At 45.8% G+C, this 144,179-nt stretch overlaps 1 long non-coding RNA gene across 1 annotated transcript; it reads right to left on the minus strand.

Annotated features, from left to right (window-relative positions):
- Window positions 1-102,973: 102,973 nt before the first annotated feature.
- Window positions 102,974-106,810, minus strand: LOC121038288 (uncharacterized). Its single transcript, XR_005794286.1, has 4 exons — window positions 105,171-106,810; window positions 104,920-105,034; window positions 103,951-104,067; window positions 102,974-103,178 (listed from the first exon to the last, which is right to left on the minus strand). It is a non-coding gene; the product is annotated as an uncharacterized LOC121038288 (long non-coding RNA).
- Between the last annotated feature and the right edge of the window lie 37,369 nt (window positions 106,811-144,179).

Raw genomic sequence — 144,179 nt, forward strand, 5'->3', positions numbered from 1 at the left:
TTACAACTTCCTCCTGGTGTACCTTTATACTCTACAAAAGATGAGCTCCTCCAGGAATAAAATGTGCCTATTCGTCTGCGTATGACTTGTTAATATCTCACCGATGTGAGGATTCTATACGCAGCCTGGGCAGCGTCTATAAAGCCGAAGGATTTGCAGAGGATAGAAGGGTGTCTGGGTCCTCTAACTTAGAGCACCCCAGGAGTACTGCTAAGATCTAAAAACAAAACAAAACAAAACTAAACTAAACTAAACCTATTTGAATCCTTCTTTATGGGGCTTAAAATTCCAAATGGGAGAACAAAACACTTCTTCATTCAGGAGCTGACATAAGTGAAGAGTTCTACCTCCTGTTTCCCCTTTCACCCATAATACAATGCAACCACCAGCTCCTTGAGGATTCCTGTCTGTCTCGGGCTAACCTTGGGTTTTCCTATAATTGGCGGTCGTAATGAGTGCTCATCACATGTACTGTGGAGCGTACAGCCACGTAGGGAAGCAATAGGTGGCTGACTATCTTAGGGGAAATTCCAAAATATGATTAGCATCAGTACACCAATGAGTACATCTTATGAGTGCATCTCTCCTCCGTTGACAAAGAGGCTGTTCGTCCTTGAAGCTTCATGTCAAATTCTACTTCCATGACACATCTCCAGCCCTAGGTTCATCAACAAATAGCAAAAATTGAAAAAGAGAGCGGTGTCCAGGAATTCCCGTCTCTGTCCTTTGAATTCCTGGCGCCATTTTGGATTTACCACCAATTGGCGCAGTTTGATAGATTCAAGGGACTGGAGAGCCTTATATTCCCCACCGCCCGCATGCATATTCGTATTTCGCATTAACTGGCACGGTGCCTTCCACGTTACACGTGTTCCATAAATGTTGATCAGCTGATTAATGAAAAGAACACACTGATCGCTGATCTGAAGGGAACAGCGCCCAGGAAGCTGAAGACCAGAGTTTCTCATAAATAGGACTGTCATTTTTTAAAGTTATCCTGGCCACCAGGAACACAAATCCTCTCTCTCAAAAGTATTCCTGAGTCGAATGGTTGGCAGGGCTGGTTAAATAGTATCTGTGCCCTAACCCAGGTAGCTGTTAGGATTTTTATTATCTGTGTGGTATTTTTATACTTTGCAAATCACTTTTATATCCATGACTGCATTTGATCTTTACAGCCATCCTGGAAGTGGCTGGGGCAGAAGTGACGATGAATGGATGAATAAACTGAGGCGCAGAGAGGCCAGCAGACTTCAGCTCCAAAGTCTGTGCAAGAGAAATGGCTGTGGACAGGATCTCGGTGCTGGCCCAGAGGACCCCAGCGGCCTCGGAGGAATAAACGACGCCCGAGAGACAATGAACGCGAAAGCAGAGGCCTGACTAAAGTGTAATGGAGCACAGAGGAAGGTCCGAAGACCAAACCCCCCAGACGTGCGCTCTCCACCCGGAGAGTCGTCCTCACCCCGCAGGGGACCGCGTCCGCGGCACCCGAGCAAACGCTCCAGCGCACAGACCTTCCCAGAGGCCGCAGGTTCTGAAGGGATGAAAGGGGCTTTGAATCCGTGCACCACGATAATTATGTTTGTTTTAATGGAGCGGTGGGTGCTTCTGTTGTGCTGTGTGCGCGGGCCTAATTATTCAAACGCAGCCATTAGTTCCCACACAACAGAGAGGACAGCAGATGTTAGAAAGATAGCATCTCTTGGCCATTTGCCCACCAAGACCGGCCACAAGGCCACTTCAAAAGCAGCAGCAACTCCTGCCAGGAGCATCCCACCACATGTCCTAAAACATCAGAGCCCGGAGTTGGCTTAAGACACCTGGAGGGAGATAGGGGTCCATGTGGCGGTGACAGCCTGTCCCCACCCCCCCCCCCGCCCCCGCCCAGCCCTCAGGTAGACAAGGTGGCGTCTAGGCTGGTGAGCACAGAGTGACCTGGGCTGCCTGGAGCCCTGTGTCCGATGGCTGTTTTCACAGACAAGCAGCTCCCAACAGGACACAGAGCCTGTGTCAGGAACTCATTTCAAACCTGCGGGGCTGAAAGGAAATCATTCATTTGACCGGAGAACAAGACGTGCCCAGAAACCCATCCAACTTCTTGCTGCCACCACCAGGGAAAAGCATACATGTAACTAGCTGAGTTTGTGCGGCACGCTATTGCTCAAACTTGAGTGCTCAGAAGCAGGCACCAGCCTGCCTGCATTTTTCGTCTCCCGGCCCCGTGAGTAACAGTTAGGAAAACACAAAGGGCTTTAAAAAGTTCAAAGAATTTAAAAAAAAAAAAAAAAGTGACTGCATCACTATCATCACCAAACTGCCGAATATTTAAACTTCTGTAAACAAACACACAAACAAAAAGGGTTTTTAAGTTGAGAGACCATCAGGGATTTTATTTTCTCTGCCTCAACCATAGCGAGGAGATTTCCCAGAAGTGGAGACCCTCAAGGCCTCAGTTTGTTTCCTACACATCCGTCATGCACACACACACACACACACACACGCGCGCGCGCGCGCGTGCACGCACACACACGCACACACACCTGTCTCTCCAATAACTGCCTGGAAACAGGAGTCGTGGAGAGAGGAGACGAGGGCTCTGAGGAAGTACTCCTCTTGACAAAGAGTTCTGCCACCTTGTGTTGAATCACACCTCCCTCTGGCTTTTCTTCTCACTTCCACCAAATCATAGAAAGGATACCGCCCACAAAAATTGCAGTGCAAAGGGTTCTCGGTTAAAAACAAACAAAACAAAAGTGGGGGCGGGGCGGGTAATAGTGCCGTAATAATGAAGGAACCACACTGGGTTCCTTGTAGCACAGACAATGAAGCCAAGATTTGCCGTCACATGGAGACTTCCCCGTGGGAAGTGGAAGGAGCCGGTGAAAGGTGCTAAGGTCCCACAGGATGCCCCCTCCACAGCCACATGTGGTGGAAAACTCCTATGGGTGAGGGATTTCCCAGTTTCAGTGCATTGTGGGTTTTTGTTTTTTTTTTTTTCCGCAAGGGGAGACTAATAGAAAATCTAGGTGGGGAGGAATGAAGTCAAAGAGCTTGCTTCTCAGCTCAGGAAGAGGAACGTGAACTTCAGAAAGACCTATGTACTTACGAGGGTCTGGAAGTATATCAATTTGAAAAAATAAGCACGCATAATAAAAAACAAACAGTCAAAATACTAACAATGAGAAGTTACAAAGAGGGAGGGAGGCAAACCATAAGAGACTCTTAAAAACTGAAATAAACTGAGGGTGGATGGGGGGTGGGAGGGAGGGGAATGTGGGTGATGGGAATTGAGGAGGGCACCTGTTGGGAGGAGCACTGGGTGTTGTCTGGAAACCAATTTGACAATAAATTTCATATTTAAAAAAGAGAGAGAGAAGTAGCATAAGTCCATTGGCATGGCTGGCTTTGTACCAACTGAAGCAAAGGAAAGTCAGTCGTGGCCCCTCACTAATGGGAGAAATGTGATACATCTGAAAAGGGTCTTGAAATAGCACCGACATTTGTATGTTTTTATATCTAATTTAATTTTATTTTATTTTCAAATTTTTCATTTAAGTCCTAGTTAGTTAACCCTGGGGTTGGGGGATAGGTGGAGACAGTGGGGTCCAGAGAGATCACGGGCCCATCCTGGAGACAGGAGAGTGTGGCCCAGATGGGGCCCAGACTCATAGCTAGCTCACAGATCTAGGACTGAGGAAAACATAGCGGAAGATTCTGTTACTACCCCATTTTACAGACAGGGAAACTGGCACCAAGTAATGGGTCCAGGGTAATTCGGCCAACAAACAGCACAGAAGACACTGCTGTCTCCAGGGGGGTTGATGCCTCGTGTGCAAAGAAAAGCTCAAGTCTCCACTGCTGCCCTACAATCGACGTGTGATTTCCTCGGCACGTCTCTTCCGAGCAAATACCACGTTCCACGTTTTGCCTCTTCGCTTTCCACACGAGCAAAGCCAGGGCGGATGTACCTCCCACAGGAGTCGCTATAGCCATGGGCAAGGCCAGCAGCAGGCTTTCTCAGACTTCGATGAAGAGACCGAAAAAGACGCTGTGGCCCCCGACACGGCTCCCCCAGGCTCGGGGGGCGCAACTGACGGGCGCTACCCGCGAAGGCTACAGCGCTCGTCGTCCGGGAGCCACGACCCAGCTAACCCTACAACTGCTCCTGAGGACCAGAGGCCAGCCCACACTCCTGTGTGGCGCCCGGGACCCCTACGACAGAGAGGCTCATTGTCCACTGTCAGGCCTTGGAGGAAGCCGCCGGTCTGAGGGTGGGTTGAAGCAGGGGAGTGTGCCCTCCTTCGTGGGACCGGGTGTCGGGCCTGGAGACTCCCGGGCCGGGGAGGAGGCGAAGGCTGAGGGGTGGCAGTGAGCCGAGGGATGTGAGACTTCCCGTCAGTCCTGGAGTGCACCCTTAACCTCCTTGTGCGTGGCTTCTGTAAGGCCTATAAACTTTCTTCCCAGTGTAGTGAATGCACCAAATAACATAAATACGATTAAAGGAAAGCGATTATATGGAAATAGATTATATCCACGTGCCCCTTGGTTAGGACGTCATTAGGGAGCTCGAGTGACCTAAATGTGGCATTAAAAAGTACAGGTGGAAAAAAGGGGTAATATGGGATCCAACGTTGTAGTCTCAGACTGTCATGGGCCATGTGGCCTACCGCTGCTGATAAAGGACACCTGGTTCCTACAGGATTCCGGGGTCAGAGCACCCGATTCGAACCAGCCAAGGCCTCTGAGCGTCTGCCGCGAGCCACTTAGGTTTCGGATTATACAGGAATGCCAAAGGTAAATAAATATGGCTTCTTAGTGCAAAGATATTTGCGTGCAATCACATTTCTCATAAGTTGTATTGCATAGGTTTGTTTTTATAGGACATTAACACATTATTTGTTTCAATATCATATTGCTTTTCTTATGAGGTACTCAGATCGTAAATAAACCCGAGGATATTCTCTCAGCAACAGAGAAATATGGGGGATCCGAGACTCGGTTTTCATCTCGTCTTCTAGACCTCCGGTCGCGTTCCAGTGGCAAACACTTTCTGTTCCATGAGTTTCCCAATGGAGTCTGAGAGCAGCCGGACGCACCTTGGGCCCCGGGGGGGTCATGAAGAGGCACATTTGCCAGGCCCACGCACCTGCTCACCTGCCCCTGGGGAGCTCTGCGCCCGAGAAGGGCCCGTGCACATTCAGAGCAGCTAAGCACGCAGGCGGGTCCAGGCCTGCAGCCGGTTGCCTCCAGTAATCACAGACCCAGACACACGGCTCCGTGGAGGAGCCAGGATGCAACGGCCACCCACACCCGGCCCCCACCACCACCGCCGGGACCCCTGCCTGCTGCGGCCCATCCCAAGCACCAGCACCCTCTCCCGGTGCTGGCCACGAGGCGCGGCCTGGATCCCCACGCTCTGTGGACCCCCTGTCCCCGGCCGGCACCGCCCCGGGGCCACAGGGGCTATGGTGGGGGGTCTGACCCAGGTGCAAGCCCCTGGGGGCTCCCAGCCAGGCGGGGAGCAGAGATCTCCTCGCACTTCTCCACAGCAGTTCTCTCAAGGGAGCCCTTTGCAGTTTACAGTGGCGTGCCTTGTTTGTGTACTATTCCATTCTTCCCAGCCCTGCTGGCCGTGGGGCCTGAGGTCCGAACAGAGGTCACAGAGGAAACTCACTTTCTGGTGAAGCTGACGCTGGTGTGAGCCCCTGCGGTGGCCTGGAATACCGCCCCCCCCCCCCACCCCACCCCCGGCCGCCAGCCCCTCTACGGGGCCCGGCACTGCGGGCCCAGACTCCGCTTTAGGCCGTCTAGTTTTCAGAGCAGGCCTGAGCCATTTTCTCCTCAGGATGACCTCCCACAGAGGTGGCTTCTGCTCATGAGGGACCGCAGCCTGAAGGTTTCTCTGCCCCCCTTGTGAGCCCCAGGGACGTCTGTACCCAAGTCGTACCCGTGTAAGGCCAGTCCCAGGTCTCAGTCTAAGCACCGGTGGTTCGTACATTCAAGAACTTAGGAAGAAGTGCTTGAGGGAGGAACCCCAGACAAAGTCCGAGCAACGTTCACACGCCGGGTGGGTCACTCCTCTTGTTTGGAGGGGACAGATGTCTCATCGCCATGACAGTCGGGGTGCTGAGGGAATGAAAAGGAACAACAGAAGAAGGGATCCTGAGAGCAGGTTAGCTCAGGGAGACATTTTGCTTCTGTACTTTATCCTTCCGCAGAATGCAGCCAGGCCATCTACCTCTTTGGGGGAAGAGAGAGTCCCACAGAGAGTGTTGACGCGTCACTTTCCTACCCGTTGGTTTTATGATGCAGGCGCATCGAGGCAGGGGGCCCTCGCCAGGAGTGCGAGTAGACCTCCTGTGGCTACTGTGGCTCCTGACACTGTCCCGCGGGGCTCCTGGCCCCGTGGTGAGGCCCAGACACCTGGGGTGCCTTCGTATAGGCTACTAGATAATCCTTGCCTAAAACCCCAGCTCTAAAGCCTTGGCAAAGTCCCCCCCCGCTTTCAAACATCCTTCCGTGTGTCGACGCTCCGGCCTGATGCTTCAACAGGACACACACTCCAAGCTCTTTGTCACGGCTCTGGCGGCTGAGCACTTGGCAAGACATCGGAGAGTCTGATCTCCTCCCGTCCCAAAATACACGTGCGAAAGCGTGTGCACGTGCTGCAATGAACATGGGATGTGAACTTCTCTTCGAGATCCTAATATCACTTCTTTTGTAAAAGTACCCAAAAGGGGCATTTCTGGATCATACGGGAACTCTGTTCCTAATTGTGGAACGACCTGGTATCTATCAACAGAGCAGCTGTGGGGCATGTGGAATATCAGTCCGCCTTAAAGAAGGGAGGAGATCTTGCCATACGGGACAACAGGGATGAACCTGGAGGACATTACGCTAAGTGACATAAGCCGGTTACTGAAGGATAAATGCCGCCTGAGTCCCCTTCTATGAGATGCCTGAAGCAGTCAAACTCACAGAAAGTAGAATGGCGGCTGGCAGGGACTGGAGAGAGGGCAGTGGGGCATTGTTGTTCAGACGGCATAAAGTTTCAGTTTGCAAGACGCATACATTGCAAAGACCTGCTGTATCACATCGTGCTTACAGTTGACGCTCCTGTACCCTGCACTTAAAAATTCGCTAAGAGGGTAGAAGTCGTGTTATCTGTTTTTATCACACACACACACACACCCCAAGCAAATGGAGGGACAGCTCCTGGCATGCCCTCTCCAGCCTTGCAGAACTTGAAGGCTTTGCTCTCACTGCTCTCTCCATCTGGAAGCCCCTTTCCTCCTGCCCCACTTGTGAGGTGCACAGGACCTGATGCTCTGGTATAAGTAGAAGGTGCCCAAAGCCGTCAGGTGCCATGTCTCCAAGACCCCATCTACCGTGCAGGGCTGGAACACAGCAGGTGTCCATCCCACCTTTAGGTCTCTCCGACCTGGGGAAGAAGAAGCTGCTATCGATGTCTGAGGGTTGTTTTGAGGAGAAAATAAGGAATTGATATCAATATGGTATGTACTGAGGAGAGTGTTACCTATTATTTACATTGTAATTAATATTATTAGTATATAACTTCTTAGAAGCATTTTCTCCGATAGAGTTTCGTTCCCTAGGACACCATTTCTACGTGTTTATATTATCTTCCATAGGAAGGCTTAGTTCATTCTTTGTCGAACCTGAGATTAAGTGATCCGACTTTCTTCTCATTAGCCCCACCTAAAAACCACAGTAGTGGAATAAAATTTGTTGAAACGTGGCAACCGCGTGTGAAATGGACACTGCAAGGTGGTGGTGACCTTGCGTGCACCCCCAGTGCAGATGTTGGAGTGAGCTTACGTAGTTTGGGCTGTGTGTTTTGTTTCAGACTGGTGGGTAGGGGAGCGATCAGGGTCATTTTCTGGGGGTCACGAGCAGGATCGTTTTCCGGGGGGGGGGCACTTGTCCTGTCCTTGGACCTTTTCCTGCAACAGGTTCCAAGTCGCACCTCCTAGTTCAATACGCGGAATATGCATCCTCTGTGCATGCAGACCAATCAGAGGCCAGCGCAAGATGCCCTACGGTAGAGCAAATCTGGGAAGCCTGCGCGTAGCATGGGAACTGAGCGATCAAGCTTTTCACAGTGATTGAAGCTGCGGGTTTAACAATGCCAAGGAGGGATGGGCCCGGCCTCCCTGTGAATTCATTAATTGTGTTTATTGTACATATTGTCTACCTGTGTCTTTGAGGAGAGGGATCATAAAGTATGAGTGACAGCACCTCGCTACAGAGCTGTTGTTCCGGCTCGGGTCGGGTTCAAAGGAAATGCTGTTCGTGGCCCAATTACTGGGATGTCAGCTCTTCCTGACGGGCCAGCCAGCCCAGAGGAAACCCAAGGAGTGCATTCCACCCTGCTGGCAAAGGTTCTATCCAATTTTATACATATAAGCAGATCACCCAAGGGAAAATGTGAGTTCAGTTAGGGAGAGAATCACGCATCCTTAGTAAGAAAAGTGAGCTAAACATTTAAAGCTGATGGTGAAGGACACTTGCACAGACGACAGAGGTGGCCAGGTCACAGAGAGGTGTTACCTCCAGGTCCCCGGTCCAGCCACAAGCCAGAGGGTCGCTGCCCGGTGTGCTGATGGCTCTCCTGGCCCCCACGCCTGGCCTGGCCAGGTTTGTAGGGAGGTCTCTGTCCTCCAGCAATAGCCATCACTTCCCAAGCAGCGATACTCTGCTTCGCACACTATTTATTCATTCATTCTTTCCTTCCTGCCTTCTGGAGAGTCACACATGTGTGCAAAGCAGCAGCCCCACACACTGGGGCTTTCACACACAGGACCCACGACCATTCCAGTTCACTATGAAGTAGCAGGTGTCTTAGCAGGAAGCAGAACAGAAAGAAGTGCATATTGAAAGAAGTCAATTAATTTCACATTAATGCCACTTGAATAATTAGAGAATCCTCCCACGTTTTAAAAGTAACCCAGAGACCCAAAGTTTTCACGCTAAGATCACATATCCTGCTTTGTCCTCCTTCATATCTATCTTTACTCAATCATCACTGCTTGGGTCCCAAGTTCTACTTTATAAACCTGACGAATGGTTTTACCTGTGTTAAGTGGTTTAAATATGGATGACACATTATCATAATGATAGACTATAATAATTAGATGCAAATTACCAAGAATAACCCATGTTATTTTATAAGAATTTAGAAGGGCCCAGTCCCCACACCCATGGAATTTACAGTCTGCATTTTACGAAGTTCCATGTTCACTGTCAATAGGCAACCCACAACGTCTAGTGTTAGCAATTAGGTCAATTAATTGGCTCACTACTGCAATATGTGTATCTATTCTGATATGTTTCAATAAAAGTTGCCACATATATTATGTGCTTCACAGCTAATTCCATGAAAGAGATGCCAGCAACTGATCCTGTTAGGAACCAGCGTTAAATGTTCTGCAAATAAGATAGTACAACTTCTTACAAGGCTCTTCTCAAGCTATAGGTACGTTTAATGCTAACGATTGAGCCGTTCGCCAAACTCAACTGGGTGATTGGTGGTTTCAGCCCATCGTGGCACATAAGAGACACCTATTAAAGTTTCAGGAAGCTTTTTGGCTTTTCGATTTTACCGTGATTTAATATTCAAGTATATAAACCTATATCTTACTATATTAAGTGCAAGGTAATAAGAGCTGAAACATCATCACTTCCTGAGCATTTGACTCCGTTTCGCTGTGTCCTGTGCTCTTGAGGGGTTTGTCCCCCACGACATCAGTGGGGCGGAAGTTCCGCCCGATGCGGAGCTAAGTCCGTGCTTAGTCACGTGTCATCGGTGAGGGTCTTTACACCACAGAAACCAGCAGATGTCACCAGCTGGGGTCTGATTTAGTGTTTCGTCGTCTGCCGAGGCTCATGACAAGGTTGAAGAAAACGTTCATGCTGCAGATGAAACCTGAACGTGTGTTGTGCCTTTAGCTGTTACCCTCGAAGGCAGCACCAGAAATTGAGAGGATCCTCCTTCAGTTTTCAAAACTGGCGATCCAAGTTAGTGAAGAAGTCACTCACACCATGAAGAACCCGTGAAGCCAAAACATCCATCTTCGTTATTTCACTTTCTCTTCACTTGCTGGCTTCATCAGGCAAGTAAATCACCCCACGGTCAGTTCAGAACCACGTTTGTACATCTGTGGCAATGCTGGGTTGGCTACAGACCTAAGATTTCAGCAAGTCAACAAAAGCACTCTTTGAGAATCAAATGGAGTATATGATAAAGAATCATGTGTATTTTATTACTGTTGGTAAACTGTATGCAAATTATTTTCATGTCAGGATTATTCATGATAAAGCTATGTGTGTAGAGATGCACACATTGTTTTTTTCTTTCTGGATAGATGGTTGCTAAACATTTACCAGCACACCAATGGCTCAGTGTCTTCATTGGCTTTTCTCGTGTGTATGAAAATTCTAGCCAATTTGAAGGAGATCTACTTGCCCAAATGTTTTTCCTAAGGAAACAGTAAGGGATATTTTGTTTTTATAGAAATAAGCAAATAAATTCTGATTATGGAATAAATTTCGGGGAGCCCGGATGGCTCAGTTGGTTAAGCATCCAACTTCGGCTCAGGTGATGATCTCATGGTTTGTGAGTTCCAGCCCCACATCAGGCTCTGTGCTGTCAGCTCAGAGCCCGGAGCCTGCTTCAGATTCTGTGTCTCCCTCTCTCTCTGCCCCTTCCCCGCTCGCACTCTGTGTGTGTGTGTGTGTGTGTGTGTGTGTGTCTCAAAAATAAATAAACGTTAAAAAAATTAAAACAAAAAAAGAAATTTATTTGGTCATAGTTCCCAGAAGACAATTTACCAAAACGGTAGTAGTCAAAACAATTCAGACACCATTATGCCAGTATCATTGCGAATTTAAAAATATTTAAATTTAAATATTTAAATCATTTAATTATCAATATCAATATTAAAATAATATTAAAATATTGATTTTAATATTTGATTAGATTATTTAATTATTGAAATTATTGAATTAAATTATTAAAAATTAAATATCTGTGTGTCCATTTAAATTATATTCTTGTCTAAACATAGAACAATGGTATACACCTCATGACTTAAATTGTTATTTTTACTACTTTTCTCCTAAAATTTTAGTTACAATTAAAAAAAATTACACACACACACACACACACACACACACACACTCTGCTTTTTCAGAAAAGACATCAGGAATGCACCAAACCTCTTAGTGTCCAGCTTCCTTCCAGGAGCCAAGACTGGAAGGTCAGCCCAAAGAGGCGGTGAAAGGGTACAAGGTCCCATTCCCGGATCTAGCACCAATCCCACAGGGGCTTTGCCCAAGAAAGCCACTGGAATGTTCCAAAAGTTGCAAGGAGAGCAATCATTCAGGCCATGCCAAACTGAGATAAGATATAGATTACGCTGCAGAGGCAGGTACAGCATAAAAGGCATTCAAGAAACCTCCAGAAAGCCACAGGTAACAACTGAAGTGAAATAATAAGCAGCATACTTCTGGAGGCGAGTATCTCAGGGCAGATTTTTTTTTTAATAAAACTATATGTCTGGGAGCATTCTTTTTTCACACTTAGGACAATGTTTCACCATCGTTGGGTCCAATATCATGGAATGAATGAATGAATGAATGAATGAATGACATCCTGAGCCTGCCACCAGGGTAAGCATAGCCGCTTGAGGGCTTTATGTTTGAGAAACACCAAGTATGAAAATTTGCTTATGGCACTGAATTTAAAACACGAGATCCGGGGCGCCTGGGTGGCGCAGTCGGTTAAGCATCCGACTTCAGCCAGGTCACGATCTCGCGCTCCGTGAGTTCGAGCCCCGCATCAGGCTCTGGGCTGATGGCTCGGAGCCTGGAGCCTGTTTCCGATTCTGTGTCTCCCTCTCTCTCTGCCCCTCCCCCGTTCATGCTCTGTCTCTCTCTGTCCCAAAAATAATAAACGTTAAAAAAAAAAAAAAATTTAAAACACGAGATCCATGCCCCCCCCCCTTAAAGCAGGAGCAGGAAACCACAGCATCTGCACCAAATCTGGCCCGGCACCCGTTTTGTAATTAAGTTTTACTGGAACACAGCCATGTTCATGCATTTATGTGTGTCTACAGCTGCTTTTGCACCACAATGGCAGAGTTGAGTAATTGTAACGGAGGGAGCATAGCTGGCAAAGCCTAAATATTTAGTATGTGGCCCTTCAGAGGAAAAGCTTGCTGATCCTTGCCCAGGAGAATTAATACAATGGCTAGAAGTCTTCCGACGTCGCTTGCTTTCATATGGTTCCCCAGAACCAAAGAGTGATTACATGATAATTCACGTGTCCAGCTAACTTTTATTCAATGTCAACTTTATGTCATTGGAAATATGTAAGAGGCCTCCTCCTCCACCCCAGTTGGGCCGACCAGAAGTTCTAGTTGGAAAGATAGAAATATAGATGATGCTCAGTGTCCAGTCCGGAACTTGACCATAAACTTGAAGGAGATGCTCCCTCTCAGGATATTGCAGGTGAGGTGGCAGGCATCACAAGGCAAGCCCTGTCCCTCATCTTCAATACCAATGGGGGGCCCTGCTTCCTCGGAATAAGGGTGAGAAACTAAGGGGGACCCCAATGGGCCTCTGTAGCAGGAGAAGTTAAGGATCCGGCTCCGACTAAAAAGTGCCTTGTTTCTCATTTGATGAGTGGCCCTGGTTCATATCGTCTCCAGGTTCGGGGAAGGGGCAAGGGACGCACGATGCTTCAGTGTGTGCACCAGACCCTTCAGAAGCATCGCTTCATGCGATCCTTGCAGCAAACCTGTGCTGGTCCTGCTGATTCCCCACACCGCAGTGGGGAGACTGAGGCTCAGGGTGGGAAAGTTTCCCAGCAGGCCAGTGGTAAGAGATGGTGGAGTGCAGACGGAGTCACTCTGACTCCAAGGCCAAGCTGTGAGGCATTCTGTGGGAGTCTGAAACCCGAGGGAGGCGGAAGTTTCCCGAAGGAGGGATCAGGGAGTGGTGGACGTCGTGGAATGTGGCAGAAAAGTCACAATCCCCTCTGGAGGTCACCCCTTTGGCCTCACTGGTGAACTTAAGCGTGGAAAGAGACCCTCAGCTTCTGTCTGGTATCTTCCCTCAGTCAGGTGATTCTGGAGAATTGGCACTCTGGACTGTGTCTCATTCTTTGTATCAAAAGTCGGCCTTCAAGGGAAAGAGAGTCACGAACAGCTTTGTGATAAAGCTTCACACTGAGAGAAAACACTGAGAAAGGAAGTTACTCAAAGAGAACAGAAAACATATTTGCAGGGCAGAACTATGCATCTATTTGGGATTCTTATTCCCTAATTAGGGAATCAGGTAGACCTGGGTAGAGACTCAACTACATCAATTAGTAATTGTTCAACCTGGAGCCAGTGTCATATCCTCCTGGAACCTCTGTTTCCTCATCTGCACACCGGGGAAAACAAGGTCTAATTCCCAGGGCGGCTGTGATAATAAAATGAGGTCATGCTTGTAAAGCAACTTAGTATGATGCTTGGCACAGGAAAACCTATCAACAATGCTGCTGTTCCTACACTAATCCTATTAAGATCGATAATATCATCATTGGTATTACAGTGGGTCAGGTTCTCTGCTAAGAGATCAAGATGCAAAGGCGAGTGTCTGTACCTCTGCCCACGGGCAGGTCTTGGAAGTGGGCGGAGTAACAGGTAGCAGGAGAGACACCGGCTGCGGATTCTCTCCTTCAGTTCAGCTGCCCGTCAGGGTCACGTATGAAAGAACTCAACACATTTCATGGCGTCAGTTTGATTATCGTTCATAAAAGGGAAAGGTAGCAGTGCTCACCGCAATTCTTTCCTCGCTCTCTTCTCCTGGCCCCTCGTGTTCCTGGGGCTGCAGCCCATCTGGGGAGGCCCCTCCGCTTTCCCTCACCAAAATTTACCTTTCTTAAGCATCGGCACAGACGTTCCGACACGTGGCACGGGCTGCGCGGGTTGCTGCCTCCAGAGCACGCGTTTTAACAGACTACTGATGCCACGACCATGCCGCTGACAAACGTGTGCGTTTCCGATGAGGTCAGCGGTGGCCCAGAGGGTGGGCTCCACGGTCAGCTACTTTGCGTCAGCCTTCCCAAATGTTCAGAGGAAGCCTCCGCTCTCATAGAGACTCAGAGGGTAAATCCAGAGGGCTTGCGTTCATCCCAACCGAACTAGCATCTTGCCCCATGGGCCAACAGACCCCTTTTGCCTTTTGTTCTCTGGCCCGTAAAGTGTTAATTCTTAAATAACTCCATGGATTTTTGTTGCTTCAGTTTAGGTTTTATACAAAGGAAAGGAGGGTGATACTTATCACCGGAGTAAATTTCAAGGGTTGTCCTAAGCGGCTCAGAAGAACATGCTGTTTCAGTGAAATATGTGATTATATTACCTCCCGATGAAGACAAATGCTTTGTGCATATCCTACATGCCTATTTGCGGATATTGCATAAACTCAAGACAGGTAACTTCAAAATATTGGGAACTTGTTTTCTACCTACCTGCAAAGTCTACCCTGCAAAAGAATATGGATTAGTAAAGAGGAAACATTCCTTGTGTCCAAACAACCCTACTGGCAAACATACAGAGACATAGTCTTAATGAGTGGTTGGTGTGCTGGAAAATTTTAACAATATATTTCTGAAGGGCAGAGGAGAGGTAAATCCCTCTGTCTGGAGCATTTGCCCATGTCGGTGGTATAAATATTTCAACCGGGCTGAAGTCGCTGATCGGAGAGCTGGGGGACAGTCGCAGCCAAGCTCTGCAGAGCTGACACACGCAGGGCCGGCAACCACTGAACCATGAGCTCTGTCCTGTAGGTTCAGCAACATGGCAAAGTGGGGAAACTCTGGACGAGATGCTGGGAGGTGCTCTTGTCTTGGTTCCGGATGACTCCATGGAAGTCGTTCGTCCTTGGAGCCTGAATTTCCTCTTCTGTAACACGGGTAGTAATAGCTGTGCTAGAACCCCCAGGATGTTGTCATGAGGGTGAAAGTTTGCTGAGATACTTCAAACTCTAAAGTTCCAGGCCACTGTAAGTTTCTACTATTTTTGCCATGGCATCCAGCACGTGGCACGGCACCTACATACACCTATCTACTCTGCGTGTCTCATTTAGAGTGTCAGACATCTCAGAAGTGTTCACTGAGTGGCCAGAGCACTGATTTAGCCTGAACTGTAGCAGGTTTTTTTTCACTAGTAAAATTTGAAATCACTCATTAATCTATTATAACAACTTTGGATTATTCTAGGGTTAGTCTCAGGACCTCCCCACACCGGTCATTTGAAACAGTAACCTTACACCATCACGAGGAGAGAAAGCATAATGCCAAACTGCATGGAGCTCTTAAGATAAAACACAGGGCTCCATGAGAAGATGGCAGATGAGCTCCTTCCACGCTTAACTGACTGATAACACAGATTCTTATAATGTTTCTTGCGGAATTCTATTTGAGAACAGCATATCTGATGAAGAACTTGAACCCCAGATCCCATTAATTCATTTCAGTTAAGGCCTTCAAAATACCTGGAAATCGAATCTGGAGATCTATTGGTCATGTGGGCTTCTCTAAACTGGGAAGGATGAAATAAACCTCATTCTTAACGTGCTCGTGAGCTATTGAATCGACCAACCCAAAACCTGTCTTATTTCTGGACTTCTTTTTTTTTGTGGGGTCATAAAGGTCTTTGTCCTTGGGGTTTTCTCTCACTTGAAGCTCCTTGAATCTCTACTAATTCTCTTCCTGATGTCAAAGATCTTAAAGATATTAAAAGCAGTGAGCCAAGCTCATCTAGGAAACTATACTGCATCTTGGATAGTTTAGTGTGAGACAAAGTGCTATCATCATTTGCAGCCTAAAAGTCCAAGAAGTAGGATCTCTTCCCCACTGGAAATGATGTCACCTACCGCTCCAGGGGCAATGTAGCTGGCAACTGCCTGTGGACATCTGAACATGATGAGGAGAAGTCTAATCTCTCATCTGTAATTACTTGAGAAACGTCCTAAGCAGAATGCGTTTCCATCTCATTGCTTTATCTTTAACTCTATCTGAGTGTAGTTTTCTAAATTAATAAAACTCCCAATAAGGAATGGGAAAATGAGGTCAAGAAAATGACATCACTCGCAATGTTTGTCTGGTACAGATGTGGACCAACCCACAAGGATGACCTCCCCAAACAAGAATCCACCAGTAAAAGGCATTGAGAGTGCTCCATCATGTTTAATAATGATATTTGATAAGGATGATTTCATGTGTCTCATAAACTCGATCAATCATGGTGTTCTGGCTCTAAAATACAGTGGGGTTGGGGAATGTGTCAAGAAAGCATCAGCATCATATCGGAAGCCAGAGTGTCAAAAAGTCAGGCAAAACAAAAAAATGTATTTTTCTTAAATAATGAAAAAGACCGTGTCAAGATGAATTCAAATACGTGCACCAAGAGACGTCTATTAATATAATAAAACTTTGAGGAATAAAAACAATGTAGTGATAAAGCATCAAGGGAAAACTCTGGCATGTTCCAGAGACGCAGGAGAAATCGAAGACAGTTCATCTATATAAAATATGACCCTCTGAGTATTGCCAAGGTCGAAGAGACCCAGAACAGTCAGCTTGGTTTAAAACTGGGCTTGTTCGTTTTTCTTATTTGTGCTAGGTCCTCCCTTTCTTGTATATCTGCCACTTTCTTTTACTTCCCTGCCATCCCTCCAGTTTTACCTCCCCCACAGCATATTTTAGAATTGTCCCGGGAGAGATACACCACATGTGCTGAAAACCAGGGGGAGGATAGTATGTTCAAGCCCTGTTTTCAGGGACTTCTTCCGAATGCCTATTTCTTAAGTAGATGCCACTGTCTTTGTTTCCTTATAGCCTGACTCTCAGTGGCAGTGGGCAGGACAGACACGTGTTCTCAAATAATCTGAACCATTTTGTCACAAATTGAGTCAAGTGCTCTCTCCCCACAACTTGGCTTTCCATAGTCCTCTCTCCCTTGAGATTTGTTACAAGTTACCATCCTTCCACAGGTGAGATGCTCCCACAAAAGAAAGTTCATTGGCAGGTTACGGGGTGTACGGTTTTGACTGAAGTTTAAAGTTATATATTCAGTACTGAGGAAGGAAAACCTGTCTTTTAGCAAATAGGTTTTAATGTGAACGACAACTGAATTTGATTTTAATCGATTTAAAACCTCCTGGCAAATATTAAGGTAGTTTAAGTGGGAAATGGCCTCTGGAAACAGTAATCATAATCACTCCCCGGGTGTACAATTGACACCCCATCCAACTTTCAGAAACGCTGATACTTTTTGTTTCTCTTTTAAATTTTTATTTAAAATACCAGTTAGTTAAGAGACAGTGTTAGTTTCAGGTGCACAATATGGCGATTCAACACTTCCGTACATCGCCCAGTGCTCATCACAGCAAGTGCCCTCCTTCATCCCCATCACCTGTTTCACCCAAACCCCCACCCACCTCCCTTCTGATAACCATCAGTTTGTTCTCTATAGTTAAATATCTGTATCTCAGTTTGCTTCTCCCTCCTTTTCTTCCCTTTGCCGGTTTGTTTTGTTTCTTAAATTCCACATATGAGTGAAAGCATATGGTATTTGTCTTTCTCTGACTGATTTGTTTTACTTAGCATAATACTTAGCTCCATCCATAACAGTGCAAATGTCAAGATTTCATTCTTTTTTAATGACTGAGTAATATTCCATGGTGTGTGTGAATATATATATATATATATATATATATATATATATATCACAGAGGGACAGAGAGAGAGAGAGAGAGAGAGAGAGAGAGAGAGAATCCCAAGCAAACTCCATGCCGTCAGTGCTAAGCCCAACTCAGGGCTCACACCCACCAACCGTGAGATCATGACCTGAGCCAAAACCATGAGTCTGACACTTAACTGACGAGCCACCCCGGCACCTTACTACCTATTATGTATCCATTCATCAGTTGATGGACACGTGCTCTGTTTCCATAACTTGGCTATTGTAGATAATGCTGCTATAGACATCAGGGTGTTCGTATCCCTTTGAGTTAGTATTTTTGTATTCTTTGGGTAAATACCTAGTAGTGCAATTGCTGGATCGTAGGGTAGTTCTATTCTTTTTTTTTTTTTTTTTTTACTTTTTGAGAAACCTCCATACTGTTTTCCAGAGTGGCCGCACCAGTTTGCATTCCCACCAACAGTGCAAGAGGGTTCCTTTTTTTCCACATCCTCACCAACATCTGTTGTTTCCTGTGTTGTTCATTTTAGTCCTTCTGACAGATGTGAGGTGGTATCTCATTGTGGTTTTGATTTGCATTTCCCTGTTGAGTGATGTTGAGCATCTCTTCATGTGTATATTGGCCATCTGTATGTCTTCTTTGGAAAATTGTCTCTTCACATCTTCTGCCCATTTTTAATTGGATTGTTTGTTTTTGGGGTGTTGAGTTTTAGCTGTTCTTTATATATTTTGGATACTAACCCTTTATCAGATATGTCATTTGCAAATATCTTCTCCCATGCTGTAAGTTTCCTTTCAGTTTTGTTCATGGTTTCCTTCACTGTGCAGAAGCCTTTTATTTTGATGAGGTCCCGATAGTTTATTTTTGGTTTAGTTTCCCTTGCCTCGGGAGACGTATCTAGAAAGAAGTTGCTACAGCCAATGTCAAGGAACACTGATACTTTTTAAAAAACATCTTATGTAGTCATAGAAACAAGAACAGATGATAATAAAGAGAATTTAAAAAATTTTTTCATCCAAAGTAAAGCAGAGTTTCAAGTCAGAAACAAATGAGCACCTATTACAATATGTAATTCTGTTGACAAAAATTTTAAAAGTGAAATTTGCAAAAAGAGAAAGCAGCGTTATTACAGTCATACTAGGAAGAGAATGTTATAGTTGGAGTTACATAAATATATTTTCATCAGAACTCCCATGTATCTCATTTTCCTTCATGTATGATTTTCTGAAAAGCAAAGTATTTTTTCCTGAAAGCTTTCCATGCTATGAGTCTCTCTTTCTCCAGGGGTCACTTATTTACATTTTGGAAAAATCTAAAGAACATCTGTTCAAGGATTTTGGCTTTTAGGGAAGAATGAAATGGAGGAAGCACAAAATAATAGGCTTGTCCCTAAAAACTATCCATTCATTTTAACTTTGGATCACAAATTAGTAAAGAAAAACAGCTTCACTTCTTCACAGACCTCATCAAGAAAAGTAATTATGTAAAATGATTGAGCCTAAGTGGAAAAAACTGTATTAGACAGTGAGCTTTTCTCCAAGTGCCCTGAGCTCTTTATAAATCAGCCCCCGGAAGCATGGGCTGGGTGCCCCATGTTTCCCACATTTCTTTAGCTTGAGAGAGAATATGAATTCCCTGAGGATAAATGCTGAGAGCTGTGTAGTCTCGGTTTAGCATTAGGCCATGTAATTATGGCAGTACTTGAATTCGTATGGCTTTCTGTCCTTGGAGGACTCAACAGCCGTTGACATGATGCTACCAACTGACTCCCCAGTGACGCCCATGAAGCACGTGCCACGTGGCTGTGCGCTGGCTCAGGGAGCCTGGTAAAGAGCATCGACAGCCCCCAGGCCTCAGAATGGGGCACGGAGTCTCTTGCTATTTGCCCTGGTCCCGCGCTCACCGGGGTCCACCTCGCTCATGTTTTCTTCTAGAACCAGGAGACACAGTGGAGACAGAGGACGTAATTTACTGACTTTACATACAGGTAACCTGTGCTTGTAAAGTCTTAGGATTGGAGAATGGCTCTGCCTGGCGACTTGGGGCCAGAGGTCACGGCCAGGCTTCCTCAGCATCCACCTCCCTGAGAACACTGCCCTTTCCTTTTCTCCGCAATTTACAACAAATTTAAATATTAATTCTGAGTTCTAAGCTACGTATATTTATCTTGCGATCAACCATACATTTCCTGCAGAGAGTGTCGATCCACTCCTATCAAGGGGTTTGTAAACAGCTGGCAGAAAAGCATTCCTAGGAACGCCAGGAGTGTGTGTAAGAACGGCCTTCAGCCAAAATGCAGTGGGAACAACTCATCCAGGCTGGAGAACACGAGTGCCGCTGTAGCCAAAGTGGGGGTCTTCTCTGTAGATGGTCTAGTCCCTGTAGCTGCCATCTGTATTTTGGGGGTAAGCACGAGGCGTCACGGGAGCTCATGACGGGGGAAACCAACCCAGGATGGAAGGGTCAGGAGAGGCCCAAAGGTAGCGCCCAGGCTTAGACGTGACGGATGTGCTCGTCTGCTAGGGAAAACGAGGGAAAGCCTTCCAGGGAAGGAAAAGCAGAAGCATATGTAACAGCTTCCCCGTAAGACAGCCAGCAGCAGGAATTGCCACAGCTCAGTACTCCATTAATCCTGAAGAGTGTTTCAAAAGGACAGCAGAAGCTGAGATTGGAAAGTTAAACAGAGACCATCACTTGTGAATAAAAGAGTAAATGATATCTCTGGAATGTTCCTGGTGTGGGATTCCAAGCAAAGCCTTAAAATCTCTTCACACGATTACGGAAAATGCCTCCTCCTGAGACCAGTCGTCCATCCCTAATCTAACAGGCAAAAACGTATTACCCACAGGCCGCTTCCTCTTGTGTAAGAGGCCTCACTTCCTTTCCATAATGGGACAGACTTTCCCTTTGCACCAGAACCCATGGCCTCCTTGCCCAAGGGCCAGTGTTTACACAAGCAGTATAATTTCTTTTCATTGGTGATTTTTGGCCCTGGGGTTATATTTCTTACACTCACAATGTTTTGAATGTGACGTTTAAACCCAACTTAGCCTTTTTCTTCCAAAGCTACGTTAATATAGTAGAAGGCTTAACAGACAATCCAGGCAGAAATGCCTGCAAAAGTTCACTGCAAGTGCCACAAAACGTAAATTGTTTTCCTCTGCATATGGGGATTTAGTGTTATTGCAGAGTTTCAGATTTTTATGAGCACTTAAAATTTTGGATCTGATTGGGATCTGGGCTCACATTAACTCGTTTCAAATTATTGAAATATCCATCTTCTGGCTAAAATAAAAAGGTTACCAGATCAGAGCTATTAAGAGCCTGCGTGCGGAGGAAGAGTAGGTTTTCAGATATCTTAAGAAATAATCATGAAATTGCCGTGGAAAACTAACCAAAATGTACACACGTAAGTGGGTCCAAAATAACCCGACTGTATCAGATAGTACTAATAAGGTTGCATGACTCAACTGAAGGAAGGACATCACTTTTACAGCACATTTACTCTATTACCTAAAGAACGAATGGCTTTAGAAACCATGAATCCCATCCCAGGTGTCTCGGCCCTAGACATTTTGTAGTGATCAAGAGAACAGTAACTCTCTGAGCCTATGGTATGTGAAGAGGCATGTACGTTGCAGTTTTGCAAGGACCCCATATTCACTTTTCTCAGCAAGCCTTCTAATCTGGGAGCTACCCACGAGAGTGGTTGTACGTTGGCCTCTCCGGCTGTCCCACTGCATGGTCTCCTCAGATACCCGGGTCCCACATAAACTAGCCCTGGTCCCTACGCATTCAGACATTATTTCATTATTTCTACACGTTTAAAAGTGAGGTTAGATAACACTATACTCAAATTCCCTCTAGCATGCAAAATACATATTAAGGCATCAAAACATGTGTTGTAACATTTATTTATTTCTGAGAGAGAGAGACAGAGTGTAAGCTGAGAAGGGGCAGAGAGAGAAGGAGACACAGAATCTGAAGCAAGCTCTAGGCTCTGAGCTGTCAGCACAGAGCCCGACATGGGGCTCAAACTCATGAACCACAAAATCATGACCTGAGCCAAAGTCTGGTGCTTAACTGACTGAGCCACCCAGGCGTCCCCAAAAAAATTTGTTTAGAAAAACAACAGAATTTTCAACTTTCTTGGCATACAGAATATCTGATGTTCCCTTGACCAATAAAGCTGACAGTATAAAATTTTACACAAATCCGATGCAATTTTTAAGCTGCTACCTTGGTTTAATTCTGGACGGTAATGAATGTGTTTCCTTCTCTTATTTACTTCTTCCTGTTCCATTCAGTGTCTTCCCTTTTGACCCCTCCTTACCTCTCACATAGAAAACTTCTCACTCCTCCAATGGAATTACCAGCACCAAGCTCCCACTCGGCGACTATTACATCTGTTTCCATATTCAGATCCTCTGTTTGATCTAGAGCAACGTTTGCAAGACAAATCGAGTCTAACTTGAGCCTACTTCCTAAACATTCAAGAAGGAAAAAGCAAGTACTCTTCCTAAAAATGGGAACAGGTGAAAACCTGTGTCTTCTTCAGTCCTAACCCAGGAAGGAGCTGAGAAGCCAGGACTCGGTTGGGTAGGAAATGGGAACAGACTCGCGACAGGACCAGACGCAGAAGTTCCAACTCCCTCCAGCCCGAGGGTGGAATCTGAAGAGGAAAAGCGGCTTGGTGGGTTCTTCTGCTAGGTGGGAGTTGAAGACACTTGAAAGATGTTCTAAAAACTTTAAAGAATGAAGGACATGTGACCCCACCACCTCTGTCACTTGTAACAGTTTTGATAAGTAATTTTCATACATCGTACACTAGCTTTCAGCTACGCAGATTGAATCACAGGAATCGTTCAATCAGAATTTCTGAGAAGCAGCTAAGAGCGCAGGCGATCGGCCAGCAAGAACGAAGCTAATTCACTGGTTTTCACTTCTTTGCGTTTACTACTCACAGGTCTATGAAATGGGAAGGGAGGAGACTGAGGGTTGGAAAATGTACTCTGTCGCTCTGAAAAAAGCTCAAGAAATCCTTACTTTCTCATTGTGTATATGATGATAGTTCATAATTAGCACTGCGCAGAATTTTAGAATATCATGCAGATTTCAACATCTATGCATAGAAGACACATTATTGCATACCCACTCTAAGAAGTTATTTTAGATAAATATTATATATGTGTGTCATATAGTATATTTCATATCTCTGATATATTTAAGTGGGCAAAGAGGCCTTCAATTTGGAAAAAATAAATCATACCAAAAAAAGTACCAAGTCAATACTACTTACTCTAAGATGTAATATGCCACATAGACAAAAGCAAGCTCAAAAAAGTTTGAGTACGTACATTAATAATTAAGTGATCCTAAATACCCTAATGAAAGAAAGTTTGGGGTCAACAGAAGCTTAATGATGATACTGCACATTTGGATGAATCGTCTGTGATTTTAGCAGTGACTGTTCTCACAGACTCCAAGGGATACGTACCCTAGAATTTCAGCCATGTAATGATAAGTGGCTATTGACACATGATACCACTGTATGTTTTCCTAAACCTTCCACATCCATCATATATCGAATGACACTTTTTTACGCAATCTTTCTCCAACACTGAGCTATTTTGTTATCTTTTGTCGTCAGAACTTAACATCTGATATTAGAGATTTTCAGAATGTATAGGATGTTGAGATTGCAGATAACTTTGTACATTGTAAGGCAGTTATTGTGTTTTAGATTTTGTCATCGTTTGTTTCCGGTTTCGGGGAGAAACAATTAATACACATCGCTGTGTAATTTTAGGGCATACAGCATGACGGTTTGATTTACATATATCGTGAAATGATTATCACAATAGGTTCCACTAACATCCATCTTCTCATATAGATAACAATAAAAAGAAAGAAGGAAAGCAAAAAGGGGGAAGAAAACTTCTTGTGATGAGAAGTCTTAGGATTTATCCTCCTGACAACTTTCCTGTAAAACATACAGCAGTGCTTAGCTGTAGTCAGTATGCTATGGGTTACATCCCTAGTACTTACTTATCTTACAGCTGGAAGGTGGCAGCTTTGTTTAAAAAAGTTTCTTAGTGTTTACTTATTCTTGAAAGAGAGACAGAGTGTGAGTGGGAGAGAGGCAGAGAGACACAGGATCCGAAGCAGGCTCTAGGCTCTGAGCTGTCCCCGGGGCTCAGAGGGGCTCTGAGTCTGAGCCCCGATGCGGCGCTCCGACTCACGAATGGTGAGATCATGACCCGAGCTGTAGTCCGACGCTTAGCCGACTGAGCCACCCAGGCGCCCCTGAAATTTGCAGCTTTTGACCACCTTCTTCCAGTTCCCTATCCCAATCTCCCATCCCCCTCGATTCTGGTGAACCCCAATTCTGATCTCTTTTTCTATGAGTTTGGGGTTATTTTTTTGTTTTGTTGTATTTTTTTTTCTATTTTACTATGATTTATTTTGTTCTAATATCTTTATTAATGACTTGGATTTTTTTTTGGTATAGTTAGTGCATAATGTTACATTAGTTTCAGCTGTACAATTTAGTAATCTGACAAGTTTATACCTTACCCTATGCTTACCACAAGGGTAACTACCATCTGTCGAATGACATCTCTTTTAACAATGTCATTGGCTGTATTCTTTATTCTGCTTTTTATTCCCATGACTTACTCATTCTGTAACTGGAGGCCTGTATTTCCCTCTCCCCTTCATCCATTTTGCCCAATCCTCCTCTCTGGCAACCATCGGTTTATTCTCTGTATTTATAAGTCTGATTCTGTTTTCTGTTTGCTTATTCATTTTTTAGATTCCATTTATGAGTGGGGTGATATGGTATTCGTCTTTCTCAGTCTGAATACCCTCTAGGTCCATCCATGTTGTCTCAAATGGCATGATCTCCTCCTTCTTATGGCTGTGCAATATTCCAGTGTGTATATATACTGCATTCTCTTTATGGATTCATCTGTTGATGGACACTGAGGTTGCTTCCAGGTCCGGGCTGTTGTAAATGATGTTGCAATAAACGTAGGAGTGCATACATGTCTTTGAGTTTATTTTTCTTTTGAATATATTCCCAGAAGTGGAATTGCGGGGTCACATGGTAGTTCTGTTTGTAATTTTTTGAAGATCCCCCAGACTGTTTTCCTCAGTGGCTTCCCTACTACCTGGTCCCAGCAACAGGGCACCGAGGTTCTCTTTCCTCAACACCCATGCCAGCGTTCATTATCTCCCGTCTTCTTGATGATGAAAATGCAGGCAAAACAATAGGGTGTTTTTTTTATGACATTCTCCCGACAAACTCAGAGCATTTTAGATCCACACATTAGTCATCTGAGTATCCCCGTCTTTTCCTGACCAGTGCTGTTGTCAGAACAGGGCATTGAGGGGAATATTTACCACAGGCCATTTCCTATTTCATTGTTAGTTGCCAAGGGCTGCCTTCTGGCCACTGGCCACCTGATGATGGGGGAGAAATCAACAAACAGTGCATCCTCTTTTTTTTCTGTCCCGGACTATGAGCATTTCCAGCCCTGACAGCAGAGGTTTGGCATTGTGGGAAGTATTATTCTCTATTTCTGTAAAAAACAATACCAGTGAAAGGAAGTGAGCCCTGCAGATGAGCTTCCCTTTCAGCCAACAGGTAGTTGGCAGTTTTCCAACTTTTATGATTTTTGTAAGAAAAGTGTACTTTTCCATCATGACTAACATAACAATGGCTATGTATTCAAACCACCAAAAAAATTATGATCTCCTGTGTGACCCTGATGTGAGAAAACTGCATTTGTTCTTCCCAAGAACATATTTAACCGAAGACCATCTTAAAATTCTAGCACTGGAACAGGCCCCAGAAAGGCCTCATGGCAGGACAAACTATTTCATATCCTTTGGTTTTTAATTTCCAAGGTTGACGAACCCACCAGATTGTTTTGGACAATCTGTTTTAATTTTTTATTAGTCCTTCTACCTCTTTGAATCCGTCTTCTGTAAAAATAGAAATTATTTTGTCACCCAACCGTAGCCATTTCTTCTTTAGGTTCACACGACGCCAATTCGCTCGGCCTAGGCAACCAGAGTATCTGCCGAGCCAACGAGTGACCTTCATCCTACGGGCCTGGGGGTCTCTATTGGGCGATGCGCCCTTGGTAACTTGGTGAGGGGTCAGGGCAAACAAGGCATCCCCCTTCTTGCGATAAGACTTCTGCTTCAGTATAGAATTATGGGTCAATTTTCTATTAAAGTAAAACATGGATATATTATGTAGTAGAACAAATACGAACGACTGAAATTAAAAGAAAACATTGTGGGAATTTGACACCCGAGAACCCCTTCTGGACAAGCATGGGACACCCTGCCCCCCCTCCTCACCCTCCCAGCTCTTGTGTAAAAATCATGGAATCTCCTCCAGTCCCAGAGTTGGGCAGTTCCACATGGAAGCAAGAGGGCTTCCTATAATCCTATCCAGAGAGAAATTATTACTCACGACCATCTACGGATGTGCAGCTGGGAGAATTCTACCCAGTGATAAAACTACCCAACCTATTCCCAGCTTGGCTACCATGGGGAAAAAAAAAAATGTACTAGAAACCATCCTCAGTGGATCTTCTCTAATATTAACGGCTGAAGGCCCTGGAGCACATTAGGATTAAAGCCGGACAGGAGAAGAAACACACAGCGACAGCTCAAGCAGTTTTAATGAGCAGCTTCAATAAAACGAAAAATCGATCCAAGTGTTATGTGAAAGCTACATTGATCTTTTGGCTCCTAAAAGGAACTGTATATGTGCTGGGACTCCCCTGCCGAGTCATGTGTGCGGGTGTTGGGTTGAATCTAGAAGAAAGTTAGTATTGGCTGCACGGAACTCATGCAACTTCTCAAGACGTAATGACAAAATAACAGATTCCAAGTGTCCCTCTTGAAGGAAATTCGGTAAGCCTGGGAAACCAACCTCACCACCAATCGCAGATCGTGAAGCAAGCACGGTAATGGGGTATTTCCACAGGCAGGCCGAATCGGTGCAGCCCCCGGTCCACAGTGTCGTGCAAAGACCAGCCTGGCAAGGTGTTGTCATGCACTTATCAGTGATAGTGGAAATTGTTCTATGTTTCCTGCTGCCTAGATGATGAGAAGAGGTGAAGAAGAGAGGGGGCGAAGAGGAAAAGGAGGCAGGAGTCAGAGGAGGAAGGGCTTCACAAGTCACCCTAGACAGCACGGATTTCCCAGTCGGTCTCCACACAACACAAAACACACACTCAACCAACGACTCGTGGTCCCAGAAAGCGTGGCGCCTGATGGGATAAGAAACATTGTTCAACGCACTTAATTTTCTTTTAAAATATTCTAATTCATATGACTATTACGCCCTGCCCTAGAAGGGAGCTTTGAATTTTGCTAATGATAGTTTAAATTTAGCCTAGTTTATATGTGCCCCCCCCACACACACCCATGTCACTGAGAGAAAAGGTAAATCTTAAAACAAAATCTCCAGACCTCACTCCATATTTCCTAGGATCTAAAATGAAGACAAGGCATTTGAGAGTAAGCCTGAAAATGCAGTAAACCTGTAACTCCAGTGGTTTTTCCTTTTCATTTCTTATTTTTTATACTGTGGGCTCAGATGAGATTGAAGTGTCCATTTTAACAGTGAATTTCTTTCTGAGGGAGTTAGTTAAATCAGTCTCCTATACATCAGGTAAACCCTGTTCTCAACAAAATTGAATAAATGGAGACTGGGATTGCTAGCAATTTTCCCTTTATTAAAGATTGATTCTACTAGTGTAGAAATGATATGGTAATTCTGAGAGAGCCCTTAGTTCAAGATCAAATAGGAATCTACGACTGGGATATGAACAAAGATATTTTTCTTTAATTTCTGACTTGCTCTTGACCGTGTTATGGCAAATGAATGCATGGAAGGGATTCTCAGGTCCCAGATAAAGCATCTATCCAGGTTTGGCATGGCCTTCAATCTATTGTGCCCTTTCTCTTCTTCTTCTTCTTTTTTTTTTTTTTTTTTTTTTTTTTTTTAATTTCTGAGCTCCACAAACTCCTTGGCACATTTTCTAGGCTCTGTTAAGCTTCCTGATGTATTGTCTTAAGAATCATTTTTCTTCCTTTATCATTCAGGACATCTCTGGAGACACAGCTCATGTCAGTCTGATACTCAAGGAAAAGACATTGATTTGCAGCTGCTACAAGAATGTAGCAATGTGGGATGATTTAATAAGGCAGCAGAGGTTGTTAGGCTGAGACGAGGTGAGACCGCAGAGGAAAGCGCACAGAGGGCAATGGCCAAGCACTGCACGGAGCTGCATAACTGCACCTTGGCCGGATCTGCATGGAGCTGCATAATTGCAGCAGCCCGCGCTATCCATCACCCGGAGAGAAGGCAAGCCCTGCCTCTCACACAGCGTGGCTTGTCACTTGAGACCCACGATGTGCTCAGTGTCACGTGAGTCTTCTTCAGTTCAGGCTAATGTTCACCAAGACAGAGCAGTTGTTGGTTGAATTCCCCACATCTGCTATCGTTAAATGATGGGGAAAACATGTCTCTCAAAGGTCGTTTTGTTAATCTAAGATTGTTTGCAGATTAAGTCTGGAAACTCTCTACTTGTATTTGAAGTATCTTCATGTAACCCCATGCCGAATTTGCTGGTCAATTTTGTTTAGACCATTTACTTTATGGAGCAAAGATAAAGCACAGTGACTTCTTTGGTAAGCATAGCCTCTTGGGACCGCAGCCTGGCCGAGATTTCCCTTACAAATCGTTGATGATCCTAAAGATGGTCCTAAAGCCAGCTATGCAAAGTGTTTAGCTCTTTGATAGTAGTATTTTGAGTTTTCTAATGTTTATTTATTTATTTTGAGAGAGATGGAGAGCTCACGTGTGCTTGGGGGAGGGGCAGAAAGAGAGGGGGGAGAGAGAGAATCCCAAGCAGGCTCTGCACGGTCAGCACAGAGCCTGTCGCAGGGCTCGATCTCACAAACTAGGAGATCATGCCCTGAGCCAAAATCAAGAGTCGGACGCTTAACCGACCGAGCCCCCCAGGGCCCCAGTATTCTTAATCCAACTGCACTTCCCTAACCTTATTGGCATGTCCGGTGATCCGTGGCCCTTAGTCACTATGGTCTTCGGGAGCCACTGGCTCCGTGCCCGACAGACCAAGCTCCGTGCCCGACGAGAGGTCGAGGGGTGTGGGGGTGCTTCTCCTCGGGCTTCCCCTTTCCGAGAACCCACTCCAGACCTGCGCCTGCGCTCCCCCCGTGGATGCAAACAGCATCAGAGGGGCAGAGACTGGGCTGCCTGGGAACACCGCGAGAAGCCTGCCTGGGGTTACGGATGAAAGCTTTGTTCCCAGGCGTATCCTGAGATGCCAAGTTGCAGCCTGGAATTTTTACAGCGGAGTTTTAAACCCCTGACAATGAGAGTTTATAATGGAAATGCTGCCAGACCTTTAACTATCGCGACGCCACTATAATATTTATAAGTACCTTATACTCTTTCCAAACACATGTGCTCATTACTTGTGTCTCACTTCGGGGGGAACCTCTCTGTATAAACACAACGGATTGGCTTGCTTATACTTCCAGACTCTAATTGTTCTCCGTCTCTATCTGTGAGAAGAAAGCCAGCCCGGGGGCCGACCAGCCAAGCAACTCACACGGCTACAAGGCTCTGCGACGCGCGCTTCTCTTCTCGCGTTTGGCCATCGCCGCGAGCCAATGAGCACATCCTTTGGTGTTTTCTTAAAATTATTTCTTTCGGTGTCGCACCTGAAGGGGAGCTGACTGGTGGGTTGGAGACAACCCGTGAACCCACTGGGTCTGACAGAATCTGACCGTTAGGCAGGTTTTAAGTAAACAGGGGAAAAGGCAGTGCACATCAGCGAAAGGCCGCTCGGAGTGCTGACAGCTTATCTGGTCCAACGTAAGTAGGTTTCCAGGGAAATTGATTGCTTAATAGTGATCAGGGATGACAAGGATTTCCGAAGCCTTTTATGCAAACCTCCCAGCAATTGTGTGTCTGGGCACAAAGTCACGCTGAGCCGTTGATGCGTAAGACGGCAAGCGTGGCCCGGAGGGAGGAGGACCCAGGGAAAAGGACACGTACCCTCCTCCTGGACGGGCAGACAGTGGAAGCCAGCTCCTCGGCAGGACTCCTGGGCGTCCCCGTCTGCAGGATGGAATGCACGCCAGTGCATTGAGAGAGCTGCAACCAGCTTGGGCACCCAGCCCTCGGAAAACAGGTGTGAGTTCATTGGCAGTGGCCTCGTGGCCCGAGACTTTCAGTCAAAACTGAATCGGGAGTGAGAAGCAAGGATTTCAGTGCCAGCTTCCAAGCTCATGAAAATAAGCAAAGGTGGCACCACTGAGCTGACGCATCAGGTCCCTCAGCACCCAAGGGGCAGAGTGGGTGGGCAGCTGGTCCCCTTCACAGGGCACGGCCATCCCAGGCCCTGCGGCGTGGCCACTGCTGACGGTCTCCAGCCACATGCCATCTCGCAAAAGCAGACGATGGCTCATCGTGACAACACACGGCCATGCGGAACATACCGGAATTGGGCTGATTAATTCATTCAACAGACATTCTTCCAGAGTAAGGTATCCAAATGGGTGCTATGTAGCTAACTGATTGGAAACGGCTCAGTAAACACGCATCACCATAAAATGTAGAGGAATCAGCGAGCACTGTGGCCTGCTGAGCACCTACTTTAGGGATGGGAGGGAGGAAGGCTCGTGGGAAGAGCCTCCCACACGCACAGTCTGGGCACACTTTGTCCTTGAAGGAAAGAAGCAGAGCTTTGGGGATGAGCCAGGAAGACACGGGAAAGGCACCCACCACATAGGAAGTTCTGTCTGCTCGCACGCTGGCCAACGGCGTCGTTAGTGGCTCTGTGATCGAAACAAGGAAAAGCGCCCCGAGTAACGATCTATTAATATCACTATCGCATTGGTGTTTCTAGTGTTGAACAACGGAGAGTAACCAAGCTGTCATTTTATTCTTAAAAGAGGTTATTATACAACAATTTAACTTACTCCTTCTTGTTCACAGAAGCACATGCCACATATCCGCTCCGTATGGCTGCTTCCTTTTTCCCAAATCTCTGGCATTGTCAGCACAACAACTGATTCAACTCTCATATTCAGAGCAATGACTGCGATTGGTATATGATGGCAAACCTTAATGTAAACAAAATGCACCCCCACTCCCCACCCACAGGCCACCGGGAAGGAAAAGTGATACAGTGAAATGATGGGGAAGCTCCTACAGAAAATGCAGCACGGAGGGACTTCCAGCCCAAGGAAAGATGATGTCAAAAGCAACAGGAGGGAGGAACATCGACTTTTTTCTCTTTCTTTGCACCTGGACAAGACCAGTGTCAAGGAAGGAGGGCAATCGCCCACCTACTAAGAAAACCCCAGACCTCACCAGGTGGAGTCTACAGATTTCAGAGCTGTGCACTCGGGACACAAAGTGAGGTGGGGCTGGCATCCCTGGTCACAAGCGTGGGTACCTGTGTGAGCCTGGACCTCACGCACACAAGCCCCGATACCTGCCCAGGGACAGAACAGGCGTTGCACCCCCGTGCAGTCTAATTTAAGCACTGTGTTTTCCAACTCGTCTATATTTGAGTAGTTGATCTCAGATAACCCTTGAAAACAGGAAGCAAATGCTATAATTTTAAAGAACTATTTGGCAATCAACCCATAAAGAATAACAATCCTAAAATTTTTAAGTGTAGGCAAAAAAAAAAAAAAAAAAGCCCTCAGATACTTAACGTTAAAAGTTTCATGTTTTTTTTCTAGTTTGCCAGCATTCACTGTGGAAGACATAAGGAGAAGAGTAAAGATCTAAAGCTGACTAAATAAACAAATAATCGAAAGATTCCACAGCCCCTCTTCTCAAGAGAAACGTGAGGTGGTGAGAAATCACTTTATCTCCAACTGTAACACATTTGCAATGAAAGAAAACAAAGGATCGTATTCCAAAAGGCAAAACTAAAGTTAATAGAAACACCATGATGAACGTGAAAGAAAAAAACTTAAAACAGTGGAGAGAATGTTATTCCCTTTCCCACGAAAACGCTGCCATCATATGGCACAGAAGGAAGAAAGTCCAACGGTGCCCTACCCCACCGCTGAAGAGACTTCCGAATTAGACAGGAATGCTTAGCGCCTGCAGGGGCCAATCCACACAACTACGCCACCCAAGACCACGGATGAGGCAAACAGCAGGGAACTGAAGGAAACTTGAAATGAAATCCTCTTTGTTCCAAAACTGGACGTATTCAATCCAGACACACGTGACAGTAAAACCTTGGCTTGAAAGTAACTTGTTTTACGAGTGTTCGGCAAGACGACGTTTCTAATAAACTTTAACTTGATAAACGACTGACGTCTTGCAACGCGAGTGGTACCTGACGCCGAACGTCACATGATCACAGCTGAGCCAATGGTTCTTGAAATTCACTTTGACATACGAGTGCTTTGGACTACAAGCACATTTCCGGAAGGAGTTATGCTCCCAAAACAAGGTGTTACTGTGTATAAAATCCATTCCTGCTAGAGCTAAATATTTAATCAAGGCAGGGACCTGACCCCTTCAAGCTTCTGAAAATCGAGCTGAAGCAATGGTGAACCTCTTGGCCTTCCAGTATCACTGGCGAAATGTGTGTTCCCCATCCCAGTATCAAGGTCACTCATCCAGGAAACAATGCGGTTTGGCCTTGCCCACCGTGAGGTCTCGCCCAGCTCCAACTGGTACCCTAGAAGTATGGCAGCATGGCCTATGTGGAAAAGCAGGTGGCATTAGCTGTATCAGTTCCTGGACAAAGAGAGCTCGTCCGTGAGGACTTTTCCCTTCTGTGAGGAAAGAATGGCTGCAACCCGGTAACCCGACATCTCTCTCTGGAGACTGACAGTACGTCTTTTGGGGGAAATGATATATTTCTGATCTGGGCACTGAGATGCCCACCGAGACACAGAATTTGAACACAAACCCTAAATTTACAAATCTCTTCCCTTTCCGAATACATCTTGTGATATGAGAAGCATATCCTGAAAACATTTTCACTTACTACGAGCTTCGTGGAGAACCCCCAGTGACCCAAGTACAGGTCAACCAGCAGTCAGTTTCCAGCCTCTGGAAGATTTCCTGAAATTGATACAAACCTCACAGAAGATGCATCCCTCTCCCCATAAAGGATGAAACAAGAATCGTCCAAAAGATGGAAAGGAATTACTTAGCAAGGGAACTCCCACCCCCCCACCCCCCCACCCCTCTTTATAATAAGCACTCTCTCGGGCAGTATTCTTCCAGTCAACAACAGAACAGGGCTCTTCAAGTAAGCATGTGGCTGCATAAAGGAGCAGCCAGAAAACAACTCTCTGAAACAAATAAACAATTCAGCACTTGAACTTTATGTTCCCAATCTCTGCCATCATTAATCACATTCAAAGTTTGTCTTTAACAGCCCGAGTGAAGGAGTGGGGGGTGGAGGGAAAGGAAGGAAAATAAACCCCTGGGCCCAGTGAGATTCGTGAGACAGAGCAGAGATGCAAAGTCACCTCCTCTGCCAAAAGGGACTTCGGGACGCTTGTAAGCGGTGGCCCGAGTGCATATTATGGGATGGCTTCGGTGGAAATCAAACGCCTTGTGAACCCAGCACTGAACGTCACTGCAGCATTCTGAAAACGAACCTCGTCTGGGTTGCAGTAGAAAACCCGGGAAGGGGTCTGAAAGTACTTCATCCACGAATGTATGCTTTTAGTTTAAGAAAAGGAGAAAGAAACAACCTCGGGGCACACGTATGGTTGGCCAAGCCCATGTCATTAAAGAGGTGTGACTGTGGAAGTCACCGACGCAGGGGTGAGGAGAGAGGAGAAGACCAGACCTAGAGTGCAGAAGGCATCAAGTGTCCCTCGGCCCACTTCCCGTAGCCCCTGCTGTCACATCAGAACCAGACGTGCAAGGAGCGACGCACGGCCGCCTCCCGGGCTCGGCGTCGATGCCTTTAGCTGCTTACCTGCTCTTTGTAGTCGTTCCTTTTTCCTTTTTTGCAAATCTTCAGATTCCCTCCAGGTCCTGTAATTCCATCATGTTCCCATTTACAAATGACAGGTTCTGCTCCAGAGAAATCTAAGCGTGAAGTCACTGGGTTGCCCTGCTCCATCACGCGGTGCTCCCCTTCCCCAGGGGAGCCAGGCTGGGCACCGCTGTGTATTTTTTTACATGTCCTGCTGATGACAAAGGAATGTTCTTGATCTATCACAGTTAGTGAAACAGTAGGAGGTTCTTCTTTTGCCTGTTGTTGTCGTCGTCGTCATCAGAAAAACTGCTGATTGCTTTCTGGCTGACAACTGTCTTGCTGTTGTCAAAGACCACTGTTTAAGCGATGAAGGCCAGCTGGTCGTCATAGGTTGGATGAGGCAACAGCCTGTGCTGGGGGCTCACGCAGGCCCAGAGGTTCATTACCAACCCATGGGTGTATCATGAGCTTGATCAGAGATCTAGCTGCCAGCTCAAACCTTTCCGGAACCTGACGATTGTTAGGCAAGGGAACAAGAAAACAGTCCCTTAAATGAATGTCTTATTGCCTAGATATGCCCTATAGGCTTCATCCTTAACTTCGACCACTAAAGCCACCTTAGAAATTGGTCACGTGCTTTGCTAATTTAACAGCAAGAGAGAAGAGTAGCTGACAGTCACCATCCTGATACATATCAGTTCAAAGTTTTATCTTGCAACACAGCGGAAGTCTTGAGTGGACATCTTCCTGGGGATACTTGGAAGTGAACACTAATAGAGACACAAGCAAAAGTGAACTGAGCCATGAGATCAAGGTCTACTGTTACATAATAAATCAGAGCTATGAAAACAGTGTTTCCCTGCTTGGAGTAAGGACCGCTCCAAGTATTGGCCAACTTCAATGAGAAAAAGTTACAATATTCTAATGTGATTTTAATTACTTTCAACAATGTTCTAACATAATTTTCTTTACATAAAACCACACCGAGATCCTGTGTTATCTTTATAATGGCCAAGGATGTGAGGCCAGGGGGCTTTGGGACACATCACATGCACTTATGAAAGGACAACTATCTACTCCAGGGGACATCATGATGTGTTTTGATGTGCCTTTGATGTAAATGAAATGTAAACCCAAGAGGCCCCAGCTGCTGAATTATTGTATAGACACCCAAAGGGTCATCCGGCTTTATATAATCATCGTGCGTGGAGCCTTTGGGATGTGAATAAAGTGCATTCTCTCTGATGTCATTTCCATAACAGTTAACTGCAACTTGTACATAGATGAAGCTCCGTGACTGGAAACCTGGCAATGGGATACTGTTTCAATTTTCCACATGAAAGACTCAGCTGTCAGACACAGCTAAAATTTCAAGATCAAAATTAAGCAATAAACCATAAGATGCAAAAGGAGAGGGGGAAAAAAAAAACAAAGCTGAGCAAGATGTAGGGGAAAGGATAGGAATGGGGTGTATTTTGACTGAATGGTCACGTTTTGTTTATTGGATTACACCACACCCTTTTTCTAAGTGTGCATTGAAAAGTTGGCTACAAATGTACATAAAAAAAAAAATCTCTGAAACTGCACTTGCTAAATCTTTCTGGACAATCGTTTGAATTTTAAATCAGGCTTAATTACAGTAAATCTTATTGCAAAAAAATCAAGACAGTAGATAATTGGGCTTTTCTGGTTACCTAAATAGACTCCAAGATTTAAACCATTCACCGAAATACGATAAAAGTTATGGATGTAAAACATCCTGTGATATGCTTTCTAATCATACCGTAAATGATTCAGGTCCACACATTCGTGGTCTTTCTGTAATTTTTTTCAGTGTAAGTGTTAGCCTGACTAGGTAGGGAAGTTCCTGTCATATACTGAATCATACTTTATGAAAAGGGAGTTAGTGGATCCATATATAATATAGACAGATTACAGTGAACCTTGAATCTTCTGGAATTATAAAGAAAACTGTGGGGGTGCCTGGGTGGCTCAGTCAGTTGGGCATCCGACTTTGGCTCAGGTCATGGTCTCCCAGTTCGTGGGTTCGAGCCCCGCGTTGGGCTCTCTGCTGTCATCACAGGGCCTGGAGCCTGCTTCGGATTCTGTGTCTCCCTCTCTGTGCCTCTCCCCTGCTTGCCAGCTCGCTCTTTCTCTCTCTCTCAAAAATAAATAAAACATTTAAAAAAATAAGGAAAACTGTGTTTGTGTTGTAAGCGTTCATATGTGAATTTTTCTGCAGAGAAAGGACCGTCCCCCCTTTATACCATCCACCAGTTATCTGACCTTAAAGAAGACGGCTGTTACTGGTATAGCCATTTCATAGGCGTATTTTGTCTATTTATTAGTCAACGAATATGTATTAACTATATAAGTTCCAATGATAGATAAGCCAGATATATTGCCTGTCTGCCTTCAGGGATCTTTGGGCTCATTTGGGGATGCAGGCGTCAAGTGGTGTTACGGAAGAAGTTCAGTTTACTAACCAAACAGATAAGACTTTCTGTCTCAACCCAGGGCATCAGGGTAGCATGCCCAGGAGATATGGTACGTTCTGACTTATTACAGTTATTATCCTTAATGTCCCACAGAGCATTCCATCTGTAGCCTCTTCCTTCTGACACCACCCCAGCAGACTTTGAGAATGAGTGTTCTTGATTTCTTGAATGGCAAGATATTCTGGTCTTGGATGCTTCGTGCCCCATACCTGGAATTAGCCGATCCTCTAAGAAGCTCTGGTCTCTTTCACTAGGAAATAACATTTAGAGATCATCGTCTGTACGCTAGCAGTTCAAAATTTAGTATTTTTTAAATAATAAAAAGAAACTCAAACTTTACACGGGAGGTTTAGTTCCCCAAATGCTAGAGTCAAATAAAAACGGTGTTATAGGAGATAGCATGAAATAATAGGAAGAAGATGGATAGATCGAAGCCCAAACCCAAAGTCTCTCAGGTCTCCAAGTCGGTCTCTCTTAGGGCATCGCCTCATGTCCAAAATGGAGACATCATTGCCTTCTCCAGGATTGTGGTCGAGGTTAGATGAGGAGACGCAGTTGAAGCAGCTGGACCGCATAGATCGTGTCTCATTGCACTCGAAAGGCCACAGATTGCAAGATGCCCGTCAGCTTCCACGGCCACGCATTGCCGTTAGAATAAAGGCCAAACGCCACCTGGCTTGTGAAACTCTGCATGACCGGCCCAGAGCCCTCTGGTCTCACATCCTAGTGCCTCCTCTTGCTCTCGGTTCCAGCTTCACAGGCTCTTCCAGCAACTGGCTGTTGGCCCTTCCATAGGCTGTGTTCTCTGCTGGAAGCTCTCTCCACAGGGTTCACGCCTCCATTGTTCAGACTTCATTTTAAATAACTCATTCTGGCAACGAAAAAAATGACTTCTTTGTTCTAACCTCTCAGTATGTGATACAGGAGGCTGTTGTTTTGGAACCTGGGTTATCAGATCATGTCTTTCCACATTCACCCAAATATAACACTGTGTCTAAAGTCTCTGTTTGGAACTTGAAGATCAAAAGAGTCAAACTTCATGTAATTACACATTAGGGAGTGCTAACGGCATGAGTATTTCCAAGCCCTTTCGTGAAAGCACTATCAGTTCTACCAGCGGAATATCACTTTCAGCATGGTGGTGGAAATTCTGGAAACCAAGATAATTTCCTCCCAAATTTTGGTAGTAACGTTAAAATATTTTTCTAAGCAATGATGGAGGTAGTTATAAAATGTTTTTATGGAAGTTAACTAGACATGTCTCTAAAAGGGTCGTAAATACTGCAGGTCCTTGAATTCTACGTCACAGAGAGCAAGTACTGTTTCCACTACTTATTGGGTGGGGCTCAAGGGGAAAACAACATATCTGGGCATCAGTTTTCTCTGCTACAAACTGGGACTAAGAACAGTCCCTACTTCATAAAATTGCTGCAAGGATCAAATAAAACAATGGAGGGAAAACAATTGCAGCATGGTCCGTGGAACTTCCGCTTTCAACCCGGATGGAAATAACAGGGGCCAATTGACCTTGCTGCCTGACCAACTCCCCCGCAAAATACACACAAAATATGTGAAGGAGAGATCTTGAAGACGCTAATATCAGACAACAATGAAAACTAATCTCCAAGAGATGGGAAACAGACCAGGGGAGCCCCGAGATTGCTCAGCTGACCACCCCGGGAGAGTTCCTGGCCACACCGCACAGGGAGGGGAACCCAAGCAAGGCCGGCAGACACCTGAGTTCAAAAGACGAAGCTGAGACTCTACAGAGATCAAGAAAGCTAGTGCTGGCGGAACTGGAGAGGAGAGAAAACTCTGTAAATCTGCAGACACAGACAGAGAATAGGGTTCATTCCCACCAGCCAGAGTGGAAAATATCATGACTCACCAGGCATTGGATAGAGTACTCGGAAGGGTTTTAACTCCATAGGGGGAGATAACTTGGGTTCTAATGGGGTTTTAACTCCACAGCCCAAGACTGAGTCCTACCTGGTGCAACCTGCCAAATCTTAAAAACAATACATGAAACAATGGACACAGATGTGCAAATTAGCAGACAAAGACATCAAGATGGTTAATTTAACTGTGTTTCTTATGTTCAAAAAGCAAAGTAGAGACTTGGAAGGTACAAGGTAAGACTCAAGCTAACCTGCTATATTTGAAAATCATAACGCCTGAAATGGGAACGATACTGGATGGAATTAATGGCAGAATAGACACCGTCGAAGAAAATATTAGTGAACTCGAAAACAAAAACAGAATCTCTCCAAAACGAACCTCAGAAAGGAAAAAGAATCGAAAATGAATAGAGCATAACTGAGCTGTGAGACAACTTCCGTATAGGGGTTCCAAGAAGAGGGAGTGGCAACAGAAAAAAAATTAAAGGAATAAGTGGAATTTTCCCAAATTTGATGAAAACTATAAACTTAGAGGTGTAAGAAGGACACCAAACTCAAGCAATAAAAAGGGAAGAAAGTGGAGCAACGCACATCATCAAATTGCCCAAAACCAGCAAAATGAAGAGAAAAATCTCGAAAGCATCCAGAAAGAAAATTGAAAAGACACACTACATAAAGGACCAAAAATAATATGACAGCAGGGTTCTAGCCACAAGTAATACAAGCGAAGACAGCGGAGGAATGTATTTAAAATACCGTCAACATAGACTTCTATTCAGGGGAAGAGAGAGGAACCTTTCAAAACTGAAGGCTGAATAAAGACTTCCTAAGACCTATGAAAGCAGAGAGAATTCATCACCAGCCAACCTGCACTATAAGAAATGATAAAGGAAATTCCTCAGGCAGTCAATTCATCAACGAAACAGGACAAGATTTATGGATCCAGTAAAAGAGCTTCAACATACACAAAGCAAAAACCAATAGAGCTGCAAGATGATTCATGAGAGAAAAAAATTAATAAATGGGGCTTTATTAATATTAAAAACGTGGGGCCCCTGGGTGGCTCAGTCGGTAGAGCGTCCGCCTTCGGCTCAGGTCATGATCTCGCGGTTTGTGAGTTTGAGCCCTGTGTCGGGCTCTGTGCTGTCAGCTCTGAGCCTAAGGCTTGCTTCGGATTCTGTGTCTCCCTCCCTCTCTCTGCTCCTCCCCCGCTCGTGCTCTGTCTCTCTCTCAAAAATAAATAAATGTTAAAAAAAAATGTTCCTCTGCAAAATATACTGTTAAGAGAATAACAAGTCAGGCCACAGGCTAGGAGAAAATATCTGCAAAACACATATCTGATAAAGGACCGGCATCCAAAAAATACAAATAACTCTTAAAACTCAGCCACAAATAACCCAGATTATAATGGGGTAAACAACTGAACGCTTCACCAAAGAAGATGCACAGATGGCCAATAAGCATTCTGTATGAAGAGATGTTCGATATCAGTTTTCATTAGGAAACTGAAAATTAAAACAAGAATGAAATACCATTACACACATATTAAAATGTTTAAAGCTCAAAAAACAAACACCATCAATTTTTGGTGCATTTGTAGAGCAACAAGAACCCCAATTCATAAATGGTAAAAATACAAATGATCCAACCACTTTGGTAGATAGTTTGATAGTTTTTCATAAAAGTAAACACATCTTACCATATAATCCAGCAATTATCCTCCTACTGCATGGAAAACCTGTCCACAAAATCCCTGCACATAAATTTTTAGAGAAGCTTTCTCAATAATCGCCCAAAATGGAAGCCGCCAACATGTTCAACAGGTGAATGGACAGACAAACTGTAATACAAACTTACAATGGGGTACTATTCGGTGATAAAAAGAAATGCAATGTCAATTCACACAAAGACAGGGATGAAACTTACACGAGAAAAAAGTTAGCTTGAAAATGCTGTCTAGTTTGGGGCACCTGGGTGGCTCAGTTGGTTAAGTATCTGACTCTTGGTTTCAGCTCAGGTCATGATCTCACGGTTCGTGAGTTAGAGCCCCGCATCGGGCCCTGTGCTGATAGGAGCCTTCTTGGCATTCTCTGTCTCTGTCTCTGTCTCTCTGTCTCTGTCTCTCTCTGTCTGCCTTTCTCTCTCCCTCTCCCTCAGAATAAATAAACTTTAAAGAATGCTATCTAGTTTATGATTTCATTTATATGACATTCTAGAAAAGGCAGTGCAATAGAGTTGAAAACAGATTGATGGTTGCCAGCAGTGTGGGGACAGGAAAGAGTGAAAAGGTGAAGTACAGGGATATCGTGAGGTGGAAAAAGTATTCTGTGCCATACTATATTGGTGGATCTATGACCCTATCCATTTATCAAAATCCATAGAACTTCATAGCGACAAAGAATGAACAATCATGTATGAAAATTCTTGTAAATGTATTTAGAAGGTCGAGGAATTCCGGGACGAACACACAGTGTGTATGAAAGAACTTCAGGGAAGAAGGGGAGGAGAAAAGCGGTGCTGACCTAATTCACTTCAGATGTGAGTGGACAGTGTAAGACAAATGTCAAAAGAAACTGTCTAGCTAGAGAACGGTACTCTAGCTGATGAAGTTGTTTCCCATAGGGTATCAGTTAACAACTCTGAAGCCACTATACGTGCGTACTGGAATGGGACAATTATGTAAATGGATGGTGGATCCTGGAACCCAGTTTTCTCGCTGTTGGAGTAGAGGTCATAGACAAGCAAGGGAAGGCTAAAATGCTCTCTATGGTAATGGATGACATTTGAGACGTAAGCATGGACTCGTGTTTAGTTTCCCAAGATGCAGATGATTTCATATGGAATTATGTATAGCTATGCATACAAATGTGTAGTATGGACCTTATTTCCTTACTCTGCCAAGTGGGGGGTTAGAATAAAACGTTCCAGTAGCCCTGTGCACACCCGGTTCCCAAATCTTGGTCTTTAATACCATTTGCCAAAGGAACTGGAGCTCATTAGAAACGCCTGGTTAGGGGTGCCTGGGTGGCGCAGTCGGTTAAGCGTCCGACTTCAGCCAGGTCACGATCTCGCGGTCCGTGAGTTCGAGCCCCGCGTCAGGCTCTGGACTGATGTCTCGGAGCCTGGAGCCTGTTTCCGATTCTGTGTCTCCCTCTCTCTCTGCCCCTCCCCCGTTCATGCTCTGTCTCTCTCTGTCCCAAAAATAAATAAACGTTGAAAAAAAAAATTAAAAAAAAAAAAAAAGAAAGAAACGCCTGGTTAGAGGCCTGGGGCAGGAAATACGCAATACGGGCCAGGAGCATTTTGTAGTACCCGAAAATAATGATGCGCTGAATGACAGTAACAACAACGTAACAAAACCCCACAGTGATGGGGTATGGAGAAAGGGATACAGGGGCCAACAAAAGAGTTCCCAATGGCCAATGCCACGACGATCTGAACAGCAGAATAAGCCAAAACATAAACAAATATCTGTGATTCCATAATGATATAAATAAATCATGGAATAGGTAAATAAATGGAGAAGAGATAAATCTCTACTACAAAGAATTCCAAATAATTTATATGGCTACTTCTCCCCCTCAGTGAGGTGGGACCTAACCCCCCACCCTTTAAGTGTGGGTTTCACAAAGGGACCTGTTTCCAAAGAGTATGGGTATGAAAAGCGGGTGGGGGTGGGGGTGGGGGTGAGGGTGGGGGCGGGAGGAGTAACTTTATGGTAGAGAAACCAGACAAACGTCCCGTCAGCCAGGTAATCGGGTTGACATTAGAAGCGATAGGTCATTTTAAGAGTGTGTACCCTCGATATGATGTGATGAGAATGTCCCTTTGGCTCTGTGGTCTTCCTCCCCAAAATTCATAACACCAGTCTCATCATGAAAAAAAAAAAATCAGACAAATTCCGTCAGTCAATAAAAATACATGACCAGTACTCCTCAAAACTATCCATGCCATCAAAATCAAGGGAAGTCTGAGAATCTGTCATAGACGAAAGGAACATAAAGATATATATGATGATTAAATGTGATGTGCTGCTCTGGATGGGAAGGCATTAGGGAAAACCAAGGAAACCTGAATAAAGTATGGACTTTAGTGAATAATGTATCAACATTGGTTTATTGGTTGTGACAATGTTAACAATAGGGGAAACTGGGTGCAGAGTATATAGGAGTCATCTGTACTATGTTTGCATTTAAAACTTCTAGAATGAAAAGTTTACGAAAAAAATAACTACTTTTTAAAGGCAGTGCTTGGAAGGTGATTTATTTACCCTTGGTATTAATTGATCTTTATTATTATTATGTTTATTCTTAATTAGTAATGGCTCATCAATTAATATCAGTAAGCACCTATTAGTTTAAGCATTTACTCGTTTTACTGTCAGTGAGAATCTCACACTAAAGACTTGAATCTCTTAAGGTAAGGCGGTGTCCTATAGCCAAGCCAGGGACAGACAGATTGTGAGGGACCCGTGACGTACATCATTCTAGAGATGCTTATTTTAAAAGTAAAAGTACAATGCCATGCGTTCAAAATCAGGGTCAGTGGCTTTAAAGGCTTGCTTTGCAACTTGCGGGCCCTACCGCTCCCCTTCCTCGTTCACCTCTGCATCAACCTATACAAGTATCTCTCACCCAACCGAGTGGTGAGTTCGCGAGGTCAGGAAATTTACCGACCGTTTCTGAGAACCGAGTGTGCGAATTACAGAACTTTAACCCTGGCAATTTAACAGGCCCCGTGAAAAGGAACCAACTGGCAGAAAATTAAGTAGATTAAGACGTAGGCTAAAGACTGTAACAAGAGGCAACACGTTAATCCAAGCCAGTCATACAAAAAGCAGCCATGTAGGCACCCTGTGGACCTGTGCCTAAAATGATACCCCGTGGTCGGTTTGCATCGGAATCCTGAGACCTAACAATCGCCGAAAGGGAACAGAGGTCGTTCCCGTGGCTCTCCCGGCCAAGTGTGGTGCTTTCATATCCTGATTTAGCATCTCCGAGTGTCAGGCATGGTCCTGGTAGTTTTGCAGGGGAAGTAAAGAAACGCACAGCTCGATCAAAGGCCTGTCCCCAAACGACTCGCAGGTCTAGACACGAGTGCGAGCGCAAGCCATCTTCTGTGCTAACACCACTCGCCTGTGATACCAGGTCCCCTCACCAGGCGGAACACACAGGTAATTAGCTGCTGCGTAAGCCGAAGGGTCCCAACATGTTCGAGCAGGTCGGCCTCAAGGGTTTAAGATGCACCTGTTTACGATTAGCTACAATGGATTCCATACACCACACCTCATTTCTCGGAGGGAAGGGAGAACTTGTTTGAGCAAATCGCCGCCTTTTCTCTCCTCCAGGTTTGTTGGTTACCGACAGAGCCATTTCAAACCCGTTCACCTGGTCTGCTTTTAACGTTCTTTCACTCCCAGCCGGCTGCAAAGTAATGTCTCTAAACTGCCCAGTTGAACTCACCAAACAACTCCTTCCCTTCACTTGGCTGCCAGAGGGAAACCCGGCCGGCCTCCCAGAATGTGTTGACACCAAAACAGCGCACCTGCCCTGGACTGTAGACCCCAGGAGCTGTGCTGTGTCACTTCTTCTCATCAGAGCTGGCGCCAAACGCGAGGAAGAGACGGGACTCTAGCTCCCTCAGAGAGCTTCCCACGGGAGGCTTTGGGTGTCGTTCCTATCCAAGAGGTGCACCCATGTGGGGTGGTGCACCCAAGACCAGGGAGCAATCTGCATAGACTCATGAGCACAATGTGGACAAGTTCCCATGCCATTGTGACTGATAGAGCTGGGAGCCAAAGAGGAATGGGATCCTTGAATATTTTGTCATCATCTTTATCTACCCGATGATAATTCCAAAGCTACCATCCAACATTAACAGCTAATTGGATCTTGTTTCTTTTTTTTTTTTAAATTTTTTTTAATCTTTATTTTTGAGAGAGAGAGAGAGACAGATCGTGAGCAGGGGAGGAACAGAGACAAATGGAGACACAGAATCCGAAGCTGGCTCCAGGCTCCGAGCTGTCAGAACAGAGCCCGACGCAGGCCTCGAACCCACAAACTTCGAGATCACGACCTGAGCCGAAGTCAGACGCGTAACTGACTGAGCCACCCAGGCGCCCCGGATCTTGTTTCTTTCGAGCATACCTGATCTTTCTCTCTAACTTGCCTTCAGAAGAGAAATACTTGTTGGAATTCTTCACTGTGCAACGGATATGGATATCATCCCCACTCCCGCAACACATATGCACTTGAGATCCAGGGCGGCAGGCACGGGGGCCGGGGATGGGGGGGGGGGGGTGTGCAGAGTTACCATGCTGAATTTCGCAGGCCACCCACTGAACCACAGGGTCAATTCAGAGCTTGCCAACCCACCTTCAGGTGTGAGAACTGAGACTGAGGAGGCAGAGCTAGAGAAAGAGATGTTCACCCTCAAGAATTTTGTTCAAACTTCTCCAATTGAAAAGACCCACCCCTTTCCCCATAGCCCGGTCAACCTTGGAGAGTTTCAGTAAAGAAGGCAAAAGCATGGTCTGGCAGCCCAGCCTAAAAACAGATGTCTTCCTCCAGGCTCTGGAGTCCTCAGACACCCTGGGACTCCTCTGTCAGCCTGTGACATGGGTGCTGGACAGGTCTGGTAACGATTTCTCTGTGATCTCTGCAGCTCCATAGAAACCTAGCTAGATCGCAGGGGCAGCACTTGTCCTGAAAAGAGTGATCCGGGCCCCGGCCCGTCTCCATCTTCTTCTTCGGCCGGCCGCCGCTGCCCTCACATCCTCTGCCCCTCAGCAATTATACTTTGACGTACTTAGTGAGAATTTGAGGTGTCAGGCTTCTGGGGAAAATTTAGGCAGCTGACGGAAAAGATGATGGAGCAGGTCATTTTTAGATCCCTGAAAAGAGTCACCTGGCCAAGGATAGCAGTGATTCCTCAAATTAAGTAGTGCATCAGAATCGCCTGGAAAACTATGACAAAAAGACGGGTCCCATGCCCAGAGGTTCTGACTGACTGAGACTGGAGTTGGGCTGCCTGCCTTTGGGATCCTCGCAAAATTGGAGAATCACTTGGTAGGGTGACTGTCAGGTGCCACAGTGTGCCAAGACCCCCAGACACTGAGTGTCTGAGTTGTCATTCTAGTTAAGTTCCACTAGGATGGACACAGTTCATTTACTCAACAAATATTTATTAAATGCTTACTGAACAGAAATATTAGGGAAATAGAGAGATGGAAATCTATACATGTAAATCTCCCCCGAGACTATGTCTCAAAAGTTAAAGTGGCCTGAAGTTTCAGGAAAAAAAAATGGTATTTAAACATTGGACATCTTTTTCATGTTATGTAAACCAACGCCAGGATCCAGCACTTTCCAGAAACTAAAACACATCCGCACGCAACTAGTTACGTCCATTTGGAGGAAATTATAAGCCACCCTTTAGTTGAAGGTTTTTCACCCCAACTTCCCCCAAATTCACATTTCAAGATCAAGTTCATTAAGAACCAAGCATCTAGGGTTGTAGCCTACAAAATGATACACAAGTAAGTAATCATTGAATCCTACGTTTAAGGTATTTCTATTTCCTTTCACCAAGAATTTTTCCTTTCCTCCTTTTCTCCGTGCCTCGGTTTTGCCACAAAGAGTCCTGTTTTTCTTTGGCATGGGTTAGGAAAGAGATCATAATTATGTAATATTGAATTTCTTGAATATGGGTGCTGTCTGTTAAGCACCTGTCTTAAGAAAATAAAGCTGGGGAGAATTCCACCGTGGCATTAGGAAGTCCAGGTAAGTCTGTCTCGAGGTGTCTCTTTGTTGATGACAGGATTCTCCTCCGTTTTCACTGAAGGCCTGGCACGCTTCGAGACTCACATATTTGTCATGTTCGCCCAGGACTTTCTTGGCTGACATTGATCTCAAACAGGGCAAATGGAAGGTTCTCGTCTCTGGTGAGAGTCAAAATCCAGAAGGTCTCAGCTGCCGCCTCCGTCGACCATGCCGAGGGCCTCAGCTCCGACCCTCTGTCCTTCAGACATATTCTTTTGTCTTCATTTCACCCACATTTCAAAATGCCTGTTCCACCTGGAGTATTTCACACAAGCTCAGTGAATAAAGCCTAAAAGGGAATTCAGAAATACAATGTGATCTAAAGGAAATCGTCTCCCTTTAAACAAAGAAAGGTGATTTGACTGGGCCAGGCTCTGTGGCATAAACAGAGGTTAAAGGACATGGCGTGGGGCTTCCTTAAGCACAAACTCTCATCCTAGGAACTGCTACGTGTCCAGAGACGGGTGCTATCCAACCTGCGTTCTGTGACAGTGGAATGACGCTGCGTACCTGTGCTGTCCAATAGGGAGCCACCGGTCGCGGTGACTACTGAGCACCCGAAACGGGGCCGGTGTGACCGAGGAACTAAAGTGTTAGTTTCCTTTAACATTAGTTAATTTAACCTTAAGTACCCAGATGTGGCTGGTGGCCACTGGATGGCACAGCACAGCTCTGGATTCCGGCCTGGAGGGGATCAGCGGCCCTTTGAAAGGCTTACATGAGAATGAAACACCATGTCCACCGATGCCTCAGGAGTCAGGACCTGCAGCTCGGATCCGTTCTAGTGGCCGTATGAGGCAATCCAATGCCACCAGAATGGCATCCTTGCCCCCTCTTCTCCCAGAGGGCGCAAGGGCGCACGGCTGGCTCAGGAGCACACGGAAGGCGGGTCCTCCACCTTCTCCACCGAGGGCTTGCGCACCACCCTAAGCCGGAAAGAACTTCCTCCTGCTCTGAAGAAGTTTGGAATCAAGTCCATCTGGAATTCACTCTAGTCTCGCCTACCTAAAAGTTTCAAAACTTAAGTGGCTCCCTCAAGAATGGTGTCTTCCGGTGCATAGCAAGAGGGATTGCCTCATCTAGGAGAAAATATTGAGGGGGAAAACACACTTGGGAATGACACCTACAGAGCCAGATTGAGAATCTTAAGTAGGCTCCTGAAAATCTGATTTGATTTGATTTTTAGTGTGTGCGTGCGAGAGAGAGACAGAGAGAGAGAGACAGAGAGAGAGAATCTCAAGTAGGCTCCGTGCTCATCGCGAGACCAACACAGGGACTCATCCCACAACCCTGGGATCATGACCTGAGCTGAAAGCGAGTCAGACACTCAACCAAATGAACCACCCAGGCGGCCCATGAAAATCTGATTTTAAAACCATTACCTTACAAAGTGGGGGCACAGGGGCCCGGGATTCATCACAGTGTCTTCTTTCCCAAAGTCTTTGACGCTTTTACAGGAGAGCTGGAGTTAGTTTGAAGCGTGCATTTTCTGGAGTGTTCAGTTCGGTTCACAAACCAAACTGCGGGATGAAGCAGGTGTCGGTGCTCCGGCAGAAGGGAAGAGAACGAGGTGACGGTGAGCCAAGGGGAGGGAAGCAGAAGGCTAAGGGAAGAGCAAAGAGGGAGAAGGGCATGGAGGGAACAGGACTGGAGTTTCTAAGGGGCAAAGAGGCCGCTAATAAGCAAGGCTATTTCTGAATAAACCCATTTCTATCAGTTCTGGAAATAAACTTTTTCCACCCCACCTAAACCATTCCACGTAGGATGACCTGGGGATTCAACGGATTGGATCAACAAGCACTATTCTGCGCGTTCGGCACGATCCTAGGTCTGGCAACGCGACGCCGCCTCAGGCACCAGCTCTGTTTCCTGCAGGTTCACATCCACAAAATCACACCTGCCCTAATTTCCATCACAGCCTGGTGACACAATCATTAGGAAAGGGGAAACTCTCTGGACAATGACTTGCTTATGAAAATCCACAGCCCTTCACACAGTCCTAGGTTTTGAAGCACCGATTGCACTCCCCAGGCTCCATCCTGGGTCAGTAAAGAAAATAGAGGTGTCCACAGGATTTTAAGGATTTAAGTGTTGAGAAATGTTGAGTGAAAAAATAACGGAAACAGAAACAAAATTTAAAGAAGCAAAAAATAAATTATGGCACATTCAGTACGATGGAGTAAATGTGGCCACTTAAAATCTACAAGAGGAGCTGGCATTCATGAAACACACAGTGTGTGCAGGGTAGCCTTTATAGCCATAACACAGAGAATCCTTATGACCACCGAATGAGAAAGATCCTATTTTTCAAAGTACCATTTTACAGGACGCTGTAACGGAGGAGAACATAGTTAGCAGCCATAGGTGAGAGCTTAGATCTTATGTGATTATGGAATCCTGAGCTCCTTCCCTGCCTCCCACTCATGATTTCTAACGACATGGGTAAATGCTTATATCCTCATACAGAACAGCATGATTCCTATTTTTTAATCACACACACGCACACACACACACAGTCATGCTTTAGTATAGACACACTGGAGAGGTACCAGACAAATAAAATTTGTGTGCAGGTGCATATATGTGTAACCAGAAGCAAATATCACCAAACGTTAAGAATGGCATATTTTGGGGTGCCTGAGTGGTTCAGTCAGTTAAGGGTCTGACTTCAGCTCAGGTCATGATCTCACAGTTGGTGAGTTCAAGCCCCATGTCAGGCTCTGTGCTGACAGCTCGGAGCCTGGAGCCTGCTTCGGAGTCTGTGTCTCCCTCTCTCTCTCTGCTCTCCTCTGCTTGAACTCTCTCTCTGTCTCTCTCTCTCTCTCTCTCTCTCTCTCTCTCTCTCAAAAATAAACATTTAAAAAATAATAATGGCATATTTTTTCAAATTCATAAAATAATTTTGAATTTATTTTTTATGTTTCTTTCCCTAAGCTTTCAATAGTATATGTTACTTTTATAATTAAAAAATAAGCATCATTGGGGTGCCTGGGTGGCTCAGTCGGTTGAGCGGCCAACTTCGGCTCAGGTCATGATCTCACGGTCCGTGAGTTTGAGCCCCGCGTTGGGCTCTGTGCTGACAGCTCGGAGCCTGGAGCCTGTTTCGGATTCTGTGTCTCCCTCTCTCTGACCCTCCCCCATTCATGCTCTGTCTCTCTCTGTCTCAAAAATAAATAACCGTTAAAAAAATTTAAAAAAAAATAAGCATCATCAAAACTTGCTAACAGAAAGGAAAAAATGTTTATCTATCATTTAATTTTGATTTTTGTACCCAAGTTTATTTGCATGCTAAATAACTTTTAAACTTTAAAGCAGAATACAAACACTAATAATTTTATTATTCACTTTATGCTTTGATTTTAGTGAATCTGTTTAGCCATGCATGTTTTCAAAACCTTTCTAACCCACTCATCTTGCTGGAGAAACTTTTATCTTGTCTTTGGATGCATTTTAGAAACAGGTATGGAAATCACAAAGTACCTTGAAACAATGAATTTATTGTGGGCATTGCTATATACTCATTTCTTTCTGGTCAAAAGTAGTTTGTAAAACCAGTTGCTACAGTACTACTTTATGAATGGTCTTCCAAAATCCCTATTCATTTTTCTCTTTTAACAGTTTGGTACCAAACCTCAATTCTTTGGAAGTCATTTGGTTCCCTCAGACATATTTTGGAATGTGCACACTGTCCAAATAATAAAACTTTTTGATAACTTGAACGGCAAAACGAAAAGCCCCTTACAATGCTCACATATATCAACTCTTCGTCAACTGTCTTTATTGTGCAGCCCGAGTCTAGCTGTATTGTTGACCATCAAGAATGTCAGATCTGACTATGTAATAATGAAGGGGACAATCCGACAAGAAGATATAAAAATTGTGAATGTTTATTCACCCAACATAGAAACACCCAAATACATAAAACAGTTAATAACAAACATAAAGAAACTAATCAATAATAACACAATAATAGTAAGGGACTCTAACCCTAATTACCTCGATGAACAGAGTATCCAAACAGAAAATCAACATGGAAACAGTGGCTTTGAATGACACATTGGACCAGATGGGTTTAACAGTTATATTCAGAATGTTCCATCTAACACAGCAAAATACACATTCTTTTCAAATTCACACAAAACATTCTCCAGAATAGATCACATATCAGGCCACGAAACAAGCCTCAACAGATACAAAAAGAATGAAGTCATACCATGCATCTTTGCCGACCACAACACTATGAAACCAGAAATCAACCACAAGAAGAAATTTGGAAAAATCACAAATACATGGAGTTAAATAACATGCTACTAAACAACGAATGGGTCACCCAATAAATCAAAGCAGAGTTAAAAAATTACATGGAAATAAATGAAAATGACACAATGGTCCAAAACCTTGGGGAGGGATGCAGCAAATGCAATACAAAGAGGGAAGTTTATAGCAATACAGGCATATCTTGAGAAGCAAGAAAAATCTCAAATAAACAACCTAACCTTGCACCTAAAGGAGCCAGAAAAAGAACAAACAAAATCCCAAACAGCAGAAAGAAGGAAATAATAAAGATTACAGCAGAAATAAATGATACAGAAACTTAAAAAAAAAAAAAAAACAGTAGAACAGACCATTGAAACCAGGAGCTGGATCTTTGAAAAGATCAACAAAATTGATAAACCTCTAGCCAGATTCACAAAAAAGAAAGAAAAGAAAAGAAAAGAAAAGAAAAGAAAAGAAAGAAAAGGAAAGAAATAAAAGAAAGAAAAGAAAAGAAAAAAAGAAGGAAAGAAAAGAAAAAAGAAAGAAAGAAAAGAAAACAGGCAGAGAGAGAGGACTCAAACAAAATTGCAAATGAAAGAGGAGAAGTAACAACCAACACCACAGAAATATAAACAATTGTAAGAGAATATTATGGAAAACTATAGGCTAACAAATCAGACCACCTAAAAGAAATGGATAAATTTCTAGAAACATATAACATTTATCTCTAATAATGAAGCACCAGAAAGAGAAATTAAGAAAACAATCCCATTGCAGAAAAAATAATAAGATACCTAGGGATAAACTAACCAAGGAGGTGAAAGACCTGTACTCTGAAAACCATAAAACATTGATAAAAGAAATCAAAGATGAGACAAAGAAATAGAAAGACATTCCATGCTCATGGATTGGAAGAACAAATATTGTTAAAATGTCCCTACTACCTAAAGCAATTTACACATTGAATGCAATCCTTATCAAAACGCCAAAAGCATTTTTCATGGAACTAGAACAAGCAATCCTAAAATGTATATGGAACCAAAGAAGACCCCAAATAGCCAAAGCAATCTTGAAAAAGAAAACCAAATCTGGAGGTATCACAGTTCCAGATTTCAAGTTATATTACAAAGCTGTAGTGGCCGAAACGGTATGGTACTGACACAAAAATAGACACATAGAACAGTGGAACAGAATAGAAAACTCAGAAATAAACACACAATTATATGGTTCATTAATCTTTGACAAAGCAGGAAAGAATATCCAAATGGGGAAAAGACAGTCTTTTCAACAAATGGTGTTGGGAAAATTGGTCAGCCACATACAGAAGAATAAAACAGGACCACTTTCTTACAGCCTACACAAAAATAAACTCAAAATGGATTGAAGATCTAAATGTGAGACTGGAAACTATAAACAATCTTTGAAGAGAACACAGGCAGTAATGTCTCTGACATCAGTCATAGCAACATTTGTCTAGGTATATCTCCTGAGGCAAAGGAAATAAAAACAAAAATAAACTCTTGGGAATTCATCCGACTAGTTTCTGTACAGCAAAGGAAACAGTCAACAAAACTAAAAGGCAACCTACAGAATGGGAGAAGATATTTGCAAGTGACAAACCTGATAAAGGATTAGTATACAAAATATAGAAAGAACTGATACAACTCAACACCCATAAAACAAATAATCCAGTTCAAAATGGGCAGAAGACATGAACAGACATTTTCCCAAAGAAGACATCCAGATGGCCAACAGATGCATGAAAAGATACTCAGCATCATTCATCATCAGGGAAATGCAAATCAAAACCACAATGGGATATCACCTCTCACCTGTCAGGACAGCTAAAATAAAAAACACAAGAAACAACAAGCGTTGGTGAGGGTGTGGAGAAAAAGGTAACTAACTTGCACTGTTAACGGAAATGCAAATTGATGCAACCACTGTGGAAAACAGGATGGAGGTTCCTTAAAAAATTAAAAATAGAGCTACCATTGATCCAGTAACTTCAGTTCTAGGTGTTTACCTAAAGAATATGAAGACACTAGTTTGGAAAAATACAGGCACCCCTATGTTTGTAGCAGCATTACTGACAACAGCCAAAATATGGAAGCAGCCCAAGTCAAAATAGGGAAGCAGCCCAAGTGTCCATCGATTGATGAATGGATACAGAAATTGTGATATGTATGTATGTATTATATATATATATATATGTATATGTGTGTGTATATGCATATACATGCGTGTGTATATATACATATACATGTAGGTATATATGTATATATACATACAGTGGAATATTATTCAGCTACAAAAAGGAATGAAATCTTGCCATTTACAACAAGATGGATGGAGCTAGAGGGTAAAATAACAAGTGAAGTAAGTCAGAGAAACAGATATCATATGATTTCACTCATCTGTGGAATTTAAGAAACAAAACAAACAAGCAAAGGGGAAAAAACAGAGAGAGAGAAACCGAGAAACACGCCCTTAATTATAGAACACAAACTGATGGTTACCAGAGGGGAGGGGAGTGTGGGGATGGGTGAAACAGGTGATGGGGATTAAGGAGTGCACTTGTCTCGAGGAGCGCACGGTGACATATGGAAACGTTGAATTACTATAGCTTATACCTGAAACTAACATAACACTGTATGTTAACTGGAATTAAAAAAAAAAAAAAAAGAAAGCAGGGTCTGGATGAACGCTTCGACATTCCACCCTAAATTTGACCCCACCAAGGAGGGAGCGTGTCCTCGGAATCTGTCTGGGGGTGCCCGTCATCTTCTGGAATCCAGTGGCCCTTATCAGGTGCTTTCAAGAAACCACTCTGGGACGGGTGGTAATTGTGTTCCTATCAGTGTCAAACATACCAGAGCTCAGCAGGTGATTGGGAAGAGTTTCAAAAAGCTGATGACAGGAGTGAAGCAGGGTGCTTACCCTGCTGCCTCCTCGGACCCCTCGGTCCTCCCTCTCTGGACTGGCTCGGAACCTGCCACCCAGGCCGGGTCCCTCCTGTGTTTCCAGGGTTTAGTCCGGCTGCGTCATCTTGTCCCCTCCCATTTTCCTCCCGAGATATACAAAGTAAACATTTTTCTAACCCCATTTCCAGACCTGTTTGAAAGGGGTTAGTGGGCAGGCGCATGCACGCATAGACACACACACACACACACACACACACACACACCCCTCATATCCTTGTGTTGCAAACTCCGAGTCATACGCGCTTGGACTCTGGCTCCCCTTTCTTTGCCAAGATTCAGATTACTGAGCAAGCGGGAAGAGTTGAGCCAAAGCAAATCAAGCGATTCCACAGGCACGTTGTGAGGTGCACAGCTAGCACTTCTGGTGTCGTGTGATTAAGGCTGTAACAAACATCACACAGGGAATTAGCTTCCAGATTGGGACAGAAATAAATCTGCTTGGCTTCGAAAGTCTTCCTTAAAGAGAAATATTTTGCTGCCAGTATCTGTGCAAGAGGGAGAAAGCCTGCTGTCCTTGACACAGGAAGTAGATAACACCTGTCAGGAGAATTCGAACCACCTGCTTGGGGTGCCTTGGGGGATTAAGCCTGCAGCTGGCCACACGCTCTCCCACTTCTGGGCCACACCTTCGGGGCTACAGACGAGTTTCAGAGTGGGCAGAATTTTTTATATTCGGCATTTAAGACCCCAGATATACAAATCATTACAAATTGTGGAATTTCCCCCAAGGGAGAAAGAGAAGTTAAACTCCCCACCTTCAGGATATCACAGTTTAGTGTTTTACAAGCCAACAGTCAACATGGCATCCTCGTTTCCCGTATAAAAAATCACAATAGTAAAACACAGGTCCCAGTACACTGTGTCTGTTCTTCAGAACTGAAAGCAACCCAGAACCTTTACCCTCAGACTCATGTATAAGAGATTAACCGAAATGCCAAAAGTAACAGCTTCCATTGGATTCCTCTACCCTGCTATAAGGCTGCTCTGTGTTATTCTTGGGAAAGCCCTTCCTGGCTTGAACGAACGTCAACGCTTAACGGACTTTTACCACAAGCATTCTTTTTCTTTATGTTATTTTAAAATCTTTAATGAATGCTGAAGACTGAAGGAGGCAGAAAGGTTGGCCCTGGAACCGTACCCTCACACGCACTTTTGCCGTTGAAAAGCCTGAGATGAAGTGGGCAGTTCACTCCCACATCTTTTTTGCGAAGCACTTCGAGATGGATTTGGGATCTGCCCTTGACGACCTGAAACTAGCAAGAAATAGGGAAAGTATAAAACGGAGGGGAATGAGCTTAGAATCAAGCTCTTGGGGGCCATTTCACTGGGGAGGGGGGAGGAAGGGGACAGGCAGAGTTGGCTGTGCTGCTTCCTCGTGACCACAGTCCACTTGTCCCTCTCTCCTTGCATGCATCGTAAGAGCCATCCACCTCTTCTTATGAAAATACAGAACACGACTGTTTCATTGCAGTTGCAGCTATCGCAAAAGGATATTGCAAACATGAAGTCACCTTCTAAATATAAAAATGGATGCATGAGGTCACATGCCTACAATTGAAATGCAGAACCAAAAGTCTTCTCTTCCCATGCCTTTGTGTGAATTCTTTGTGTAAATGTGTACCACATGTCGGGCTGTTTACAGAGAAAAGGATTTTGCTTTCTGAATCACACATATGGTAGACATGCCAACTCCGACGGAAAGGAAACTGGAGAAACGGCTCGCCCAGTGATGCCTGTGTTCCTGAACGGGGCCCACGGGCCACCAAGCGTCAGTTACAGCCAGGCGTGGCTCGGGAAAGGTCAAGAAAACACCTGACTCGCAACTCCAGTGAGTCACAATGCCTCTGAGGCAAAGGGATACCTGTGCCAAAGCATGAACCATCTTCCTACGGTCTTCCGACAGGCTGGGCGGGAACTGAAGAGGACTGCAGAGCATGAGGGGAAAACTCGATGGCTCTGCACACGCTCCCCACGTCCCTGTGGGCTGCGGCTCATATGCACACCCTGCACACACACACATAGATGCACATCCCGCTCATACCCGGACGTAGTCTCGAGAATACCAGAGGGTGTGTTGGTGCCAGGACGCCCACTGGAGCCTCCCTTTGCGCTTCGTCGCAGAGGGTTTGTGGAGGAAGGAGGTTAATGGTAAGCGGGAGGGACAGAAGAAAGGAAACTGGGGATGAACTGGCCTCTCTCCCACCTTCCTCTTCTCGCGTCCCTGCAGAAGAGACGCCCATACTTGCCAAGACGGACTGCTACACCTGCGCCAGGCACGTCGCCCCCCCCACCGCCAACACACGCACACCAACGACCCCGCGCATCAGCGGCCTCCTTTCCCAGCTGGCCTTCAGCCTCTCCTTCGCCACCGAAGCCTCCCCTCTGCGTCAAAGGTTCACTTAGCAATTATAACCCTGATGACAGCGAACGCTGATTGAACATTTACCATACGCCAGTTTTCAACTTGGCACTTTGTGCACGTTTCCCTCGTTAAATCTTAAAGTTATCCCATTTTAACGCCCGCTTTAGAAATAAAGAAAATGAGGCTCAGGATTGTTAACCTGCACAAAATCAAACAGAGCTTGGGGCGCCTGGGTGGCGCAGTCGGTTAAGCGTCCGACTTCAGCCAGGTCACGATCTCGCGGTCCGTGAGTTCGAGCCCCGCGTCGGGCTCTGGGCTGACGGCTCGGAGCCTGGAGCCTGTTTCCGATTCTGTGTCTCCCTCTCTCTCTGACCCTCCCCCATTCATGCTCTGTCTCTTTCTGTCCCAAAAAATAAATAAACGTTGAAAAAAAAAATAATAAAAAAAAAAAAAAAAAAAAAAAAAACAGAGCTCTGTTGCCCAGGACCCAAGCAGCCTGACTCCAATTCCACGCTCAGAATTGCCAATAAGTACCTCCCGTCTCAAAAACCAAAGCCAAACTTCCCTGACTGGCCATACTTCTCAATCGTTCCATCATCCCTATTCCAACTGCAGGGACACGGCTACTTTCTGCAAGCTTTCTGGTCTACCTACCATCCAGGTCTCTAGGCGGTCCTCCCTTCCTGCGGCTGCCCTGCTCTCCCCATCCGGAACATCCTTCCATGTTTCCTTGCCTCCTCCCTCAGATGCCTCTTACTGTCCCTCCGTCTGGGCTTACACCCACGCATCGACTGACCCCTCCACCTCAGGCTCACGTCTTTCTCCTGAGCTTCATACCCATACGTATGTCCAGGGGACACCTCCAGTGGGTCCAGAAATACTCAGTTTCCCCCGACCCCTTCCCTCACATTTGCCACACTCCACCTCACCACCCCCGTGGTCAGCCCCGGCACCCGCCTCCTCTTTCAAATCTGAACCCTCGTCACCTCACGCCTCTGCTGACGCAATCAAGTTGCCCACCTCTGGTTTCTCCCTCCTTCCAGTTGCAGCTCCTTCCACCCATCCCTGGACAATGCCTTGGCCTTCCATACCTGCTACATCGGCCTCTGTCCTGGTCTCCTTGCTCCACACTGAGCTGAGAGTGATCGTCTTGAATCCCGAACCGGAGAGCATTGAAAGGCGCCCGTGACTCCCGTTACTACAGGATGAGGTCTACATTCCTCAGCCGGCTACACGGGACCCTTCATTTTCTGGGCCACCGCACATGTATGTGGCTCATCACTCATTATTTTCCCCTCGGACCCCATGCTCCAGTCTTCAGATGGCCCACAGTTCTGCTCCCGCCCACATCGCTTAATCTGCCTGCATGACTTTCGACTTGCTCCCAAGCGCCCAGGCACCAGCTCTTCTGGGACTCCTTGGACAGTTTCCATACCTGTCCATGTCTTCTGTTGTGTCTACCAAGTGTCCCTCCGTTCCATCTTCCGTGACGCGTCACCGAACGCTGACTATGGGCCGGGCACCATGTCGAGATCTGGGTGTTCGAAACTTCACAGAGCTTGGGACCCAGGGGACAGAAGTCAAGTGACAGACACTGCCGGCCCACACCGTCAGAGCCTCCCGTGGCTTTGCAGCCCTTCAGGAGCTGAGTGTGAGACGGGGTGGGAAGAAAAGGGAGACCAGTAACCTGTGTTTCTTTTGGCCTCCGCTGCATTTCAACCCGCATACAGATTTCAAGGCCTGAAATAACCTCTGCGAACCTCCTTGCTACCATCCCCAGGCTTGGAACAGACCGCCACAAATGCAGTCACTCCAGTTTTAGAATTACAAAGAAATTTAATTTTCACAATCTGTAACTTCTTTAAAAGGCTTTGCTTCGGTTTGCCTGCCATACGTCTGAGTGTCTTTCACTGGGGCCACACAAGCAAGGCTTGTGTTTTGAAACGTCTTAATCTTGTCTGGAATAAATGATGATAAGAGCACATGTGACCGTGGCTGTCCACACAGGTGTTCAGGGTGGCCGGGACAGCCCGAGCCGCATCTGGCGAACAAGGCTCGACTCCCTCTACTTCCTGCAATTCTTGCCTAGTAACGCCATCCTCCACACTTTGGGGATTTCGCTGGTTTCATGCGAGTGGATTTAAGACCCAGCACCTCACATGACCCGGTTTTAATCTCTCTAAGTGTCGAGGGAGGAGGGCAACTTGTGCAAAGTGCAACCAGCCACAGGGCCCATTGTCGTGGGAAAGACAGACAGAGACACGTGGGCCCAGCCTCGTCGCCCTCTGACCAGTAGAAAGGAAAGGTCCTGAAACGAACACACCCAGAAAAGCTGAAATACTACCCTGTTAGAAATCTCATGTGATCAGTACAAGGGTATAAGGGTGAGGTCTTCCTGGGTTTTTGTTGTTCTTTACTTGTGGGATCGCATGGTTAGAAAAAGAGAGGGGAGCTCCTGGGACAGACAGGTGGGGATGTGGATGCTCTTATTGTCTTTGTTTCCCTCTAACTTCCTCTTCCGGCATGAATGGGAACTGATCCCTTTTGAAACCAAAAGGCCCCAAAGGAAACGTGATCATTAAGCCTCTACTGTGTCCCTGGCAGTTGTTCTCATCTGTAAGGAAATAGGCGGCTGGCTCCATCCTGATGCCGGTTTGAAAATTGTTTCTGCATAGACATGAAAAAGTGGTGCTCACGCACTTACCTCGCCCACGCCGGGGCCCAGCCTCGGAGGCCCGGACAGCTGATGGCGCCCCCCAGGAGCGTTCCTGGCCCGGTCCCTCAGCCCACTGGGTGGGCACACAGGGACAGGAGAGATCCTATCCAGTGGGGAGCAAATCCCTCCTGGGAGGTGTGAGGACCGGCAAGCTGGATTCTCCTCCTCACCAAACCCAGCAGGTGCCTGGGAAACCTTCAAGGAAGGAGAAGAGCTTTTCGGCCCACTGTCCTTTCCAGAGGGACCTTGAGTCCTGAAACCCACCTCCCATGTTCAAACAACCCTCTATTTTGGCTGCACGTGAAGATCCGTCTTTCACATGTTATCTGTGCAACAGATTCCGAAGGGATGTGACGAGTCACAGGCCTGCCCTTTTTTAGAAGATGCAGGAGACAGGGAAGGAGGAGGGAAGCCCCCTACAGTCCAGGTGACACAGAAGGTGTTCGTGGGAATATGGCAGGTTACGACGGGCACACCGTTAGACCTGGAGGGCCTGGTGCCAGCCTTGCTCCTCGCGTGGTCTTTGTAAATGACGGAGCAGCAGGGGCGTTGCCTGAGGTCCCACTGCGTTCCAGGAGCTGTGCCCGTTGCTCTGGGCACGTTGTCTCATTTACTTTTCCTAGGTCACCTCAGCTGAGAGCATTACTGTCACACCCGTTTCACAGATGAAGAAACTGAGGTTCTGAAAGACCAGATAACCCGACCAGCCCAGGAAGGAAGAGCTGGGCCAGTTCCCAGCGCAGATCTGCAATTCTGTATCCTGCACTCTTCTTTGAACCTGGCTTCTAATCTGTAAAATCAGATGACAACTGCCTACATTATAGAATTTTTAGAGGGATTACATGATATATGTGGAAGTATGCTATAAAATGAAAATTGTAGTTTTGAAAACACTGTTTTTATAAACTTGAGTCAATAGGGATACAAAACGTTCGAGCTTGGAAAAACCAAAATCGGGGAGGAATCGAGTGTAAGCTGGCGACCGGCCTCTACGCCTGCTTCAAATCTCTTCTCTTTGGGGTTCATCCAACTTTTGGCCACAGGTGCCCCATTCATGCTCTAAGAACTCTCTTTTTGTTTTAACGTTTATTGATTTTTGAGACAGAGAGAGACAGAGCATGAGCAGGGGAGGGTCAGAGAGAGAGGGAGACACAGAATCGGAAACAGGCTCCAGGCTCCGAGCCATCAGCCCAGAGCCCGACGCGGGGCTCCAACGCACGGACCGCGAGGTGGTGACCTGAGCCGAAGTCAGACGCTTCACCAACTGAACCACCCAGGTGCCCCAGGACTCTCTCAAATCAAGGTTTTATTCATTAAATTTCCGATACAAAGGATCACTTCCCTGAACTCCACTGCTCATGAAAATCGTGTAGAATTATTGTCATTCATTCTTACCTAAGCGGGTTTGTGTGTCTCAGAAGCTAGGAACTCGGCATCTGGCAGATTTCTCATCTGCTCTACTGCTCTGTCTTAAGAATGTAAAACTTCTCGGGGCGCCTGGGTGGCGCAGTCGGTTAAGCGTCCGACTTCAGCCAGGTCACGATCTCGTGGTCCGTGAGTTCGAGCCCCGCGTCGGGCTCTGGGCTGACGGCTCGGAGCCTGGAGCCTGTTTCCGATGCTGTGTCTCCCTCTCTCTCTGCCCCTCCCCCATTCATGCTCTGTCTCTCTCTGTCCCAAAAATAAATAAACGTTGAAAAAAAAATTAAAAAAAAAAAAGAATGTAAAACTTCTATAATTTATCCTCACTTGAGTTCTCGACTCTCTTCATGCCTAACGCAGAACCTGAGCAAATGTAATTTCTCTTCCAATAGGTGTACTTTAAAAATGCACCAAACAGAATCTAATAAACTAATTTTCCCATAAGGAACCCAGAAGTAAGATGACCAGTCATATCCTGCATACAAAAACATCCTTAACTTACCAACCCGGTGAGTCCTGCCCAGCCACCCACTGTCACTGCTCATCTGCACACCCTTTCCACTGGGGGGGGGGGGGAAGCATTTTCCAGTCCTCGAGTATGGAACGAGACACCAAAAATTGCATCCCTACAAATTCAAGACAAAATGATGGCTCTTATCCTGGGCTGATTCTGAGCAATGCATTTAATTCTTTACCAAAATCTGAACTCGATCTGTGCATTTTCTTTACTTCCTCCTTTGTTTCCGCCCATCAGGGAATGAAAACCTGGTCGGGAGAAGCACGCCGGCCCCACCGCGCGGGACCTGCCTTCCCACGTAACTCTGCCAAGCCCCCGTGGCGTGGCCTCGGCACCTGGGAGAGCTCTCTGGGCCGTGGTTTTCTTATCTCGGAACGAGGAGGTTACGGGACAGGATTTCTTCCAGCTTTATTCCAGTTGGAAGCATCAGCGACTACCCAGAGCCACATAAAAGGCTATCGCGGCTCCTCAGGGCCAACGCCTGCGTCTCCAGGCGCTCTGGCCTTGCAGGATTAAGGACAGAAGCGCTTGACGTTGAAGTGCTGGACATTCCACCCTGTGCCCGGCTGGACCCTGAAGGATCCCAGAGCCCTGAGAAATCCGGCTGACATTTCCCAGGGAGATAAGTGAGAGCGAGGGCTTCTTGGAGCCTTCCCAGTGCGGCAGACACATTTTCACCACACTCTAGAAATGTTCCCAATCACTCAAAAGATAAAAAACATGAAAATCTTGAAGTCTGAGTTCCTGCTTCACTTGATCAAGATAAATAACTTGAATACAAAGAGGCCGTTCAGCAACTTTGGGAAATATGGTGCCGCTTCTCAGACCTAAGTGGTTTCTGGTGTTCTCTTTTAGGTGGCTGACTGGTGGGACGATGCACCAATTCTCTGTCTTCAAAAGACGCCTTTGGTAGCAACTAGCCCAGGATTAAACAGCCCCCTGATCACAGTTGCTGGGCTTCTGTTAGAATGAAAACCACCTTGTTAGGGCAACACTTGTGGAACTAAGTTTTGGGATGAAAACCGTTCCTCCCGTATCTCTGGAATCCACCAGTGCCCGCTCCTGCCGAAAGCTTGCAACCTATGAGGATGTGAACCATTTGAAAAACATCCACAGGCAGGAAAGAACTGGCCTTCTTTAGAGTAGTTTGCTGTGCAAGATGATGTCTGGAGCGCATGTCTCAATAATTTATATTGCAGCATATAAATAAAGCCATCGCTACAGAAGCTGAAACCATTTGTCACTTGTGAGATAGTACCACAATATCTTTAAACAATGGTCCATATGACAAAGTTAGTTCTCTGGGCTTGGATTTTGCAGAGAGAATCATTGTAGGAACTTTTAAAATTGTGTTTTTAACAATCTGGTTCTTGGCCCATGAGTTGGGCTCCAGATCTGGGTGCTGCCGGACCATCTACCGGCGAGACAGAGCACAGAGAGGGACCTGAGGACAAAAAAACAAAACAAAACAAAAACAAAACCAAAAAATACTACAAGAGTGCCTGATTCTTGAAACTTCCCATGTTGAGCCACAATTCAGGGGTCTTTAGAAGTCCCAGAAACTTCAGGGCGCCTGGGTGGCTCAGTCAGTTGAGCATCTGACTTCGGCTCAGGTCATGATCTCACGGTTTGTGAGTTCCAGCCCCGTGTTGGGCTCTGTGCTGACAGCTCAGAGCCCGGAGCCTGCTTCGGATTGTGTGTGTGTGTGTGTGTGTGTGTGTGTGTGTGTGTCTGCCCCTCCCCCACTCATACTCTGTCTCTCTCTCCTTCAAAAATATATAAACATTTTTAAAAAATTGTTTTAAAGAAGTCCCAGAAACTTCCAGGAGGAATTATTACAGTAACATCATCATCATCATCACCATCACCTTTATGGCTAGCATATTTATTAAATATTTGTGGGCCAAATCCTATGCTAAGTATTTTATATGTATTTGTTCATTTAATTGCTATGAAAAACCTGTGAGGCAGGTTCTTTGATTACTCCTTGTAATCAAACTGGGGAAACTGGGTCTCAGACATGAGGAAATTGCCCAAGTTTGCAAACCTGAGATTTTAGTTGCTGTGCTACCCAGTGCTTTTGGCTGGGGTCAAGTCCGGGGAGTATAATTCCCAAGGGCTCAAAACGTGTGCTTTATGCTTGAAGGACGTGTGCCTTTTTTGACTACAGGTGACAGAATCTCTACTCAAACCAGCATAAACAACAAAGATAGCTAATGGGTGCCCACTGGGGGGTGAGGGTGGGGGGTGAAAGATAGCTCCAGGCTGCCATGGTCCTTATAGTTAACAATGCCATCAAAAAGAAAGGACCTCTTCTCCAATGGGTTGAGCCTGGGTTGAAAATGAATGGGTCACCCTTAGGCCTTTTTTCCATCCCTGAACTAAATATTATGAATAGGCAGATAGTGTTGGTGATGAGAAGCGTCTGAGGTTGTGATCTCCCCAAACTGAAGGTGTCTCCAAAAGGACTGAGGTGGGGGAATTTGGAGGCTTTTATCCAAAGATATTCATCACCATAGACTCAACGGCAGGAGGGCAAATGTTGTAGAAAATTCCTGAGAACTTCTAGAGGTCTGGAACTTTAAACAAAATGCCATGCTTTTTTACTTTCATTTACACCATACTTCGCATTCTCTAACATGGATATAGTAATGAAATTAAGATTATCTTAAAGAATGACCAGCCCACATAATTGACTCCTACTCAAAGTGGAAGTATTTTAAAGTCAGTAAAATGCACAATAGATGCTCTATATGCAATGTAGATTCTCAGAAAACGCCAGTGTCTGGTATATATTGAATAAATAAGATCTACATCTTAGCCCATCCCACTGGATCATAAATTCTTACTAATTTTTCATGTCAGTGTGCATATAGCTACAAGTTAGAGGTAGATAATATGATTGCAGGTTTCGATTACATCAACATGTAGCTTCTTTGTCCTTCAAAATGATAGCATGCTGTCCCGTCCCCACACAAGACCCAGAACTTACTCTACAATCTCATTCTGCAATATTTATTGCATGCCATTATGTTTAAGTGGCAGGTGTTGGGGGTTAAAAATAAATAAATAAACACAGCCCCTATACCCGTTAGCAGGAAAGACAAACATATTAACACATCTTTTTTTTTTTAATAAGTGCCATGATAAAAGTAAACAAGTATACTCTGGAACTCAAATGGGGGTCACTTAACTCAGTCTTGAAAGATGAGTAATTTAGGCAAAATATAAAGGATAGGGGTGTGTTTCAAGCTGAGGGAATATCAAGGACAGAAGTATGAAAGCGTGCAACAACATGACATATTCAACATAGGGCAGCACCGTCCCACAAAAATATCGTGTGAGCCACAAACACAAGCCACAGACACAATTTTAAGCTTTGTAGTAGCCGCACTAAAACAATGAGAAGAAACAGGTGGAATCAACTTTAAATTTTATTTAACCTCACATATCCAAACTATTACCGTTTCAACACATAACCAGTATAAAAATTACTGATGAGGCATTTCACATTCTTTTCTTTAACGACAAGTCTTCAAAACCCAGGATGCATTTTACATATGTAGCACATCTCAGTTTGGACTAGCCATGTTTCAGAGACTCAGTAGCCACCTGTGGCTGGTGGCTACCATAGGGGACAGCGTGGCTCAAGGGTAATCAGCTGGAGGTGGAGAGGGTCAGAACATGGATAGAGAAGTGAACAGAGGCAGTCACACACAGTCTTCTGAGTACTTCGTCGTAGGAGTCACGGGAAGGCAATGAAGGATGAGTCACTTTGGAAACTGGGTAAAGGATGGTTTCAACGAGAACAAAACTAGGAATTAGATAGTTACAGGATTGAACTAGATTTGACGAAGGTTGAAATTATACTCAATGGGATGGAGACAGAGCTGGGAAGACACAAAATTATTAAAGACAAAATGTCTGCAGGCGTTTGGTGAATTCAATGTAGAAAAGGAAGCGCAATGGAGAAAAAGTTGGGAATGTCTACCCAGGTTCTGATGGACACAGTGAGAGAACTATGGACATAATTGAAAATGTGGGTAGGAGGAAGACTGGTGCAGTCCCATGATTCTCTATTACACCCCATGCAGCACCATGAGTGTGTATTCACTCTAGTGTGGGTCTCCACCCAAACTCAGAGCTTATCAAGAAAAGAGGAGCAGACATGAATGAACATGCCAGGGTTATTTGTACAGGTATCCCCAAAAGGCACCTGGGGGAGAAGAATCCTTCACAAATACGACATTCAGAATTGAGCACAAAAGGGTAGAAACAAGATAACGAGCCTGGTTGAAGGTATGGACACATATCCTGGTCCCTAATGAATCAGAATTATAATCATGGTAACGCAGCAAGATCCCGACACAGCCAAGCCCCTGTCAAGAGAATGGTATACACTGTGACACTGAGAATCTTCTAGTTGGTCTGCTGTTTATGAAGGGCAGGCGTTAGCAATCCGGTTCCAGGTCTGTAATGCAAGAAAACATCTACCTTAGCAGGAGTATCGAAAGAAGTCATACTCCCAGGACCCAGAGCTATGGGGCTTTCCAGCATCATCACAAGATATGTTTAGTGGTATAAACAAAAGCTCCAGGGGTATAACAGTCAGGACTCAGCAGGTCACGGCAGTGCTTACAGGGAACTACATCTAACTGTGCACAGGCACGGTGATTATAACTTTCAAGGGAGAATTCCCCAGTTGGAGGAGAAAGGGCCAATATTAGGAATCTAAGGGGCATAAAAAAGTGAGTCATTGATTGACTGGTTCCTGGTGGAAACACGTACCTTGGATAGAGGGTAACTTGGAAAATTCTCAGTAGGAACAGGATAACATTGTTCTTTATTCTCTTGCTTGAAAACCCAACTTTTTGGAGAGACAATAAACACTTGGTGTTGCGAACTCCGTGAACATCAGTGTGGGTTTGAAGTTAATGCTAGACTAATAACTCAGCTTAGGGGTCATGTGGCTAGGTGAGGACTCTTGACATGAGTTGAGATCAGGGAGATAAAGAGTGAATCCCTCTCACCAGCCTTAGATGCTCACGGAACATATTAGAAAGTGAATAGAAGACCAAAAAGGAAGAATATGGTTGTGCCTAATCTGGAGAGAGCCACCACCTCATGGAGACATGAGCAGTGGCAGGTAGGCTTTTTCAAGTAGGCACATACATTTGTATATAAAGGAATACTGGGGCCTTGGCTTTTCCAGGGGAGTCACAAATAACTCACTTCCCTAGATTTTATTTTAAGAAGCTGACTTAACTCATTAAAATGAGGGGAAGAGGAATCGTGAAAGAATTCCCTGAAATAATTTTTTCAACTTAAAAAACATAAATAACCTTCTCACATGGGAAGAATCTCAACATGATGTCACCTTCGTCATGCAGGCTCCATAGCAGTAAATGTATTTATTGTTTTCAGAATCAAGAATCATTGCCATTTTCTCCTTTATACAAATACCCAATGTTACTAAGGACACCATGACTCCATGTGCCTTTGTGCATGTATGGATACAAATCACAGAACACACTGAGCAGCCAACCCAGATTTTTCCCCTATTTCTTCCCAGAGACATTTACCTATTGCTGACCTTATAAAAGATAAAAATAGTTATGTTGCTTCATTTTTCCCAAATGCTGTTTGAATAAATCCATGAGCAAAGATCCAGAGCAGTTAATGTCAACTTTTCAGCCTCTGAAGCATCTAAATTATTATTTACTTATTTTCAAATCTCAAATTTTATCCCAAGGTTCAGTTACTTATCTACCTACATCCAAATGTTTTGAGCTGAGACTCACATGAAATCAGACTGCCTACCAATTCTACTATTTCAGTAAAGGTATTAGAGGAAAAATAAGTCCTGACCCAAGTAACTTTAAAAATGAAGTCTGTACAATTCAAGGCAAAAGAAAATATACACACGTATTCTACTGTAGTTGGCAAATGTTTCCCTTAGGGTTCAGGTTAATAATGGTGCTGTAGATGTATACTGGGATTGAAAAGCTAAGTAATTGGATGGTGGGTGGTGGGAACCCGGTTTCTCTATGTTGGAGCAGAAGGTTACAGATAAGCAAGAGAGGAGGCTAGAACAATCCATGGAATAGTGGATGCGAGATGAAGATATCAGTTTGAACTGTTTCACTTACTTACAGATATAGCTGGTTACATACAGAAATTCGTTATAGATAAGTTTAGATACATGGGTAACTACACACAGCGCATATCCTCTGGAGGCTAAGAAATCTCAGAAGCAAAGACACCCCAGTAACAACAAGCACACGCGGCCCCCAGTTCTTGGTTTTCAATGCTATTCTCCAACAAAAGGACCCACGGTTCAGTGGGGAGATGGCCAATTCTAGGTCTGGGGAAGGGACATATGAGATGAGGTTGGATGTATTTATGTATGAGACAAAGTTAGAGTAAAATTAAACAAAAAAATAATGGGATAATTGGATCATAACTCTTCAAGTATAAAATAAACATCCATAATTCCCTACTAATGTCAACAAATGAATGATTGAATAAGTGGGGGAGACAAATCTCCTGTGCAAAAAAAAAAGAGAAAATCCCAATGATGTATGATACTTCACCCTGTAGGAGGTGAGTATAACTCTCCACTCCTCATGTGTGGGCCACACGCTGTGACTTCCTTCCAAAGAGGACGGTCAGGAGAGATGGTAAGGAGATGCGAGTAACTTTAGAGTGGAAAAAAACTACCAGACACTCCCAGCCAGGTGGCTGAGGTCAACATCAGCAGGACAAGTCATGTTCACAGTACATAACCTTGGTATGATGTGATGCAAATGGCAATTTCTCCGTGCCAAAATCCCAGAACACCAACCTAATCCTCAACAAAACAGCCAACAAACCCCAGTTAAGAGGCAATCTACAAAATAGCCGACCAGCACTCCTCAGACCTGTCAAAGTCATCAAAACAAGCAGTCTGAAAAACCAACACAACCCAGAGGAGCCTACGGAGACATGAGGACTAAATATAATTTGGCACTCCGGATGGGATCCTGGGACAGAAGAGGTGTGTTGGACAAAAAATAAGGAGGTCTGAAATACGTATGGACTTCAGTTAATAATAATGTATCAACATTTCATTAATTGGAGTAATAAAAAAATGTACCATAACAAGATAAGATGTCAGTAAGAAAAATTGGAGATGGGCTCTGCCGTAACTCTCCATATCATTTCCAACTTTCCTGTACACCTAAAACTATTTTTAATTAAGTTTATTTTAAAAGTAAAAAAATAATGAACTATAGGTATCCACACACTGTAGTCTAGGTGATAAATTGTTTCTCCCAGAGGTGTGAGTTCATCTTAAAAGTACTTTATATGTATATGAATACTGAACAAATAGATGAATATGGAAGATGATATCAAACAAAGAAATGAATGTGGCAGATGACAGGAGTCTCATTGTCAAAAAAAAATTTACAAAGAAGCAAGAGAATTCTAGATTGACTCTTGGCCTGCAGGATCAGAGAAATGTGTATAAATTTATGCTGAGTCTCACATATACAAATGAATGGATACAGAAATAATTATAAATATATGTGTATATTTGGGTTAATATATACACATAGTCCTAGATTTGCATGTTGGGAGAGCCTAGCAAGAGGGATGCCCCAGAAGCAACAAGCACAATTTCTTGGAGAAATTATTGACACTTGGCCTGGGACAGGGAAAATACAAGATGATCCAGAGCATCTTAAAATGCCAAAAATCAAGGAAATGCTCAAAAAAAAAAAAAAGTAGATAATAACATGCCAAAAGGACACAGTGGCCAACCTTTGCCCAATGGCCAAAGCTGGAATCATCTGAGCAAAATAAATAACATAGTGTTGGATTGTGACCTGAAGAATAAAATAAATATCTGAGAGCCCATGCTGGTTAAAATATATGACTAAATAAATGATAAATGGGGCAGAAGAGAAAATACTCCTTCCAGATAAATTCAAAATAATATATGTAAACCCCTCTTCCTCCAGGAAGCATAGCTGAATGACCCTCCTTCAGCTTGAGCTGGACTGCATCACTCATTTGCAGATAAGACGTGGAAAGGGAGACATGGTGGCCTGACGGGGGGGATGCCTGGCAGAGCAGACAACCCTTAACCAAGTGAACAACATTCACCTCATCAATGATGAGTCATCTTCGTGTCATGTCCCTGACATAATGTGAGATGGCAACTTCACCTCTGTAGTGTTCTTTCCAAAAATGTACAACCCCAGTCTAATCGTGAGGAAGCGCCAGACAGATCCAAACTGAGGGGCATTCTGTAAAACACCTGACCAGTTCTCTTCAAAATTGTCAAGATCACAAAAAAGAAAATCTGAGAAGTTGGCACAGACCAGGGAGGACCCAGGGGACATGATGACTCAATGCAACGTGACATCTCAATGCAGGTCTTAGGGCAGAAAAAGGGAGTTCATGGGAAACAAGTGAAATCTAAATGAAGTCTAGAATTGAGTTAATGGTAATTTCCTAACGTTAATTTCTTACTTTTGACAAATGTTCCATGGTTATAGGAGATATTGACATGAAAGGAGATGCGCGAAGGGTCCACAGACACTTTCTATATTATCTTTGCAACTTTTCTCTAAAACCAAAGTTACTCAAAATGAACACTTAATAAAAAGCTCCAAGTTCTTTCAGCCCACATTCTCCTACTTGGTCACAGTTTAATTGGTCATAAGAATGAAGTCTGAACATTTTATGATTTTAGTGGAAAACATATTCTTAATTGTAATGCATATCCTAAGAATACACAAGTTTCTAATGAGAAACATATGCGCATTGAGAAATGTTTGAAGGCAAAGTAACCTCCAAGCTTTGAAACATCCTGGGCCCAAGGGAGCCAGACCTCCAGGGATAGTGCAGCCTGTGGTCACTGCACAGTGCACGCACAGAGCCTACTTCTAGCCAAGTTTGAGCTCTGAACTGTATTGGGGCATCGGTTTATGGTGGCCATACTGTCTAGGAAATCCTTGTAGATTTCAAGTTGCTTTTCGAAGATGCCAGAAGGATGAAATATAAACTTGACCTTGCTTAGAATGATCTGGGAGCCCCTGGAAACTTTCCCTACTCAGCAGACATTCTAAGAAACTGACTGGGGCAAAAAGCCCATTCACCAGCATGACTCTGGGTCCTTCCACCCCATCCCTGTCTATGGACCCCGTGACCCTAGAAACCCGCCTGAGACATCTACAGCACCATGGTCCCATGACTGGTGGGCCCATGTCAGTATTCATCTCTGGGCTTCACAAGGCAGGTCAGAGCAAATGGGAAGTTCAAGGAATCTCTATTCTGAAACCCGCCCCATTTCATTGGTTCTAAATGACACATTCTGTATAAAAGCAGCTTTAACATCTCTGAAGTTAGAATGTGTCATATTTCATAACATCTTAGAGTCAATGGATCCCTACAAATTACATTCCAGTGATATGATTAATAAAATTGACTAAAGTATACAGAGAAGAGACGGGAGGGGCTACAGTACCTATTATAGTGACTATCTGGGACCAGTAGAAAACAATAAGTAAGGATTTACTTTGGGGTAACGAAAGTGGGAGTAAGGGGATGTCAACTGGAGGCCATGGTGCAGGGGCAGGACCCTGGGCAGCTTCCCTGACCCGGGTCTGTGTCCTCCCCCTTTTCTTCCCCACTTCCCTTGTGGTGTCCTCCCAGGTCCTCACCCACAGATGCCCAGAACCCCACTGTGGGCTCCCCTCGAAGCCTATCTTTCCTCAAATGCCCCAAGTGTCTTTGCTTCTTTATGCAATCCACTCTTTTTCCCCCACCCTTTCAATTCCTTACTCATCACACACACACACACACACACACACACACACACACACACACAGAGTCAGTGCACAATTTCAAATTCAGGAAGTCTGACCTTGGGATCGATGTTTGTAACCACTATGCTCTGTTGACTAATAAAGCTCCAAAGCACAAAATCCTTGTCATGAAAGTTTACTAGGGACATGAGGAGTTTCCCTGGGGCTCTCTGAATCTGTATCTTGAGGACACTGAGGGGAGGGAGGGGCGAGCCTAGACTGGAGGGAGGAGGCAGATGCTGCCTGGCTTTCCCTCCCCACCCAGGCCCGCCGGTGGCCGTTTGGGAACCTCAGGCCCCCACCAGCCATCCTACTGTGTGAGAGAGGCACTAGAAAGGAGAACCACCCATCCTCAGCCAGAGAAATGGGGTTCAGCTCCTAGGGTCTGCCTGAGCTAATTCTTTGGGGACCTCAGCCTCTGAGCTGTGCCCGTCCCTCAGGGAGACATCTGTCCGTTATGGTGGCAAGCAATATCTCTCTTCTCATGTCATATATGCCATTTGGAGAGGGATACAATAACAAAGCACAGAATCACCAAGAACATGTCTGACACTGTTAAATGAAGGGCAGAGCATGAAAGCAAAGGGTGCCATAGAGTGGGTGGTTCCCTTAGGTTATTTGCTCAGAGAGGTATCTCCCAGGAGGTGTCTCCTGAATGAAAAAGGACCCAGTCATGGTGAAGTGAGGGCAAGAGCATTCCAGAGGACTGGCCATCATAGGGAGCCCACAGCGGAGACTAGCTTGTGCTCCAGGGAAAAGAAAAGAGATCTATGGTCAGGTAGGGAGACAGGGACAGACCAGAGCTTGGAAAACTAGGATAAAGCAGACCAACCACATCCACCGTTGGGAGAAAATGCAGGCCTACTGTCCAGGGCAGTGCTGTAGTCTGATCAAGATAGTAAAAGACCCTCTGGCAGCTGTATGGAGATGGCACCGGAGAAGGCCAGATGGAGACGGGGAAACCACGTGGGGACCTGTTGCCAGTCCAGGCCAGACAGGATGAGCAGGGCTGACAGCAGTGGGGATGGGCAGAGAGGATGCTCCGGTGTGCTTGAAGCCAGAGGAAATGGGGCTTGTCAACGGACTGGATGTGTGGGAGCGGGGACGGAAGGCATCACGGAAGCTTCTATTGTTTCAACTTAAGTGAACTGAGTAGGTGGTGGTCTCATTTCCTGAAATGGGAATTCTAGAGGGGAGGAAGGGTGGTGGCCATCAAGACTTACGCTGTGTCCATGTTGACTGAAATTCCGATTAGATATTCTAATGGACATGGCAGGAAGGCAGGTAGATATGTAAACAGGGTGCTCTTAGGACAGGCCAAAGTTGGACAAAAGGATTTGGAAACGGTTGGTTTATAAATGAATTTTAGGATGAGGATATGGATGGGACCTTCCAAGTGGGAAGTTTTTTGTGGAAGATACATGGGGCCCAGGCCAAGTGAGGTTTGCCGAGGCTCAGGGGCTAGAAGTAGCACAGCAAAAGCGGTGGTCACCTGGGAGAGAGCACAGCTGCGCAGTGTGAGTGAAGAAGGCGCATCCAAGAGAGCTGCTCACCCTGGCATTTCCTAGAAGCCAAGCTGGGCTTGGCAGGAGTATGTGCACGGGCCTCGTCAGGCCGCCTAGACCGCCTTAGCAAAAGGATCTCCAAAGAACCAGGTCCAGGCAGTCAGACTGCTCTCTCCACAAGCATTGGAACCGAACCAAGATACGTCTCTGTGTGAAAGGTGGAAATTGGTGGCTATTTGAAACTATTTCCCCCTCTGCCTGTGCTGGTCGGACTTTCTCTCCAAAACGTAGGCTTGCGCTTCCACTCAGCCATGGGCTGTCCATGGACTTCTGGCAAGTTCTCTGACACCCAATGCCCTGTCTCCAGGTGTAGATTATCACCTTGCAGCTTCACTACCATGAAGATTGTTGAAGTTCTGAGTGAAGGCTCTGTGCTCTCTGATCCTCTGTGGCACATTATGTCTTCTGATTAAAGTCAGTCAGGAACATTAGCTCATTCAACTTGTCGGCTTAATGAGCTTCACATTCAAAAGGGAGTTCAACATTTTTGGAGAGTGAACTAAAGCGGATTGTCACCTACTGGCCTGGATTACATCACCAATCCCTATCCGAGAAGTCACGGCCCTAAGGTGTCCCTGGATGCTTTTCAGGACGTCTCTGAAGCTCTGAAACCATGGATGACATTGTGCATTGATGTTCATAGATGCGTTTTTTTGGAGGAGAGCCCAGAGTTTTATTGGAATTAAGAGAAATATGGGACTAAATTTTTTCTTAAATTGCATTTCAGCTACTGGATACTAATCTTATTTCCTCCATAGTGAACCATAAGCAATCCCTGATAAAGGACTGTCACTTTCTTTTTTTTAAAGTTTATTTATTTTGAGAGAGAGAGAGACAGACAAACAGACAGAGCTCTAGCAGGGGAGGAGCAAAGACAGAGAGAGACAGAGAATCCAAAGCAGGCTCCAGGCTCTGAGCTGTCAGCACATAGCCTGATACAGGGCTCAAACTCATGAACCGTGAGATCATGACCTGAGCCAAAGTTGGACACTCAACCAAGTGAGCCACCCATGTGCCCGAGAGGACCATCACTTTCTAACCTTTGTGTTGTCCATGTTTCCTAATGCAACACCACCTGTGTGCAGCAGGCATGATGCTGACTTGAACAGACATGCGGCACATCACTTCGTCCAGGGATCTTGCCCTGCTACTTCTCTGGTTCTTCTCACTGTTGAGTTGTGAATTCCTGAGTGACTTTGGTGCCAATTCCTCATTTCTCCTAACGCTCAAGGAGATGCAAATATTCTGTTCAAGACTAACCCTGAAAAATCACCTCAATCCCTAGCCCTGTCCTTCAAAGGCTCAACAACCCAAGAAGACTACGAACAGAAAGCTTCAAAATGGCATCTTTCTAGCCTCTACCTCAGCCCCATTCAGATTTGCTTGGTCTTTTCACTTACCTTTAGACAACATGGTGGTAACTGTTATGTCCTGAACCATGCATGAGCACCTGCCATATGTTCACACTGTTCCAGACACCACTGACTCGACTGTGAACAAAACAAAGATCAGTACCCTAGTGGAATTTATCTTCCAGTGGGTCAGAACATAAACAAAATAAGAATATATATATATACAGTACGTAAGATGCTGATAAGCGCTAAGGACAAAATAAAGCAAGACAATAACATTAAAGAGTATCATCGTAAACACTTTTATAGCCAATGCCATGTGCCAGACATGTTCTAAATATTCTGTGGGAGTTTTCTCGGGACAACCCTGAGGCTGGTATGACTATGATTCCTGTTTCAATCTGATACAGCTGAGGCACAGGGACGAGCACCTTGCCTGGTGGCTGCCAGCCTGCAAAGGGAGAGCAGAGAAGGGAGCAGCTTGGATTGGGCAACCCACGAAGGCCCCCTTGCACACTGCATGCTTCACAAATGTGATGACTGAACCGAGCTTGGGTAATGCTTGAAACCTTAAAGCTAGCTGGAACTCTAACCCCTTAGAGGACCTATTCGCTCATGGGAGCTGAGGATACTTGCCCACCAGCCTTCTCCCTGCCTACCCACCCGTTATTGCTTTCCAGGAAAGAAAAAGAGACATTTGTTTTTTAAAGTGGGAGTTGGGGGTAACAAGAGCTAATGACAACAGAATGATGGTCTTAAAACATCCTGTTAAGTTTAGGTTGTCATTGTTTTTCTCAACTCTAAAAAGGAGAGAAAACAGTACATAGTCCCTCACAGGATGACTAATGAGAAAGAGATTATGAAGAATTTGAATGCTGTAAAAACCCAATACTTGCAGAGCAATTTAATTTAAGGAAAATAAACAGTGGGTAATGTAAAGAGGTAACAAAAGGCTAGCATATGTTTAGATGGGAAGAATTGTTTCCAGAACAAACTGCGGAATGACAACTTCCACAGCTTGAACATAAACTAAGATTTACAAACTAAGAAAAAAATTTAAAATGCTACTTGCCTTAGATTTAAAGAATGAGAAGATCAAAAAAAAAAATTTAGGCACAGAAAGGAACTGGAGGGACAATGGGTGTGTAAGGCACGGTCTTACAAAGACTCAGCAGAACAATGAGGAAAAAGAAGATTGATCTACTTAGAGGGATTCACTAAACCCCATCTCTAAAAGCAAAGAGTCTTGCTAAAATGATGTCTGATTGAGAGATAATTATGGGGGAAATGCCAATTCCACATTTTGTATCTGGACACTTGACCGCATATTGTTGGAGCCCCATGGAGACGGGATATGAAAAGAATAGCATGACAGGGGAGGGATGGGAAGGAAAGTAGTCTTGGAGCAGAGCCAGATAATGTGGAAGTAATTGAGATTTACCAGCATAATTTCCATAATCGCTTTTGGATGCACAATAGCTCAAGAGTGTGCCATAGATTCGCATTTATTAGTGTTCTGGGGTTACGATGCGTTCCTAGAAGATGGCTGATCTATTGCCTTTGCAGGCATTCCCGGAGTTTTCCTCAAGAAGCAATGTGATAGAGATGAGCTCTTCTGTCCCTTTCTGCACTGTGTGCTGTGCGAGCTCCATGCCTCCCACCTGCACCACTGCGCGCCGTTGGTCAGCCATCCACATCGTCTGTGATCATGGTAAGAAATGACCGCAATAAAGGTCCATTGTTTTCTACTGAGAAGGGAGACCTCAAGCGGTGCGAAAACCGAGGAAGCACTAAAAAACGTTGAGTCTCAACATGAGCATTGAAACCCGCTGTGGGGGCGCCTGGGTGGCGCAGTCGGTTAAGCGTCCGACTTCAGCCAGGTCACGATCTCGCGGTCCGTGAGTTCGAGCCCCGCGTCAGGCTCTGGGCTGATGGCTCGGAGCCTGGAGCCTGTTTCCGATTCTGTGTGTCCCTCTCTCTCTGCCCCTCCCCCGTTCATGCTCTGTCTCTCTCTGTCCCCAAAATGAATAAACGTTGAAAAAAAAAATTTTTTTTTTAAAAAGAAACCCGCTGTGTAAGAACTGATCAACCCCGGCCTGTTTCCCCTTCCTCTACAACACTGAACTACCATGTTAAATAGACAACAGGTGTGTATTACCACGCAGCTTTTCACCCGAACCCACGCGAATGAAAACTCATGCAGGCGCTGATGCCCTGGCCACACCGACAGTCCTCAGAGATGCTTGTGGTTCATCCCGCCAGGGTCCTGCCCATTCACCAAACCTCCATATCAGCATGGAAGTAACTTGAACAGGACCTTGGAGGCAGCACACCATAGACTGATGCTAACTTCTCCTGACAGAGAGGAGAGAAACAGCCAAAAGGCTACTTGCAATGTTGTTTGGTGATTTCCACAGAAAACATAAAAGGAAACCTCAGAGAAAGTCTCCTTACACAGGATGGCAACTACAGCCCCACTGGACCCAGGGCAGATGCTGGTAACCTACTGTGGACATAGAATGTGGACATTCCCACTGAGGCTAAACTTATTCTCAAAGTCTTTCCCTCCTGGACACTCCAGGCAGCCCAGCCAGTCATTCAGGGTTGAATTTAAGATAAAATCTATTCACCATCTCTCTGTTCACTTAAAGAAAGAAAAAGAAAGAAAGGAAAAAAAAAAAAAAAAAAAGAGCTGAGTTTTCTGATTCCAGTGCTTTCCAATTCCCGGGCCTCAGGGAGCAAGTGACCTACCTGGGGCCAGTCTGATCTATAAAGTAGGGATGTCCGTAGATGCTGAGTATTCCTGCACAGGACAGTAGGAAGGGACCATGTGGGGGCAATGTGACAGGAGCCCGTGAACTGTAAAACCACACACCCACGTCAAGTGGTTTTATCATCCTGATAACGATCCTCAATCTAACTTGTGGTCAGACTCCCCAAAGCCAATGTACTGCCTGTTTCTGGACAAAGAAGACACATAAGTTTGTTTCCGGCGCTCATAAAGGATGTAAGATGGCTGCCACATTGAAGGACTAATTTGGGTCAATACAGTTCAATAATTATGAGCATGGAATCTGGAGCCAAACCACTTGGGCCTTAAACCCTAATTTACCACAATACTAGCTACGTTTCTTGCCTCTCGGTTTATTCATCTATACAACTGGATTGTTATCGGGAGGAATAAATCGATTAACATGCATAAAGTACATACTCAGAATGGCCCCTGTCATACGGGAACCAAGCACTCAGTGTTAGCCGTTGACGTTACTGTTGTAGCTGTCACTAACAGGTGTAACCATAGCTGCAGGAGGAGTGGCTGAAAGTAGAAGCAGCAAGACCAGGGAAAGGCTCTGAAGGAGTCCAACAGTTCAAGGCCAGAGCTGGCAATGAAGGAGAATCCCCCGGTCCCAAAGAGGGGCAGGCTGTGAGGCTCAAGGCCGCAGGGGAGGTGTGTGGGCATCTTTCATTTCCAAGCCCACAAGAGGGCTAGAACATAAAGGCCTAGGCATGCCTGGGAAGCACATCCAACAAGAATCTGGACTCTTAATTCCTCTCAGATCCAATTCTTCCTACTAACACAGGTTCCACCTGAATCCTTGCTTCTTTCTGACTCTTCCTTTATCGTTGTTCCTCTAAGAACCCCCAGTTTCATCTCTAAGTGATTTAAAAGGGCTGGGCTATTACCCAGAATTTCCACTGTACATCAATCTCCCTATAAGATACACACTAATGCAGAAGTCAAAATCCTCGGGCTCAAAGAAGTTGATGTGATAGGTTGCCTTTCCGACACGTCATCCCAGAAACCTCTTACCATATCCCCTCACGTCCCCTGCTACAGGTCCCCTACTCTACACAGGAGGGGCCTGCTGGATAGGAGCCATCCTCACACATCCTCACAAGTTTTACTCGTCGACTTCCTCTGCGTCTCAGGAGACCATCAAAATGGAGTGAAATATAGACATCTTATGGCAAAATACAAAGTACAATTGGATACACTTATCTCATGGAAGCATACCTCTAATTAGCTGAATCATTCCCGAAGCAATGGTAAGGAAAGACTGGAACAGATCTGCAACTCTGATAGGCTTTGTCCAATCTGGCAGTGGATTCTGCAGTCTGAAATCATCCGCGGCAACCACTTTTAGAGCAGCGCCAATGTGCAGACCTAAATTACTTCTGGCTCCACAGTAGCATCTGCCCATGAAATAAGCTTCTACCAAAAGCTTCAACTCTCCAGGAGCAATTATCTAGACTGGCCTCAAGACTGCACTCCGGCCGTTTGAAACTCTTTCCTACAATTGCCAGCCATCTTGCCTGTTAGCATGCCTGTGGGAAGGACAGGCCGGCAGTTCGAGTGTTGATTTCCTAATCGAAGTCATTGTCCCTGAATACCTCGCGACCATCCGACGTAACACACAGTGAAAAGGACGCCCAGGGCACGTCGAGTTATTCAAAACCTGTCTCCTCTCAGCATAGAACTCAGCACAAGCCTCAGGGATGGAGGTCTTAACGCTCCGCTCGCGCCGGCTGACCTCTAATCCTCATCTGCAAACTCCCAGAAGGGGCATTGATCGTCTTTTCCACAGGGCCCGGCATGGGAAGCAAAAACGACTCAGAGAGTGTTTTCGTGATGGGGAAATCAGATCCACTTGTTAATCGCAGACAAACATTCAGGAAGACACTAGGCATATAAGTTACAACCGTAATCGGGCTCCCTCAGCAAGCTTACCCAAGTAGTTCAGCGCTGGAAAGTCTCCTCCCCGCAGGCATTCCCCGAACGGCAAACCCGGGTCCTGTTAGCCATGCGTGCCGCCGATCCCCTACCACGTTTTACTATGGAGCCAATAGTTATTACAAAATGAGTCTTATCTATAGAAGATGTCAATGACCTGCTATGTAAGTGAAGTACAGATTTCTCGTTCACAGCCTAACATGAGAAGCGTAACCACAAAACACTACGGTGGTCCCAAGCTCGACACTGACCTCCTTCACCCCAAGAATTCTTGATGGTGGTTACTCCTCAACTGCAAGACTGAGACAGCGTGTGCTCGCTTGATTAAAGCAAGCCCACGGGCGACAGGGTAGATTCCTCACCCGTAGCTTACTTGAACTAACATACACGAACGGGAAAATACAGAAAACAGATCTGCTAAGTCCTTGAACAACGTTTCCGTTTTCTCATGCCTCAAAATTCTTTTCTCATGCCAGGGCTGTTATTTTCTCCAAAGGGATTCTCACATGAGGGCAAAACCAGTGTAACTTTTCCCATACGTCTTCGTCAGATGGTTTCCAAGAACGTTCCATCGGGGACGGCCATAACGCTCCAGAGCCAGCCTTGACCCAGAGGTCAGTAGATTTGCATTTGCTCCTCCCAAACTATTCGTACAAAGTCATGCTCATCTCCATTTACCAAGGAAGCAAAGTTTTGTCTACAGTGGTTCCTAACCCTGCTCTCCTCCTACCAAAGTCGGCAGGTTATCCAAATAAGTTGGATATTTCCGTGAGAAACTCAGAAGGCCACAGATATTAAGACGCGTGCTGAGGGTATGCTAGGGAAGTCTGGCCTCACGGTGAAAGTGAAGTTTCTTGAATATGCTAGATGGACCCGAGATCTCGGGCCTCTTTGGTGGCTCAACACAGAAAACACCGAGAGATTGAAGTCGTCCCCCATCTGCAACGGCAGAATGATCCAGCAGCTCTGTTCACTATGGAGAGGGATTAAGAATGGAACAGTCATGGGGCACGTGGGTGGCTCAGTCAGTTAAGCATCCGACTTCAGCTCGGGTCACGACCTCACGGCTTGTGAGTTCAAGCCCTGTGTCGGGCTCCGTCCCCGATGTGCTCAGAGCCTGGGGCCTGCTTTGGATTCTGTGTCTCCCTCTCTCTCTGCCTCTTTTCCGGTCACGTTCTGTCTCTTTCTCTCAAAAATAAATAAACGTTAAAAAAAAAAAAAAAAGAAGGGAACAATCACAAAACCAATGGATCCTCAGGGTCAGGAGAACAGCGGCCTGGTTCGGTTTTCAGTTGCCCACGGCAGTGGTAACAACAATGCAGGAATACATCCACTTTGAAATCTGGACAGACAGGGGCGCCTGGGTGGCTCAGTCGGTTGGGCGTCCGACTTGGGCTCAGATCATGATCTCGCGGTCCATGAGTTCGAGCCCCACGTCGGGCTCTGTGCTGACGGCTCGGAGCCTGGAGCCTGTTTCGGATTCTGTGTCTCCCTCTCTCTCTGCCCCTCCCCCGTTCATGCTCTGTCTCTCTCTGTCTCAAAAATAAAGAAACGTAAAAAAAAAAAAAAGAAAGAGGAAGAAAAAAAGAAAAAAAACTGGACAGACAGACCAGCAAACATCTTACTGGGCTTGTTGTTGCCTTATGAAATCGCATCTTTTGTTTTCTTTTAAGGAATGTTATTCAAAAAGCTGAATTTGTTCAGATGTCTCCCAGCCAGTTTAATTCCTTGACACTTTGGTGGCCATCGCCTTCGTCCTCTGTGGGCTTCCCAGAAAGGTGAACCTCCAGTACAGAAACTTCCCTTCCCTGTCCTCCCGGCTCTCTTTTCCTTCCAACTCGTCCAAGTACATCGTTAGGCTCCATTCCTGTTCTCAGCCAAGTATACAGTCGTCCCTGCCAGATTGCCTGCAGCTGCCTTCCCTGAGTTCGCCTGCTGTCGGGCTTCCCGACTTGAAAGGTATCCCAGAAAGCCTGGCCTCAACTAACTCCCAGAGAGGATCCCCAACTCCATGAGACAACAGATAACAGCTGGTCCAGTGGCCACAACCGACAAATCCTACGAATAGACTTGAGTAAGGCAGAACGACTTGCCCGGGGGGCCCTGGACGAGGACGGAGGGGGGACGAGGGTGAGTGGCCGTGGCCGAGGATGCAGGGGCTGCCTGGCACCACCTCGCACGCTCGCTCATGCCCAGTGCTGGGCCTCCGTGATAGCATAATCGTTTCCATCTTGGTAACTACTGCCCTGCCATAAACACAAGGTTATGACTTCACGGGGGATAGGCCAGATGAGAAGCAGAACTGTGAGGGAAAGCACGCTTGTTAAAGCAAAACTATTTTCAATAATTGGAAGAGGGATTTGAGAAACTAATTCTGGCCAAGAACCTCTTTTGTATTTTTTTTTTTTTTTTTTTATTAAAATGTTCTCAGCATTAGGGCTGCGTCCAAACCAACACTGCTGACACATACATGACAGTCTGGAATTAATGAGCCTCCAAGAAACTGTCTGAAGAGCAAGATGGGAGGCCACCCAAGGTTCTCCAACAGAGCGCCTTAAACAGCCCCCCCCCCCCCAGTCCGCTACCTTCCTACCAAGCGGGTGGGACCCATTCTCTCGCGATTTTGAAGGGATATTTCTCTTCCTGGGGCTATGTCTCAACGTGGACAGTAGCTAATCTGCACTGAACAACACTGGCAGACCACTTGCTTCCTCTGTGAGTAAAACATAGTGGCACAAGCGTCCAAAGTGAGGGGCGAGAGAAAGACACACAGATGAGCAGTCTGGAAAGGCCCAGTGACGCCTGCTCAGCAATCAGCAACCGCCCTCTGGACCAGCAGGGTGCGAGGAAGGAAGTCTGCTGCCGCTGCCTGTCACGATGGGGCACCGGTAGATTCCACAGCAAACACCGGCCCCACCACCCACCCTCGTGGGGCTTCCGCGAGCCACGCCATCGCCAACGCGGGCTAACGTACATGGACTTACCCAAAGGGTTGGAGAAAAACACGAAACGCACGGCGAATTGCGGCCACGCAGCAACCACAGAATACCAGCCAGTCCACCAGGGCTCCGCCTCATGATTGTCTTGTCACAAACACAACGACGGGAAAGTAACGATTCATACACACATTCAACCCCGGGGCCGACAGATTTGATAGCACTTGTCACCCGTGCCTTTGACACACAGGGCCACAAGACAATTCAAAGGATCTTTGTGAGTTTCCGAGGAGGGCAAAGGGTTCAGGAACATTTTTTGGCTCTGTGGAATGGCGTGTCCCCGTTGGCACAGAAATCTGTGCAAAAATTATGATTGAAATCGTTGAGGTGAAAAGAGTATCACTCTAGGAGACCTGGGGCCCACGCTCAGGAAGGACGCGGCGGGTCACGGTGCAGGGGCTCTCAGGGGACGTGCCGCAAAAGTGAAGTACCATTGCACAGAAAACCCTTCCGATAAGTGAGAAGAAAAAGTGCGCATTCAGCAACGGGGGGATGGTAAGTGAGAGAGAGGCAAGAACTCCCCGGTCTGAATCGTGTCCTAAAATGCAACATACTCCATGCCGATCAACGAAATAGCTGGCAGGAAAAGTATTTTGACTTTTATATCCTTTTCCTCAGACAAAGAACTCTGTGTATCCGTATATATTTAAATAGGTGTGCTCTTAGGACAGCTGCTGAGAAGTGACCCTGTTCTTAAAGCAGGAAGAGGCTGATGCTAATACTGGATAAACACAAAGCCACCTGTAGGAGTCCGCACGTTGAATCCCACAACTGACTCCCCCCAAAAGACAAAACTTTGACTCAAATCGGATCAGATTATATACAGACTACTAAAAGGAGAGGAAGACTCTTCTAGAACCTCCAAAATGCTACCTCTGTTCAGCTCACGTCTACCCCTTACTGGCTGAGTCACCTTCCTCAAGTAACAATCCGCTCTCCGTTTCCTTCTGCAAAGTGAGAATAATAGTGATACCTACCTCATGGTGTGGTTGGTGAAGGTTGAAGAGTGAAGGAGCGTCAAGCCCTGAGACGGAGCCTGGAACAGAACAAACTCTCAAAAACACAATGGCCATCTCTGCTGTTCTGTGAAGGTTGGCCTGCGGCACTGTTTGGTGCACAGTAGGACTCATTCCCCCAACGGTGTATATTTAGCGTGCACGCTGCACACTTTTCTGCACTGAGTATACCCACTCAGAATAGTAGTGTGTTATTCAGTGCCATTCAATCTCTGCCTTCGATTACACATTCTTTAGCATGCCATCCCAACACTCAGCTCCCACTGCCATTTTTCTACATTTACTTTGATTAACACCCCCCCCCCCTTAACCTGCAAACTCCTTTTTTATGCCTTTCTTGATGGATGGAAACCATGGGCAATAAATAAGTGAGGGGAAATGAAAAACAGAGCTGTTATTTTTTTTTTAATTTTTTTCAACGTTTATTTATTTTTGGGTCAGAGAGAGACAGAGCATGAACGGGCGAGGGGCAGAGAGAGAGGGAGACACAGAATCGGAAACAGGCTCCAGGCTCTGAGCCATCAGCCCAGAGCCCGACACGGGGCTCGAACTCACGGACCGGGAGATCGTGACCTGGCTGAAGTCGGACGCTTAACCGACTGCGCCACCCAGGCGCCCCAAAACAGAGCTGTTATAACATCTTCATATTCCTCGCCTGCTACAGAGAGGTACAGGGACCGACGTGGGATCTTCACGAGGTGGAAGAAAGAGAAGGAGTTATCCTGTGATTGTCAGGGAAAAGGGAGAATTTAGTTTCCAATTGGCCACCGGCACCTTGTGAATCTAATGCGTGATGATTCTGTTTTTCACTACAATCTACCTCCGGCCTCTCAAGAGAAATCGACCAAATCACTTTGTCCAAATTTCTGCCCTGTCAATGCTCAGGGTCATTTCCCTAACAAGTTTAAAAGATTTACATATTATTTTTGATAAAAATTTTTGTTTGGAAATATTTGTAAATTCACATGCAGTTGTAAGAACATGAAGAGGTTCCTGTACCCATTATCCAGATTCCTTCAAAGGAATATCTTGCAAACTACAACACAATATCACAGCCAGGACATTGACACTGATACAATCAAGGCACAGAACATTTTTATTACCACAAGTATACCTCATATTGACATTTTTTTAAATTATTATATGAAATTTATTGTCAAATTGGTTTCCAGACAACACCCAGTGCTCCTCCCAACAGGTGCCCTCCTCAATGCCCATCACCCACCGTCCCCTCCCTCCCACCCCCCATCCACCCTCGGTTTCTTCTCAGTTTTTAAGAGAGGGAGGGAGTCAAACCATATTGACATTTTATAGTCACACACCCAATTACTTCCCATACCCACCACTCCTTAATCCATGTCAACCACTGAGAGGTTTGATATGTCTGTAATTTGGTCACTTCAAGATGTCAAGATTAGATTGGCTTTTTGCATCAACATAATTCCCTGGAGATTCATGCAGATTGACGCAAAAATCAACAGGTATTTTTGTTGTTTTTTTTTGTTTGTTTGTTTTTGTTTTTGTTTTATTGAGTAGTACTGTAAGGTGTTGGTGGGCCATAGTTCAACCATTCACTTCTTGAAAGACATCTGGATTGTTTCAAGTTTGTGGCTATGACCAACAGGTCTGCCATGAACATTCCTGTACTGGTTCTTGTGTGAATACATCTTCACTTCTCCAGGATAAATGCCCAGGAGTATCAGTGATAGATCGTACGGTGGTTGCACGTTTAGTGTTTTAAAATTTCACCAGGCTGCGCGGTTGTACGTTTTGGCCAGTAATATGAATGACCTAGTTTCTCTGCATCTTTGCCAGGATTTGGTGTTGTGACTTTTTTTTTTAGATATTCTGGTAGGTATGTAGTAGTATTTCACTGTGGTTCTAACTCTTGTCTCCCTAATGGCTAATGATGCTGGACATTTTCGTGTGTGCTCATTTGCCACATATGCGTCCTCTATCAGTGGGATATTGTTTCCCACCTGTCGCTCATCTTTTCGCTGGATTCTTTGCTTTTTTTATGGTTCAATTTTGAGAGGTCTGTATGGGTTCTAGATACTGGTCCTTTGTGAGGTATGTGGTTTGCAAATATTTTCTTTTGTACCTAACTTATCTCTCCATGCACTTAACAAGACCTTTCATGAGACAAAAGCTTTTCAGTCTGATAAATTCGGTCCAATTTATCAACTTCTTCTTTAGTGGATCATGTCTTTCGTGGCATCAAACCTGATAACCCTTTAGCTACCTCCGGTTCACAAGCATTTTCTCTCTCTTTTTTTTCTCCGCAAGTTAAGAATTTTCCAGTTTGCATTTAAGCCTGTGATACATTTTGAGCTAATTTTTGTGCAGATGTAAGACATAAGCCGAGGTATATGTTTTTGCCAACACATGCCCAGTGTTTCCAGCAGTATTTGTTGAAAAGGCTGTCTTTCCTCCATTGAATTGTTTGCGTTACTTTGTCAAAGTTCAGTTGGGCATATCTCTGTGGATCTTTTTCTGGGTTCTCAGTTGCAGTGACCAAAGTGTCTGTCCCTTCACCAACCCCATACCGTCTTGATTACCGTAACTGTACAGTAAGTTTTGAAGTTGAGATTTCTCCCACATTATTCTTCTTTTTCAAAATGTTTTCAGCTAATCTAATTCCTTTGCCTTTTCATATAAAGCCTAGAATAATCCTGTGTATATCTAGGAAACACGTGGCTGGGATTTTGTGAGGTATTGCATCAAACCTGTACATCAGTCTGGACAACCCAACGTTCATATTGCATCTAGCCTTCCACGAACTCACTGTGTCTCTCCATATTTAAGACTTTTGATTTCTCATACAAGTCCTGTACATGTTTTCTTAGATTTATACTAAGAAAATTTGTAAAATGTTTAAGAATTTCATTTTTGAGTGACTATAAATGGTATTACTGTATTTTTATTTTTGCCCATATGTACCTTGCTAGTATATGGAAATACAATTGACTTTTCACGTGCCTTTCATATCCTGTGACATTAGTCAACTAACTTTTTATTTCTAAAAGTTTAAGTGTAGAATCTTTGGCATTTTTGCACAGACATTTATTTCATCTGCAAACAAAGACAGTAATTTATTTCTTCCATTTTACTACAGATGCCTTTTATTTCCTTTTCTTTTTCCTTACTGCATGGGACGGAACTTCCAACATCACGTTGAATAAAAGTAGTGCAAACAAACAAACTTGACTCATTCCCTGAGGTGTAAAACATCCAGTGTTTCAAGTATAATATGGCTATAGGCCTTGTGTACATGCTGTTTATCAAGTTGAGGGAAATCTCTTTCCAAAAGTTTTTTTTTTTTTATCATACACGCGTGTTGAATCCTGTTCAATGATTTTTATGATCATGTGATATGATACCACAATTTTTTTACTTAAAAAGGTAGATTATATTGATTGCTTTTTGAGTATTGAACCATCTTTTCATCCCTAAAATAAAACCCACTTGGTGACAGCATACACGTCTTTCAACACATTGCTCGATTCTATTTGATAACAGCTTGTTCAAGTATTTTACATCTGTGTTCATGAGGGATAATGGTCTATAGTTTTCTCTTTTGTACTCTTTTTTTCTGGTTTTAGTGTCATGGTAACACCAGTTCCCTTTTCTTCTATTTTCTGGAAGGATTCTGGTAGAATTAATGTTAATGCATCTGACTCTTGGTTTTGGCTCAGGTCATGATTTCACAGTTCTGGGAGTTTGAGCCCCACAACGGGCTCTGCACTGACAGTATGGAGCCTGCATGGGATTCTCTCTCTTTCTCTCTCTCTCTCTCTCTCTCTTTCTCTCTCTCTCTCTCTCTCAAAAATAAATAAACATTTAAAAAAAATTAAAAAAACATTTAGTTGAATTATTCAGTGAAACCACTGAACCTGAGTCTTTTTTTTTTCCCCTCAGGAGTTTAATTATGAATTCAATTTTCTTAATAGTTACAGGTTATTTAAATTATCTTTTTTCATATTGAATGAGTTAGGATAGTTTGTTTATTTTTGAGGAATTGGTTCCTTTTACCTAAGGTGCCAAATCTATGTATGCCGAGCTGTTTGTAATACTCCCTTAGTATCCTTTTCATGTCTTCATGGTCTCTACTAGGATCCCATTTCATTTCTGAGGTTGATCATTTCTGTCCTTCCTTCCTTGGTTCCGCCCTTCCTTTTTTTGTCAGTCTTGCTTGGTTTGTCAACTGCCTTGACAAAGAATTTACGATTTTGCCTTGTTCCCCACCTGTCTTTCATCTAGCTTAAGACCTCTTTCCCCTCGTAGGGTCGCCTGGTGGCGCAGTCGGTGAAGCGTCCGACTTCAGCCAGGTCACGATCTCGCGGTCCGGGAGTTCGAGCCCCGCGTCGGGCTCTGGGCTGATGGCTCAGAGCCTGGAGCCCGTTTCCGATTCTGTGTCTCCCTCTCTCTCTGCCCCTCCCCCGTTCATGCTCTGTCTCTCTCTGTCCCAAAAATAAATAAACGTTGAAAAAAAAATTAAAAAAAAAAAAGACCTCTTTCCCCTCGTGCATCACTTGTATCTTCTTGCTCTCCCTTCTCACCTTTCCCCATTTCCGCCTCCCCCAGGGCTGCCACGAACCCCACCGGGGCAGCAGTCCTGGGCCTGTCTTCCCTGGCCTGTCCTCCACACTCTGGGGGCTTTGCATCTTGTGCTGGGGTGCACATCCTATAGGTGTCTCAGTTTCCGCATGCCCACAATACTCTTTATCTTCCCTGACAGTAATCTTCTGCCTTTCACTGCAAGATGCCATCTTTTTCAGCTTTCTGTTACCATAACGACCGCACGTTCCTCCCACCTTTCAGAAAAGGCTTCGACAGGGGAAACGGAATTTGAATAGACCTGGGAGCAGAGACAGGCAGAGTCAGGGGAATAATACGAGTAAAGGCATACAGGCACGTAGTTTTGATATATGCTCAATGTGCTGTGTATGTTTGCAGCGAGGCATATCCATTCACTCATGAAGCCAATGAATGTGTAAGTGCCTGCTATGGACCCAGCCCTGTCTAGAGAGGGAGCCAAGTGAGGAAAAACTGATGCCGGGCCCTGCCCTCAAGGAGCAAAGTCTAACGAGGGAGACAGGACTTCATCAACACGCTAACAGAGGTGCAGCAGTGATTGCCCTGAGTAACCGCTCAAAGTGAAAACAACAGACGGTGATGGAAGACCGTCTGGTGAAGGTGAAGGATTGTGAGGTTGGTTGTTGGGGCATCTCAGAGGGAGTCACGCTGGGAACTGGTGGCCCCCACACCCAGGAGATCAAGAGCAGGGCACAGTATGGGGAAAGGGCCCATCCACAGTCGCAACCAGAAGGCGAATACCCGGTGAAAACAGAAAGGGGAGATTCACTCCAGGTGCGGCCAGGTGCCACCCAAGCCTACATAAAAGGTGGAGGCAAATTCAACTTGAGTGTCATGGGAAAGTGCTGCAGGTTTTAATTAGGGAGATGACACGACCCGATTTCATTACATAGGGAGACAGTAGACAATAAAATTGGAAACACAGTTTGGGAAGACATGGCAGGATGCCTTCAGTGACAGTCATGAGAGATTTCACTTACTTCACAGGCAGGGGAGAGTTACTAGAATTTTATTTTAATTTTTAAAAAAACTTTTGTTTCGAGACTTATTATGATTATGCATTAAATACATATTTTAGGGGTGGCTCAGTCAGTTAAGCATCCATCTCTTGATTTGGGCTCCGGTCATGATCTCACAGTCATGAGATCAAGTCCCAACTCAGGCTCTTCACCAACAGCACCAAGCCTGCTTGGGATTCCCTCTCTCCCTCTCCCTCTGCCCCTCCCCTGCTTGCTTGTGCTCTCTCTCTCTCTCTCTCTCAAAAAAAAAATAATAAATACATATTATAAAGCAATCAGAGAATGCAAATAAGCAAAAGAATATATGCATAACCCATAACCACACCATTCAGATAATGTACATTTTAATGTATTTAGAGTTGACTTTTCCATGTGTTTTCTATGTGTATACCTAACTGTATGTGTTAATATACTATCTTATATACTTAATAGTATACATATGTAAGTATTACAAAAACTGACTCTTATGAGCCTACTGGAGGCTACTATTTTGCATGATGTGCTGGAGACATCTATTTCAATGAAAGCACTAAAATCATTTTCATGAATGGATGGCATTCCATTGTATGTATGCTCCGCAACTGATCCCACTAAACTCCAATTGTTCAATGTTTAAGACGCTTCAAGTTTTCTGTATTATAATTAGCCTCCAATACAATTAATATCATCATAGCGAAATCTTTCTATATATCAGTAATTATTCCCTTAAAGTATATCCTACAAGTCTAAGTGCCAGATAAAATGGCATGAATACACTAAGGCCTTTGATGCATCCAGTCACATTATCCTCTAGAAAATCTGTACCAACTTACAACAGCTCCAGTGGTAAGGAAATGAGCTACCTAGTCACAAGTACAGGGCATTATAATATGTTTTTATTTTTGTCTTTTTCTAGAAGCAAACGGCATCTCATTGATATATATATATATATATATATATATATATTCTGCATATCTTTGATTACTAATGAGATTGAACATTTTTTAATCATTTCCTGGTCTTTGTTTTTCCTCTTTTCTGAATTTCCTAACCATTTCTTTTACTCATTTTTCTAATGATAGATTTATCTTTTCCTTCATATATATTTTTTATTACATATATTCAATATTTATACCTATCTATATCTGCGACTTCTCTAGGTATAACCTTTTCTGACATGTGATACAAATATATTTTCCCAATGTGTAATTTGCCTTTTACCTTTAGGATGCCTCTTTATCATACAAAAGTAGTCCCTTTTTAAAATTTCAAACGCATTGATGATTTCCTTTATTATTTCTGTGTTAAGGGTTATGCTTAAGAGTCTTTGCCTCCCAGTGTCATATAACTTGACATTGAGTTTACTTCTAGTAGTTTGCTCTCTCTATTTGAGTCCTGAACCCATCTGCCCTGCGATGTGAAATGCAGACCTTTGTTTTTCCTATATATTTCCCCAGAAGTTTGAAAGGCAAACTCTTATCACATAAAATTTGCACGTACACCCAATTCTCTTCTGCTGCCTCTCTGCTGTGTCACAAATGTTCAATCAGTGATAGACTGTCTTCATCCCCAAAGCACATGGTCCACGTCAACGTCTAGTACATGACAAGTCACTCTTTTTCCTCTTCTTTTCCAAACCTTTATGAGAAGTTGTGTGTAGCTGAATGCCACGGCTGGAACACTGTGCCCAGGAATATTTATCTCACACTATATAGAATGGACTAAGAAAGGTGAAGACATTGCAAAGAGGAGCCCAGAATGTGGCAATGACCTTGAAAAAGGGGTCTCAAAGACAAATCTCATTTTGAGCTTTAATCACCAGCTGAACACAGGGGGAAAAATTCTTTCTGCCATCAAATTACAATCTAAGGATCTTTATATTTAAACTCTGAGGGATGTGATTAAAAACGTAAAGCTGTTAACTGACCTGGAAAAATTATTAACTTAACCCTGAGGGTACATGTCAGCCATGGGCAGAGGGGTAGAGGTGACGCATCTGTCAATCCAGGGCAAGATGTGTGCTTCACTGTTAGTCCAGGACTCCAGGAAGGAACTTATTTGAGTTTTAAAACAAACTTATATGGGGAACATGGCAGCATGGGGAACTCTGGGAGTCTATCCCTTCCTGAGAAACACCCAAACACCTGACCAAGAAATGTGAAGTCAACCTTGCTGCACTCTGGGAGGGTCAAATGTTTACAACCAAGTGACAGCTTAGCCAGGGGGTGCCCGGGTAGCTAAGTTGGTTAAGCATCTGACTTTGGTTCAGGTCATGATCTCGCAGTCCAGTAGTTTGAGCCCCATGTTGGGTTCTATGCTGACAGCTCAGGGCCTGGGGCCTGCTTCGAGTTCTGTGTCTCCCTTTCTCTCTGCCCCTCCCCCACTAGTGCTCTGCCTCTGTCTCTCTCTCTCTCTCTCTCTCTCTCTCTCAAATAAATAAATAAATAAACATTAAAAAAAAAAGCTTAGCTAGGAAAAGGTGAGTGAATCTGTGTAGGTCACCATCTGACTTACCCAGAGGAACTGACAACAAGTGTTCAACAAGAACTTATATGTAAATATTCGGAGGAGCACTGTTCGTATAAACAAAAGGTGGAAACAACCAAATGTCCATCAAGTGACGAATGGATAAACAAAACGCGGGCCACCCATACAATGGATATATTGGAATAGAAAGGAATATTACAATAGAATATTATTTGGCCGTAAAAAGGAGTGACATACAACACAGGCCACAGCATTGATGAACCTCAATAACATTATGCTAAGCGAAGAAACCACAATGGTGTAATTCCATGTATGTGACATGTGCAGAAAAAGCAAATTCCTAGACAGAAAACAGATCAGTGATTCCCTGGGGCTGAAGGGAAGGGCCAATGGAAGTGGCTGCTTAATGTATTTGGGCTTTTTGGGGGGGGATGATAAAAAAGCTGTGGGACCAGACAGTGGTGAAGGCTGCACACAATGTTAATGTATGTTGTGCTATTGACTTGTACGCTTGAAAATGGCAAAATGGTAAATGTTATGTTATGTATATTGTACCATATTTCTTAAAGCCATATAATGTATAGTCCTTGAAAATGTTTATATATCTCATACCAAATAATATATATACCCCACATGAATTTATATAATAGATATATATTTATCTAATATATATATATATATAGTCTATGGAAATACATGTATGTCTATAAATTTCTAGAAAAACATGGAATAATTTATTTTTTTTTATCTTTATTTAGTTTTGAGAGACAGAGAGACAGAGTGTGAGCAGGGGAGGAACAGAGAGAGAAGGAGACACAAAATCCGAAGCAGGTTCCAGGCTCCGGGCTGTCAGCACAGAGCCCAATGTGGGGCTCAAACCCACAAGCTGCGAGATCATGACCTGAGCCAGATGAAGTCAGACGCTTAACCGACTGAGCCACCCAGGCGCCCCTGGAATAATTTATTTTTAATTATCTTACAGTGGGGAGGCTTTTTAAAAGCATGTTACATAACCCAGGAGTATTAAAAAATAGTTACTTTGTAGACATTTTAATTAGAAAAATTCTGCATGGAAGGAAAACACCATAAACAAGTTTTCTTGCTTTAAAAAGAAAAGCTGAGGAAACAAACTATTGGGACTACATCAAAATAAAAAGCTTCTGCACATCAAAGGGAATAATCAACAAAGCTAAAAGACAACCCGCTGAGTGGGAAAAGATATTTGCAAAGGACATATCTGATACAGCATTAGTATCCAAAATATATAAAGAACTGACACAATTCAACACTGAAAAAAACAAATAATTCAATTTAAAAATGGGCAAAAGACATGAACAGGCATTTGTCCAAAAGAGACATCCAGATGGCCAACAAACACATGAAAAGATACTCAGAATCACTCATCATCAGGGAAATCACATCAAAACTACAATGAGATATGCCCACACACCTGTCAGAATAGCTAAAATAAAAAACACAAGAAACAACAAGTGTTGGTGAGGATGTGGAGAAAAAAGAACACTCTTGCACTCTTGGTGGGAATGCAAGCTTGTGATGCAGCCACTCTGGGAACTGTATGGAAGTTCTTTCAAGAGTTAAAACATGATCCAGTAATTCTGCTTCAGGTATTTTACCCCCAAAATATGAAAACACTAATCTGAAAAGATATATGCATCCCTACGTTTCCAGCAGCATTATTTACAATAGCCAAGATATGGAAGCAGCTCAAGTGTGCAACAATACATAAATGGATAAAGAAGTTGTGATATCTATCTATCTATCTATCTATCTAAAGGAATATTACTCAGCCATAAAAAAGAGTGAATTCCTGCCATTTGCAACAAGACAGATGGAGCTAGAGAGTAGAATACTAAGTGACATAAGTTACCCAAAAAAACAAATGCTACACGATTTCACTCAAATGTGGAATTTAAGAAACAAAACAAATGAGCAAAGAAATGAGAGACAAACCAAGAAACAGACTCTGAACTATAGAGAACAAACTGATGGTTTCCAGAGGGGAGGTGGGAGGGGGATGGGTGAAACAGGGGATGGGGATTAAGAGCACACTTATCATAAAGAGCACTGAGTAATGCATAGGATTGTTGAATATAGTGATATTGTACACCTGAAACCAATATAACACTATATGTTAACTATACTGGAAAATAAATAAATTAATTAATAAATTGAGGAAGACAACAGCATTTCACCTACAGAAGAATGCTATTATTTCTAATGTATGCAATGCTCTTACAAATCAACAAGGAACAGGCAAAAGTCAGTGGGAAATTTGAAAGAAAAAGAAAGAATATACAAATGGCTTTCAAACATTTGGAAAGAAGGCTTGACCTCTCTTATAACAAGATAATTGTCAAATAAAGTTACATTATCTTTCACACCTCTAATTGGTAGAAAAATTAAAAATAGCAAGGCATATAGGTGAGAATTAGGGGATTTGTATAATTATAGCAACTTTCCCACATTGCTGATAAGGGTAGAAGTCAATAAAACCCCTAATAAAGCAATTTGGTAATATACATGTAAATTACTAATATAGGCATCTTGTGGTCAATAATTTTATTTCTAGGAATTTATTATAAATACTCTCATACATGTGAAGTGACATTTACAGTCTTTTACTTATTGTTTTTAAGATCAAAAACTTGGAAACACCTAGAAATACCCATCAAGGAACTGTTAATAAATAATACAACACACCACATGGTAGAATAGGATTGAAAAAGGTTTTATGTACAAATAGAGAATACACTCCAAAAAAATTACTAGATGATAGAAACAAGGAGTAGAACAGTGTGTTTAGTGCATTTACCATTTATGTAAAAAAATATATATATATGAATATGTATGGATTTGCTTTACAGATGCCTGACCTATTTCTGAAGAGATTTTTTAAAACTTTTGAAACTTGGGCATCAGAGCGAACAAATGGGTGTCAAGAGAAAAGTCGGAGAATGGTATTGTCTAACCTTTCCTACATTTTGCGTTTGAAACTCTACGAATTTATGACCTATTAAAAAATTTAAAGGCACATTTTATGGCATACTCTTAAGCGGAATGCCAGTATTTAATCAATGGCATTTAAGATTCCACGATGGTAGACCTAATTGGGGAAATACAAAAATGAAGACGTTGTTGAAATCTAATAACATTAAGCGGACCTCATTAAAAACCATCACTGGATGTAAAACTTCATGAGGAACTTAGCATACTAAGATATCGCTAAATCCGGAACTTGTGCCTTTTACTCGTGGACAGCATAGACGGTAAGTTTCCACATCAGCTAGAAGACATTCCCAGTCGGGCCCCGCTGAGGGAACCTGGAGGGTGGTTCTGTAAATAATACAGTGAGGCCGGTCCCAGTGCAGACTGTGAGTAGCAGCACCGGGGCTGGTGTTCACGGATCCCAGTGTCACAGGCCAGATGCCAGATGTGGGCTGGTGGGCTTACCTTCCCCCCACCCCCCTGCAAGGTTTCCTCTCCTCTCACCACTGCGAGTGTTCCAGAAGTACCATCAACAGGAAGTGAGCGGATCTGGACAACCATCTGAGCTTCTGAGAGCTTCTGAGAACACATTTTCTCCCAGTGCTCTGCTGAGAACTTTATATGGTTTGCATCATGTAATGCAGCCACTGACCCCAATTTAAGGTACCTATCAATTCCCCTACTTTACACGCACATACTGACAAGGAACCTGCCCACATTTTGCACGGAAAAAGTAGTGTGGCTGAACACAGGGCTCAAACATGGAGGGGAGAAGAGGCCAGTTTCAAAAGAACCAACCGAGAGCTCTTTCGGAATCCTCAACACGAGACCAAGTGCCCGGGTTTCAGTGCTTAGTGAGGGCTTGAGGGTCATGGACAGAGAACTCTAGAACTCGCAGCATGCAATTCCCAATTTTGTACAAACATGGAAAACATGGGGTGCGTGGGGGGCTCTGTCGGTGAAGCGTCCGACTTCAGCTCAGGTCACGATCTTGCGGCTGGTGGGTTCGAGCCCCACGTCGGGTTCTGCGCTGGGATAGCTCAAAGCCTGGAGCCTGCTTCGGATTCTGTGTCTCCCTCTCTCTCTCTCTGTGCCCTTCCCCTGCTTGCACTCTGTATCTCTCTCAAAAATAAATAATCATTCACTAAAAAAAACGTATTTGAAAATTTTATCAGCCCATGTTCTGCTTCAATGGACACATTTGTTATTTTTTACTAACGCGTCAACTGACATTAAAATAAGCTGCTCGACTTGCAGGAGACCATGGCAAAGGAATGACAGGGCAGTCCAGCTCCAGGGAGCTCAGAACAACACCCGTCCCTGCAAACAAACTCTCAATGGCATCATTTCCCTCCCTTCCTCCAGCTGATCCCTCCATCTAATTTTATTTTTAATGGTCCTGTGTGGTTTTACTGAAAGCCACCTCAAATATTTTTCTGAAGTAGTTAGAATATGAACCAAGAGCTAAAAAAAAAAAAAAAGAAAGAAAGAAAGAAAGAAAAGAAAAGAAATCAAACCAGTGCCAGTGAAAAGAAATGGAACAGAGGTGTACACAGAATGCCTGCAAAGTGCCAAACTGAGCTGGCAGGCAGGGTGGTATTTGGTGTTCGGGGGAGAAAGCAACACAGTGCGCTGTGCTGTGTTACGACATCAGGCATGCATATCCAGGGGACACTTGAACCCAGGAAAGAGATGGCCAGGCAGGGGCCAGAGGAAGTGATCCTTCCCTGCCCCCGCCCCCAGGTGGTTGGACATCCCTCTCCAGCACTTCCAGAATACCTGCGTAAACCCCCCTGCACAACAGCATTTTGGGGCTCACAGCCTGTGTCTGTCTTGAAGATGCTTGAAGGTTATCGGAACGATGTCTTTTGTGTCCTGAACACCTACCGAATGTGTGGCACCTTCTAATTATTCAATAAATGTTAAATGACTTAGCGAATAAGTAAACAAAAGAATGAATCAATACCTAAAAGTCTGAAGCTGAACCTTCAAGAAGTAGAATGTGGCCAAGCAGTGAAGATCAGCAAGGTCTAGAAAAGGGCTGGGAATAGAGACCATGGGCTTTTCAGGGAAGGTCCGGAGTTGGAATAGTGAAAGGGAGTGTACGGGAATGTGTCAGGGGGAGGCTGAACAGATAAGCAGGGGACCCAGTCATGGGGCACCTCTTACACCATGCTGTCTCTGAAAACGAACACCTCACTTTATTGGGGAATTAGTATCACATTAACATTCAAATTCTAACTAAGGGCGTCCCTGTTCAATTCTGTTAAACCAAGAACAATTTTATTAACAACGGGTAAAAGGCAAATATAGTATGTTATATTTGATGGTTTAGAGATGATTGTTTAAATAATGGTACTAGGGCACCTCGGTGGCTCAGTTGGTTAAGTGTCCAACTCTTGACTTTGGCTCAGGTCATGATCTCACAATCTTGAGATGGAGCCCCACATGGATCTTCCTCGGCATTCCTTTTCTCCCTCTCTCTGCCCCTCCCCAACTTGTGCAAATACATGCTATCTCTCTCAAAATAAATAAGTAAACAGAAAGAAAGAAAGAAAGAAAGAAGAAAGAAAGAAAAGAAAGAAAGAAAGAAAGAAGAAAGAAAAGAAAGAAAGAAAGAAGAAGGAAAGAAAGAGAAGAAGGAAGGGAGGGAAGAAGGGAGGGAGGGAGGGAGGAAGAAATGTAGCTTCATGGAGAGTGGTGGTATCATTGTTTAAATAATCCATCTCTAATTATCTTAATCCATTCCACAACTTGACCAATCTCAACCTTCACGTTCCCTCCAGGCACGGAGGTACAAGAGAGACAGGCTGTCCAGAAACTCAAAATGAACTATACTCCAGCAAGACTCTGAGAGCAACCTCCTCCTTTACTGAGTGCCACCTGAGAAATGTCTCGTCTCCCCTGAAGACAGCGCCTGTGATGTGTTATTGTCACTCACTCGGTCCAATGCTAACAGATCCAGCAATAACTGAAGACCATAGAGAAGAAAAGAATGCTTTGTATCAGGTGTGATTATAAAATAATAGGACTCTTTTTGCCATAAATCCAGCAGAACCCAAAAGTCCTCCTCCCCAACCTTTTAAAGTGACCAGTTAAAAACTTGAAGTCAATGCGCCTGGGTGGCCCGGTCAGCTAAGCATGGGACTTCAACTCAGGTCATGATCTCATGGTTCGTGACTTCGAGCCCCGCATCAGGGGGAGCCTGCTTCATATGCTGTGTGTGTCTCTCTCTGCCCCTCCCCTACTTGTTCGTTCTCTCTCTCTTTCTCTCAAAAATAAATAAACATAAAAATTAAAAAAAAAATGCACTCAATGCATCTCACCCCACCTGAGCCACAAGAAAGACAGAAACTATTTTTTTAGGTGATAACATGACTCTTACAGGCGGAGGACATTCTGGAGTTCAGTGTCAGCTCAGTGCGTCAGAAGGAAAATTGACTACAGCAAAGCTAGAATAATGTCTGGCAGGCATTCGCCGGCACTCAAATGGGCCGTGTTCAACAGCTTCCTTCATCAGGTTGGTTGTGGGAGTGGCAGCCTGAGGATTGTGTGCAGCAGACCCCCCTGAGAAGGAAACGGTGGGGAGCACCGTTCCAGGCGCACGCTCCTCCGTGCGAGCCCTTCTGAGGCTGAGTTTAATGGGCTGGGGTTGCCTACGGGTCACCCCTTTCCAGGCAATTTTCTACGTAAATCATCACTTCCACCTTCCTTCCTTTGGTGCCCGGGGATCCTGGCTGACCGCTTATTCAGGGTTTTGGAAAGGTTTCTTTTTTTAATTTTTGAAAACTTACGTGCACACAAAGACTTGTGCATGAATGTTTATAGAAGTGTTATTTAGTTCTAATAGCCCAAAACAGGACCCAACTCAGATGTCCTTCAGTGGGTGAATGCGAAACAAACAGGGGTCCATCCATCCAGTGGACGCTTCACGGCAATAAAGAGGAGGGAACTCGTGCACCACAACCTGTATGGATCTCAACGGAATTATGCAGAGTGAAACGGCAGCTTCATCCAGACTGTAGAACTTCATTTGTACAACCGTCTCGAGTGATAAAATTATCACGACAGAAAGGAGACGAGTGGTTGCCAGTGGTTAAAGATAATGGGGGGCCAGGGGGGCTTTATAAGGAAGAACAGGGATCCTTACGATGGAATCGTTCTGTGTCTGGACGTGAATGGTGCAATTACTAAAATAAATTCACAGACACACACACTCACATATACACTCACGAATAAATGCAAAATGAGTAAAATCCAAATAAAGCCAGCAGAATGTATCGATTCAGTATTTAAGGCTGTGCTACAGTTTTACAAGATGTTACCAACTAGAGGAAACTGGGTAAAAGTCCCACAGGATCACTGTAATTTATCTGACAGCTACCTGTCAATCTAGAATCATCTCAAAATAAAAAGTATAAAAACAACTTCTTTGGAGAAAAATTGTTGACCCAGCCTTCACGCCACATTGTGGGCCACCTTCCTATGGGGTGGGCTGGCCTCCCTTTTTGGTGAGAAGGGTCCATGAATTTTTCATCACCAAAGGACACCCAAGTGCCGGTCAGAAGACGCAGATCAGTCCAAATGCACTGAATGCAGGTTTAGGGTCCTGTATATATACAGGTACATATCCTGTGTGTGTGTGTGTGTGTGTGTGTGTGTGTGTGTGTGTATATATGTGTGTGTGTGTGTATATACATATGTGTGTATATATACATATATATGTGTATGTGTGTGTGTGTATACATATGTGTGTATATATATACATATATACACACATATGTATATACACACATATGTATATGTGTATATACACATATACACATATGTATATACACACACACACACATATATATGTATATATATATATATACACAGTGATATAAGATATGAGTGATATATATGTGTATATATATTAATTTCCCTGATAGTTTGGGGCTCCTGTTGTATAGTGTAGTGTATCATGTACAATAGATGCTCAGTGGTTGGCCAAATGAAGGCAGTGAAATTGATCATTCAATGGAGCCATCCAAGCAAAGGCAGGACAAATGCTGACCAGAGTCAGAGGTGGCATACCTTGGTGGCTTTCTAGTTTCATGCTGGGACATCTGGGTGCTCCGTCGGTTAAGCTCTCGACCCTTGGTCTCCACTCTGGTCGTGTTCTCACGGGTTTCGTGAGTTCCGGTCCTGGGTCAAGCTCCACGCTCCGGCTGGGGATTCTTTCTTCCTCTCTCTCTGCCCCTCCCCCACTCACGCTCCGTCTCTCTCAAAATAAATCAATAACCTTGGAACAAATAAAGATCTGTCAGGGCGAAACTTGTATCTCCAGCCCAAACCTCCCCTCTGAACCTCGGGCCTGTCCGTCCAGCCCCCGCCCTCCCCACAGCCTGACCCACTCCGGCTTCTTCATCTCAGTCTCCCTCCCTCCCACCTCCAGGGAGATGGCACCTCCCTCCTCGTTGTTCCAGCCCAGAACCTCAGCCACCCTCGAGTTCTCTTTTTCTCCTATTCCACGTGCGTGCCATCGGCAAATTCTACGGACCACGTCTCCAGAAAACATTCACCATCTCTGACGACAGCCCCTGGTGCACGACACCAGCATGGCCCCCCCCCCCCCCCCGTGTCGTGTCATGGCAACCTAACCTCTCTGGGGCCGACTGGGGGGTCCAGACCCCTGGCGGCTGCGCCCTTCGCTGGCGCTCTCCCACACAGACTCCCGGCCGTGACCTACAGCCAGTGTGGACACTTGGGAAGAACTGCATCCTGAGGTTCCACCCCGAGCCACCTTTTCGGTAGCTGCCTGCACTATCCTGCTCAGCGACGAGAGACTCACTGGCCGGTCACCCTGTCCTGCCAGCCAGCAGCCAGCCACTCTCCAGCAATGGAGCTGCCTGCCGGGTGTCACTGGCCCCACGGGCACGAGGGATCCCAGCCTGGAGGAGCAAGACTGTCCTGCTCAGGCCCACCCACATTACCGACCTCAGAATCGAGAAATAAAGACACTGCTGTGAGTCACCATGGCCTGGAGGGATTGTCTGGCAGTCTCCCGACGAGCTTCCCTTTCTGCACCTGCCCTCACGGTCCACTCTCAACACAGGGGACAGGGCCATCACCGAGGGGAGGGGTGGGGTCAGAGAGACTCGGGACCAGAGGGTAGACGCGGCCACAGTAAGCCTTTGTTTCTGCTCCCAGTGCCATCAGCATCCAGGGAGCTACGTATCAGAGAAGTGATACGGTTTGCTTGCAGCTTAAAGCTATGGCTCTACCAGTTGAATAGACAGGGTGCACTGGCCTCCCTCAGCGTGTGCTCACCACAGGCCCTTTGCACAGGTTGTTCTTCTTCCTAGAACACTCTGCCTTGAGACGCGCACCGTGCACCTCTTTCCACTCATTTCTCCAACGTCATTTTCACAGAGAGGCCTGTGTTGGCCCCCCCTATTTTAAGTTGTAGCTTTCCCCACAGCTCCCCTATCCCCTTACCCTGGTTCATGCTTCATTCCTTAAGCTCTGGTCATTTATTTTTAATTTTTTTTAATGTTTTATTTATTTTTGACAGAAAGAGAGACAGAGCATGAGCAGGGGAGGGGCAGAGAGAGAGGGAGACACAGAATCCAAAGCAGGCTCCAGGCTCTGAGCTGTCAGCACAGAGCCAGACATGTGGGGCTTGAACCCATGAACCGTGAGATCATGACCTGAGCCGAAGTGGGATGCTCAACCGACTGAGCCACCCAGGCGCCCCTTAAGCTCTGGTCATTTTTAACAACATGAAAATTACTTATGGATTGTGCTTCTGTCTACCCTCCCCCCCGAGAAGCTGAGCTCCACGCAGGCAGAGATCAGCTTGCTCAATACGTAAATCTCAAACTTTAACTCAGATCATAGCACCACGTAAGAACGTCTTGAGCCAGCACTGGGGCTCTTTGTGTGAGAAAACGTGTTAGTCAGAGGACAAAGGCGGTTTTAGGTCTTTAACCACACCGTTGATTCACCCTGGGCTCTCAGGCTGTGCCAGCGCTGGTTACGCAACCTCCGTGACCGCTGACCATTAGGCAGGTGGAAGGGACTGGGTGCCTTGACCCTGCGAGGCTCTCCTGGCGAGTCTGGGCTATTTGGGGGGTGGCCCCTACCTTTGACGCTGCTACCTGCACACTCCCAAGGTGACGAAACACAGTGCAAACAGACGGGACCGCCTTGGAGAGCCCAAGCCAGACACAGGCCGCAGGGGAGGCTCCCCGGGGTGGGAGCGGGTTGCAGGTTGCCGACTCACAGCCCCGAGCCTGCGGGGAGCTCCGAAGGGCCAAGCGGGACTTCCTCTCAGCTCTACAAAGCAGCAGCTCTTGGCCTTTGCCTCGTACTCTGTTGCTGACAAATAAAAGGAAAATTCGGCAGGATCTAAGCTACTCTAAACAGGATGCGTGGGGGTGAGTATTGCACAGTGGTGTGTGTGGAAGGATGGAGTCATGAGGGGGTCACGCACTCGCCGTGAGGAGGTGGATGTCATTCGGGGGGGGGGGTCTCTTCCTGCTTCCTTCAGCTGTCCCCTGCTGTCTGTGACCAACACATCCAAGTTAACACGAAAGTGCGTGGTGAAGAATTTCTGTGTGAAAGCCAATCCACCAAATATAGACACAAATGTTTAGTGTTTGTTTGCTCCAAATGTGCTCCTTTTGCCATCCTTCTTTGCATATTTAAATTTGTACGCCCTCACTGTGGGGGGTGAGAAAGGATCCTTCCAAAGTGAGCTTCCACAGTGAGGCAGTGGGAGAAAGGGCTCAGGAGCTAGAGGCTCGAAGAGGGTTTGTTCTAGATAAGTCCCTGGAGCTCTGTGAAAAGACGCCACACGCCCTCCCTGTGGACCAATACCCGGTCCAGTGGGCGGAGACCAGCCTGGGACAAGCACTCCAAGAGGAACAGGGAGACAGTCGGGAGCCCTCCCTGCCTCGGTGTCCTTGCCCGGGAGCTGAGAGGAACCATTGCGCCTCACTGGTGGTACCAGTGGGGACGCGGATGAGGCCGTTCAGGGGAGGAGTTGGGACTATATCAGGCACTTGGTCGATCTTAGCCGCGCTCATTATCATCAGCCATGGCAAGACAATAGCAGGGCCCCCTGGACCTCTTCCCTGATCCTTCACACACTCCGCACGGGGTCGGAAGTCAAGGCTGGCGGACCATACACAGGACAGGTTCACACGACAGCATGGCGACCAAAGCAAATTCAGAACACCCCACTGCTCCCTGGAGTTCGTCCACGGACACGCACCAAAAGAGTCCCCTCGAATCCTCCCTCACGTGCAACCTCACAGGTGTGTGTCGTCAGCTTCACCAGGTTGATCGTGACGCGTTGCCAGAGGCTCTTTCTGATTCATTTCCACGTCTGGGAGCACAGGGAGTCAGCGCAGGCTCCCAGGGAAAGATACCTACACCTGCTTTCGGAGACAGTATCACACCCAAGTTGCTGTGGGACCTTGGGCAGCACACATAACCTTCCAGTGTCTGAGTTGTCCTTGTGGTTAAAGGGCAGTGCCATAATAAGGAACATATGCAAACGCGCGCCTGAGCCATCCCAAAGAAGGAGTTCACACACCCATGTTATGCCCTTTGTTCCCTCTACTCCACTAGCAATGTTTTGGGAACGTCTCAGCTGGCCACAAGTTTATATAACCCCTCATCTGCCAATTCTAATAGAGAACTATGTTTGAGGTGTTACAGAGCACTTAATGTTCACATAAAAGCATCAAATTCTGCATTGCAATATGTGAAATAAATCCAATTCTCATCACTAATGATAGTAAAAGGAAACACTCTGAAAAAAAAAAGGCTGTTCTGTACCTATAATTGTAAATAGCCTAGTAATCATCGGAGGGGCCAGGTACAGATGATCTCCAAGATAGAGTAAACAGCATTATTTTTCTAGCTGACTTTCTCATAATTACCAGTTATTGAACTCTGAGTCTAATTTCTAGATTTCACGCCCTCTTTTTCCCTAGTCTTGCCCAACTCATTAATTGATGCACTCACTCAATGGTTATTAGCATGACTAAATGGCATGTGTGGGTTTGCGCATTTAGGGTACGTATGCAATAGTGAGCACGGTGGGCTAAAATAGCTCAGCGCATAGAGTCCGCTGGTGAGGAGAGGCAAAGCTCTGGTACAACAGTAAGTCCTGGGATTGGGGTAGACACAGAACCCCCTCACAGTCCACAGTGGCTGTTCGCCCAGCCTTGGGGCCCCAGGATTCTTGGAACAAATGATAGACCAGATCCAAAATGGTAGCAAAAGTTAGTAGGGCAAAAAGTGGGAAGACTATTTCCAGGAGAGAGAACAAATATCAGACCTCAGAGCACACGAGAGCATGACGTGTTTATATAAACGCACAGAGTTAGAAGGCAATGGTGGAGAGACAGAAGGGCGGAGAGGTAAACAAAAGCATTAGCAGAGACAAAGGCATGCTAAGAATTCCGGACCTTATCTTCTTGAAAGTAATGGAGAACCATTGATATATGTGTGGGAAAATTATAATGTAGGAGATCAAGGAAACCAGGGGGAAAAATGCCATAAGAGAGGGCGGTCAGCATGGCCCAGGGCCACAGAGAGGCCAGGTAAGAGGAGCAGAGCAGTGGCGACAGCGAACAACCCCAGCTGCTGCAAATGAACCCCAGGCCTCAGTAAGTTGGCACGACTGAGATTAACGTCTCACTCGCACAAAACTCGCACCGGGAGATGATCCCGGTGAGTAGCGGTCTTCCACACGGTCGCGCACGAAGCCCCGCGTCTTCCATACTCTGGATCTGCCCTCCTCAGTGTCTCTCCATTCAGCCAGATGGGGGAAATGGATTCCAGGAACTTCCAGACTTGGAAGTGCCCCACATCGCTTCTGCACGTATTCCGTTCGCCAGAGCTCAGTCACACGGACACGTGGAGGTGAGAACATATAGCACAGCTGTACGCTTATGATGAAAAAGGACACAGATTTGGGGTAACCTGTATAAGTCTCTGCTATAAGGACTAGAAAACAATCCTTCGGAGGTAGCAGCAGAAGATGGCTATTGACTATCAGTTAGCTATTGCTGCCTAACAAACCACCCCAAGACTTCGTGGTTTAAGAAAGCAACTGTTTATTGTCTCTCATGGGTCTGTGGACTGGCCAGGAAGCTCTGTCGACATGGGAAGGGCTCGTGGATTTAATTTGGGCTCGCCCATGATCCCGTTATCAGCGCAGGTCGGCTGAGACTCCACTGGCAAGAATGGCTCAGTCGGGCTCCTCACAGCCTCTCGTTCTCTGACCATCAGCCTGGACTTTTCACAAACAAGTGGCAGGATTCTAAGATAGAGAGAGGATGCACACAAGACCCCTTGAGAGTTAGACTTGGAACTGGCACATTCCATCCCATTCTATTGACCAAGGGAAATCACTACACGGCCCAGACTTAACGAGTGGGGACACAGATGAACCTCTCAACAGGAGAACTATCATATCACACCATATACGGTATAGATACCTTTCTAGGGAGGGATGGAGAATTGGAACCATTTTTCATGATCCGTCTCCCCCAGCGACTAGGGCAAGACCATTGCATGTGACATGAGCTGTGGACTCTAAGTAGAAGCCCTGGACTCAGGACTGAAGCCGATCACTGCATGGCTTTGTGGGGAGTTGGGAGAGGAAGGGAAAAGAGAAGAACAGAACTGGGAAGAGAAAAGAAGAACGAAGTGAGAGCAGTAGGAGGTGCGGCACACTGTAAAACTTTGCAGTTTAGAAGCAGAAAGTTGAAAATAAAAAGTGAAAACAGAAGCACCATGGTGGCCACCCTACTTAATTTTGGAGTTGAAACATAAATAATCCAAACTGTTACTGGCCTGATGAAGGAGAGATAGGAAGAAGAGAGAACAAATATGTATGCATGCATATATCCAACAAGGAAGCCAAGCCTCCTTGGAGCCAGTATTTCTGCATAATCATCAGTAGATAACCAGATTAAAAGAACTTCGGGACTAGTCCAGGCCATTCTCATGTCAAAGAAGATGTGCTGAGAATTTCTACATGAGTACTAGAGGTGGTTACTCCTACCTGGTTATACTTGAGGAGTTCCTGTGTGCCAGGAGCTGTGCTTGGTGCCCGAGCACTCGTTCTGCCCCTGCAGGGCGTCTCGGGGGCCCCACTCACTCATCTGCAGTGACACGGGTGCTAAGGACAGAACGGTGGGTAAGGAGATGAATGGACAAGGTAACCGTGACGATCTGACCTTCCTGGCAAGCCCCACCTGCAGCATTTTAAATCTCCCTCGGGGCCGTTTAAAGTATCCCCCTTTGGACAAATCGGGCTCACTGGGCGCAGGCTCAGTCTTTCTGATTTTGCCCACTCCTTCTCTCTTCCTCAAGCTGTCAGCCAGGCACAGTGGGGTGGGCAGCAGCCCGCATGGCCGTAGAGGCTCAGGTGGCCGTGGCTGTGGGCTTTTCCTGGTAGCTGCAACCCTCCTATTCTGGGAGGGGAAGGGTGCTTCTAGCCCTCAGTTCTTGAGGTTCTCTGGCGCTAATCTGCGTGTCTCTGAAGCAACCAACTACCCATCACATGTGAGCCTGCAACCTCTCTTCCTTCTTCCCAAGAGCCTTCCGTGCTACTAAGGGGTGGGGCTACGGGCTTGCTCCCTGCCTGATGAAATCCCTCTTTTTCCCTGGAGGTGCCACCGCACCATGCCCTTCTGCATGCTGTGGGCAGGGCTCTAAGCTCCCAGGGTTCATACTTGATGTGCTGAGAAATTTAGAAATCAGGTGACACCTCTCCCTGTCCCTCTCCCCTTCCCCTCCCCACTCCACCCTCTCCCTCTCCACTCCCCCGTCCCACCTCTGTCAGGCTTTCTGCAAAAATTTGCTTTCAAGCATATTGAGTTGCCAAATAGAAATTGGACTTAGAAATTCAAAAATGAAAAATCGTCTGCTGGTCAGTAGGTGTCTGGGGTTTTGCCGTAGGATCCAAAGCCAGTGTCTCCTCTGCCCGTAAAGCCTCTGGGACACAAAAGTCAGTACGATACAACACAACCTGGAAGATTTGTTCCCTTTACAGAATCCGTACGTCTGTTCCACACCAGGAGATGTACCAACGCGCTTCTAGCACTGCAATTGTAACGACAGCAAGTGTGTTTAAGCGGCAAATCCTTCTCGGTGGGGAGAGACAGGAGACAAAAAGAATATTATTTGAATGCACGAACCCTCCAGGACAGTCTTGGGCTCTCCCTGTTAATTTTGCTGTAAAATATTCCCCAATTTCTCAAAGCAGAAAATGCCCCTTACCGTTCATTGATTCATTCACTGAGCACATAGTCAAAGAATGCCTCGTATTCATCAGGCAGCGTAGCAGGAACAGGTTATATGGTGGCAAATGAGGCGGCCATGAAATGTATTGCCCACAAGGGCAGACAAAGAGATACAAATCATTCTGTCAGCATCTTGTTCATAGCTCTGGTAGGGCACTCCACGTTCGCCGAGCATTTCGTAGAGTCACCAACAAACAGCCCCATGTCACGTGCTGGCAGTGCGTCCTGAAACTCAATGGCGGTGAAGCCCTACCCGTCCTCATGCAAACACTTCTGCATGTTTTTATCATTATCACTTGGAAGGTTTAAGCACATGGCCAGATGACCCAGGAAACACCCATGCCATCAGGTCAAAGACATGGTCACCGCCTTCACATGGCGGCTAAGGAGGGAACACGTGGCCTACGGCACATTGGCCTGAAAGGCCATCCTGCTCCGTCCAGTGATCTTACAGGTAAACAGCCAGCGGAGTCGACACAGAGAACACACGTGAGGTTTGAAATGTCACCGGCCCTTCTCCCCTCTGGTATCTCCAGACAAAGAAGACTGGGGAAAGAATATTGTCCGGTTTGGGGATGGAAACCTGGTCGCAAATTTTAGAGTTGTAATCCACAGTACGCCCCTGAGCCTTACTGGAAAGGGAGAACACTTCAGAGTGGTTCTCCCTGCAGCTCCGCTCCTTAGAGGCAGAAAAGGAAATCGAACGATTGTTCCTCTCCCGTGTTCCAAAGAGCTGAACGCTAGCTGACTTGCAGATGAGAAAGCTGCGAGGGGCCTCTTATGTTTAAAGCCTTCCTCGGACCAAACGTTTGAGTACGGTGTTCTTGTAAGAATTTCAACGAACAATTAAATAGGGGGAAAAATAATTTTCTGCAACACATAAAGGTTTCATTTTGTTTTAGCTTTTATTTCTTTTCTTTCTTTTGGTGGAAACAGAGATTTCTCTCTTACAAATCAAATCAGGGCAAAGCCAAATGGTGGCCAAAAGATATGAACAGAGGAGGGGACGCTTGGCAGATGGGTCTGCCCAGACGGAATTCTAAAAACTCTCCAAGGAAACAGGTAGGGAAGAGGGGAGAACGCCAAGCTTTGGAAATGAAGACAAACATTTCAATTAACAGGGAGTCTCGGTGTCCTTCATTACACGTGAGAAGACGGTTCTGAAGCACCATTTGAACAGATGTTGTTTAGAGAAGATTCGCGCGAAGGAGGTCGCACTGGGAAGGATTTCTGCCAGGAGCCAGACGATAAGCTTTCATCTGTACGTGGGTGCCTGGGGACACAGAGTACCTAGATGCTGATAAATTGCATTTATGTCTCTCAACAGGCACAAAACCCTTTACAGAAATGTCACTGATTTTCAGAAAGCACCCGGGAGGGGCCAAGGAAGCACTACTGATCTCGTGTCCCAAGATTCCTCTGGGTAGGGGCATCCCTGAGGTCTCTCACCTTCTTGACTTTCAGAGAAGATGTACCAATCCCAAATACAAGCTGGATGCTTCAAAGAATTTACAAAGAGTCATGGGTGAAGTAAGTTAGAAACAGCTTTTTTTCTCTTCTCTTGGTGGTTTGGTTTTGTTTTAATAAGGCTAAACAATGCAGGCATTCAAAGTATAAATCTTGGGAGGAATCATAGCCAAGTCAATTTACATCTCTACCGTCTCCAGGTCAGAAAATCAAAAAAGATACAAGATGATTTGTTGACGAAACTGGCAAAATGAATTCTCAAGTTGTGCCTTTTATCCAAAGATTATGATTACGTTGCATGTGGAAGGGGGAGGGGCTCATGTTTTCTTAATCTAGGTAAATTTTGAAAAACCGATATAGATTAAAAGGGTCTGAGTGTAATTAAATTTATGAATACAGAGAAAAATATGAAGTTTTTATTAACTATGGAAGGAATGTGGGTTCTTAGCTGCCTAGCCAGTTCACGACGACAAAGGAGATCAGCTTACAGGGGTTAAATAAACACAATATTTTATATTATAGTTCAAATGAATCCACTTGCAACCAGACTCGGGCTCTGAAATTGGCTTACCAGATTGAAGGTCTCCGGGGACCCTCGGGAGCCCTGCTCTGAGGTGCAGCCACCAAGTCGCAAGAGCCACACAAAGGGCCCAGCCCAGCCCAGCCCGCTCTCAGGACGGTGCTGTGGGCCTTGTAAATCTTGCTTATGTTTTCACATCCCCACGTGGTGCATATTCCACAGTCCTAAACATTCTCGTGCTGGGTTTTGTAACCAGTTTGCTGGTGTGCTGAGCAGTGTAGCAGAAGTGAGGAGTGTGAAACCGTGTTTAGGCAAAAAAGAAAATGCAGAGGAAGTCAACGTTGAGAACAAGGCCTTGTTTGGGGTGGGGGGGGCAGTCAATGAACTCACAACTGGAGAGGGCGCTGGGATTGGGTTGGCTGACGACACCACTTTCATGAATTCGTTTTCAGAGGTCTAAGCAAATGCACTTGGGGCCAACGTTCCAGGCTGAGACCAGGGGACTCCGCACTGCAGAGGCAGGACAAAAGGCCAGGAGAGGGGCCACTTCTCTGGGTGCAAGGGCTGCTCTGCCAGAGCCCCCAGAACCAGGAAGACAGGCACAGAGTAAAGTCCCCTTATCAAGTGTCCTTTGGGCAGCCAGGAGCTTGGTAATGGGCGCCCACTATGGGTCTGCCGGCAACTCCCACAGATTAATATTTCAGGAGTTAGGAACCCAGCTGAGCGTGAAAAGAGCATCCACTCAGAGTTAGGAATCACGTTTCAAAACTGCAGGGGAAAGAGAGAAAAAAAAGGAAGAGGCTCATTCATCTTGCTAATACCGGACTCTGGAAACCTGAATCAACTCCCGCCACAGGACAGGACGATGTCGGTCTACGTAGAGGCCAGCGTGTGTGGATCCGCGAGTCTCGTCCTTCCTGAAGAGGCGTCCCTCTGTAGCTTTCCTGTAGCAAACTGGAACGTTGCTTAAACTTCCTTTGGTGCAACAGTGCTTTTCAAGAATGCGTTCCCAAAACCAAAACAAAGACTGGAGACCGCACAGTGTTTTTCTACAGGGACCAGGAGGGACTTTCTTCCCTGTGTCCACGATATACTTGCCCTCTGTTCACAGAGAAGGGCAGACGGCGGTATTTTCTTTGCCTCGCTAGCCTGTTTTGTTTCTTGAGAAGTCCCAGGAAACAGGAGGCCACCCTGTGAGGCTGAGGCCGCGGGGCACAGGGCACTCCGTGTGCCACAGCAATCCCGACATCTTAAGCAAACAGCTGGAGCCCCTCTCCCGGTCGTCACAACCCAGGCGGGCTGGCTACCCCGGCCTCCCCAAAACTGATCCCCAGGCTTCTCCCCACTCCACGCTTCCCCCCTCCCGTCCCCGGCTCCCACCAGGACCCCACTGGGTCCAGGCCGCTCTGGGCTCCCACCAGACCCCCAGCTCCCACCCGGATTCAGCCCCCCCGGCCCCCCCCCCCACCCACGCTTCTCTCCATCCTCAGCTCCCCACCTCAGGTGTCTGGTGCCCTCACCCCGCCTCTGGCTCCCCCCCATCCTACAGCCTGATCCCCACCCGCTGCAGGATGACCCTTTCTGGCCCCCTCCCTGCCCCACACCTGGCTCCCTCTACCCCTAAGCTCCCTTCCCCCGCTCAGGCCTCCCACCGGGGCTCTGGCTTCTGACACCCCAGTACCCCTGTCCCCCCCCCCCCAACACCCCGGCCTGCCTCCCTGGGCTCCTGCCCCTCACCCCTCATCTGCGCCCTCCCCTGCAGGCTCCTCTCCTCCTCCTCCCGCCCTTCCTCCCTCCCTGGAGCGTTCCCTGCCTGCCTATCATCTTGCTCTAATTGTTTCCAGATTCGTGTGGGAGGTCAGGGCCCGGGAGTGCTGCTTCATGCCAAGTTTATAAACAGAGCAGTGTTTCCAGATGGCCGCTGGCTCCAGCCTGGCGAGCAGGTTGATTGGGACCAGAATAACAACAGGTGGAGAGCAGACAATGAATTCCTTGACACTTATTTACTCCCGTAACTTTTTCTTCCTCTCGCAGCCCTCAACTCCATCTGCCATAGTCACCTCCGACAGATTTCCAAAACGTTCAAATGAACATGGAGGGAGGCAGTGGAATGCAAAAGAAAACAAGTTATTTCCCTAATGAGGGTGGTGAGTTGGATGTGGAAAGCAGCGGGAGGGGGTGGGGGGGGGGGGCTGTGAAAATCAGAGACGCAGAGGCACGGAGAAAGAGACGTGTACCACCACGGACACCCCCAGCCAGAAGCCAGAGCTGGACCACGACCCGCGTGGAAAAGAACGACAGCGAGGACTCAGTCGCCTGTCGGTGGGTCCAGCCCACGTACTGCCAACATGGCTGCCTAGAGCACTGTGGTCTGGGCCCGGTGGGGGGAACCTAACGCACTCGCGACTCCCCGGTCGGGGCCCCTGCCCCACTCCTCGGGCTCCCGCCTCTGAGCCGCCCCTGCGCACCGAGGGTTCCCACACAGACCTCCTGACCACGTCCCGGCTGTTAGCAGACAGTAGCCAGGAGTCAGTGGTGTAATTCCTCTGGAGCAAGTGTTCTGGGAAATGCCTCATGATTCTCTGAAGGAGGATTGACCAATGTGCTCAAAGCCCATTAAGATACCCAAGCGACTCAAATAGAAGGCAATCGGCTAGAGTTTGAACTGACTCTCTGAATCGGTGAAAATGCACAAAGGGGTCTCCTGTGGAAGACCTTTCTACCACAAAACAATCTTCAGCTCACAACGGAGCGGGCTGGGAGGTGGCCTGAGGAAGGAGAGCCACACTGGGCCAACTGTTTTATGAAGTGAAATGAAGGGTTTTAGTAAACAGCAGAGGCACCAGATGCCTCTAGTTAAACATGGAATTGTACCAGCAAGTTCTGCAGTGATTGAGAAAGCTTGCAACAGATTTATACGCGAGGGAATAAATTACAAGTTACACTGTCCGGCGAGCTTCACAGAGGCCCCACCGACAGGGCTCCACACAGAAGAGCCCCTCACAGAGAGACAGAGGCACACGCGACCACGCCAGCTGGACGTGGGATCGCCCGTTGGCCCTGACGGGGCAGAACTGTCTCGGGAGGAAGAGGAAGGAGCAGGCGCGTTTCCAGCTACAAACCAGGCTGGCTCCGTGGCGGAAGGATGACGCTCACAGGTTTGAAGCCCTGACCTACAAAAGGACTGGCAAAGGAGACGCCTGTGAAAATAAAGCACATAAATATCAAAAGTACATTCTTAAGTGTCTCTGAGCTAAGACTAGATTATCTCTCTGAGTCCTTTGAATCTGAGTTTCTCCTTATAAAATGTAACCTGACACGCTGGCTTTGAAGACTGGGGATCTGGGACCAGGGCTGTGCAATTTATCTGAGCTGACAGAGATGTTAGTGCCCAGGCGCCGGCCCCGTCCTCCTGTCCGTCCGTCCCATCCCATCCCAGGTCCTGACTTACTGACCTACAGGAAAGCCAGCACAGCACTGTAATTTGAAATATATGGTCGCACGAGTTTTGTTGCCTCTCAGCAAGATAGATACAGAGATACAGGGACTCTAAAGCGCCCACCGAAAAGGCCGGACTTGGCCAACTTAGCCTTCGTGTAGAAAGAACACCAGTTTCCTCGTCTTTAATTACCTTCGCCGGGTTTTCTCTACACGGCAAGCCCTCGGAGGTTTTTATCTGCAAAGCTCCAAACATCATAGAAGGAATTCTTAAGAAAACAAGACCTGCCTTAAACTAAAGAACAACAAAACGAATTCGAGGGAATCAACTCATGACTGGGGGAATGAATGGAGCCAAGGGGGAAGGGAGGTGGGCAGGGGGAGGGGGAGCCAGGAGCTGAGGAGCCAAGACCTCAAGAATCGGCCCGCATTCCAGCCCCATAAAGTCACTCAGTGAAGTCAGCTCCCCTTCAGAGGATGTTTACCCCTAGAGGAGCATCTGTGGAAGACGCTGGACGTTTCCTGGAGAGATAGCGTTGCTAGCGACAGGTGTCCTCCGCATAAATATTGCAGATCCCACCGTATTGAGAAATATCAGAAGGAACGGTATTTGTCATAACTAACGAATCCTGGCACATAATCACCCAGGCGCTAGGGAACAAGTTCTACCCAACAAAAATGAATGCCAACAGCTGAAGCGAATTCTGCCCGCCGTCACTCCCGTTCATCTGAGTACCTAGTAAGATTACCCTGTGGCTTGAGGCAGCCAAGGCAGAATTCTCTACCATGACCACCCTTGTTATACAGAAGAACTTTTTTCCACTTGTACTCTACGACTGGGCAAGAAATGTTGTTCCCAACCACAAAGCCCCGAGACACACCATTGTGGCATGCGCTGAATTTACCAGAACAGGGACACACAATTTGTTCCTACAAATTGCAAATACCAGGTTAAACTGAAAGCTACTTTTATAGCTTAGATACTCAACACTCTTCTCTAGATGGTTAGTGGAGAGTGGGGTTTGTTTTGGCTCTCCCTGTCTGCACTATTACAAATACGTGGCAGAAAATAAAAATTTAAAAAAAAAAAAAAAAGAGCTACTGATAACATTTAGAAAGTTAAAACATTCTCCGTGGCAGGCATTTCTTAATTTCACTGATAAACGAAAACGGTTTGTATTTATAATTTCACTGGTAAGTGAAAACAATTCGTATATCAAATCACGTGGGAGGATTGGCTTTCGCATGTGCCACCTCGATGTCGAATTTCATTCGAAGGCCGAAATGCAAAGCCTAAAACAGAGGGAGAGACACGTTTTCGTCAGACAACTTTATTTTTCAAATTGCAATTTATTGCACCTTTTCAAACGTAGACCAAAATATTTCAGCAAACGCAATGTGTTTGTTATTTTTATATACTGGTGGTGTTCTTAGGCAGAATAATGAGGCCGTAAAGTAGGTATGCCGAGGTCTGAGCGTACGGAGTGGCTTTAAATCATGGGTGTTTACTACACTGCTATCCTACAGAGCATGCTTAAATACTTCCTGAAACGAAACTTATTTAGAAGTTAGCTACACTGCTCTTGTAGTTCACCAGCCAAGCTACCCTTTATGTAACGCTTAAAACACTTCCAACCAGAATTAAGGGTGTTTTTCCCCCCCTTATACTTGGCAAGCAACTGAAAAGGCTAGTGTGGAGGAGGTAAGAAATGCCATTTCCAAATCCCGAAAGCCAAGTAAGCTGTCCATGGTGACTTAACCCAAATCCCCTCACAATGGAGTATTTGTTAGTGCCAAGTTTAGACTTCAAGGATGCAAAGTCAGAGATTTCAAAGTGTGGATGATAAGCACATCCTTCCCGTGACTTTTTTCCTAAGACTTAACCCCTCCAAGCTGTCCTTCCCCGGGCTTTGCCAAAGCCCATCCCCATTTATGCAATGTTCTCTCAGACAGAAGTCATCGCCTGCCGCACCCAGCGCTGGCCGCATCTCTCTACGGGGCTGCATCAAGCCCGTACCAGACCCCGCCCAAAATGCTTGCAAAGCAACTGCAGCCAGAGGGAGAAAGCAGGAGGCATCAGTAAAACCAGGTTTGTCTTATGTGCTTTTTTCCTTTAACTCGGGGAGACAGTCAGCAGAAGATTAGACCATTTCTCTCCAAATTCCGTCCTAATCCCATTAGGTCCTCCAATTAGCACCAGTCTGCATTCCCTAGGTAAGGACAGAAAGCAATTAGAGGCCTCGCGCTGTGCCCAAGAAACTGGCAAAGCTCGTCAAACTGATACTTCCCAAAGCAGCCGGGTTGCAGGAACACCCAGACAAACTCGGCTGGGGGGGGATGCCCGGCAGCCCGCCCGCCCCTGTGGCCTCGCCTCTTTGTAACTTACTCTTACTCAAATTAGAATTTCGGGTGTTTTCTTGCCTGGTAGAGTGGTTTTCGGCTTTCACCTCCAAGTATCCTTCCAGGGCAGCACGGGTAAATTTGAATCGTGTTTCTAAGCCTTACCGGGGGCAATGAAAATGGAATTGCGACCTGAGGCAAGCTTCGTGACCCACACGTCATTTTCAACTTGTCCCCAAGAAGGCTGGTAAGTTGAGACAAGGACTTCAGTAAAATCCTTTCCTTCTTTCTTTTTCAAAAGTGTATTTATGGGGCGCCTGGGTGGCTCCGTCGGTTAAGCGTCTGACTTCAGCTCAGGTCACGATCTCACCGTTTGTGGGTTTGAGCCCCGTGTCAGGCTCTGTGCTGACAGCTCAGAGCCTGGAGCCTGCTTCGGATTCTGTGTCTCCCTCTCTCTCTGCCTCTCCCCCACTTGCACTCTGCCTCTCTCTCAAAAATGAAATAAAAACATTAAAAATTTTTTTAATTGTATTTATTTATTTTGAGCACACGAGCGGGAGAGGGGCAGAGAGAGAAGGAGAGAGAGAGAATCCCAAGCAGGTTCTGCACACCCAGCACACAGCCCGATGCCGGGCTTGAACCCATGAACCGTGAGATCATGACCTGAGCCAAAGTCAACAGCCGGATGCTCAACCAACTGAGCCACCCGGGTGTCCCTCAAATCCTTTCTGACAGTAACTATAAATAATCCCAGAGCAATCCAAACGTATCTGAATAGGCACCATAAATTGGTAACCAGTGTGTTCATACTTCTAATTCAGCAATTTTGAGCTACACTTTTTCACGTTATTCAGTTATGCTGCTTTTGAAGCAACTGTTGTGTGTTTAAAGCTGCGGCCAAGGAAATGGCTGTGACATCATGCGTTTGCTGATAAACCAAACTTCGCTCTCAGCGATATGTCTGGTGTATGATATCCACATGACTCAGTTTAAAGTTTCTAAAAGGTTACACTAAAAGGTTAGTGTAAGACCTCTATTGGTAAAAGAGTCTCTTATCCAAGGATTTGGCCGGACACCAAATCTCATCTGCTGGTGGGGGCGGGGAGGGGGAGGAGGTATGGGGGCGGGGCTTGCGTCTTTACCGTGCGGGCAAAGCAGACAGGTTCCTGGTGCCCAAGGCCCTCGACCCTACGCTGAAGGAGCAACACCCAGACACAGCTGAGCTGACCTGGGCTTTTTGCTGTCTCTGATTCAAATTCTTTGCCCAGCACCGTTAGAGCTGTAGCCATTTAATGAAATTAGGCAAAAAGGACTCAGAACGTATTATGAGTCTTGGATAAAGGAATCTGTTGAGTACCATTTTGTTTTACCGTGCTGTATCTTTACAGCAATAAAACCAGAACTCCCGAAATCTGAAATGAAGATTCTTATTCTATAGAATTGCAAGAGAACGGCCCGAGTCAGCAGGGGGTAATAATAACCTGAGCTGGGATCTGGAGATAAGCCACGAATTTCAAAAACGAAAATTAATTCCATCGCAAAGGGGAATAACCCAACTCAAAATGTTTAGATGATATCATGTAAGATATTACGTGGAAGAAAAAGATTTCCCTTTGTATTTTTAAAGAATTTTTATTTTCATTCAACATCTTGGGGTTTCTATAACTTGCGAATGTTTCCAAAGGTAGAGATTTGTTTTAGTTGTGGGGATGCATTGTTTTCAATGTCACAGTCACAGTGATGTAGTCAAACGGCCCCATAGTTGCTTCCTCCGGAGGCCAGTGATGACCTTCCTGGTGTTACGGTCATCTCCAAATTCCCAACGTCCATCACAGATCCGGGGCGCACCAGCCTCAGCCAGGCCCCGAGCAGGCCGCCATTGTTCTGAAATGCCAAAAAGTTTTCCACATCTGATTTACTTAAACCTCTTTCCAGGGCATCGTTCCCTCTAAAAGATAAATAAGTGAATTGTAAATAATAGAATTGAAATTTGTCATAACACTGAAATGAATTCTCGCTACAATTGAACAAAGTTATTTTATTTGGAAAAGACCGAAAGTTACTGGTGTACCACTTGCTTCTGATAAAGATTCTTAAATATCCAAAAGGATTTGGAATGTAGTACTTAGCAGCAATAACTTATTCCCAACAAAAGTGATCTTTGGCCAAGGACCAACTAAAAGTTATGTAACCCAAATTACATTCATGACAATTGAGAAGGGTCTGCTTTCCTAAAACTCAAATGTCCTCAAGCAGATTTCCTAATAGCTACCTGATGGTACATTATTCTGGAAAACACCGAGAAAGAAAGGGACAAGGAGACAAAGAGGGGGCGGGGGTGGGCAGACGGAGGCCGGGAGGGAGAGAAGAAGGAAGAGGGACAACGCAAAGGCTTTCTTAGTTTTGAGAAAGACGGCCCTGATCAGGGGTTGAATCCGTTTCAGGGAATCAAGTCGTTTAAAGCGGGTGTACTAACTATCCCAGAGCAGCCCAACCCGTGTTTTCTCTCTGGGAAGTCACACAGCCACACATGCCGTGATGAGGCAACATGAGGACGTAGTGTTTCTCTGAGAGAAGCAAGGAAGACAAAGACTGGGTTCTCTGCTGGGCAACCTCACAGGGGACAGCAGGGTCCTGCCCCAGGAGCTAAATGCTCCCGAAGTAACTTGCAAAACTACCCTTGACCTTCACACAGAGCTTCGTCATTGTCCGCGGAGACCTGCGAGCCCTTTGAGGGCCCGAGCGAGGCCCCACGGTTGGGTGCTCGGCACCCAGGACACCCGGTAAACCGCAGGAGGCAGTCGGTAAAGGCTGCGGAGAGACCCAAAGGAAGGCTCCCTCCTCCTCAGCCAAACGTGGGTTGGGACTCTTGTTCAGCCGAGTCCTTGGGCCTGACAGCCAGTTTCCTCTTCTGGGAAATAAAAAGGACACCCCCCCCCACCCCCAGCAGGGAGGTTGTGAGGAGTGGAGACAGTGTGATGCCCAGGGAGCTGCTGGCACAAGCTGGCTCTGAGCAGGTGCCCGGTCCCAGTAGCCCCTGGCTCTACCCCGGCCCCTGAGGGCAGCCCCGGCCCCCGACCTGCTCTCCTGGGATTTATCACCAAATGGACAGAAATTAGTTTTCTGTCAGAAAAACCAAATAGGTGTGCACAGGAGTTTGAATGTATCTATTGCATTCATTTAAATGGATTTCCAAGAAGGTGAAACGTCTTTACGTATATAAACCTCCACTCAGGATTGTGGCAATAATTTAAGATGTAAAGCACGGAGGGCACACATTTTTCAGACTCGGCACTTCTAGCTTCTCTGAAGTGTCTAACATGTGGAAAGCGTGTCAAAACCTGGTACCCAGGACAGGCCGGGACAGCCTGGTCCCAAGACAGGCTGTGGAGACAAAGCTGCGTCTGCGGCTCCGGTGGGAGGGGAGGACACCAACCCGCAAAGCCTCCGGTGCTTCCAAGAGGGGAGGGCCGGATCATGGCTGAGATTTGGGAGCTTGACCTAACGGGGGGCCCAGTTAGGAGTGGGGGAAGGACTGTGACACAGCAGTCCTGGACGGGGGTCACGGCAAGGGGAGCACTTGGAGGTGAGGGACGGCTTTGACTCCTAGGGCATACAGTGTCGAAGTTGCCCAGGGAGGAGCGGACGGGTCCCCGTAATGCACAATCAAACCATAAGCCGGCGCAAGACATTCCCGGAAACATTAACTTACGCTAATGAAGGCGGAGGAATAGCGAGGTTAAGTTAGTGTTCACAGCAGGCGTGGATGTGGTTCTTGGGGTGCAAGCTGAGTGTGGGGTGCACAGTGTATGTCGTCAGCCCGAGAGGAAGGGTAGATCGTTCATTAACAGCTGCGGATGTGTGGCCACTGGTCGAGGCATGATCGTCACATGCCAGGTGTCTGTTGAGACTTCCTCCACCCGGCACGGTTCCACAGCCTCCAGAAGCGCCAAGCTGTTCATCCTTCTGGAGAACCCTGTGCCGGATCATCCGATGGGACAGTGACTGTGCACCAGCATGAGGACTCTGGGGGTGACACATCTGGACACAGACCCCTACTCAGAGAGGGACTGTGATCCAAGCGTGTTGTCCACTCGCAGCCAGGGGTCACCGGGGCCCGGGATAAGCCAAGAGAACAAATGCCATTCCCAGCCTAAAGAAAACCAGATCTGAGATCATCAGCCAAATAGCCCAATTCTCTGATTTCTCACTCTTGCTTCTTTTAGTTTTAACGATCCTAGAGGGGGCTGCAGGGTTAAAGTACCTGGCTCCCCCCTGTGCGGCGCATACTCCCCCTGTTATCGGCACGATGTGGCAGGGGTTTTAGATTTCTGGCTGCCTGGCCCATTGTGGCGGTTGAGCCCAGTTTCCCAGGAAATTGACTCATTGCAAAGAGATGGAAGCAGAGGACACTGGTGCTGCTGTGGAGAAACGCACACAAGACCGGTAGTCGGTTTGGTTGTGCCCTTTATCCAGTTCGTGGTGAATTACACAAGGTATTGGAATCATACCAAGGAGGGACTAAAAATGCAAAAAGCAATATTAAAAATACAAGACCTGCAGGTAAATGAAAGCACCCGAAGCCAGGAAGAGGAAAGGAAATGGCTAGAATAGATAAGAAATACAGATTGAGGAGTGACAGTCATGGTCTGCTTCTATGAATCTAGGATCGAAGCTCTCTGTATCCAAAGACCAGCTCTTTCTCAGGCCTGGGGGCGGGCGGGGGGGGGTTGCTAAGGACCCTCCACTTGAGGTGTCCACTGGAGGCAGTCTTCCTGGGGTTTGAGGGTGCTGTGTCTCCTCCGTTGAGGCGCATGAATCCAGTAGTCAGCCCCTTCAGAGTTCACGGAGGTGCGAGCTATTAATGGTATCTGGTAAGTTCTTCCAGTGGCATTGTGAGCACAGTACCTCAACACAGACAACATCTCTGGCCTGTAGCTGAAGCTTCAGATAAAAATCAAAGTCAAATACATGCTATTTCTAGATCACAGAAACTTAAAACAGCTATGGTTAACTTATTCCTAGTCATTCCAAAGTGAAAGATCTGATAAGAGTTCATTATAATAACACACATGACAAAGAAATCTGGTTGCTTCCATTACTTACAAAACAAACATAGACATGGCAGTCTGAAGTTTTAGACAGAATGTCTATGTGCATCATGATTAAGAGCGTTCTCAAATACAACGTACATTAATCTGATTTATAAGAATGGATTTGTTATGTTCATCAAGGTAAACATATTAAGATACACAATCATCCAGAGATCATTGGGAAAGGTTCTAAACATCTGTACATTAATTAAACTCCCTGCATAGAGGTCTGATACACATCCCAAACAGAAAACACTAGCCACAAGTTTCTAGATGCAAATTAGAGTGACATCGTGATCCAGTAGACGGTTTAAATAATAACCAAAATTATGGCTGAGAACCATATTGTTTGTTGCCTAACATCAGGATGAAGATAGAAAAACTGTGGAAATGGATATACAGGTATATATTTGCGCACATACACACACACACACACACACACACACACACACACACACATCATAGATAGCAAGGCACTGACCAATATCTTGTTCCTTTTCATACAGCCTATGATTTCTGAAATATTTAAAAATTTTCCCTATACATATTTAGCGTGGAGAAGACCCAGAGTCGCTTCTGATCTGACGACTCTTTCCATGATAACATATTAAATAATCCTATTATTTTAGGCCCCTCTCTTTTCAAAGTGAAAGCACAAGTCTTTGTGATTTTCTAGGGGTCCGCGAAACCCCAAAGATCATTTTAGGTACAAAAGGTACCCTGAAAGATATTTTACTTCATTTTAACACTTGAAAATCACGATGGGGAAGAAAAAAAAAATGTTGTCATGAGATCTGAACACATGATAGGATCATGGGTGCCTGAGAAATAGTATTTGGCCACTCACTGGAAAGTGACAATAAAACACTTAAAATAAGTCTAGAAGGTAACATGATTAGCAAGAGCCTTCTCTCTTTTGAAAGTAAGGAAGTTCTGTTTTCCTAAATAATCAACCACATAATAGCATCAATGGATGAATGGATAAAGAAAATGTGGCATACAGATACAATGGAATATTACTCCGCCATAAGAAAGAATGAAATCTTGCCATTTGCAACAACACGCACGGGGCTAGAGTATATTATGCTAAGTGAAATAAGTCAAATACCATTGATCTCACTTATATGTGGAATTTAAGAAACAAAACAAATGAGCAAGGGGGAAGAAGAGAGAGAGAAAGAGAGACAAACCAAGAAACGGACTCTTAACCATTGAGAACAAACCGAATGACCACAGGGGAGGTGGGGGCTGGGGAGCAGGGCTTGGGTGGAACAGGTCATGGGGATTGAGGAGGGCACTTGCCATGATGAGCACCGGGTGTTAATGAGCTCCCAACTGTTGAATCACTCTATTGTGCACCTGACACTGACATAACACTGTATGTTAACTAACTGGAATTAAAGTAAAAATGTTTTTAAATAATCAAGGACCTAATAAAGACAAAATAAAACACACAGATGTATTCCGGTAAAACAGTATCTTGGCAGAATACACAGAAAAAAAGAATACCTGTTCATGTTTCAGGTGAAGACAAACACTAAACCAAAGAAACGACTTCATCAACACTAAGAAAACTTTGCTTAGATTTTAACACGTTGCGTAGACCTTTGGAGCCATTCTTTACGCTGATTTACCTCCATACACCAGAAGAACTTCTTTACTCTTTGGATCAACTCCTTGCAAATTTCCCCTTATTGATTAATCATGTCATTGTGTGTGTGTGTGTCCTCTGTTTACTTAATCAAGACAAGGCAACTCTTACTTCAATGCCCTTTCTGTTCCAGTGTCTCTGGCTTCACTGTCCTTTTTTTAGGCTGAATGACAGACGTAGAAGCGTCATCTGTAAAGCCGTATGTACATTTTGTCAGGATTCCACCGTGCCTCCATTCTCAGGTACTTTCAAAATGCTCAGTGGGGTGCGGGAGTTCTATCAGTGGAGCTATTTCCCAATTCTACTTTGTGCTTATGTATTAGTCTCTGATTTCTGTCTTAACGCCATTTATAAAAGTGAGAAGAGAAAACTAGAATCCCGTCTGCCTCACGAGCTGCTCCTGGATGCTGTCTAGCAGTAGTAAGGAGCTCTTCCCAGAGTTCTCCAACCTCTGTCCTTTCTTTGCTTACAGGACCCGATTAGAGGCCAGTTTCCAGAGGGAAGACTTTGGGGTTGGTCTCCACAAGTCAGCTTCCAGCTTTGACAGCTTTTCTAAGCCCCTCTGGTTTCCTATGAAACGTGAGGCCTTTTCAGTCATGCTTAACGCTTCCCATTCTACTTAGACTTCTCCTAGTAATGAATCAATTGGTATATATTAAGCAGTTCTGGGTTATACTTCCTAAATTATGCTAAATCCCTCTGCAAATGTCTCCTTATTCTGACAGGTCTTTGGAAACTCTAACAATGGCTCTCGGCTCAGAAAAAAACAGTGCTTCGTATCAACAGAAAAGGGCACCCCAGTTCTGAGGGAGGTTTAGCTTTAAGAGGCAACTGAGTCCTAGGGGGTTCTGGCTGGTCAGGAAGGAAGGGAGTGAACCAAAGTAGCAGATGGACCATTCAACTACAAACACCAGACAAAGATTGTGGCTCCAGAAGCATGGAATGGTTTGCAGAGGGGTATCTCCTAGAACCAAACTCTCCTGGACAAAAGACAAGACTGAGGAAAGTTCTCAAGTGGTTTTGATGAGTGACCGAAGGATGCCAGTCTTACAACAGACCTTCAGAAATTGCTCTTCCCGGGGCTGGCTGGAGGACTGGGCTCATTTCAAGGTCCCTCTTAATGAAGGACAATAAAATGGCAGGGGCAGGCAGAGACCGACAGTAGTTTTAGTAATGAGGTAGATTTCCACCAAGGATAAGCATTTCACAAATCTGATCAGACAGCCAAAAGATAGCTAAAGAGCATTCCTCACTCTAGAAAACAAAATAAACACCATCTGGGAGCTCACTGAAAGAGGTAATTGTTCTAACCAGTATGAGACCCCAGTACCACAGCATCATGGACAGGAAGCCCCCATGCCTAGCAGGGGGCTCCGCAGGCCTGTTTCCCAGTCAAACGTTGCCACTAAAAGTTCCAGCGTTGACTGGATCTCAGTGGGACCTCCCAAACCAAAACATCTGGATCCCCAGACACACCGCCTTCGCCTGTTGATAAGGTGCAGCTGAGTTTGTTCCTTACCAGGATAACGTCATCTCACTCGATGGTAAAGCTGTTATAACAGTGCCTCGGAGGAGGGAAGGGAAGAGGTCAGAACTGACCAGAAGCAGGACTCAGTTAGGACCAGGGAAGAATCACGATGGTGGTCCAGGACTGGAGGACACAGCAAGGGAGGATTTTGAGATGAGGGATTGCTTTGACTCTGAGAGCACAGACTGCCGGTGTTTCCCGGGGGGGGGGGGGGGGGGCGGGGATGGGGCGTTCAGGAAGTCCCTGTAATGAACAATCAAACCAGTGCCTGGGCAAGTGATTCATGAGAAAAATAAATTATGCCAATGAAAGCAAAGGAATAGCATAAAATTATCCTAATGCAGATAGTAGGACATGGTTTCAGTTCTCAGTGTCAAGGCAGCAGGTGGGGTAAAGGCTTTCAAGTAAGAAACTATCGTGATAGTATAAATGAATAACGAAGATAATACACATACTGCTACTTAATAGGAATTCAAAAATAAACCGTTGAAAAATTCGTGTCAACACTGGGGTCGGTCAAGTGAAAAAAAAAAAATTAATGAACTTTTATTGAGCACTTGCTCAGTGCCCAGCCATCGTACAGGTTTTCTCGTTCATACCGCGCCCCACAGTCGAGTTAGAAGCACAGTCGAGTTAGAAGTTGTGTTAGAAGCACAACTCTGTTCGTTTTGGCAGCTGAGGCAACTGAGTGCCCGAGGTTAAGCGAGTCGTCTGACATCATGCAGTTAGAAAGTGGCAGAGCCCTGACTTACACCCAGGACTCATGACTCCAAGCCCAGCCCGGTGTCACTACATCACAGCCGCCTCCAAGCACAAGGAAACTGAGGAAAAAGGGCAGCCACACATGTGGAGGAAATCCTCAAGCAAAACGATGACCCACAGCAGGAAGTCTCCCAGAATCCTCATTTATCATCGCATTTTAAGCCCAGATCTTCCCTCTTGTCCCACTGACCGTGTCTCCCCTCCCCGTGCACAGAATGCAGTTTTGCCCAAGTACCATATTTTAAGAATCAGTGCTCAGGTGACAGCCCCTGCCCCTGACCTGCCTGCTCCATGGGCAGCCAGGCAAACGCAGGCCCAGTCACGAGACTAGAAAGTCCCCTCTTGTCCCCGGGGAGCCATAGCCTGCGCATTCTCACACGGCGACTTGCATTTCCGGGCAGCAGATCAGGTTACAGCATGAGTGGGAAGAGAACTTCCCTTGGATTTGACCTCACTGGAGCCACCAGAGAGAGGATCAAGGGAAAAGAGGGTAGTCGCCTGTTGGGAGCGGTTCCAGGACGTCCAAGGAGAAGCCTCCACAGAGAGCTGCATTTTTTGTCTTCTCCCAGGTTTCCAACGTGTCTCGGAGCCAGTCTCCAACGAGGAGAGGATGTCCATGCCCTTGGCCCAGAAGGGCCTTCTCCGTGCTCACTAGACCCCCTGTGAGCTCTCTCCTGAGACATGGGGGAGACACAGGTGGCACTCGGGCTGCCCAAGTCCTTTGTCACAAACTTACTGTTCGTACGCCCAGGGTCACGCTCTTCCGGCAGAGTCTAAAATCTGTGAGCAACACATCATCCTTGTTTTGCTGATGCGTGAGGCTCAGAGAAGCTAAACACACTGCCCCTGCGTCTCAGACGTCGAGGGGAGTTTTTCCAAGGCCACGAAGAGGGTAGTGCAGCCCTCTAAGTGGTCATGAGGGTACAACCGAGGCCCTGACGGGCCTTCCTCATCCCTGCTCGGAGTCTGCAGCTCAAGCGCCTGCTGTCAGGGAGCAGGAGGCTCACAGAGGAGGCACAGGCTGGACCTCACGAGACAGTGGCCGTCTGTGCTGGATCTCCACAGACGCCAGGAACGGGCCGCAAGGACCGTGAGAAGAGGAGAGTCCGGGGGTCCACTCGAGCCTGGCGGGAAGTAGCTGCTGTCACGAGAGTGACGACAAGGATATTGTGTCATTTACCAAGCAAGAGCCTTACGTCCGTGACTTCGTTTAGTTCTTGCTAAATGAATACTGCGTGGGACAGAATCATCTCCAGTTCAGAGCTACCCCATCCATGGCACCCTTAGGAAGCTTCCAGGGGCCCACCTACATAGCCCGTGGGGAGCAAAGCCAGGAGTCAGAGTTGCACCCACTCGTCCAATGCCCACGCCCTCTCCCTGTGCCAGGCTGCCTCCCCTTCTGCGCAGATGAGGGCCCGACCAGGCATGGTCTCGGCATGAAGCCAGGCAGAGCCACTGGATGAAAAGCCTCCAATTTAAAGTGGCCTTGATCACCGTGACTGCCCCCGGAATCACTGATGAGTGAACCATCCTGCTTTCCCCTTTTGCTTTTTGGCGTTTTATTTTATTTTCACCGCCTTTTGAGGCAGGTGTTATTAACCCCATTTCACAGATAAGTAAACCAAGAGTCAGTAAGTTTAGTGGGACGACAAAACTCCAAATGGCTTTTAGCCACTAACCAAGATGCTCTTGGACAAAGGAGAACCGTGAGTGGGTCTTGCCCCCAAATGGCTCATTTTATTTGCTGGAATTTGTCCTTGTACAAGATCCAAAACTTTCTTAAGTTCTATTGTTTGATTTCAAGCGTGCCCACGTTTTTCTTACCAAAAAGGACAACTGGTTAGTCAACACTTTCTTCTACTTCTCTCCTTCTCAGAAGCTGACCTAATGCTAAATTCTTGAGTGAGTTTTAACTTGTTTTCCCTTCTAAGTTTGTCCTCAAAAATCTCCAGTTTATGCTGGAGCAGTGAGTGAGCAGAGGGTGAGAACAAGTGAAATAACCCCTGCTCCTGTTCTTGATGATTCACTGGTGTGTGACCACCTGTCCACACCATTTAGAGGACGAGAGCAGGACCCAGGGTTGGGGTCTGTGTGGGGTCCCCAGAGGATGCAGGATTACAGTCGACACTTTTCTTATGCAAGGTGTGAATTGGTGCTGTTTTATCGAATCCCCCACGATTTCCATTAAACTTCCCTTCTCTATGATTTGTTGTGTCTGATCTTTTTGCAGTAGGCAGGATGAGTTCAGTACTCACCGAACTTAAAAGTCCTGTGGTAATAGCCCCCATGTATTCCCGGAAGAGTGAAAACATGGTATTACTAATGAAAAGCACATTCCTACTATAACTCAAGTTCATCTTCGTCAAGGGAGTTGGAAACAATTTACATACATATATACATATACATAGTTTGATCCTATGAGCTGAAGGATTGCAACAAGCATGACTTTTTTTGTCTCTGTCTCCCTTCCCTGATTTAATTCTCTCCTTTTTTTCAGGGAGTGAGGTGGAATGAACCCAAGTGGAAACAAGCAAAAAAAGAAAAAAAAAAGGTTCAACTTCAATGAAAAATGATGCATTGTCTAGAGTGTGATTCATACTTTGTTCATTGTCATCAAGCTATTTCTCACCTCTTTGTAAACTGAAAGAAAGGATGGATGGGAAAATTTGCTTTGTTCCGTAGGATTTCAGAAGATTCCACTATTCTCATGGAAAAATTTGCATTTCAACTCACTTATCCCATACAAATTTGTGTTGTTATTGTTGTTGTTTGTTGTTGTTGTTACTTTCTTTCAGACCAGTTTTAACATCTGTCTAGTTCCTTCATTGATTGAGTTGATTGAGGAGTAAAATAAAGGCTTCAACGTGTATTCATTTCTTTATCTGTAGAAGAATCTGGCTTTCACCTTTTTCTGAAAATTATCTTTTGACAGAGATTGCTTCATCCTTGGCAAGTGCTGTAATGTTCATTAATTACTTTTAAGTTTATTTATTGAGGGAGAGAGAGTGTGCGCACACACGCAAGCAGGGGAGGGGCAGAGAGGAGAGGGAGACAGAGGATCCCAAGCAGGCTCCACACTGTCAGCATGGAGCCTGATGCAGGGCTTGAACTCATGAACTGTGGGATCATGACCTGAGGTGAAATCAAGAGTCAGACACTTAACCCACTGAGCCACCTAGGTGCCCCAGTGCTCTAATGTTCAAACCTAATGTGGCATTACTCATCTCTAATCTGGACACCACAAATGCTTCTTAGCACCTCTTTATGTAACCTAACCCAGCCTCTCATAACATTTTGTTCTCATATCACTTGAGGTCTACCTGTAAGTGGTTTCTCCTGATTATACCGTGCACTTCTGAAATCAACTGTGGTGTGTTGGCACAATTGGGATGGACCGTGACCCCGAACACTGGCCAGCAGAGTGTCCCATTTGAATGACAGAAATATGGAATAAATGACCTTGGGTTTTCTAGTGGAAACAAAATATGACAGGTAAAGAAATATTGTAAAATATTTTAAGAGTTATGTGGAAAGTTGTCTAGATTAGTAATGTAGTTCTAACATTAGATTTTCAATAAATATCTTACTCTGAATGTACTCTCAATAATAACATTGAAATAACTCCATGAGTGGAAAAGGTCTCCAGTGCTTTGTAAAAGGAAACATATTTATAAAGATAATGTCTGCCATCCTTCATGACTACATTTAGAGCATCATGTTATTTAAAGGGCTTTGAGGTAGATTCAGCTCACTTGGGTACAAAGTAACATTCATTTAAAGCAATTTTAAGTCTGATAATTCAGAGGAGAGCTAATTGGTAAACAGTCTTCTGCAAGATAGATGGAATATGTAATTGAAGTAACCAAAGATTGAAAAAGAAGTTAGTTGACCGGTCATTGGCTCTTGCATTGGGTAACAAAGATCATTTACTTAAAGATTTCTGTATAACCGAACATTAATACTCAAATAAAAATCGGGTAATAAAAACCAATTATATCCTAAAAACATTACAGCAGATAGAAAAAGGGTAATTCCTTAGTTTTTTTAAAGTTTATTTATGTATTTTGAGAGAGAGAGAGAGAGAGAGAGAGAGAGAGAGAGAGAGAGAGCACAAGTGGGGGAGGAACAGAGGGAGAGGGAGAGAGAGAGAATCCCAAGCAGGCTCCACACTGTCAGTGCAGAGCCTGATGCAGGGCTCAATTGCATGAACTGTGAGATCATGACCTGAGCCAAAATAAGAGTCAGATGCTTAACTAACTGAGATAGCCAGGCACCCTCAAAAGGGTAATTCTTAATATAATCTATGAATTTTCCTGCAATTCATTCCCTGAATAGCAAAAAGGACTTGTATCATTAACTTTTTAAAAGCTGTTTGCTGTAAACACGAATCTTTTTTGAAACAATAAATGGAAATTAACGTCCAGTAAATCTTCTCCGAATATTCATCATGTCGGGACATACAGGTGAGACAAACACCTTTGCATAACCAGCACTGCCTCACTGTAGCACACATTCAATTAAAACAAAAATGTAATCGAGAGACAGAGGGGTGGGGCGCCTGGGTGGCTCAGTCGGTTAAGCGTCCAACTTCGGCTCAGGTCATGATCTCGCAGGTTTTGAGTTCGAGCCCTGCGTCAGGCTCTGTGCTGACAGCTCGGAGCCTGGAGCCTGCTTCCAATTCCCTCTCTCTCTCTTTCTCTCTCTCTCTCCCCCTCCCTTGCTTACACTCTGTCTCTCTCCATCTCTCAAAAATGAATAAACGTTAAAAAAAATTTTTTAAGAGGCAAAGGGAACCACCAAGAAACAGTTTTCCACCACTATAAAAATGCCTGGGGGCGCCTGGGTGGCGCAGTCGGTTGAGCGTCCGACTTCAACCAGGTCACGATCTCGCGGTCCATGAGTTCGAGCCCGCGTCGGGCTCTGGGCTGATGGCTCAGAGCCTGGAGCCTGTTTCCGATTCTGTGTCTCCCTCTCTCTCTGCCCCTCCCCCGTTCATGCTCTGTCTCTCTCTGTCCCAAACATAAATAAACATTGAAAAAAAAATTTAAAAAAAAAAAAAAATGCCTGGATGCTGAACAAGCCGGCAGTGGAACAACGTCCAAACCCAAAAGGGAAACGTTCATGAATCAATTAATGGCATGAAATCTTCCCCCACCCCCGCCCCAAAATTGCTTCCTCCCAGGAACAGAGCTCGAACTTGTTGCTTTACTGATAATATTAATCCTAGGAAATCACACATGAAACAACAGATGCAACCTTCCGTATTCTATTCTACGTCATCCTCACAGCTCGAATTCTCGCCTGTCCACAATCAATGCACCAAGGTTGCCCAACTTTGTCCAGCAGCCAGAAATCTGAGTCCCGCCTGAGGTCCAAGCGCCACTCCTCTCTGCTCATCTCAGGAAAATAGCAGCCTGGGAACAGCAAAGGCGGCACGAAGTTTCTGGAGATAAATATCAAAATCAACACCCTGAGTTATCAGGGCGATTATGCTCAGTTAAAAGTCATCCGGCCCTCCTGTGTCTGTGTAGCTATTCACTCACTGTCTGGCCATGTTCACCAGCTGATGCCCCCCCCCGCCGGGGCCGGCTGGCAGGGGAGCGACCAGCGGGGGCACACCAGACAGCCCCTTACATTTCTGGGTTTTCTCAATTTTATTATTCCTATTTATAGGAGTTTATTGTTAATAATAAAATAATTACTACTACTAATAAACAATAAAATATATTTATTATTCTTAGTTTTTAATATGAAATTTATTGTTAAATTGGCTTCCATACACCACCCAGGGCTCATCCTAACAGGTGCCCTCCTCAATGCCCGTCACCCACCCCCCCTCCTTCCCACCCCCCCATCAAGCCTCCGTTTATTCTCAGTTTTTAAGGGTCTCTAATGATTTGGCTCCCTCCCTCTCCACAACTTTTTTTTATCCTTCCCCTCCCTCCTGGTCTTCTGTTAAGTGTCTCACGATCCACATATGAGTGAAAACATATGGTATCTGTCTTTCTCTGCCTGACTTATTTCACTTAGCATAACACCCTCCAGGTCCATCCACGTTGCTACAAAAGGCCATATTTCATTCTTTCTCATTGCCACGTAATATTCCAATGTACATATAAACCATTCATCACTTGATGGACATTTAGGCTCTTTCCATAATTTGGCTATCGTTGAAAGTGCTACTACAAACATTGGGGTACATGGGTCCCTATGCATCAGCACTCCTGTATCCCTTGGGCAAATCCCTAGCAGTGCTACTGCTGGGTCATAGGGTAGATCTATTTTTAACTTTTTGAGGAACCTCCATACTGTTTTCCAGAGCGGCTGCACCAGTTTGCATTCCCACCAACAGTGCAAGAGGGTTCCCGTTTCTCCACATCCTCTCCAGCATCTATAGTCTCCTAATTTGTTCATTTTAGCCACTCTGACTGGCATGAGGTGACTATCTCAGTGTGGTTTTGATTTGTATTTCCCTGATGAGGAGCGACGTTGAGCCTCTTTTCATGTGCCTATTGGCCATCTGGATGTCTTCTTTAGAGAAGTGTCTATTCACGTCTTCCGCCCATTTCTTCACTGGGTTATTTGTTTTTCGGGTGTGGAGTTTGGTGAGCTCTTTATAGATTTTGGATACTAGCCCTTTGTCCGATATGTCATTTGCAAATATCTTTTCCCATTCCGTCAGTTGCCTTTTAGTTTTATTGATTGTTTCCTTTGCAGTGCAGAAGTTTGTATCTTCATAAGGTCCCAATAGTTCACTTTTGCTTTTAATTCCCTTGCCTTTGGAGATGTGTCAAGTAAGACATTGCTGCGGCTGAGGTCAGAGAGGTTTTTTCCTGCTTTCTCCTCTAGGGTTTTGATGGTTTACTAAAATAAACTAAGGAAATAGCTCTCCCTTAATGTTTAATAAGTGGTTGACTGTAAGACATATATAACATGTGTATATGATGCAAAGAAAAATTCATATAATAGTAACAATATGTGTGAAATATTATTCAGTCATAAAAAGGAGTAAAATCTTGCCATTTGCGACAACATGGATGGAGCTAGAGAGTATTATGCTAAATGAAGTAAGTCAGTCAGAGAAAGACAAATACTGTATGATTTCATTCATACGTGGAATTTAAGAAACAAAACAAATGAGCAAAGGGAAAAAAACAGATGAGAGACAGACCAAGAAACAGACTCTTTTTCTCTTTAATGTTTATTGATTTTTGAGAGAGAGAGACACAGACCATGAGCTGGGGAAGGGCAGACAGAGAGACAGAGACAGAGACAATATCTGAAGCAGGCTCCAGGCTCCAAGTTGTCAGCACAGAGCCTGATGCCAGGCTCAAAGTCACGAACCGTGAGATCGTGACCTGAGCTGAAGTCGGAGGCTTAACCGACCGAGCCCCCCAGGGGCCCTGAAATAGGCTCCTGACTATAGAGAACAAACTGATTGTTACCAGAGGGGAGATGGTGATGAGATGGGTGAAAGAGGTACCGGGGATTAAAGAGCACACTTATCGTGATGGGAAAAATAAAATAGCAATACTAGGTGGCACTTATGAGGCCTTGTGACGTGCCAGACAATACACCTAGGTTGGCTTCTTGATTTTTCACAATAGCCCATGAAATAGAATCACCACAGAATGCACCTTAGAGCCCTTCAGGAAATGAGAGGGCACTATTAATGACTGCAGCATGGCAACACTTATAAATCTAGACTAGCCCACGGAATGGTGGTGTGGACCACCGTATCTCTGGAAGCAAGGTCCAGGCCCAAGAACTGACTAGTCAAGGTCATGTGCATAGACCAATGGAGGTTAGGTCCTAGGCTGGACTCTCAAGCACACTGCCACACCGTGTGACGGGAACTGAAATAAATCTTTAAATGATTTGACTGATAAGAGGCTGAGATAAATATGTGCGCGTGTGTGCGTGTGTGTGCGCGCGCGCGCGCGCATGTGTGTGTGTGTGTGTGTGTGTGTGTGTGTGTAAAAGAGAGAGAGAGACAAGATGAAATAGGTCCTCCTCCCTACCTTACCCCCAACTAAGCACAACTACCAACCCTGGGATGGTGAACCAGGCAATCCCAGGAAGACACCAGGAAAGGGTGAAAGGAAGGCAGGTAGACTTCAGGCTGGAGAAGCAGCCCAGCGCTCGGCTCAGTCCCCACCGGGGGAGGAAGGCCACCACGTACAGCGTGTGTCCGCTTCTCCTCAGCGACAGCGGACGTGTGGGTGCTTCCACCCTCCAGATGAAACAAGGTTTCTCTGACACACGCCAGGTGAACCACCGGCAGGCATCACTGGAGCCCCACCGGAAATCAGTGGCCACGGGCCTGCCCTTCCTCCCAGGCCTGAGATGCCCCTTTCCTGCGAGACCCACCTCAGCGGGAGCGGCACCAGAGAGGCCCCACCGCAGCCAGGGCCAGCCGGGAACAGGGGATCGCCAAGAGCCTGGGACGGTCCTGCTCCGCACAGACACAGCTGGGCAGCCTGGGACACAAGCGCAGGGATCCCACCGCACCCCGCTCCCACCGAGAGACATACATCAGCTGCCCTGGGGAAGGGCCTTCCGCTTCTCAGGACATACCAGCAGGGACCGGTCAGAGCCCCGCGAAACCAGAGAAACCAAGCCCATCAAAACGACATTGCAAAGACTCTGCAAATTAAAACGCGGTTGGAACCACAGTCCACGAAAATAGTTTAACTCTTGGGCTAAACCTAAAAAGGGTAGCTGTCTGCTAAAATGCAGGATTGAAATAAGGCCCGGAGACTCCCGACATAGCAGACACGATGTCCAGAATACAACCGAAACTCCCCTGTTATAATGAGGACCAGGAAAATCACAGCTCACATGAAAAAAAGACAATAAACTGATGCCCCCAATGATATTATTCCGGTGTTGGAGTTACCTGACGTGGATCTTAAAGCAGCCATCATAAAAATGCTTCAACAATCAATTATAAATTCTCTTAAAGCAAATGAAAAAGCAAATCTCAGAAAAGAAAGAAAAGATTAAAAAGAATTAAATGGAAATTATAAGACTGAAACCCAGAAGAGGAGAAATGAAAATTAGCTTAACAGGGTCAACAGCGGAACACAAATGAAGAGGACCATATCTGTGAAATTGGGGACAGGACAATAAATTAATCTAATAAAAAAACAAAGAGGAGAAAATACACTTAAAATGAAAAACTGAACAGAGCCCCAGAGACATATGACACAAAAGATCCAACATTCACATCATCAAAGTCTCATAAGAAAAACAGATGGAGGCAGGGGCGCCTGCGTGGCTCAGTCGGTTGAGCGTCTGACTTCGGCTCAAGTCATGATCCCACGGTTCGTGGGTTCAAGCCCCGCCTCGGGCTCTGTGTGGACAGCTCGGAGCCTAGAGCCTGCTTCAGATTCTGTGTCTCGCTCTCTCTCTGCCCCTCCCCTGCTCACGCTCTGTCTCTCTCTGTCTCAAAAATAAACAAAGCATTTAAAAATGTTTGAAAAAAAAAAAAGAAAAACAGATGGGGAAGAGGCAGCATGGCTAAAGGAATGGTTGAAGAAATAAGAGCTGAAAAGTTCACAAATCTGTCAAAAAACACAAGCCGACAGATCCAAAAAACTAAACAAAATTTAAATAGTACATTTAAAGTGCTGAAGTAAAAGAACAGTCAGCCATAAATTCCATACCCAGCAAAACTTATCCTGAAGAAATGGAAGAGAAATAAAAACATTCTCAAATAAAGGAAAACTAAATAATTTACCATTAGCAGGCCAGTCTTTAAGGATTGGCTACAGACAGTCCTTCAAAGTGAAAGGAAATGATAGAAGAAAGAATAGAAGAAGAAGAAGAATCAAGAAGGAAGAAGGAAAAACAGAGTAGACACACAATAGACAATCCTTGTCCTCATGAATTGTATAAATTGTATTTGATAATTGAAATAAATATCCTAACACCCGATTCATAAGAAAATGATATTTAAAAGCATGGAAGGGGAAAGAAAAGGGACTAAACAGAAGTGAGGGTTCCACATTTTATCGAAAAATGACACAATATTGAGATGAGTCAACAATTATAAGTCACATATGTATACCTTAATACCCGGAAAAACCATTAAAAAAAAAAAACTATACAAAGAGATACACTGAAATGCTAAGGATAAATCAAGTCAGAACCCTAAAATAATGTCCAAGTGGCCCATAAGAAAGGAATAAAAAAACAGAGGGTCAGGAACTTGAGAAAACAAATTAAAAAATGACACTTTTAAGTACTAACACACCAACAATCACCTAAATGTAAGTTGCCCAAATATACTAATCAAAATATAAAGACCAGCAAAGTGAAAGAATAAACGTGATCCAACTGTACGATGCTTTAAAAAACTGTCGTTTAATAACATAGGCGAGTTCAAAACAAAAAGAGGGAAATAGATATATCATATAAACATTATTTGTTTTAAAAGCAGCAGTGGCTTTATTAATGTCTAATAAAGTAGACTTTAGAGCAAAGAAAATTGCTAGAGACAAAGAACGACACTATATATTGACAAAAAAGATCAATCCACCAAAAGAAAATAAGGATCCTTAAAAAAGGGGAAATGCACTAACCCACACATACAGCTGACAGTTTGAACTGCCTCTCTGAGCAAGTGATGGCACGACCAGATAGAACAAAGCCAACCAAAAGGATCCAAGAGACTTGTATATAACATACCACATAACAACAGTAGAATACAATTTTTTTTCAAATGTACATGGAGCATTCCCTAAGACAGTCCATATATTGGGCAATAAAACAGACATTAATAAATCTAGAAGAATTAAAATCATACGGAGAGTGTCTCACGATGACAAAAGTCAATAACAAAAGACAAGAGAAAAATCTTCAAACTTTTAAATAAGCCATGGGTCAAAAAGGAATTTCCCAAAGGACATTATGCTTAAAAACACAGAACAGGGTGCACCTGGCTGGCTCAGTGAGTTAAGCGTCTGACTCCAGCTCAGGTCATGATCTCACGGGTCATGGGTTCAAACCCTGAGTCAGGCTCTTTGCTGCCAGCTCAGAGCCTGGAGCCTGCTGCGGATTCTGTGTCTCCCTCTCTCTCTGCCCCTCCCCTCTGTCTTTCTGTCTCCCAAAAATAAATAAACATTAAAAAAATAATAATAATAAAATAAAAACATAGAACAGAATGAAAACAAAAATGCAATATTTCAAAATAGTAAGGTTCAGTCAAGCACTAAAGTGGAAAATATTAGGGAGAAAGTGTTCAGAGGAAAATCATATTAAGTTTACCACACACTTACCAGAATGGCTAAGATGAAAAAAGTGACACACCTAACGGTGACAAGGACGTGGAGAAGCAGAGTCATTCATACATTGCTGGTGGGAACGTAAACTGGTAGAGTCATTCTTTTTCTTTGAAGTGTTTTATTTATTTTTGGGGAAGAGAGCAAGAAAGCGCATGCCTGTGTGTGTGTAAGCCTGGGAGGGGCAGAGAGAGAATCCCAAGCAGGATCCGCTCTGCAGCACAGAGCCTGAAGCAAGGCTCGAACTCATGAACCACGAGATCATGACCTGAGTGGAAATCAACAGTCGGACGCTTGACTGACTGAGCCACCCAGGCGCCCTGCTACAGTCATTCTTAAAAGCAATTTGGCAGTTTCTTATGAAATTAAACATGAAACTACCACACTACTCAGCGATTGTGCTTTTGGACACATATCCCAGAGAAATGAACACTTACATTTTCAAAAACCTGTATACAATGTTATAGCAGCTTTATTTGCCACAGCCAAAAACGAGAATCAGTCCAAATGCCCTTCAACAGGTGACTGAATAAAAAACGGTGGTACAGACATACTGTGGAGTATTGTCCAGCAATAAAAAAACCACAAACTATCAATAGATGTAACAACTTGGTTGAATCTCCAGGGTGTGCTGAGCAAAAAAAAAAAAAAAAAAAAAAAGGCAATCCCAAAAGCTCATACTATCCAATATTCTGGTGTGGCAAAATTTCAGAAGGAAACGACATATCGGTGGTTGCCAAGGACCAGGATAGAGGACAGAGGGAGGCAGAGGGAAGTGAGTGTGGTTATAGAAGGGCGACAGGAGGGATCCTTGCGGGAATGGAACCATTTTAGTGTCTCGACTGTGGTGGTGAACATAGGAGCCACACAGGTGTTTAAACTATGTAGAACAAATAAACACATGCACCAGTTAGTGCAAGTAGAACCGGATAGGGCACACGAGTTGTGTCACCATTAATATCCTAGCTGAGATATTTTACTACAGTCCTGCAATGTAGCATCATTGGGGGAGACTGAGTAAAGAGCATATACGGGTCTTTCACACTGTTTTTTACTACATGTGACTCTACAACTATCTCAATAAAAATTTCAGTTAAAGAAAAAAGCACTGGGGCTCTGACTGGGTCGGAGCTCTGAGCTGGTTCCCGTTTGGCCCAGAGACCCCTCTCACACACGTACAGACACACACACACACACGGGGTCTTGGTGGCCCAGGTGCCATTAGCACGGCATCATGGCCTTAGGGAGAACTTACTACCACATCTGCTATTGTTGATGCACAAAGATGAGGTTATAGTTAGAACGAACTTATTGTCCAGGCTTAAAAAATCAGTATACGTTCTCTGACACAGGGATTGAAGATGGAACAAAGTCGAAAAGATCTTAGAAAATGCAAGGTGCATGTTGGTGGGGCGCCTGGGTGACTCAGTCTGTTGAGCATCTGACTCAGTTTCGGCTCAGGTGGTGATCCCAGGGTTGTGGGATTGGGTTCTGCTCTGAGTGTGGAATCTACTTAAGATTCTCTCTCTTTCTCCCTCTGCCCCTCTCCCCAGCTCACACTCTCTCTCTCTAAAATTAAGAAAAGGAAGGAAGGAAGGAAGGAAGGAAGGAAGGAAGGAAGGGAAGAAGGAAATGCAAGGTGTATGTTCAGTGTATTTTGAAGAAATCTTTTCAAGGATAAGAAATCAAATTGTCTTCATATTCCTTGTGTCTATTATAGATGGAACTAAAAAGATGATAAAACAAAACCAAACTGTAAGAGAAAAACATTTATCCAGTAACTCCTATATAACATGCACTGATCTAGGCCCTCATACACATTATCTAATTTAAGTTCTACTTAGTTACCCAAAGAAGTAGAGAGTGTTATCCTCATATTAGAGGTGAGAAAACTGAGGTTTGGAGAGTTAAGTAACCAAGTAACCATGCTTGTCTCTCACATAGCAAATTAAGAATTCGCTGTGTGGAGCCTGTTGATAGTGCCCATGGCACTTATATAAAAATCAATAATGTGAGAGGGTAGAGACAGGTATTTTGAACTGAAGGCTTCTTTATTCCCGGTGAGTTCTCCGAACTAAGGCATAGTGATCACAGAAAGTCACTGAAGATTCCCACTCCGTAGCGTTTCAGCGGGTGAAGAGAGCACAGGGCTGGGGTTGATGGTCTATTTGCTTTTGGAGGTACAGGGGATTGCTCAGAACCAGCCTCCCCTTAACCATGGATTTCAGCCCCATCTCCTTCCTCCAACCACCAGAAAGAGCTGCTAACAACCCATATGCCAAGTCGGGCCTTGGTTCTCTTCCTAAGTTGTGGCCCAACTTCTCACAAATTCCTCACAATATGCTCTGGGAGAGGCACAGAGTGCCCTGGGAACCCGTTCCAAGTACAGCGGTGTCCCCAAGGTCCCTTCGCCAGACAGGTGCTCCTGAAGATGCCCAACCACCGTTTGGGTCCGGTGACTTCCAACATTCTGGCAAATCCCCACCGAAGCTCCACCTTCCGAAGTCTTAAGGCCGACAGCTCAGAGCTTCTCCCAAGCCTGCTCATATCCTGTATATTAGCCCAATTCTGCCCTCAGATACGTCACACCGCTCCTCCTGATTTCCATCGAAAGCCTTTTGCGAAACTAGTCCCTGCTTGAGGGTTAGGGAAACCCTGCCAGTGTCTGAGGATGACGCCCGCCAGTTGAAATTTTCTAGACGCGACGGTTTAAATGGCTTGTGACTGCACTGGAAACATCTACATTTCATTTTAATTATTGGCGATGACAACGCGAGCTCTCTGCCATCGTCTTGCATTTTCCCTCTCCACCGTCTGTTTCAAACTGCCTTGGCCTCAGCCTAGTGGCCCGTTTCTACTTCATGCCTGCTCAGAACCCAGATCTGCTTCGGGTCTCATCCCCGGCCAGGAGAGAGAAGCGAAGAAACGCAGTGAAATGGGGAAAGGTAACAGCAGCACCAAACACACTAGAGCAAACAACTGGGGAGGAGAATCCAGAGCTCCCAGTCCTTCAGACATGGGAGAGGACGCGCATCAGGCAGGCAGGCAGGCAGGGGACCCGTCCTCTGGGTCTGGGAGCGCTGAGCGCTGAGCCTTTCCGGGAGCCCAGGAAGGAAACACACCGTTGGCTGGCGCTCAGCGACAGAAAGCAACGCGCTTCTTTGACAACGGGGCGGTGTGCTCCCCCGGGGGACAAGCGGAGCCTGCACACTTCTGCAGACCGGGCAGGCCCGTGGGGCACCGAGCGCGTTTAGGGCCCCCGCAGCTTTGCACCCACTGCACAGAGAGGCGCACATGCCTTCAGCGCCATTGACGGCAACGGCCTCTTGTTTCCAATCTGGCTGCAGATAATGAGATTAGCCCCCAAATTACCATAAAGTGGAACAAGTAAACACAAAAGCGGGAGCTGGGTTTTCAGGGGCTCCCCTCCTCCCCCCACCCCCCCCCCCCCCCGCCCGCGCACAGACCGCTAACGCGCGCGGCCTCTGGCTGTTGAAATTCAAAGCCGCGCGCCTGTTTGTCTAAGTCGCCACGGTGACCCCCAGCGGATCGAGAGCGCCGAAGGACACCCTGAGCGGCGTCGCGGCGCTCCTGCAGGGGCCGCCGTGTTTACATCAGGAAGGCCAGCCGGGTGGGGGGCGCCCGGGCGCCGGCCTCCCTCGCGCTCGCCGCCGCGCTCGGCTGGCTCGGCCGCGCGGGCCCCTGGCGCTCGGCAGCTGACTCCATCCAGATGTGCCTCGGCTCCAGAGTGGCTGCCGCGCGCAGTAAATGGGCATCGGAGGCTCGTCAACCCGGGCCAGAGCCATTGCGGTCTCGCGGGCCGCCCCCCTGGCACTCGGAAACGTGCGCCCGGGAGGGGACCGCGCGAGGGGGCGCTCCCTGGGCGCGGGGAGGGCGCGCGCTAATGACCGGCCCGGGAAATGTTCCTGATGCGTTTGTACATTTCCTCGTAAATGTTTTACACTTGAAAAGAAAGGGGAATGCTGTGTATCATTTGGAAATGTTGGCTGTCTATAGGTCCCTGTGGATATTCCTGGGTTAGTACGACTTGTAACCAGAGCAAGAGAAACATAAAAAAGCCGGGAAACGCTGCCAATTAGTCATTACGGGGAGATTGTAAAAACAAGAGAAAGAGAAGGAGGAGGGAGCAGAAAGAAAAAAAGAAGAAAATGCCCCAGAAAAAAAAAAAAAGTTGAAGAAACTAGATGTGTTTTTGTGGTGTTCCCGGAATAGAACGGGGAAGCCGGACAGCTGGCAGCCTTCTAATCAGAAGCGACCCCCAAGAAGTCCCCAGCGCAGCCTTGGAAGGACCCTGCGAGTCTCCAAGCTGTCCCTCTTTGCTGTCCCTATAAAACTCGAGCTGGGTCAGTGGGCAGGCAGCGTGCTTTGGAGCAGGACCCAATTGTGCAAAATCCAAGTTAGACATTTATTTCTGATGGCCTGCCGCCTACACGGCCCTCGCTAGCTGAGTTATAATAAAAAGAAGACAGGAATCGTTTTTTTAAACAATCACAAGTCCCTAGCAGCCACCAGCTTCAAGCAGACTGTGGCCATGCTTTCTGAAAACTTTTCTTAGCTTTATGGTGATTCTAATTGAAATCTCCCCGCTCCGCCCCCCCCCCCTGGTTTTTTCCCCCCCGGACTCCCCAGATCCAGGAACAGTAACATCACAAGCTGGAATGGATCTGGGTGAGCCTCCCCGACCTTCTGCTGTGACTTGATTGATCCTGCTCAGGACTTAACAGACGTGAGGAGACTGGGTGCACCCCAAAGTTGAGACTGCGGGGCAAACCCCAGGAGGGGCAGTGCCTCTTCCAGGGAAGGGCTGTGATGGGTCCTGAGCCCCCAGGAAGTGGGGAGGGGGCTGGGGCCCGTTCCCCAGGGACTGGAGGCAGATCTTGCCAGCCACAGAACCGCTTACCTCAGCAGCAGCATGAAGACCCGGCGTCCAGCCAGGCTTTTTCATCCCACAAGATTTTAGTCCCCACCTCCTCTGAGTCATGAGGAAGGCCACATGTGCCTCAGATCCACTCCCTGGCAAGGTTACAACTTTACTAATCAGCTGGGGTCCTCTTGGTATCTGGCCACAAGTCAGCAGATGCACTGTGCAGCTTTACCAGTACAAACTATCTTGCATAAGCTCTGTTTCAAAAACAATTATATGAGCAAATTATCTTGGCGTCTAGCTACAGATTTTTCAAATCTGGTAGCAGCATCTCAAAAAATGATTAAACCACAAGCACTATTTTAAAATAACGTTAAACTGGACAAGAGACGAAGAATTCTTATAGAATCATCAAGAACATGCTCTGCTCCCTGAACGCAAATCGTCTTCGCGTGCGTGACTTAATTAGAGCTGGGCCTTCCTCAGAGGTAAAAACGAAAATAGAAAAAAATCATTTCTCTAGAAGGACTTTTACCTTCACAACACATGGCTTGAAATCTGTCGGCCGGAAGGTTATAATCAGAGAGTAATGGGGAAATCCTTGAGAGCTGGGTCCCGGGTCTGCCACCCGCATGGGCCGTGGCACCAGGGCTCACTGCGATAATGGCAGGGTCCGCGACGGATCGATCGTGTGTCTTCCGAATTGAGGACTCAGACATAATATCACGTTTTTGCTGCCAAGCCTGTTCCAGCTACCGCTATCTGTCTGTTGCTTCTCTCTGTATGAAGCTCACCCCAGCATCTCTCTCCCCGCTGGACACCCCCCCCCCCAGACATCTCACCCCTTCAAAGCTTCCATCCATGCCTCACCCCCTTCGTGGCGGTGGGCGACCCCGTGACCGAGATCTGGGCCTTCTGCTCTTCTGTCTACACAGCGCGTCCTTCAACAAATACCTTACACTCACACTTTATACCGATGACTTGGAAATTTAAAGCTGTAACCTTGATCTTTGCCCCAGGTGTACTTCTCCATCTGCAGCAAGATACCCGATTTCATTTGAACCGCACCTCGTCGTCGGAAATTCAGTACCAAATGCATCATCTTCCTTTGGGAAGCAAGTCAACTAACTCAGGCCTCCTGACTCTAACTTCTCCCAGAGGTAACATCGCAGGCTCAGGAACGCAGGCCCGTCGGTCCTGTCCTGGTTTCGGCGACAGTCCCCCCGCGTGTCAGGCTTGGAGATACGAGGGTGAGCAAGGCGGCCAGCGACTCTCAGCTGCTGGCCCGCTCAGCGCAGGACCGCGTGGCCAGTCGCACACACTGCAGCCTGATTCCCCGCTCACAGCCTTGCAGTCCTTCACCTAGGTTTTCACGCCTGCTGAGGCAGCCTTACCGCCAGCCTGCTGGCGACCTTGTCTTGGAGAGACGGTCCTTCCACACATCAACTTTGAAAAGGAGGATTAAATGCCTCCCTCCTCTCTAGTCAGGTAAATTCCAGCCGAACCTTAAAACCAAAATGAAGTCTACGGTCCTCCACGGGGACCCCACGCCACCCCCACATCCCCACGGAGACCTCATCCACAGTGCACTGTGTCGACAAGGAGCCCGTCTCCCTGCAACCTCTTTGTTCCCCAGGCACCATTTCCAGGTTCTCTTGGCCGTGTCCTCTAGTCTCTGAGGCGCTTCAAACTCCAAAGTACCAAGACCAGTCTCCCCGTTGCCCTCTCTTAATCCTTTCGTAGTCCCCATTATTTGGGGAAATGATTATATTGACCTCTTCTTATCTAAATTGAAAAAACGGGCAACGTTCTCTAGACTCTTTTCCTTATTCCACTCGGAAATCCAACCAGCAAAATCCCACCTGTTCTACATCTCAGGACACCAAGGCGGGGTGCAAGCGTACGATTCCGGGCGGGTGACCTCTGTGGCCTTGACCAAATGCCCTTCCTCCTGAAGCGCCCCTCATGCTTCTCCATGCCACCCCCGTCTTCCGGCCTCCAGCGATGGGTGTGGCTCCAGGTCAGGGCAAAGCCAACCGTCGGCCCCGCACCTCCCCTGCACTTGCTCCGGACCCTGCCCAGAGCCTCACTGCTTCTCCTAAACCTGCCCGCAACCGTGTGAATGGTCCCCTCCTTGTGCTCACTTCAAACTACCCAATTTGAGAGTGATTTCTGCCAGGAAAGCTGATATTCTGAGTGATTCAAAAGAACTCCGTATATCCTATTACCACATGCCCTCAGTCCCCAGCGCGACTCCTAACACATGGCAGGTGACCGATGGCAGTTTGTCAAACACATGCACAAATAGTGAGGGGAGACTCACTGATATGTGTTAACGATTAGACAGTAAGTTGTTTGGAAGCATCTCCCAGTGAATCGCACGTGTGCCTTATGTGGAATCGGTGCCCGATAACTGCTTACTAAATAAAGCTGAGTCCTGGAAAGACTGGGTATAGTCTCTTTCCTAGGAAGCAGCTGGGAAACCGGAACAGGGTAGAAGTACAGGGATGAGTACAGGAGAGGGTGAGGCAGGAGAGAAGAACTCCCGCTCATTAAACAATCACGGTCATTCCATCGTGTGACTATGCGTTGTGAAGCACTCCTCCAGTCCCTTCCGTGTGGGTGTTTCTGACCTGTCTCTACCATATCACAGCGTTTTCAAACTGAGAATCTAACAGAGCGGTCGGGAGGGACTTATCCTCATTTATCTGTTCGTTCTCTTCTCGGCAGAATTTTACGAGCACATTCATTGAGTCAGTCATCCGTGTGCGGGGTGTAAAGGTGATTCCCGAGAAGTCGTATCTTCTCTGAAGAAGCTCACGTTCTGAAGTGTGACATCAGGAAGAGAAAGGGACATAAACAAACAAGGTAGCACAATAATGAGAGCACAGAGCACCGGGACCCGGAAAAAGGCGCACACAGGTCTCTAGACACCGAGGAAACCCGCACACAGCCGGTGACATCTGAGCATCCTTGGCAACTCGGGGACAGTGAACAAATCGTCTGGTGGCACTCCTGAGAATTCAGCTCATCAGATGTCGAGACGGAGACAATGATCGTTAAGCAGGTCGGACTTCTCAGCCACTTCTCTGTTTGCTTATTAATTGGATTGTTAAGTTTCCACTGCCTGTGTCGATAGCTTGGACTAGCACACACTTATACTTTGGTATCATTCAGGAATTATATCAGGAGGAGGGCTCCAGCTAGAAAATACTCAGCACAGGAAAGCAGACGTGATCCTGGTTCTCAAGCAATCCCGAGGGAGTGGGCACAGTTCCCGTCCACAGGGGCAATGCAGAAGCTGGGTCGGGTTAGAGACACAGTGTGGTGAGCGCGCACAACATGCCTAGCGTCACAGACACAGGAGTGAAGGCGCACGCCCTGGGTCCCTGATCTTCAGTGTCCCGGGATCCAACCATCCTCCTCCTTGAACCAAGTTGCCTGAGGCTCCGAGTGCCACTCCTTCCTCGGACTTGAGGTGTATCTTTTCCTTAAGTCATCCCCGATGACAACACTGGTTTACTGAATGCCACACGGTGATGCACGAGTGAACTCTCCGCTCTGCCCCGAGGCCTGGGGAAGTTAGCGTCACATCATAGCACAAGGGCCACCACAAAGGGACCTTCTCAATTCAATTAGCTTGAAAACGACACACAGGTGAACCCGGGTACTGATCAATTTCCACCCTGCCCCCTCTTCCCCGACCCTAGACACATTGGCATCTATACAATTACAAGGATATACTCCCTTTTTTAACATGGAAAGGAATTAGTGATGAAAGTGTAGAGAAATAGTAGCACAAATAGCATGCCTTGGACACGAAGGCTGTTAAAAAAGAAAAATCTGCAAATGAAAGTGAGGCTTAGTAAAGCACAGCCCTGAAGTCTTGGCTCGCAAAGCAAAGGGGGAAAAAGAAGAAAGCAAGGAAGAAAAAGACTGGTGGGTGGGGGAGTTTCCTGCAGCCATGAGTAACATCTGGCAGAAAGCATCCTATACAGCCCTTTTTTGGTTTCCATCCACATGACATCACAATCTATGAATTTTGCTGTGATTGGATTTGAATGAACTTGTAGATTCAAAACAAAACCCACTTGAAACGAGCTTCACAAAGCAGCTCTATCTTCCAGCAGCGGTTCCGTTTCCCAACTGCCCTTTTCTGTTCTGCTCTGTTCTGATTGTGAAGGAGACTGAAAAGCCTGTCTAGGACAAACCCGGCCAGGTCCAAACCACACACACGCACAGACACATGCACACACGCACACCCTGAGACACAGGGGTCGTGGCCGGAAGGGTCCCAGGGACGCTGGGGGGCATTTCCAATTCTGCCGCTGAGAAGTCTGCCCCTCTCTTTTCTCTTTTTCTTTCTTCTTATTGTTACTGTCTTAGTTCTGCCCGGTGGGGGTAAGGCGGGAGACTCAGACCAGCCATGCAAACATGCTCTGGGCTTCAAAGAAACCAGGGCAGAAGAAATGAAAACCACGCAGTAGTCCTGGTGTGACAGTTAATGTATTACACCTATTTCAAACATTTCTCCTTCTTTGGTGGAATTTATTTTCTGAAGAGATGAGGGTGATATGTGTAAAACTAACAAATTTCTTTAGGCAGTGAGAAGCAAAGCCCAACATGCCTATGGATGTACAAGATCATTGCAAAACAATTAAGTTGACCATTAAAACAGAAAGACCAGGTATGTCACGGTGTGAATACCTACGTAGCTGACATAGCCATCATATTTATTTACAAGGCATTTTCATCTGCAAATAATTCTTTGTCTCTCCCTACCCCGTGCAGACCCAGACGGGTATGCTAAAATCTCTTCTGTCTCCGATCAACCTGGAAAAGCCAAGAACTCCAAACTTTTACCATGGCGGTGCTCAACTGTGATTTTTGGCCCCAAAGGATATTTAGCAATGTCTGGAGACACGTTTATTGCCATGACTGAGGTCCTACTGGTATCTAGTAGGTGGAGACCAGGGATGCCGCTAAACTTCCTAGGGTGCACGGGACAGCTTCCTCCCCCTCAACAAAGAGCCTTGTCCAAAATGTCAACAGCGCCACAGCGAGAACCTGATTCAACACATACGCCAACCTCTTCCCCCTCCCAAGAATGCATCCCCACAAAACTCCCCATAGTGTTCTCTGACTTCATAGTCACCAAGGCAAAAGCCAGCACAGAATCCACAACTGCTTGGCCAAAAAAAACTAGCAATCAGGTCTCCTAACCAAATAGAAGTCAGTGTGCACTACACAAAGCCCAAAGCCCTTGCAAGGATAAATTGAAATAAAAATCCATGTTACCCTCAGACCACGGTCAGCTTCTGCCAAGTAGTGAGAATTACGGACGTATGATTTCAACAAATATATGTTATCTTGGTGCGCTTTATGAAGGAAAAACAAAAGAAGGCATTTGTCCATTTTGCGGTAGCACTATTCATTTGTGGTCCATATTTGATTTGAGTAAGATGCAAAGACTTCAGAATTCATGTCAGAATAATGACAGCTGTTGAAAATGGCAACCGTCAGGGTTTTCCTCATAGAATCCAAGCCTTTCCCCGGCCTTCAGCTCGCAAAAGCCTGAGTCAAAAGAAGAGGACCTACTCAAAAGAAGGCCAAGTTTCAAACCTCACTTTCCTCCCATGTTGCAGGTTTTGTTGTGAGCTTTGGACCAGTACTGCACTTAAGAGGGAAATTGGCGGACCAGCTGCCCAATTGTGTGACTTTGAGGCGGTCACTTCACTTCTCAAACCTCCCTTTTCCCACTTGTAAGATAGGCTTTACTACTAAGGTAACAGTTGACAGTGACCAAGCATTTCCTATGTGGTGAGCATTGCCTGGGTGGCTGTCCTATGCCAGAACTAACTTACCTCTCCCTGTAGCCCCATGATGCCCAGACATGTTACCGATGAGGCAATGGAGGCCCAGAATGATTAAGTAACTGCCTCAGGTCACAGAGTTGAGGGAGCGAAGATTCCGATCAAGGCCTCTACCCGTAAGTAGGTTCCTGAGAGGTGGAAATG

This window comes from Herpailurus yagouaroundi, unplaced genomic scaffold, assembly GCF_014898765.1.
Source record: "Herpailurus yagouaroundi ecotype Mexico unplaced genomic scaffold, PumYag 165, whole genome shotgun sequence".
Taxonomy (NCBI): domain Eukaryota; kingdom Metazoa; phylum Chordata; class Mammalia; order Carnivora; family Felidae; genus Herpailurus; species Herpailurus yagouaroundi.